The sequence below is a fragment of the Ascaphus truei genome, chromosome 4, assembly GCF_040206685.1.
Source record: "Ascaphus truei isolate aAscTru1 chromosome 4, aAscTru1.hap1, whole genome shotgun sequence".
In the NCBI taxonomy this organism is placed as follows: domain Eukaryota; kingdom Metazoa; phylum Chordata; class Amphibia; order Anura; family Ascaphidae; genus Ascaphus; species Ascaphus truei.
This window is the reverse complement of record NC_134486.1, coordinates 3,719,207-3,862,545: the sequence shown is the minus strand read 5'-3', so window position 1 is coordinate 3,862,545 and position 143,339 is coordinate 3,719,207. Positions and strand designations below refer to the sequence as shown.

Here is a 143,339-nt window from a genome sequence, read left to right as displayed (position 1 = left end):
GGGGGGGACAGAGAACGGTGAGGGGGAGGAAGGCACAGTGACATCACTGCGGGGGGGACAGAGACCGGTGAGGGGGGAGGAAGGCACAGTGACATCACTGCGGGGGGGACAGAGACGGTGAGGGGGGGAGGAAGGCACAGTGACATCACTGCGGGGGGGGACAGAGACGGTGAGGGGGGAGGAAGGCACAGTGACATCACTGCGGGGGGGGGACAGAGACGGTGAGGGGGGAGGAAGGCACAGTGACATCACTGCGGGGGGGACAGAGACGGTGAGGGGGGAGGAAGGCACAGTGACATCACTGCGGGGGGGACAGAGACGGTGAGGGGGAGGAAGGCACAGTGACATCACTGCGGGGGGGGGACAGAGACGGTGAGGGGGGAGGAAGGCACAGTGACATCACTGCGGGGGGGACAGAGACGGTGAGGGGGGGAGGAAGGCACAGTGACATCACTGCGGGGGGGACAGAGACGGTGAGAGGGGGGAGGAAGGCACAGTGACATCACTGCGGGGGGGACAGAGACGGTGAGGGGGGAGGAAGGCACAGTGACATCACTGCGGGGGGGGACAGAGACGGTGAGGGGGGAGGAAGGCACAGTGACATCACTGCGGGGGGGGACAGAGACGGTGAGGGGGAGGAAGGCACAGTGACATCACTGCGGGGGGGACAGAGACGGTGAGGGGGGAGGAAGGCACAGTGACATCACTGCGGGGGGGGACAGAGACGGTGAGGGGGGAGGAAGGCACAGTGACATCACTGCGGGGGGGACAGAGACGGTGAGGGGGGAGGAAGGCACAGTGACATCACTGCGGGGGGGGACAGAGACGGTGAGGGGGGAGGAAGGCACAGTGACATCACTGCGGGGGGGACAGAGACGGTGAGGGGGGAGGAAGGCACAGTGACATCACTGCGGGGGGGACAGAGACGGTGAGGGGGGAGGAAGGCACAGTGACATCACTGCGGGGGGGACAGAGACGGTGAGGGGGGAGGAAGGCACAGTGACATCACTGCGGGGGGGACAGAGACGGTGAGGGGGGAGGAAGGCACAGTGACATCACTGCGGGGGGGGACAGAGACGGTGAGGGGGGAGGAAGGCACAGTGACATCACTGCGGGGGGGACAGAGACGGTGAGGGGGGAGGAAGGCACAGTGACATCACTGCGGGGGGGGACAGAGACGGTGAGGGGGGAGGAAGGCACAGTGACATCACTGCGGGGGGGACAGACGGTGAGGGGGGAGGAAGGCACAGTGACATCACTGCGGGGGGGACAGAGACGGTGAGGGGGGGGGGAGGAAGGCACAGTGACATCACTGCGGGGGGGACAGAGACGGTGAGGGGGGAGGAAGGCACAGTGACATCACTGCGGGGGGGACAGAGACGGTGAGGGGGGGAGGAAGGCACAGTGACATCACTGCGGGGGGGACAGAGACGGTGAGGGGGGGGGGAGGAAGGCACAGTGACATCACTGCGGGGGGGACAGAGACGGTGAGGGGGGAGGAAGGCACAGTGACATCACTGCGGGGGGGACAGAGACGGTGAGGGGGGAGGAAGGCACAGTGACATCACTGCGGGGGGGACAGAGACGGTGAGGGGGGAGGGAGGCACAGTGACATCACTGCGGGGGGGGACAGAGACGGTGAGGGGGGAGGAAGGCACAGTGACATCACTGCGGGGGGGACAGAGACGGTGAGGGGGGAGGAAGGCACAGTGACATCACTGCGGGGGGGACAGAGACGGTGAGGGGGGGAGGAAGGCACAGTGACATCACTGCGGGGGGGACAGAGACGGTGAGGGGGGAGGAAGGCACAGTGACATCACTGCGGGGGGGGACAGAGACGGTGAGGGGGGAGGAAGGCACAGTGACATCACTGCGGGGGGGGACAGAGACAGTGAGGGGGGGGGAGGAAGGCACAGTGACATCACTGCGGGGGGGACAGAGACGGTGAGGGGGGAGGAAGGCACAGTGACATCACTGCGGGGGGGACAGAGACGGTGAGGGGGGAGGAAGGCACAGTGACATCACTGCGGGGGGGGACAGAGACAGTGAGGGGGGGGGGAGGAAGGCACAGTAACATCACTGCGGGGGGGACAGAGACGGTGAGGGGGGGGGAGGAAGGCACAGTGACATCACTGCGGGGGGGACAGAGACGGTGAGGGGGGAGGAAGGCACAGTGACATCACTGCGGGGGGGGACAGAGACGGTGAGGGGGGGAGGAAGGCACAGTGACATCACTGCGGGGGGGACAGAGACGGTGAGGGGGGAGGAAGGCACAGTGACATCACTGCGGGGGGGGACAGAGACAGTGAGGGGGGGGGGAGGAAGGCACAGTGACATCACTGCGGGGGGGACAGAGACGGTGAGGGGGGGAGGAAGGCACAGTGACATCACTGCGGGGGGGGACAGAGACAGTGAGGGGGGGGAGGAAGGCACAGTGACATCACTGCGGGGGGGGACAGAGACGGTGAGGGGGGGGGGAGGAAGGCACAGTGACATCACTGCGGGGGGGACAGAGACGGTGAGGGGGGGGGGAGGAAGGCACAGTGACATCACTGCGGGGGGGACAGAGACGGTGAGGGGGGGGGAGGAAGGCACAGTGACATCACTGCGGGGGGGACAGAGACGGTGAGGGAGGAAGGCACAGTGACATCACTGCGGGGGGGACAGAGACGGTGAGGGGGGAGGAAGGCACAGTGACATCACTGCGGGGGGGGACAGAGACGGTGAGGGGGGGGGAGGAAGGCACAGTGACATCACTGCGGGGGGGGACAGAGACGGTGAGGGGGGGAGGAAGGCACAGTGACATCACTGCGGGGGGGGACAGAGACGGTGAGGGGGGAGGAAGGCACAGTGACATCACTGCGGGGGGGACAGAGACGGTGAGGGGGGAGGAAGGCACAGTGACATCACTGCGGGGGGGGACAGAGACGGTGAGGGGGGAGGAAGGCACAGTGACATCACTGCGGGGGGGACAGAGACGGTGAGGGGGGAGGAAGGCACAGTGACATCACTGCGGGGGGGACAGACGGTGAGGGGGGAGGAAGGCACAGTGACATCACTGCGGGGGGGACAGAGACGGTGAGGGGGGAGGAAGGCACAGTGACATCACTGCGGGGGGGGACAGAGACGGTGAGGGGGGAGGAAGGCACAGTGACATCACTGCGGGGGGGGGACAGAGACGGTGAGGGGGGAGGAAGGCACAGTGACATCACTGCGGGGGGGGGACAGAGACGGTGAGGGGGGAGGAAGGCACAGTGACATCACTGCGGGGGGGACAGAGACGGTGAGGGGGGAGGAAGGCACAGTGACATCACTGCGGGGGGGACAGAGACGGTGAGGGGGGAGGAAGGCACAGTGACATCACTGCGGGGGGGACAGAGACGGTGAGGGGGGAGGAAGGCACAGTGACATCACTGCGGGGGGGGACAGAGACGGTGAGGGGGAGGAAGGCACAGTGACATCACTGCGGGGGGGACAGAGACGGTGAGGGGGGGAGGAAGGCACAGTGACATCACTGCGGGGGGGGACAGAGACGGTGAGGGGGGAGGAAGGCACAGTGACATCACTGCGGGGGGGGACAGAGACGGTGAGGGGGGAGGAAGGCACAGTGACATCACTGCGGGGGGGACAGAGACGGGGAGGGGGGAGGAAGGCACAGTGACATCACTGCGGGGGGGACAGAGACGGTGAGGGGGGGAGGAAGGCACAGTGACATCACTGCGGGGGGGGACAGAGACGGTGAGGGGGGGAGGAAGGCACAGTGACATCACTGCGGGGGGGACAGAGACGGTGAGGGGGGAGGAAGGCACAGTGACATCACTGCGGGGGGGACAGAGACGGTGAGGGGGGGAGGAAGGCACAGTGACATCACTGCGGGGGGGGACAGAGACGGTGAGGGGGGGGGAGGAAGGCACAGTGACATCACTGCGGGGGGGACAGAGACGGTGAGGGGGGAGGAAGGCACAGTAACATCACTGCGGGGGGGACAGACGGTGAGGGGGGAGGAAGGCACAGTGACATCACTGCGGGGGGGACAGAGACGGTGAGGGGGGGGGAGGAAGGCACAGTGACATCACTGCGGGGGGGACAGAGACGGTGAGGGGGGAGGAAGGCACAGTGACATCACTGCGGGGGGGACAGAGACGGTGAGGGGGGGAGGAAGGCACAGTGACATCACTGCGGGGGGGACAGAGACGGTGAGGGGGGAGGGAGGCACAGTGACATCACTGCGGGGGGGACAGAGACGGTGAGGGGGGAGGAAGGCACAGTGACATCACTGCGGGGGGGGACAGAGACGGTGAGGGGGGGAGGAAGGCACAGTGACATCACTGCGGGGGGGACAGAGACGGTGAGGGGGGAGGAAGGCACAGTGACATCACTGCGGGGGGGACAGAGACGGTGAGGGGGGAGGAAGGCACAGTGACATCACTGCGGGGGGGACAGGACGGTGAGGGGGGGAGGAAGGCACAGTGACATCACTGCGGGGGGGACAGAGACGGTGAGGGGGGGGGAGGAAGGCACAGTGACATCACTGCGGGGGGGACAGAGACGGTGAGGGGGGAGGAAGGCACAGTGACATCACTGCGGGGGGGGACAGAGACGGTGAGGGGGGAGGAAGGCACAGTGACATCACTGCGGGGGGGGACAGAGACGGTGAGGGGGGGAGGAAGGCACAGTGACATCACTGCGGGGGGGACAGAGACGGTGAGGGGGGAGGAAGGCACAGTGACATCACTGCGGGGGGGACAGAGACGGTGAGGGGGGAGGAAGGCACAGTGACATCACTGCGGGGGGGACAGAGACGGTGAGGGGGGAGGAAGGCACAGTGACATCACTGCGGGGGGGGACAGAGACAGTGAGGGGGGGGGGAGGAAGGCACAGTGACATCACTGCGGGGGGGGACAGAGACGGTGAGGGGGGAGGAAGGCACAGTGACATCACTGCGGGGGGGACAGAGACGGTGAGGGGTGAGGAAGGCACAGTGACATCACTGCGGGGGGGACAGAGACGGTGAGGGGGGAGGAAGGCACAGTGACATCACTGCGGGGGGGGGACAGAGACGGTGAGGGGGGAGGAAGGCACAGTGACATCACTGCGGGGGGGACAGAGACCGGTGAGGGGGGAGGAAGGCACAGTGACATCACTGCGGGGGGGACAGAGACGGTGAGGGGGGAGGAAGGCACAGTGACATCACTGCGGGGGGGACAGAGACCGGTGAGGGGGGAGGAAGGCACAGTGACATCACTGCGGGGGGGACAGAGACGGTGAGGGGGGAGGAAGGCACAGTGACATCACTGCGGGGGGGACAGAGACGGTGAGGGGGGAGGAAGGCACAGTGACATCACTGCGGGGGGGGACAGAGACGGTGAGGGGGGAGGAAGGCACAGTGACATCACTGCGGGGGGGGACAGAGACGGTGAGGGGGGGGAGGAAGGCACAGTGACATCACTGCGGGGGGGACAGAGACGGTGAGGGGGGAGGAAGGCACAGTGACATCACTGCGGGGGGGACAGAGACGGTGAGGGGGGAGGAAGGCACAGTGACATCACTGCGGGGGGGACAGAGACGGTGAGGGGGGAGGAAGGCACAGTGACATCACTGCGGGGGGGGACAGAGACGGTGAGGGGGGAGGAAGGCACAGTGACATCACTGCGGGGGGGACAGAGACGGTGAGGGGGGAGGAAGGCACAGTGACATCACTGCGGGGGGGACAGAGACGGTGAGGGGGGAGGAAGGCACAGTGACATCACTGCGGGGGGGACAGAGACGGTGAGGGGGGAGGAAGGCACAGTGACATCACTGCGGGGGGGACAGAGACGGTGAGGGGGGAGGAAGGCACAGTGACATCACTGCGGGGGGGACAGAGACGGTGAGGGGGGAGGAAGGCACAGTGACATCACTGCGGGGGGGACAGAGACGGTGAGGGGGGAGGAAGGCACAGTGACATCACTGCGGGGGGGACAGAGACGGTGAGGGGGGAGGAAGGCACAGTGACATCACTGCGGGGGGGACAGAGACGGTGAGGGGGGAGGAAGGCACAGTGACATCACTGCGGGGGGGACAGAGACGGTGAGGGGGGAGGAAGGCACAGTGACATCACTGCGGGGGGGACAGAGACGGTGAGGGGGGAGGAAGGCACAGTGACATCACTGCGGGGGGGACAGAGACGGTGAGGGGGGAGGAAGGCACAGTGACATCACTGCGGGGGGGACAGAGACGGTGAGGGGGGAGGAAGGCACAGTGACATCACTGCGGGGGGGACAGAGACGGTGAGGGGGGAGGAAGGCACAGTGACATCACTGCGGGGGGGACAGAGACGGTGAGGGGGGAGGAAGGCACAGTGACATCACTGCGGGGGGGACAGAGACGGTGAGGGGGGAGGAAGGCACAGTGACATCACTGCGGGGGGGACAGAGACGGTGAGGGGGGAGGAAGGCACAGTGACATCACTGCGGGGGGGACAGAGACGGTGAGGGGGGAGGAAGGCACAGTGACATCACTGCGGGGGGGACAGAGACGGTGAGGGGGGAGGAAGGCACAGTGACATCACTGCGGGGGGGACAGAGACGGTGAGGGGGGAGGAAGGCACAGTGACATCACTGCGGGGGGGACAGAGACGGTGAGGGGGGAGGAAGGCACAGTGACATCACTGCGGGGGGGACAGAGACGGTGAGGGGGGAGGAAGGCACAGTGACATCACTGCGGGGGGGACAGAGACGGTGAGGGGGGAGGAAGGCACAGTGACATCACTGCGGGGGGGACAGAGACGGTGAGGGGGGAGGAAGGCACAGTGACATCACTGCGGGGGGGACAGAGACGGTGAGGGGGGAGGAAGGCACAGTGACATCACTGCGGGGGGGACAGAGACGGTGAGGGGGGAGGAAGGCACAGTGACATCACTGCGGGGGGGACAGAGACGGTGAGGGGGGAGGAAGGCACAGTGACATCACTGCGGGGGGGACAGAGACGGTGAGGGGGGAGGAAGGCACAGTGACATCACTGCGGGGGGGGACAGAGACGGTGAGGGGGGAGGAAGGCACAGTGACATCACTGCGGGGGGGACAGAGACGGTGAGGGGGGAGGAAGGCACAGTGACATCACTGCGGGGGGGACAGAGACGGTGAGGGGGGAGGAAGGCACAGTGACATCACTGCGGGGGGGACAGAGACGGTGAGGGGGGGGGAGGAAGGCACAGTGACATCACTGCGGGGGGGACAGAGACGGTGAGGGGGGAGGAAGGCACAGTGACATCACTGCGGGGGGGACAGAGACGGTGAGGGGGGAGGAAGGCACAGTGACATCACTGCGGGGGGGGACAGAGACGGTGAGGGGGGAGGAAGGCACAGTGACATCACTGCGGGGGGGGACAGAGACGGTGAGGGGGGAGGAAGGCACAGTGACATCACTGCGGGGGGGGACAGAGACGGTGAGGGGGGAGGAAGGCACAGTGACATCACTGCGGGGGGGGACAGAGACCGGTGAGGGGGGGGGAGGAAGGCACAGTGACATCACTGCGGGGGGGACAGAGACGGTGAGGGGGGAGGAAGGCACAGTGACATCACTGCGGGGGGGACAGAGACGGTGAGGGGGGAGGAAGGCACAGTGACATCACTGCGGGGGGGACAGAGACGGTGAGGGGGGAGGAAGGCACAGTGACATCACTGCGGGGGGGGACAGAGACGGTGAGGGGGGAGGAAGGCACAGTGACATCACTGCGGGGGGGACAGAGACGGTGAGGGGGGAGGAAGGCACAGTGACATCACTGCGGGGGGGACAGAGACGGTGAGGGTGGGGGAGGAAGGCACAGTGACATCACTGCGGGGGGGGACAGAGACGGTGAGGGGGGAGGAAGGCACAGTGACATCACTGCGGGGGGGGACAGAGACGGTGAGGGGGGAGGAAGGCACAGTGACATCACTGCGGGGGGGGACAGAGACAGTGAGGGGGGAGGAAGGCACAGTGACATCACTGCGGGGGGGACAGAGACGGTGAGGGGGGAGGAAGGCACAGTGACATCACTGCGGGGGGGACAGAGACGGTGAGGGGGGGGGGAAGGCACAGTGACATCACTGCGGGGGGGGACAGAGACGGTGAGGGGGGAGGAAGGCACAGTGACATCACTGCGGGGGGGACAGAGACGGGGAGGGGGGAGGGAGGCACAGTGACATCACTGCGGGGGGGACAGAGACGGTGAGGGGGGAGGAAGGCACAGTGACATCACTGCGGGGGGGACAGAGACAGTGAGGGGGGAGGAAGGCACAGTGACATCACTGCGGGGGGGACAGAGACGGTGAGGGGGGAGGAAGGCACAGTGACATCACTGCGGGGGGGGACAGAGACCGGTGAGGGGGGAGGAAGGCACAGTGACATCACTGCGGGGGGGACAGAGACGGTGAGGGGGGAGGAAGGCACAGTGACATCACTGCGGGGGGGACAGAGACGGTGAGGGGGGAGGAAGGCACAGTGACATCACTGCGGGGGGGGACAGAGACGGTGAGGGGGGAGGAAGGCACAGTGACATCACTGCGGGGGGGGACAGAGACGGTGAGGGGGGAGGAAGGCACAGTGACATCACTGCGGGGGGGACAGAGACGGTGAGGGGGGAGGAAGGCACAGTAACATCACTGCGGGGGGGACAGAGACGGTGAGGGGGGAGGAAGGCACAGTGACATCACTGCGGGGGGGACAGAGACGGTGAGGGGGGAGGAAGGCACAGTGACATCACTGCGGGGGGGACAGAGACGGTGAGGGGAGGAAGGCACAGTGACATCACTGCGGGGGGGGGACAGAGACGGTGAGGGGAGGAGGAATGCACAGTGACATCACTGCGGGGGGGACAGAGACGGTGAGGGGGGGGAGGGACCGTGACACCACTGCGGGGGGGGGACAGAGACGGTGAGGGGAGGAGGAATGCACAGTGACATCACTGCGGGGGGGACAGAGACGGTGAGGGGGGGGAGGGACCGTGACACCACTGCGGGGGGGACAGACCAGTGGGGGGGGGGGGGGGGAGAGACACCGTGACATCAATGCGGGGGGGACAGACCAGTGGGGGGGGGGGAAGAGACACCGTGACATCAATGCGGGGGGGGGGACAGACCAGTGGGGGGGGGGGAGAGACACCGTGACATCAATGCGGGACACACAGTCGGCGCGGAGGTGACACAGTCGGCGCGGAGGTGACAGTCGGCGCGGAGGTGACAGTCGGCGCGGAGGTGACACAGTCGGCGCGGAGGTGACACAGTCGGCGCGGAGGTGACACAGTCGGCGCGGAGGTGACACAGTCGGCGCGGAGGTGACAGTCGGCGCGGAGGTGACACAGTGGGCGCGGAGGTGACACAGTGGGCGCGGAGGTGACACAGTGGGCGCGGAGGTGACACAGTGGGCGCGGAGGTGACACAGTGGGCGCGGAGGTGACACAGTGGGCGCGGAGGTGACACAGTGGGCGCGGAGGTGACACAGTGGGCGCGGAGGTGACACAGTGGGCGCGGAGGTGACAGTGGGCGCGGAGGTGACACAGTGGGCGCGGAGGTGACACAGTGGGCGCGGAGGTGACACAGTGGGCGCGGAGGTGACACAGTGGGCGCGGAGGTGACACAGTGGGCGCGGAGGTGACACAGTGGGCGCGGAGGTGACACAGTGGGCGCGGAGGTGACACAGTGGGCGGGGAGGTGACACAGTGGGCGGGGAGGTGACACAGTGGGCGGGGAGGTGACACAGTGGGCGCGGAGGTGACACAGTGGGCGCGGAGGTGACACAGTGGGCGCGGAGGTGACACAGTGGGCGCGGAGGTGACACAGTGGGCGCGGAGGTGACACAGTGGGCGCGGAGGTGACACAGTGGGCGCGGAGGTGACACAGTGGGCGCGGAGGTGACACAGTGGGCGCGGAGGTGACACAGTGGGCGCGGAGGTGACACAGTGGGCGCGGAGGTGACACAGTGGGCGCGGAGGTGACACAGTGGGCGCGGAGGTGACACAGTGGGCGCGGAGGTGACACAGTGGGCGCGGAGGTGACACAGTGGGCGCGGAGGTGACACAGTGGGCGCGGAGGTGACACAGTGGGCGCGGAGGTGACACAGTGGGCGCGGAGGTGACACAGTGGGCGCGGAGGTGACAGTGGGCACGGAGGTGACAGTGGGCGCGGAGGTGACAGTGGGCGCGGTGGTGACACAGTCGGCGCGGCGGTGACAGTCGGCGCGGAGGTGACACAGTCGGCGCGGCGGTGACAGTCGGCGCGGAGGTGACACAGTCGGCGCGGGCGGAGTAGGTACCTGCAGAAAGGGTGGAAGGTGGAGCAACCAGATATAACAGCCCCAAAATAACACTCCGTGCCAGAGGGGTTCATAGTGAATACAGAGTCTTAGGGGCACGAGGGGTGCAGTGTCTCACTGCTTCTCCGGACACGCACAGCACGAGGGGTGCAGTGTCTCACTGCTTCTCCAGACACACACAGCACGAGGGGTGCAGTGTCTCACTACTTCTCCGGACACGCACAGCACGAGGGGTGCAGTGTCTCACTACTTCTCCGGACACGCACAGCACGAGGGGTGCAGTGTCTCACTACTTCTCCGGACACGCACAGCACGAGGGGTGCAGTGTCTCACTGCTTCTCCAGACACACACAGCACGAGGGGTGCAGTGTCTCACTACTTCTCCGGACACACACACAGCCACAGTGTAGACAAACCCCAAGCACAGAAGACAATGCCAAAAATAGGCAACAGACACCCTGCAGCTGAGAGATAAATATAGTGGGAGTGTGCGTGTGTGTGATCCAGAATATCCCCGCACTGTGTGTGAGATCCAGAGAATACCCCCCGCGCCACACACACACACACACACACACACACACACACACACACACACACACACACACACACACACAGTGTGGGGGATAATCTGGATCACACACACACACACAGTGTGGGGGATAGTCTGGATCACACACACACACAGTGTGGGGGATAGTCTGGATCACACACACACACACAGTGTGGGGGATAGTCTGGATCACACACACACACACACACACACACACACACAGTGTGGGGGATAGTCTGGATCACACACACACCTTCCTCAGCCATCATGGTGGCTCGCACGGAGGCAGATCCTCTCCTCAGCCATCATGGTGGCTCGCACGGAGGCAGATCCTCTCCTCAGCCATCATGGTGGCTCGCACGGAGGCAGATCCTCTCCTCAGCCATCATGGTGGCTCGCACGGAGACAGATTCTCTCCTTCAGCCTCTCTGGCTCTTGGCTGACTCCACCACAGCTTGGTGGCTCGAGGAGAAAAAGATACCGGGAGTACTCGGATCACCGGCACTCAGGACCCGCATCTCTGGCTCTGTCTTCGGGGACAAACAGCCATCCGCCATCTTGGCGTCCGTGTTGCATGGCACCAGTTTGGGCCATATTTGGCCAGCAAGGAAGCCTTCACACACTCGTAATCACCGGCAAACTCTCGGATGATCCTTCCGTAGACAGCCTGCCCTCTCTCACTCAGTGTGGGCATGAGGTATCTCAGCCACTCTGACTCAGGCACCTGGAGTGTCGCCTCTGGAAGGCCCACAGGAAATTCTCGATTGCATCGGTGCCGTTAACCAACTCAACGAAGTTTGGGACCGGCACCTTGGCACAGGGAGAGTCAGCTACCGGCAGGACTCGGCTCACCGGCACTCCTGCGGGGGTTAGGACCCGCGTCTCGGGCTGCGCCCCCGAGGAAATTGGACTGGAGCAGGTCCCGTAGGACCTCTCAGTAGGTGGACAACATGCACGTGATAGTCCTCGGTTATGTCTGGACCGTACGCTGCAAACAAATCCGCACAAACACTCAGCATCAGCGTACTCAGCCAAGCCGGCCTCGTACCACTCAAGGTCCTCCGCAAGGCCAATCGTACCTCGGCCGTCACTCGGCAGCCCAGATCTTGCACACCGGGGAACCAACGATTGTCGGTCCCAGGAAGAATAACGTCCTCCTGGACCAGCCATCTTCAGATTTACCCAAATTAATATAAATGTGATCGCATAGTAAAATATCAGGTTGTACAACGTGTGTCTGGAACAACTTGTCCTGCAGTCTTGAAAATTCAAGACCGTGTTTGGGCTGTAATTTCCCGCAAGAAATCCCAACACAAAGCCTAGCGATCCCACCGCTGCCACCAGAAAAAGCAGGTCATGGGAGACCAGTATTTTTACACCGAAACCACCGGGATCACCAACACCAGACGGGACAAGGTTGTTGAATAAAATGGGGTTTATTCTGGCACGCCAGCAGACAAAACAAAGATGTACAAAGCAAGATACAATACCAACGGGGGCCTGGGGAGTAGTCTCTAGCCTCGCTAGGTGCAGGGGCTGCTTCAAGAAGGCTTGCCCTGTCTGCTTCTCATCCAGGATATCAGAGACCTGCACACAGCAGAGCCTCTGACGTATCTCCAGCTGGTCACTGTAAAGATCCAAACTCCTTCACAGAATGTCTCTCAGATTGTCTCTAATGCTCTGATCAGCAGCAAACCTTTATATAGCCCTCTGTGGCTATCCTTTTACATGGGACAGGGGCTGCTGGCCAATCAGAGCACAGATTGAGTTTGTGCCACAAAAGCCAGAGCAGGGGCGAACTAAGGCAATCAACACCTCCCACTGGGTAGGAGCCTCAGAGTCTGGGCAGTACAATGCGCTTACTCCCAGATCTGATCAGCAGCCTTTCACCTCCCCCAGGAGTCCTGACACCCAGCCGTCCCTAATCCTATCAATTCTATAGAAAGCTTCAACTAAGTGGATTGCTGAGTCTTTCTCCATAGAAATGACAGTAACAGTGGAATATCTCATTTACTTTCTTGCAGGGCTGTCACCCAAAGCACATTACAGCGATTTACACACAGACCACAAATCGCCTCATAAGACAATGCTGGCTTTCTAAACAGGGGGAAGGTGTGTCACAAGGAATAACGGATACAGGCTGTGAAATACATTCTTACAGACCTAGAAATACATTTACACAGTCCCTGTTCTTCCCCAGAGGTTAAATACATTTGGCCAAAATAAGCCTTACAAAGGTGGTCAAGTTACATAGATTTAGGGGTAGATAGCTTGGCTTCATCCCAGTTTTGTGATGCCAGCTACGCCTACCATCACATACACGCTGCACTGTGACACGATGTCACACACTGCACTGTAACATGTCACACACTGCCACACGCTGCACTGTAACATGATGTCACACGCTGCACTGTAACATGTCACACACTGAAACACGCTGCACTGTAACATGATGTCACACACTGAAACACGCTGCACTGTAACATGATGTCACACACTGCCACATGTTACACTGTAACATGATGTCACACGCTGCAGTGTAACATGATGTCACATGCTGCACTGTAACATGATGTCACACACTTCATTGTAACATGCTGTACTGTAACATCATGTCACACACTGCACTGTAACATCATGTCACACACTGCACTGTAACATCATGTCACACACTGCACTGTAACATCATGTCACACGCTGTCACACGCTGCACTGTAACATGATGTCACACACTGTCTCACGCTGCACTGTAACATCATGTCACACACTGTCACACGCTGCACTGTAACATCATGTCACACACTGTCACACGCTGCACTGTAACATGATGTCACACTCTGTCTCACGCTGCACTGTAACATCATGTCACACACTGTCACACGCTGCACTGTAACATGTATTGTATTGTATTGTATGTCTTTATTTATATAGCGCCATTAATGTACATAGCGCTTCACAGCAGTAATACATGTGGTAATCCAATAAATAACAGATAATATAAATAACAGATCATGGGAATAAGTGCTTTAGACATTAAGAAAGAGGAGTCCCTGCTCCGAGGAGCTTACAGTCTAATTGGTAGGTAGGGAGAACGTACAGAGACAGTAGGAGGGAGTTCTGGTAAGTGCGTCTGCAGGGGGCCAAGCTTTATGGATCATGTGTTCAGAATAGCCACAGTGCTATTCGTATGCTTCTCTAAGCAAGTGTGTCTTAAGGTGGGTCTTAAAGGTGGATAGAGAGGGTGCTAGTCGGGTACTGAGGGGAAGGGCATTCCAGAGGTGAGGGGCAGTCAATGAAAAAGGTTTAAGGCGGGAGAGGGCTTTAGATACAAAGGGGGTAGAAAGAAGACATCCTTGAGAAGAACGCAAGAGTCTGGATGGTGCATAGCGAGAAATTAGGGCTGAGATGTAAGGAGGGGCAGAAGAGTGTAAAGCTTTAAAAGTGAGGAGAAGAATGGAGTGTGAGATGCGGGATTTGATCGGAAGCCAGGAGAGGGATTTCATGAGGGGAGATGCTGAGACAGATCTAGGAAAGAGTAGAGTGATTCTGGCAGCAGCATTTAGGATAGATTGTAGGGGAGACAGGTGAGAGGCAGGAAGGCCGGACAGCAGGAGGTTACAGTAATCAAGACGGGAGAGAATGAGGGCCTGAGTCAGAGTTTTAGCAGTCGAGCAACAGAGGAAAGGGCGTATCTTTGTTATATTGCGGAGGAAAAAGCGACAGGTTTTAGAAATGTTTTGAATGTGAGGGGCAAATGTGAGAGAGGAGTCGAGTGTGACCCCTAGAGGCAGCGTGCTTGGGCTACTGGGTGAATGATCGTAGTTCCAACAGTAATGTGGAAGGAGGTAGTAGGGCCAGGTTTGGGAGGAAGTATGAGGAGCTCTGTTTTAGCCATGTTGAGTTTAAGGCGGCGGAGGGCCATCCAGGATGATATAGCAGAGAGACATTCAGAAACTTTGGTTTGTACAGCAGGTGTAAGGTCGGGTGTTGAGAAATATATTTGTGTGTCGTCAGCATAGAGGTGATAATTAAACCCAAAAGATGTTATTAGGTCACCTAGAGAGAGTGTATACAGAGAAAAGAGAAGAGGTCCCAGGACAGAGCCCTGGGGTACCCCCACAGAGAGATCAATAGAGGAGGAGGAGGTGTTAGCAGAAGAGACACTGAAAGTACGATGGGAGAGGTAAGAGGAGATCCCAGGATAGAGCTTTGTTCTTAATACCAAGAGTATGGAGAATGTGAAGGAGAAGAGGGTGGTCCACGGTGTCAAATGCTGCAGAGAGGTCGAGTAATATGAGCAGAGTGTAATGACCTCTGTCTTTGGCAGCATGGAGGTCGTCAGTTATTTTAGTGAGGGCTGTTTCCGTGGAGTGAGCAGTACGGAAGCCAGATTGTAGAGGGTCTAGGAGAGAATAGGTGTTGAGAAAATGGAGCAAGCGAGCGAATACAAGACGTTCAAGGAGTTTAGAGGCAAAAGGCAGGAAGGAGACAGGTAGATAGTTAGAAAGACAGGTAGGGTCAAGCTTGCTATGGTATGACTGTTGCATGTTTGAAGGAGGATGGAAAGGTTCCAGAGCAGAGGGAGGAGTTAAAAATGTGCGTGAGCGTAGGGATTATAGTAGGAGCAAGAGGTTTTAGGAGATGGGAGGGAATGGGGTCAAGAGGGCAAGTGGTAGAGGGAGAAGAGGCGATCAACAGCGACACATCCTCCTCTGAGACAGTGGAAAAAGAGTCAAGGAAGGCAGGAGGAGAGTTAGGAAGAGGTGTAGGATGGGAGGAAGAAACAGAGGAGTGTCACACACTGCACTGTAACATGATGTCACACACTGCACTGTAACATGATGTCACACACTGCACTGTAACATGATGTCACACACTGCACTTAACATGATGTCACACACTGCACTTAACATGATGTCACACACTGTCACACGCTGCACTGTAACATCATGTCACACACTGTCTCACTGCACTGTAACATGTCACACGCTGCACTGTAACATGTCACACGCTGCACTGTAACATGTCACACGCTGCACTGTAACATGTCACACGCTGCACTGTAACATGTCACACGCTGCACTGTAACATGTCACACGCTGCACTGTAACATGTCACACACTGTCACACGCTGCACTGTAACATGCTGTCACACGCTGCACTGTGATATGATGTCACACGCTGCACTGTAACATGATGTCACACGCTGCACTGTAACATGTCACATGCTGCACTGTAACATCATGTCACACGCTGCACTGTAACATCATGTCACACGCTGCACTGTAACATCATGTCACACGCTGCACTGTAACATGTCACACGCTGCACTGTAACATCATGTCACACGCTGCACTGTAACATGTCACACTGTCACACGCTGCACTGTAACATGTCACACACTGTCTCACGCTGCACTGTAACATCATGTCACACGCTGCACTGTAACATGATGTCACACACTGTCACACGCTGCACTGTAACATGATGTCACACGCTGCACTGTAACATGATGTCACACGCTGCACTGTAACATGATGTCACACGCTGCACTGTAACATCATGTCACACACTGTCCCACGCTGCACTGTAACATGTCACACGCTGCACTGTAACATCATGTCACACGCTGTCACACACTGCACGATGATGTCACACGCTGCACTGTAACATGATGTCACACACTGTCACACGCTGCACGGTAACATGTCACACACTGTCTCACGCTGCACTGTAACATCATGTCACACGCTGCACTGTAACATGATGTCACACACTGTCACACGCTGCGCTGTAACATCATATCACACACTGTCACACGCTGCACTGTAACATGATGTCACACACTGTCACACGCTGCACTGTAACATGATGTCACACACTGTCACACGCTGCACTGTAACATGATGTCACACACTGTCACACGCTCACTGTAACATGCCACACGATGCACTGTAACATGATGTCACACACTGTCACACGCTGCACTGTAACATGATGTCACACACTGTCACACGCTGCACTGTAACATGTCACACGCTGCACTGTAACATCATGTCACACGCTGCACTGTAACATCATGTCACACGCTGCACTGTAACATCATGTCACACTGTCACACGCTGCACTGTAACATGTCACACACTGTCACACACTGTCTCACGCTGCACTGTAACATCATGTCACACGCTGCACTGTAACATGATGTCACACACTGTCACACGCTGCACTGTAACATGTCACACGCTGCACTGTAACATGATATCACACACTGTCACACGCTGCACTGTAACATGTCACACGCTGCACTGTAACATCATGTCACACGCTGCACTGTAACATCATGTCACACACTGTCACACGCTGCACTGTAACATGTCACACGCTGCACTGTAACATGATGTCACACACTGTCACACGCTGCACTGTAACATGTCACACGCTGCACTGTAACATGATGTCACACACTGTCACACACTGCACTGTAACATGATGTCACACACTGTCACACGCTGCACTGTAACATGATGTCACACACTGTCACACGCTGCACTGTAACATGATGTCACACACTGTCACACGCTCACTGTAACATGCCACACGCTACACTGTAACATGATGTCACACACTGTCACACGCTGCACTGTAACATGATGTCACACACTGTCACACGCTGCACTGTAACATCATGTCACACTGTCACACGCTGCACTGTAACATGTCACACACTGTCACACACTGTCACACGCTGCACTGTAACATCATGTCACACGCTGCACTGTAACATGATGTCACACACTGTCACACGCTGCACTGTAACATGTCACACGCTGCACTGTAACATGATGTCACACGCTGCACTGTAACATGTCACACGCTGCACTGTAACATCATGTCACACGCTGCACTGTAACATCATGTCACACACTGTCACACGCTGCACTGTAACATGATGTCACACGCTGCACTGTAACATCATGTCACACACTGTCACACACTGCACTGTAACATCATGTCACACACTGTCACACGCTGCACTGTAACATCATGTCACACACTGTCACACGCTGCACTGTAACATGATGTCACACACTGTCACACACTGCACTGTAACATGATGTCACACGCTGCACTGTAACATGTCACACGCTGTCACACGCATTCTGTAACATGATGTCACACACTGTCACACGCTGCACTGTAACATCATGTCACACACTGTCACACACTGCACTGTAACATCATGTCACACACTGTCACACGCTGCACTGTAACATGTCACACACTGTCACACGCATTCTGTAACATGATGTCACACACTGTCACACGCTGCACTGTAACATGTCACACACTGTCACACGCTGCACTGTAACATCATGTCACACGCTGCACTGTAACATGATGTCACACACTGTCACACGCTGCACTGTAACATGATGTCACACACTGTCACACGCTCACTGTAACATGTCACACGCTGCACTGTAACATGATGTCACACACTGTCACACGCTGCACTGTAACATGATGTCACACACTGTCACACGCTGCACTGTAACATGATGTCACACACTGTCACACGCTCACTGTAACATGTCACACGCTGCACTGTAACATGTCACACGCTGCACTGTAACATGTCACACGCTGCACTGTAACATGATGTCACACGCTGTCACACACTGCACTGTAACATGTCACACGCTGTCACACACTGCACTGTAACATGTCACACACTGTCACACGCTGCACTGTAACATGATGTCCTCTCCCCCCCCCCTCTCCCCCCCCTGTGCTGTAGGGGTATGTTATTGGGGGTGAGATGTAACGGAGTACACGATCCTGCTGCACTCTCTCCCCACAGGGCCAGTATATATTGGTGTGTAGGGCACCCCCTTTCCCACCTTTCTGCCCCTGTGTAGCTAATTACCAGCAGGGGCAGTTGCTTGTGGGGTTTCACTCTATTGTCCTTTTACCATATTGGACTGTGTGTATATATATATATATATATATACAGTGTTCGACAAACCTATACATTTGCTCGCCCCGGGCGAGTGGATTTAACCCCCGGGCGAGTAAATATTGGCCCAAGGAGCACACGTTTGGTACTAGGTGGCGAGTAGATTTTTTGGTGATTTGTCAACCACTGTGTGTATATATATATATGTCTGCAGCGTTTTCATTCTTGTGTGTTATCATTGATCATTCCTTGCCACTGTTTTGTCACTCACCTTTATGGTATATTGATGCATGGGTGACAGTGAGCTTGGGCTTACACACATTCTAGTGCCTTGTGTGGGTGTATATATTCATATAGCGCTCCAGTGACGTCATACACCACGGTTAGGCTAAGGCCCCGGTAACGCCGCTGTAACGCGCGCCCGCGAGATTGTCGGCGCGTTCAGCCGATTCCCCGGTCTGCAGCTCACTGCAGGAGAGACCGGGGGGGGGGGGGGGGGGGGAATGGCGGGCGAGTGACGGGGGCGCGGCCATGACGTCACCCGGCAGGTTCGCCCTCATTGGCTGAACCGCGCGGGGGGCGTGCCTAATCGCTCGACGCGAGTGAGCAGGAGTAGCTCTCGCGCGAGCGCTGCGGCCCCCCCTCGCAGCGGGCCCCGCGCCATTGCGGGGAGGGCTCTCGTGCGCGCAGCGGACGCTGTAGCAGGCAGCGGGGGCCAGGCCTCAGGCTCCTGTTGCCCTATACCATAGGCATAGTGCTTTCTGTTATCTTTAGTGCTTCTATGCAGTGTTCCACTTTTTTGGACTATATTCTGGCAATTTGCGGATTTGCACTTATTATATTCTGTTCACTTCATTCACCATTTTTCTGGTACCAATCATTTTAATCAATAAAGCATATTTAAATACCATTGTCAGGTTTGGTCCAGATTTTTTCTGTTGTGTTGCTTATTTACTTGGGTGATCTCCCTCTTCAGATTTTGAGTGCATTTATAGGGCCTTATCTGTATGTAGCTGCACTGTAACATGATGTCACACACTGTCACACGCTGCACTGTAACATGATGTCACACACTGTCACACGCTGCACTGTAACATGATGTCACACACTGTCACACGCTGCACTGTAACATGATGTCACACACTGTCACACGCTGCACTGTAACATGATGTCACACACTGTCACACGCTGCACTGTAACATGATGTCACACACTGTCACACGCTGCACTGTAACATGATGTCACACACTGTCACACGCTGCACTGTAACATGATGTCACACACTGTCACACGCTGCACTGTAACATGATGTCACACACTGTACTGTAACATGATGTCACACACTGTCACACGCTGCACTGTAACATGCCACACGCTGCACTGTAACATGATGTCACACACTGTCACGCTGCACTGTAACATGATGTCACACACTGTCACACGCTGCACTGTAACATGATGTCACACACTGTCACACGCTGCACTGTAACATGCCACACGCTGCACTGTAACATGATGTCACACACTGTCACACGCTGCACTGTAACATGATGTCACACGCTGTCACACGCTGCACTGTAACATGATGTCACACACTGTCACACGCTGCACTGTAACATGATGTCACACACTGTCACACGCTGCACTGTAACATGATGTCACACACTGTCACACGCTGCACTGTAACATGATGTCACACACTGTCACAAGCTGCACTGTAACATGATGTCACACACTGTCACACGCTGCACTGTAACATGATGTCACACACTGTCACACGCTGCACTGTAACATGATGTCACACACTGTACTGTAACATGATGTCACACACTGTCACACGCTGCACTGTAACATGCCACACGCTGCACTGTAACATGATGTCACACACTGTCACGCTGCACTGTAACATGATGTCACACACTGTCACACGCTGCACTGTAACATGATGTCACACACTGTCACACGCTGCACTGTAACATGCCACACGCTGCACTGTAACATGATGTCACACACTGTCACACGCTGCACTGTAACATGATGTCACACGCTGCACTGTAACATGTCACACACTGTCACACGCTGCACTGTAACATGATGTCACACACTGTCACACGCTGCACTGTAACATGATGTCACACACTGTCACACGCTGCACTGTAACATGATGTCACACACTGTCCCACGCTGCACTGTAACATGATGTCACACACTGTCACACGCTGCACTGTAACATCATATCACACACTGTCACACGCTGCACTGTAACATGATGTCACACACTGTCACACGCTGCACTGTAACATGATGTCACACACTGTCACACGCTGCACTGTAACATGATGTCACACACTGTCACACGCTGCACTGTAACATCATATCACACACTGTCACACGCTGCACTGTAACATGATGTCACACACTGTCACACGCTGCACTGTAACATGATATCACACACTGTCACACGCTGCACTGTAACATGATGTCACACACTGCACTGTAACATGCTGTCACACACTGCCACACGCTGCACTGTAACATCATGTCACATACTGTCATACACTGCACCATGATGTCACACACTGTCCCACGCTGCACTGTAACATGCTGTCACACACTGTCACACGCTGCACTGTAACATGATGTCACACACTGTCACACGCTGCACTGTAACATGATGTCACACACTGTCACACGCTGCACTGTAACATGATGTCACACACTGTCACACGCTGCACTGTAACATGTCACACGCTGCACTGTAACATGATGTCACACACTGTCACACGCTGCACTGTAACATCATATCACACACTGTCACACGCTGCACTGTAACATGATGTCACACACTGTCACACGCTGCACTGTAACATGATATCACACACTGTCACACGCTGCACTGTAACATGATGTCACACACTGCACTGTAACATGCTGTCACACACTGCCACACGCTGCACTGTAACATGATGTCACATACTGTCATACACTGCACCATGATGTCACACACTGTCCCACGCTGCACTGTAACATGCTGTCACACACTGCACTGTAACATGATGTCACACACTGTCACACGCTGCACTGCACCATGATGTCACACACTGTCCCACGCTGCACTGTAACATGCTGTCACACGCTGCACTGTAACATGATGTCACACGCTGCACTGTAACATGTCACACGCTGCACTGTAACATGATGTCACACACTGTCCCACGCTGCACGGTAACATGCTGTCACACACTGTCACACGCTGCACTGTAACATCATGTCACACGCTGTCACACACTGCACCATGATGTCACACACTGTCACACGCTGCACTGTAACATGATGTCACACCATGACACACGCTGTCACACACTGTCACGCTGCACTGTAACATGTCACACACTGTCACACAATGCACTGTGACATGTCACACACTGTCACACACTGCACTGTAACATGTCACACGCTGTCACACGCTGCACTGTAACATGTCACACACTGTCACACGCTGCACTGTAACATGATGTCACACGCTGTCACATGATGTCACACGCTGCACTGTAACATGATGTCACACGCTGCACTGTAACATGATGTCACACGCTGTCACACGCTGCACTGTAACATGATGTCACACGCTGCACTGTAACATGATGTCACACGCTTTACTGTAACATGATGTCACACACTATAACATGATGTCACACGCTGTCACACGCTGCACTGTAACATGATGTCACACACTGTCACGCTGCACTGTAACATGATGTCACACACTGTCACACACTGCACCATGATGTCACACACTGTCACACACTGCACTGTAACATGTCACACGCTGTCACACGCTGCACTGTAACATGTCACACACTGTCACACGCTGCACTGTAACATGATGTCACACACTGTCACACGCTGCACTGTAACATGATGTCACACGCTTTACTGTAACATGATGTCACACACTGTCACACGCTGCACTGTAACATGTCACACACTGTCACACGCTGCACTGTAACATGATGTCACACGCTTTACTGTAACATGATGTCACACACTGTCACACGCTGCACTGTAACATGTCACACACTGTCACACGCTGCACTGTAACATGATGTCACACACTGTCACACGCTGCACTGTAACATGATGTCACACGCTTTACTGTAACATGATGTCACACACTGTAACATGATGTCACACGCTTTACTGTAACATGATGTCACACGCTGCACTGTAACATGTCACACTATGATGTCACACTATGATGTCACACTATATGATGATGTCACACCCCTGACCTGTGTGACCTCGGTCTCCCCGGCTCCCCGTCCTTGTGTCCCCGAGTTCTCCCGTGTTCCCCGGTCCCGAATTTCTCCTCCATCTCTGTGCCACACTGCATGCCGGGAAATCCCAGCATGCACCGCGCGGCCCGGGACTACAGCTCCCAGCGTGCACCGCGCGGCCCGGGGACTATACCTCCCAGCGTGCACAGCGCGGCCCGGGGACTACACCTCCCAGCGTGCACAGCGCGGCCCGGGGACTACACCTCCCAGCGTGCACAGCGCGGCCAGGGGACTACAGCTCCCAGCGTGCACAGCGCGGCCCGGGGACTACAGCTCCCAGCGTGCACCGCGCGGCCCGGGGACTACACCTCCCAGCGTGCACAGCGCGGCCCGGGGACTACACCTTCCAGCGTGCACAGCGCGGCCCGGGGACTACACCTCCCAGCGTGCACCGCGCGGCCCGGGGACTACACCTCCCAGCCGGGGTTTCCCCTTCTCCGGGCTCCGGGTTTGTCCCTGAAATCTCCGGGTGGGCGGGTTGTTGCAGACAGGGCAGCACAGTCAGTGAGTTCTCATTGCTGCATCACTCACAGATCCTCACGGGACTATCTGTGTGCAGAACTCACTTCCTCCCTTCACTGTCTACTACATCCGGGTCACAGCCTTATGCTCTACTGCGCATGCTCACACGCAGGGGATCATGGGAGTTGTAGTTTTTATTAGATAAGATCGATTGACACTTATAAGTGTAACGGGTATTCCCCCATACAATCGCATATAATGTGTGTGTGCGGGGAACTTAGTGTTACCAGGTGTGGTGCTTTACCTCACAGGGGGCCGAAGCCTCCGCCACGGGGAGCCTGGGGCACGTTTAATAGTAATAGGAGTAACCTCGTACTCGGTGCAGCGCCTCCACCTGCGATGGCTCCCACCAGAGGGGGAATGATCCTCGCAGGACAATATATATATATATACACACACACACACACACACACACACACACACACACATACACACAACTGTATGCTCATCTGCATGTCTTAGGCAGGTCTGCAACCCCGCCTTTCCCCATTATCACCCAGCACACAGCACTTCCACTGCAGCAAGGGATTCTGGGAAATGACATGCGAATGAGCACTCAGTGCCACTTTTTGCTTCAAAAACCATTTTATATATATATATGTAACGGGTATTCCACCCCACCCAATCTCATATATAGTGTGGGTGAGTAGAACATGCGGTGTTACCGGTGTGGTGCGTATACCTGCAGGCTCACAGGAGGTCTGAGCCTCCGCTAATGAGAGCCTGGGGTGAATCCTCTGGAACAGATCTTCGTTTACAGCGCCTCCACCTATGTAGGATTCTATGGACGTGTAGAATGACCCTACATAGGAACCCAATTAGAAACCACACACACAGTCAGTGATTATAATAACTAAGGACTTTACTAACGAATAATAATGATAACCTGTGTCTCTCTCACGGTGAGACACTAACAGTGACGTCTCGCAGGACGATTCCCAAACACTAGGTGATCCCACCCAGTGTCCCAAGAACCCCACCCAATGTCCCGTACTCCTACAGAGATAGTCAATGGGTGACTGCGCAGTCACTAAGAACCTCTAGGCCTGTTGGTGCACATGTGATGCTATAATACCTGCCGAGCACTCCGGTGCTCGGGTCAGCAACAAACTTCTCAAAGGGTCAGACGTGTGATGAGTCCGTCTGATCCTCCAACCGAACTCCTTGCACGTGCGGGCCACTAGGGCGGTCCCACTCTGGAATCGTCTCTGTGGACCTCAACGTGGGTCCAACCGCTTCCACAGGAACAACAGCAGCCGCTGTGTCCCTATCTATATAAATGGTACTAACGTGACAGGAACCCTAACCTAGGGCCTGTCCCTGTAGTACAGCAACCTGTAGTGGCTTGGGGAACTCCTAGGGCCTGCAGGGGGTAATGACCTGTCCCACTCCCCCAACTACCCAAGCCCCTTCGGTAAGTGATCTGGAATGGACTAGAGTACTCTTCCATGCAGTACTTGGGCGTCTACCTACTGTTGGCTAGCCTAGTGCAGATCCTCTCCAGAATTCCTGACCTCATTAACAGGCTATCCCTTCAGGCATCCTACCCCTAGCGCTACCTCAAGGTGACTAGAACAGCTATAGCCCTTCTCCAGACCCACTACTCTCTGACTAGTCCCAGCGCCTACCGCAGCAAGCTGTAACTCACTGGAGGCTGCAGCCAACGTGCTGCGCAACAAGGTGCCTGCCTATCAGACCTCACAGCACTGCTCGCCGTGACCCTGACAATGCAGCACTCTAACAACACTAAGGGCAGCGTCCCTATCTTGGGCCTCCCTCAGTACTTAACCCACTACACTAGCGGGGGGTTGGGGCCTACCTGGGGTGTGGGTACCTATGGGGTGCAGGAGCTGCTCTCACTCCCCGCACCCTTCTTCCCTCACAGCTCCCTAGCTCCAACTCTCTATCACCTTCTGAACAGTTACCCACCCAACTAGTGGGGAGTTGGGGTCTACCTGGAGTGTAGGTACCTATATGGGGCAGAAGCTGCACTCGCTCCCTACACCCTACTTCCCTAACAGCTCCCTGACTCCAACTCTCTAACTGCAGACTTCCTTCTCCCAGCTCCCACTAATGTAAGTGGCAGGGTCCCTAACCTGAGGGCTGCCCCTGGCAACACTCACCTTACTGGGGAGCTGAGCTATCTCTGACCAAGGGGGTGCTGGCCTAATACAGGGGAGTCCCTCTCTCCTGCACCCTACCTCCTTCCCTTGTCTGCCTCCTTGCTCTGCTTCTTCCTGACTGACGTGACTCATGCAAAGCCCGGGAAATGTATCTCTTTTCCTCCAGGGCAGTCCTACATCTCTATTGGCTCCTATCAAGCACCTGGTGCCTGCCTCGCTATGCCTCATGGGAATTGTAGTCCCGAGGCCCCTACAATAACATTGGGACCGCGTGCGTTCCTCCCCTCTGCCTACACTAACTCCTAATGGCCGCCTCAAGCTCTCCCTATGCTTCCCTACTCTCGCGCGACCTCCTAAGAGCTGCCTTAGCTCCCTACCCCTATCTGCGCATGCGCGACCTATCTGGGGCTCTCCTGCCCTCGCGCGATCACTGCGCATGCGCGACTTGAAGCGCAATGGCGGCGCTCTCCTCGCCGGCCGCCGGGACCTTAGAGACGCGACCGCGGCCTTAGCAACGGCCCGATCGCGTCCCCGGCAACCGGCCTGCTCGCGGAGACAGCGCACCGCTCCCTGCAACGGCCCCCACCCTTGGGATGGCCGTCGGGTCTGCCGCTGGCCAGCGGCAGTACCCGGCATCGCTTGTGCCCACGGAGGCTCCCGAGGGGGTCGCAGGGGGCAAAGGGTGACCTGGCTACATATATATATATATATCTCACACAACAGCATGTAAAACAATATTGTTGGTGTGATCCAAGAAGGATCAAAAAGATTCCCCAAAATTAAGCACTCTCTGCCAGAAAATATTACTCTGGATAACAATGATCCAACAGGAGAAATTACCTGTATATAACTGTATAGGGAATTGATAGCCCTAGTAGTACCACTAAGTCCAAAGAAAAATAATAAAGTTTTATTCAAGTCATTACTTATTAAAAACACATACACATCATTCAAAACTTGTTAAAAAACCCCGTTCAGAGGTGGCTGGTGTGGTCAGTACAGGCATACCCCGCTTTAAGGACACTCACTTTAAGTACACTCACGAGTAAGTACATATCGCCCAATAGGCAAACGGCAGCTCGCGCATGCGCCTGTCATCACGTCCTGAACAGCAATACCGGCTCCCTACCTGTACCGAAGCTGTGCGCAAGCGGGAGACTATAGAGCCTGTTACACATGCGTTATTTACATCAGTTATGCACGTATATGACGATTGCAGTACAGTACATGCATCAATAAGTGGGGAAAGGCAGTGCTTCACTTTAAGTACATTTTCGCTTTACATACATGCTCCTGTCCCATTGCGTACGTTAATGCGGGGAGTGCCTGTGTTACATAGTTACATACAGGCTCCGGTCCCATTGCGTATGTTAATGCGGGGTATGCCTGTGTTACATAGTTACATACATGCTCCTGTCCCATTGCGTACGTTAATGCGGGGAGTGCCTGTGTTACATAGTTACATACAGGCTCCGGTCCCATTGCGTATGTTAATGCGGGGTATGCCTGTGTTACATAGTTACATACATGCTCCGGTCCCATTGCGTACGTTAATGCGGGGTATGCCTGTGTTACATAGTTACATACATGCTCCGGTCCCATTGCGTATGTTAATGCGGGGAGTGCCTGTGTTACATAGTTACATACATGCTCCGGTCCCATTGCGTACGTTAATGCAGGGAGTGCCTGTGTTACATAGTTACATACAGGCCCCGGTCCCATTGCGTATGTTAATGCGGGGTATGCCTGTGTTACATAGTTACATACACGCTCCGGTCCCATTGCGTACGTTAATGCGGGGTATGCCTGTGTTACATAGTTACATACATGCTCCGGTCCCATTGCGTATGTTAATGCGGGGAGTGCCTGTGTTACATAGTTACATACATGCTCCGGTCCCATTGCGTACGTTAATGCGGGGTATGCCTGTGTTACATGGTTACATACATGCTCCGGTCCCATTGCGTATGTTAATGCGGGGTATGCCTGTGTTACATAGTTACATACAGGCTCCGGTCCCATTGCGTATGTTAATGCGGGGAGTGCCTGTGTTACATAGTTACATACAGGCTCCGGTCCCATTGCGTATGTTAATGCGGGGTATGCCTGTGTTACATAGTTACATACAGGCTCCGGTCCCATTGCGTACGTTAATGCGGGGTATGCCTGTGTTACATAGTTACACTAGCTGAGAGACCCGGCGTTGCCCGGGATGTAAATGCGTAATAGGTAGTATCTTATACTATATTAGTGAAAGCACTGTATGTTTGCCTGCCTGCATGCATGCATGCCTGCTGGATGTCCGGTGTCCCTAGGGGAAATCTGATTGGTCCCTTGGCCCGCCCCCGCACACCTCTCATTGGCCTGAGGCGGAGTGACGGGCCAAAGGACACACAGGGACACACACACACAGGGACACACACACACAGGGACACACACACACAGGGACACACACACACAGGGACACACACACACAGGGACACACACACACACACAATAACAGACACACACACAGTGACACACACACACACACACACACTGTTACCTACATTAGCGGGGCTCACAGTTAGCAGCACCCGCGCGCACCTCCTCCTCTCCCCGTGTCTCCCGCGCTTTCACCCCGACCCCCCCCTCCCCCGGCGCTGCTACAGTCAGCGGGGGACACACACTATTATTACCCCTTCAGCGCCCCCCCCCCCCCCCACCCAGTGTCAGCGGCCGTGCGAGAGCCCCCTTCTATATCTCCCACCTCTCCCCCCCCACACATATACATGCCCCCCCCTCACCGGCGCTACAACTCACCCCCTCCCCGGCGGGGGAACAGCCAGTGGCCAGGCAGGCTGCCTCGCGGCGCCGAGTGCCCAAGATGGCGGCGCCCGGGACACAGCGGGGGAGCGGCCACAACACGCTGCCTCCCGCCTCAGATCCACGTGGGACCTGCCGGATGGGTGAGTGAGCGGCCTTCACCTCCCCTCCACCCCCCCTTCACCTCCCCTCCACCCCCCCTCCCCTCCAGTGTCAGTGTCTCCCCGATACCCCCCCCCCCCGGCGCCGCTACAGTCAGCGGGGGAGCGAGCGAGCGCCCGGGACACAGCGGGAGAGCGGCCACAACACGCTGCCTCCCGCCTCAGATCCACGTGGGACCTGCCGGACGGGTGAGTGAGCGGCCTTCACCACCCCTCACCCCCCATCACCTCCCCTCACCCCCCATCACCTCCCCTCACCCCCTTTCACCTCCCCTTACTCCACTTCTCCCTTCCACCCCCCTTCACCTCCCCATTTACCTCCCCCCCTCACCTCCCCATTTACCTCCCCCCCCTTCACCTCCCCTCCACCCCCCCCTTCACCTCCCCTCCACCCCCCCTCCCTTCCACCCCCCCCATCACCTCCCTTCCACCCCCCTCCCTTCCACTCCCCCCCCTTCACCTCCCCTCCACCCCCCCTCCACCTCCCCTCCACCCCCCCCCCTTCACCCCTTCACCTCCCCTCCACCCCCCCTTCCCACCGCCCCCCCCCCCCTTCCCACCGCCTCCCCCCCCTTCCCACCGCCTCCCCCCCCCCCCTTCCCACCGCCTCCCCTCCCCCTTCCCACCGCCTCCCCCCTCCTCTAACCCTTCCCCCCCCCTCCTCTAACCCTTCCCCCCTCCTCCACCCCTTGCCCCCCTCCTCCACCCCCCTCCTCCCCTTCCTGCCGCCCTTCGCCTTCATGCCCGCCTTACCGCCTCCCCACCCCCGCCTCTGCCTTTCACCCGCCCTTACTCCGGCCGCCTCTGCCTTTCACCCACCGCCTCACAGCCGCTGCACGCACTCAACAGACACCCGCCACACTCGACACATACCTGCCGCCACACACACCTGCTGCCTCCCGCCCCTACCCCCCGACATCACTGACCCACCGCCTCACACCCTAGCAGGACCCCCACTCACAGACAGCACTCACAACCCACGCGCCAGCCGCCGCCTCACACCCTAGCAGGACCCCCACTCACAGACAGCACTCACAACCCACGCGCCACCCGCCGCCTCACACCCTTGCAGGACCCCCACTCACAGACAGCACTCACAACCCACGCGCCACCCGCCGCCTCACACCCTAGCAGGACCCCCACTCACAGACAGCACTCACAACCCACGCGCCACCCGCCGCCTCACACCCTAGCAGGACACACGACTCAGATTTTTACATCACTTATGGCACCAAAATATACATTGTACTGTGGTGTGGTTACAATAAACCATTTTTATACAACATCGGATTACATTTTCTTCCATCTTTCTTTTCAATATTATTATCCAACCTTTACAACAAACAGTCACCTATTGTTCCACGATTTATAAATAATACTACCTATTACGCATTTACATCCCGGGCAACGCCGGGTCTCTCAGCTAGTTATTTATGTTAATAGCTAGTTATGTTAGCTAGTTAATGCGGGGTATGCCTGTGTTACATAGTTACATACATGCTCCTGTCCCATTGCGTACGTTAATGCGGGGAGTGCCTGTGTTACATAGTTACATACAGGCTCCGGTCCCATTGCGTATGTTAATGCGGGGTATGCCTGTGTTACATAGTTACATACGTGCTCCGGTCCCATTGCGTACGGTAATGCGGGGTGTGCCTGTGTTACATAGTTACATACATGCTCCGGTCCCATTGCGTACGTTAATGCGGGGTATGCCTGTGTTACATAGTTACATACATGCTCCGGTCCCATTGCGTACGTTAATGCGGGGAGTGCCTGTGTTACATAGTTACATACAGGCTCCGGTCCCATTGCGTACGTTAATGCCGGGTATGCCTGTGTTACATAGTTACATACAGGCTCCGGTCCCATTGCGTATGTTAATGCGGGGAGTGCCTGTGTTACATAGTTACATACAGGCTCCGGTCCCATTGCGTATGTTAATGCGGGGTATGCCTGTGTTACATAGTTACATACAGGCTCCGGTCCCATTGCGTATGTTAATGCGTGGAGTGCCTGTGTTACATAGTTACATACAGGCTCCGGTCCCATTGCGTATGTTAATGCGGGGTATGCCTGTGTTACATAGTTACATACATGCTCCGGTCCCATTGCGTATGTTAATGCGGGGTATGCCTGTGTTACATAGTTACATACAGGCTCCGGTCCCATTGCGTATGTTAATACGGGGAGTGCCTGTGTTACATAGTTACATACAGGCTCCGGTCCCATTGCGTATGTTAATGCGGGGTATGCCTGTGTTACATAGTTACATACAGGCTCCGGTCCCATTGCGTATGTTAATGCGGGGTATGCCTGTGTTACATAGTTACATACAGGCTCCGGTCCCATTGCGTATGTTAATGCGGGGTGTGCCTGTATTCTAGTTGTATTGTCTCTATTAGTATAATCCTGCTGACTCACATACATCCATATCGGTATTGTCTATTGAGAACCGAAGTAGTAATGTGATCCTGCAGAGGGTATTCGCTATTTGGAACTGATTGGTATCAGACAGTGTGTATATATATATATATATATATATATATATATATATATATATATATATATATATATATATAGGCTAATAAGGTATCTATTTGTCTTTACACAGAAAGTTGTCCTATTGATGTTATTGCATATCAGAGTGTGTACTAGTGTTGAAACATTCTTTTATACACATTAGCCATATATAGATGTAGATCAATGGCGCATGGTAAAGGACAGACTGTATTATTAGTTGCAGGGATAAACCAAGTGATCACGGAGGATCATGCACTCGGTCTGTGTCAAGACCAGGCAATATTATTATATTGCGTGTATAAACGTGCATAAATCAGATTAACATGTGCGGAGCAGTGCTGTGCGGCTATAAGGAAGCTCCGTGATCGCGGCGGATCATGAACTGATATGTATCAGGACCCCGCCGCAAATACAAGCCTGTCTTCCCTCGATACACAGGATCACTGGATGCTGCCACCTCTGATGACGTCAGCTGCTGACGTCAAATCCCAGACGGGATGATCCGCCGCGATCACGGAGCTTTCTTATAGCCGCACAGCATTGTGTCATTGTGTCATCAGTCAGATCCCGAGAGAGTGAGGGGAGTTCTTGGCCAGGGCACCTGCACGGTCCGTGGAAAAGCTTCTGGCACTATCCCCAACCTAGGCTCTTATTTATAGTATTTTGTGTTAGGCTTCCTCCAATCAGTGAGAAGTGTTGTAGCAAAATGCATACTTAAACTGATAAGTCACACTTCCTTTGCAGTAACCAACTCTATGTATTGTATGGTAAACGTGACAGAGAGAGAGAGAGCTCTGCTAACTCAAAGCACATGTCATGGCACACTTAAGCTGATGAGTGGTCAAACATGTGATGAGAGAGCTCTGCTAACTCAAAGCACATTTTATGGTATACTTCAGCTAATAAATAAAACTTCTCAATAAATTCCACCTGTTGATTTGGGTGACAGAGCAATCTCTTCCTATAGACGGAACGCCTACACTCGGGGTGCGGTACATATAGTCCACATTGATACAAAGATAAAACCCAACGTAAATAGAAACCATAATTTTTCAGCAATTGTTGCCCCAAATACCCCCAACCATCTGCCTGAGTCTAGGGGATGGGTACGTAACTAGACTTGTTTTTACATAACAAGCTCTTCTCTGGAACGGACATTAACTTTTACCAACGGGTAACATAATATAATAGTAAAGTGCTGACCACTGAACAATATATTAAATATTAAATGATTGATCTCCAAGGATAGTGTTGGAGAGATGTGGCTATAACAAACCAATTCCTGACAAAACAGTAATGATATCAATAAATCCACCAATAATATAAATAGAACTTAGCCTCAGCTTTGGGCGCTGAAGCAGACTGTGACAAAATCAAATGATAAACAGTAAAAGTTATTAATATCACATGTACAAAAAGTATATTAGTAAAAACCAGAGCGCTTAAAGTCCAGTCTTGAGGGTGCTGCTGTTTTCAGATATGAGAAACAACCCACAGTGGTGCTAGAAAAGATAAAACGAGAGAGAAGCGCACACCTCATGGTGTAGTATGTCCATCTTTACTGAGCAAAATAGATTAAAATGCACTTACAACAGGTCAATGCATCAAGAGCAATGTGTGAGGATTCTGGAGTCGCGCCGCTCACGCCAACATGTGTCCATCTCAGGCTCTAACTCCAACCCCCTGGATATCACCTGTGGTGTCCCGCAAGGCTCTGTTCTGGGGCCCCTACTCTTCTCAGTGTTCATTAATGATCTTCCCACAGCTTGTAAGGAAGCCTCAATACACATGTATGCAGATGACACAATCCTATATGCACACAGCCATAGCCTCTCTGACCTTCAACACATACTTCAGTCTGACTTTTTGAGACTTGAAAACTGGATTTCCCAAAACAAACTGTTTTTAAACACTGACAAGACTGTAACAATGGTATTTGGGACCAAGACTAAATTTGTAAAGCTTCCAGTGACTGAGCTCCTGATTAGAACCAACGCTAAAACCACCCTAACACCTGTCACTAGTTTTAAATACCTGGGCTTATGGTTTGACTCCCACTTAACATTCGGGATGCACATTGATACCCTGACAACCAAGACCTATGCCAAACTAGGGGTACTTTACAGGAACAAATCCTCCCTAAGTCTCCTGGTCAGAAAGCGTATTGCACAGCAGATGCTAATGCCAATTATTGACTATGGAGACATAGTATATGGCTCGGCTCCTCAAACCCACCTTAGCAAACTTGACACCCTCTACAATTCAATTTGTCGTTTTGTTCTCCAATGCAACTACAACACACATCACTGCGAAATGCTCAAAGAACTAGATTGGTCATCACTAGAGTCTAGGCGCAAAGTTCACCTTTCCTGTCTCACCCTCAAATACTTTCTGGGCAAGCTACCCAGCTACCTGAACAAGCTCCTCACCCCTACCACATGCAGTACCTATCACCTGAGATCAGACTCCAAAAGACTATTCATGGTCCCAAGACTCAACAAAGTATCCGGACGTTCCTCCTTCTCCTTCCGTGCACCCCAAAACTGGAACAACCTACCAGAGACTCTCATATCCACCACCAGCTTAAGTTCTTTCAAATCTAAGGCTGTCTCACACTTTAATCTGGTCTGTAACTGTTTCATAAGCTCATAATATATATTTTCTTTAACTGTGCATGCAATGTCTTGTATATAATGTATACCTTGTTCATTTATGTAACTGTATTTGTAACCATGTATTATTTGTTTTACTCTGTGCCCAGGACATACTTGAAAACGAGAGGTAACTCTCAATGTATTACTTCCTGGTAAAATATTTTATAAATAAATAAATAAATCACGGCGTGCTCCTCACTTACCTGCAGCTCCGCCTGGGTTCCCCGCCGCTCACGGCGTGCTCCTCACTTACCGGCAGCTCCGCCTGGGTTCCCCGCCGCTCACGGCGTGCTCCTCACTTACCGGCAGCTCCGCCTGGGTTCCCCGCCGCTCACGGCGTGCTCCTCACTTACCGGCAGCTCCGCCTGGGTTCCCCGCCGCTCACGGCGTGCTCCTCACTTACCTGCAGCTCCGCCTGGGTTCCCCGCCGCTCACGGCGTGCTCCTCACTTACCGGCAGCTCCGCCTGGGTTCCCCGCCGCTCACGGCGTGCTCCTCACTTACCGGCAGCTCCGCCTGGGTTCCCCGCCGCTCACGGCGTGCTCCTCACTTACCGGCAGCTCCGCCTGGGTTCCCCGCCGCTCACGGCGTGCTCCTCACTTACCGGCAGCTCCGCCTGGGTTCCCCGCCGCTCACGGCGTGCTCCTCACTTACCGGCAGCTCCGCCTGGGTTCCCCGCCGCTCACGGCGTGCTCCTCACTTACCGGCAGCTCCGCCTGGGTTCCCCGCCGCTCACGGCGTGCTCCTCACTTACCTGCAGCTCCGCCTGGGTTCCCCGCCGCTCACGGCGTGCTCCTCACTTACCGGCAGCTCCGCCTGGGTTCCCCGCCGCTCACGGCGTGCTCCTCACTTACCGGCAGCTCCGCCTGGGTTCCCCGCCGCTCACGGCGTGCTCCTCACTTACCGGCAGCTCCGCCTGGGTTCCCCGCCGCTCACGGCGTGCTCCTCACTTACCGGCAGCTCCGCCTGGGTTCCCCGCCGCTCACGGCGTGCTCCTCACTTACCGGCAGCTCCGCCTGGGTTCCCCGCCGCTCACGGCGTGCTCCTCACTTACCGGCAGCTCCGCCTGTGTTCCCCGCCGCTCACGGCGTGCTCCTCACTTACCGGCAGCTCCGCCTGGGTTCCCCGCCGCTCACGGCGTGCTCCTCACTTACCGGCAGCTCCGCCTGGGTTCCCCGCCGCTCACGGCGTGCTCCTCACTTACCTGCAGCTCCGCCTGGGTTCCCCGCCGCTCACGGCGTGCTCCTCACTGACCTGCAGCTCCGCCTGGGTTCCCCGCCGCTCACGGCGTGCTCCTCACTTACCGGCAGCTCCGCCTGGGTTCCCCGCCGCTCACGGCGTGCTCCTCACTTACCGGCAGCTCCGCCTGGGTTCCCCGCCGCTCACGGCGTGCTCCTCACTTACCGGCAGCTCCGCCTGGGTTCCCCGCCGCTCACGGCGTGCTCCTCACTTACCGGCAGCTCCGCCTGGGTTCCCCGCCGCTCACGGCGTGCTCCTCACTTACCGGCAGCTCCGCCTGGGTTCCCCGCCGCTCACGGCGTGCTCCTCACTTACCTGCAGCTCCGCCTGGGTTCCCCGCCGCTCACGGCGTGCTCCTCACTGACCTGCAGCTCCGCCTGGGTTCCCCGCCGCTCACGGCGTGCTCCTCACTTACCTGCAGCTCCGCCTGGGTTCCCCGCCGCTCACGGCGTGCTCCTCACTTACCTGCAGCTCCGCCTGGGTTCCCCGCCGCTCACGGCGTGCTCCTCACTTACCTGCAGCTCCGCCTGGGTTCCCCGCCGCTCACGGCGTGCTCCTCACTTACCGGCAGCTCCGCCTGGGTTCCCCGCGGCTCACATGGACTCCGGAAGCAAGCCGTCGATCCCCATTGCTCCTATGCGCGCGCGCGCACGTTTGCTTCTCTCTTCTGCCCTCGGATCAGGGCGTGGGTCCGCGCACGCAGCCACTGGCGCTGCTACACGGAGGCGCGGCCACACGGAGGCGCACCCGCCTCTTAAAGGTACAGCAACCCAAACTATTGCTATGATTAAATGTAGTCAGACTACTGGCCTTTATGGCTCCTCCCCTGGGACTCATGCTGGACCTATCTCTGCTGTAGCCTGGCCCTTCCACACACCCCCACCTTGCTGCACTGCTATTGGACCCTCTCTCCTATATATACCTTGCAGAGTCACTAACTCATTGGCTGAGCATAGAACCAGTTGTTCTCATCACTCTCTGCCTCCCTAGTTCTATTTTGCAGACTTCCTCGTGAACCGAACCGGCTTCTGCTACGTCTTCCTGTACCTCTGGCAACCTGAACTCGGCATACGGCTACACGACTCTCCGCACCTCTGGCATCCCGATCCTGGCTTACGGTAAACAACAACGTCCCTCTCTCTAACCCTGGACTTGGCAAACGGCCTCCACTACCAACCGTACCTCTCCTACCCCGATCCGGAATCCCAGACCAATCTACTCTCAAGACGAGTCCTTGTGGCTGTGGGTGGCGTTCTAACCTTTCCCACCTCAGCACCGCGGTCTCGTCTCGTTTGTGGTGAGCACATCCTTACACAATGCGTCCGTCAGGCTGGTGTAGCCAGACCCACTCTTCCGATGTCGCAGTGCTTCTGCACCACATGGGGGGAGCGTCGCTGCGTCACTCCGTCCCTGCGTCAGCTTGATCCGGGCATCCAACACCAGAATGAAGCCGGGAGGAGCAAGAAGGATGGTCTAAGTTCCGTACACTCCGCATCCTGCTCCACGGGCTCTCCTCCTGCACTCACGTCCCTGATACTCCCACGAATCTCAGGAACCAATCAAAACCACCCTACGCGTTTTGAGGCGTTAACCTCGTCGTCAGGTGTGTGGTTTACGTTGGTATTACAGTCCTTTATATACCCTTCCTCATTAGCATATAAATTAATCAATATTAAAATAATATAAGGTGCATATAAATAAAAACATAATATATCACTAAACAGCAATCATATTTTGGTACCCATATCAGGGGAACATACAATTAGGTCCGGAAATATTGGACACTGACACAATTTTCATAATTTTGGCTCTGTACGCCACCACAATGGATTTGAAATGAAACAACCGAGATGCAATAGAAGTGCAGACTTTCAGCTTTAATTCAAGGGGTTGAACACAAATATCGTATGAAACGTTTAGGAATTGCAACCATTTTCATACACAGTCCCCTTATTTCAGGGGCTCAAATGTAATTGGACAAATTAACACAATCATAAATAATATGTTCATTTTTAATACTTTGTCGAGAATCCTTTGCAGGCAATGACTGCTTGAAGTCTGGAACGCATGGGCATCACCAAACGCTGGGTTTCCTCCTTTGTGATGCTTTGGCAGGCCTTTATTGCAGCTGTCTTCAGTTGTTGTTTGTTCGTGCCTTAAGTTTTGTCTTCAGCAAGTGAAATGCATGCTCGATCGGGTTGAGATCAGGTGATTGACTCGGCCATTACACAATATTCCAATTCTTTGCCTTAAAACACTTTTGTCCATCTGTAAAGTGAAGCGCCATCCAATCAACTTCGCTGAATTTGGCAGAATCTGAGCAGACAATATATGACTGTACACTTCAAAATTCATCCGGCTGCTTCTGTCTTCTGTCACATCATCAATAAACACCAGTGACCAAGTGCCATTGTACGCCATGCATACCTGTGATGGATTGAATAAAATGCCTATTTCTTCATCTGTAATGTGTACCTTGCTATGCCTATGTTCCTTACTCAAAATGGCTACCGCAGCTCCCCCTCCCATCAAGATGGCACCCAACCCAGGAATTCCACCCAAATGCTGATGTGTCCACTAAAACTACAATAACAAGACCATAAACTACAATAACAAGACCATACAAGGAAATGACCTAACAAGAACCAATGAGACATGTGCATTTGCACACAACCTTTAGACCTTAGACAGCTCCTTCTGCATACAATCTCTCCCCTGAGCCTCTATATAGAAACGCAGGCTGTAGTAATAAAGCAAGCATTATCATTCTGAATTCAGTGTCAGTGTGATTTTTTCTCGTGCATGCACAACCTACATAGGGAACAATTTGGACGGGGACAGATACTCTGCAGACGTTTTTGTCTGATCCAATTCATCTGGCGCCCAACGTGGGGCTCCGGGTTGTGAACCAACAGACAGCCGTGAACAGAGGGACCGAGGTGGACCAAATACGGACACGGCAGGAGACTGATCACCTCTGGAGTACGGTAAGAAAACATTTATTATCTACCGATACGCACTGTCTCCGCTGTTGGTCTATTTCTGTGTCTCATATGGCTCTCCGAAGGTCACCTAAAGACAGGTAGATATCTTGCCCGGAGCCTGTTTTAAACTCAAACCTGTTACCTAGACTATCTGTCACCCGGTATATGTTATATGTGTTAGTCAGTGCCGCAAGTGGGAGCCCGAAGTGGAGTGGGATTTTTGCAGGCTGACTAGGGGTCTTGTCATTGTACGTTATAAACTTGGTGGAAGGAGGGGAATGGGGAAGTAAGGAAAAGTCGGACAGAGAGGAACACGATTTTCCCGGTAGTGACAGCGCGGTGTGCACGTTGCGGAGGGAGGGGTGTTGAGGTGCGCGTTACGGTTGGTAACAGCGCGGTACTCTGCCGACTAATTCCTGAACAACCTTTTCCTCTCTCTCGTAATCAAGTGGTATGTCATGTCCAAAATGTGTTTGTGGATTAATGTTGGGAATTCATGAGGACGGGTGGGGATTGTTGAGAGTAAAAGAGAAAGGATATAGCCCACAGGTACTTGGGCGACAACCCCTAGACGTTAAGCTGCCCGAACTCCTGGTTTTCCGCGTTAACGTACGCTTTGCAGTAAAAAAAGCTAGTGGGGGGCGTGGCCAACTGCAGAGCTGTGATGACGTGCAGCTCCTGAGCTCCGGGCCCAAAAGCCAAATTAAACAGCCTTTCGCAAAAAGAAACACTGCAGGGAAGTACACATAAACATAAACATAATCATAGAAAGCACTAATACTAATAGCAGCTAATAACAACCTACTCGTCTGCAGAGAGGAAGGTATAGCCGCGAGACGAAGCGCGGCGGCCATTTGATCCAGACGGGCGGCTGGGGATCGGATTGGCGCACCTCCAGAGACCTCCGGTCGGGATCCCCGGTGGAGCAGAGCCCACGGTCGGCTGGAGGGCTCACTGTGATAGGGACCCACTAACCAACCTTCTCGAGGTGAGCGCGGGCAACAGAACGTGGGGGTCGCGGCGGCCATCTTCCCCCTGAGGATCCGCTGTCGGAGTGCCCCGGCGGAGTGCGGAAGCGACCCGCTTCCTCGGCGGTGCAGCTAATCCGCTGGGAAGGAGAGCCCAGGAGGATACCCCTTCCTCCCCCTCCCTCCGGTGATAGAGGTTGGCTATGGGCGGCGTCTCCGCGAGGAGCAGGGCTGGCAATAACAAGATGGCCGCTGTCGTTCTGTAGGAAGGGGGAGAGACGGAGAGGAGAGCATCAGGCCGGTCTGCCTGTGCTCACAGGGCGAGCGTGATCCTGCTTCCCCCCAGGCAGAGTGGGTGCAGGGGCTCAACCGGAGCGAAGAGTACCGAAGCCCTAACCCTGCAACAAGATGGGCAGTAGCTTATAGGGTAGGTGCTGCTCTGCGAGGCTGCACTGTCCCCCCCCCCCCTCCTTTTTTTTTTTGAGTATCCAGACTCACACTCCTCTCACTTACCTGGCATCCAGATATAATCACCAGCACCTAGATACACGCTGAAAGTTCACTGGATCAAACAGCCCAAGGTCCCCCTGAACACCAGATTAAAAGCACTAAAAAGGGAAGAACCAGAGAAAGACTAAAAAACATTTCAGCTGGACAGAGGCTTCTGGTGATGTCAGGGAACATGACCGGATAGTCAAGGAGCTCCCGCCACCCTCACGAGCAAATTGCATGATCGAGCGACCCAAACCACACAAAAAACGCACAAACAATTTAGCAGACGTTGGGGAAGATGCCGGCCCGCCCAAAAGGGACCCAGGGCCCAGGAGTCACGAAATACTTTCCCCCTGCGCACCGCCCCATTGAACAGAGCGGTAAGATGCCAATTGTTCACGAAAGAAATAGAGTTGATAAGCAGACAAAAGTAAATGTACCCCCTAGCAATAGGATATATGTATCAGATGATAAGAAAATGCAAATGTCATATGATAAATGCCAAATGTGTTTTTCCTTGACAAGTGGTTCCTTCCCCCTCCCCCCCCTTCCCCCCCCCCCCTCCCCTAGCGCTCCAGGAACTCAAAAAAACAAAAGGGGACATCGTTTTCCTGCAAGAAACACACTTTAACTCACCAGTTCCCCCAAATACTTTCAAGAGCCTGTTCCCACAGGCTTTCTACGCATCCTCCCCGAGTAAAAAGAAAGGAGTAGCTATCCTAATAAGGAACAACGTCCCCTTCGCCCTAACTCACACTCAATCAGACCCAGAGGGAAGATTCCTGGTGCTCCGGGGTACACTAGCAGGTTCACCCATAACATTGGTGAACATATACGCCCCCAATGAAAATCAAACCCAGTTCCTCAAAAAAGTACTGGACTCCCTGGAGCAGCAGGCACTCTCTTCCTTAATTATAGGAGGAGACTTTAACATGGTCGCCTCACACATACAAGATAAAACAACAACTCCAAAAGACCTACCCAATGCAACTCAAGGCACATCTTACATGATCCAATCACAAAAAAAAGCAAAAAAATTCAGGGAAATAATGGAAGAATTCTCCCTGGTCGATGTGTGGAGAGCTCAGCACCAGGGTCAAAGGGATTACACCTTCTTCTCCGCCCCTCATCAGTCCTACTCGAGGTTAGACTATTTTCTAGGTACCAACAACATACTCCAGGCTTCCTCCCATTCCAACATCGGCCCAATTACCTGGTCTGACCATGCCCCAGTGGAACTCACCCTCACCATACCCTTTGTCAAAAACAATCCCTACAAATGGAAGTTGAATGATTCCCTACTCAACTGCCCAAAGACAGAGACAAATATAAGACGCAAACTCTCCTCCTTTTTCCAGATAAACGCAGGTACGGTCTCGGCCCCGGCTATGCTTTGGGAGGCACACAAGGCCTCAATTAGAGGAGAATTAATCTCGATATCGGCCTATAAGAAAAAACAAAAAGCTAAACTCCAAACTGAACTAACAGATAAAATCAAACACCTAGAGCAGCAACACAAAACAACAGCATCCACAAAAATACTAAAGCAATTAAACCAAGCGTGAGCAGATCTCAAACAAACACAATTAGAGGAAGTAGAAAGGGCCCTAAGATGGACAAAACAAAAATTCTTTGATAAAGGAAACAAAGCTGATAAGCTTTTAGCCACGAAACTTAGAGGCATACGGGTAAAGTCACAAATATCCAAAATCCGCACAAAATCAGGGAAAATCACATATGACGAAAAAGAAATAGCACAAGAATTTGCTGACTACTACTCTCAATTGTATAACCTACATCCTCTGGGCCAAAATCCGACCCCCTTAGAGACAATCTCGAAATACCTGGAGGAGTGCTCCCTCCCCTCCCTTTCGAAGGCCGAACTAGATAAACAAAATAAAGACATTACCCTAGAAGAACTAACCGAAGCCATTAGCTCCCTCAAACCGGCAAAAACTCCGGGCCCGGACGGATTTTCTAACACTTACTATAAGACATTCATGCTGACCCTGTCCCCTTACTTGCTTGACATGTTCAACTCCTTCTTACAAGGAGAGCCAATCCCCGCTAACATCACTGCAGCAAATTTAGCCATTATCCACAAGGAGGGTCGAGACCCGCTCCTTTGTGGCAACTACAGGCCAATATCCCTACTTAACTCAGATCTCAAAATTTACAGCAAGATACTAGCAAACAGGCTCAACCCGATTCTCCCCAGACTCATTAATACAGATCAAGTAGGTTTTGTGTCAGGAAGACAGGCCTCCGACAATACACACAAAATAGTGGATATCATCGACCACGTGCATCTCACAGGAACCAATGCAATGATCCTGAGCCTCGACGCGGAAAAAGCGTTCGACAGGATCAGATGGTCCTTCCTAGACCAAGCAATGCTGAAGTTTGGTTTTAGTGGTCCCTACTTAGAGGGTGTTAGAGCCCTCTACCAAAACCCCACAGCATATGTAAAAATTTCAGGAGGACTATCAGACCCAATTACAATCAGAAATGGGACCAGACAGGGCTGCCCGCTATCCCCACTCCTATTTGCCCTAACAATTGAACCATTGGCAGCTAAAATTAGACAAGAAAAGGGCATTAAGGGGATTTCGATCTCCACAAAGAAATACAAAATTTCCCTATTCGCGGACGATGTGATCCTGACCCTCGCTGACCCCCACATCTCCCTCCCGAACCTACAAAAGGTACTCCACCAATTTGGAACATTCTCTGACTATAAAATAAATATAGACAAGTCAGAAGCACTTAACATATCCCAAACACAACGTGGAAGCTTTTGCAGTCCAATTATAATTACAAGCTGAGCACCACATACATCAAATACCTAGGTATAAGAATCTCGAGCTCCCATGGATCCCTCTATCAATACAATTACCCCCCACTATTTGATCAAATTAAAAAAGACTTAGAGTCGTGGAAAAAACATCACATATCATGGTTCGGGAGAATAGTCTCCCTCAAAATGAACATCCTACCTCGGCTGTTGTACTATTTCCAAACACTCCCCGTAGTCGTCCCACTAACAGCCATGAAAAATGTACAGGCCCAAATGTTCCAATTTATCTGGAATGATAAGAGACCGAGGGTCCCCAGATCGGTAATGGTATCAGCCAAACTAAGAGGAAGTCTGGGGGTCCCCGATGCAGCCCAGCTAAAGCAAGCCGTAGTTTGGAATTGCGACTCGGCAGCAGCCCGCTGGCTCGAGATAGAAACACATTACGCAGCCCCGTTACCACTTCAGCTACTTATGTGGTCCCAAGGAGGAAAAGAAGGAGGATCAAGGAGGTTTGATCTGGGAGCAATGAGATGCACGTGGGACTCGTGGCTGAAAAGCAAAGGGAAGTATGGCCTGCTAAACACCCCCTCACAAATCACCCCGATCTTTGGGAGCCCGAACTTCCCACCCGGGTGCTCCAAAAAGCAATTTGCCCAATTTCAGGGGCTTGGAATAAGGCTGGTTGCAGACTTGCTGAAAAATGGAGAGATTGTAACATTTAAAGAGGTACGGGACAAATACCAAGCTCAACACCTCCACCTATTCAAATACCTACAAATTAGACATTTTTTGCTCTCGCTCTCGCAGAACTCCAAATTTCCCCACCCACCAGATTCGAAACACTATGCAGTAAAGGCAGGTATCAAAGAGGCCTAATCTCTGAGATATATAGGGGGACAGAGTCAGCATCAGAATCCCCGACCCACCACTATATGCAAAAATGGTCTGCGGACTTAAATATACAAATTGACAATGAGGAGTGGGAGGATATCTGGGAGATGGCGGCAAAAACCTCAATCTGCACAGTAACAAAGGAGAATATCTACAAAATTCTATTCCAATGGTACCTGACCCCAGCTAGACTGAGCCAGATCTTCCCCGGCACCCCAGACCTGTGCTGGAGAGGATGTGGTCAAAAGGGAGACATGGCCCATATTTGGTGGACATGTCCGGAGATTCAGAGGTTCTGGGTTAGGATCCAGACGCTGCTCTATGAGACAACGGGAATTCCTCTCCCCCCAGAGATCCACTGTCCCTGGTGCTGAGTAAACCCTTTGACGACCTACCCCCACCCATCAGTAGACTGGTCTCTGCAATCTTGACTGCAGCCAGGTGCTCAATAGCAGCTGCCTGGAAGCAGGTCGAAGCCCCTACAACCCCCCTGAAAATGACCAACCCCCACCCTATGCTGGTGCTGACCCACCCCCCAGGACATGTTTAAGGTGTGACACCCGAAACCCCCAATGCAGGGAAGATTGTTATAATTGTGGTGAGCAGCGCCCCTGTGTGACTGATTCACCTGTACTCACTCCTTTGTTACCTTCGCTCCCAGCTCCAACAGCACCCCCACCTATACAACCCACTACCCCGCCCACGAATGACAAACCAATCTTGACTGCCCATGTAGCACAACTATATCTTGTGCTGCAGGCGGACGGTTCCTATTACACCCCGACTGCACCCCTAATGCCCCTGATGCCAGCCCTTTCACCCCAAACAACCACTGCCCCAGCGGGAGGGATTCAAGTCTACCCCGACACAACAATAGCACAAAGACCAAGCAGCAGTGTCCACTACAGTGCGCCCGATAGTTTTGACTCAGATGTTGAGTCACAGGCCGCTGCACAGGAGGCGAACATGACCTGGAACCCTAACCCCAGACCCCCCCCAGTACCCGACCGCGGCCCAAGGTTATATGGGCAGACGCCCAAGCACGTAGAAGGCGCCCCAATAATGTATGTCACCTTCACCCCCCCCAAGCCTCCTCCCTGGTAACCACCCTACCAGACCCGGAGAAACAACCTATGCCCTTTTATCGTAGAGTGGCCCAGATTCAAAAAACGTATTCAGCAGCTCGACGGGATTTGGTTAGCTTATGCGAGATTAAGGCGGGGGAAGCATACTGGCCCATAATGGAAAAAAGCCTGACGGACGCTATGGTGACAGGTGATGATACATATGCCTCCGGGGTGGACTTTTGTGACCAATTACGTGACTGGAGAATCGATGGATCGGTCAGCGCATGGATTTTTTTGCTCACAGGATGAAAAGAGAAAAATGGGGGACACGTGATTAGTGTTTAAATAGACAAAACATTTAACCAATAATACAATGTGGTTGTCTAAAATAGATCTTGTTTAAAATAAAATAAAATAAAATAAAAAATAAAATAGATAAAAAATATATATATAAAAAATATATGTATATATATATATATATAATGGAGAGGGAAAATGTATATACCTTGGTTAAAAGCCTGAATTTGGGCTTGGATGGAAAGGTCTGAGTAAAAACCACTTCATAAATTTAAAAAGTTTTTAAATGGAATTCTGTTGTTAATGGTGGGATGAGGGATGTTAAATAAAAGCTGTAAGAACGGTGGGGGCAGGTGATTGGCGCGCTCTTGCGCAGCCTGCTGCCAAACAGGGACGGTTTATGCTGTTAGTGCAGTGCTATGCAGCCTACTGTCTGGCTAAAAATAGTGATGCTGGTTTGGCAGTGTTCGTTGTATTTAAATGTTGCCTGAAGCAGTAGCTTCCTCCTCCTTCTACTTGGGGTGGTATGCGGTGCTAGTTTAGTAAAAGATTATAGCAAGATAAAATAGAGTTTCTGGTGTGGGGGTGACTGCCTACTCCTCCTAATGGAGGCGGTTCGCAAGTGACTTCTCTCCCGGGTGCCCGATTCAAAGGAATGAAGGGCCAAAACCGGTGAGTGGATGAAAAATAAGTTTATTAGGTGCATAAACAGCAAACAGGAAAAACACTTACAATACAGCTTAGGCAACAGCCCAGCCTCAGCTCGATCGTCCGATGGCGCTCCTCCGACCGGTGTATCCCCCGTGATCGCGTCCGATGGCGGGAACCGGAAGGGGAGGGCTTACCGGATGTCAACAGGCTGGCTGGGTCCTTCAGGTAATGGGCTCCGGCAGGGAACTACGCGTTTCGCAGTGATGCTTCGTCAGGTTCCCAGGGAGAAGCTGGCTGACCAAGCCATCAATATACAGGATGTGACTCAGGAAAAAGGGGAATCAGTGGAGAAATTCCACACCAGATTATCCCAGGTTTTTTTCGATTTAGGTTTTACCACCTACAACAAAGCCCATAGTCAGATGTTATCTGCTGCATTTGTAGCAGGACTCGAGGCACCCATTCGGAAAGGTTTAATTCTGGCACGACCAGAATTCCGGGTACTCCCTCTAGATACCCTTTTGTTGGTAGCGAAGGGTCTTGAATCAAGCCAGGCCCTGAAGAAAACCACCCCTATTATGTTGGCGGAGAATGTCTCTGCCCCACTTATGGCCAAGGTTACAATCATGTGCAGTATGAGCCACGACCACCTCCCACTTGTTTTAATTGCGGCCAACCTGGCCACTTCAAAAGGGACTGCACGGCACCCAGGCGTCCTCGCAGGATACAATATAATACCGGGAATAATAGTAACTCCCCTTACTCCCAGTGGAACCAAAGCAGGGACAACCGCTACCCCCATGATGACCCATTACCTCCCCGCCAAATGCCCTTTCAGCCCACCAATCATGGTGGGAACCAGCCCCGCTAGGAATCCGGCAAGCCTGTGTCAACCCCCCTTCTAGCCGTAGCCGTCCGGGAAGGAGAAGGTCCCCTAGCCCAGGTTATAATACCCATAGAAGGTCACCTCACACAGGTGCAGCCAGGAGCGTAATTAGAGCTGCAGACATACCCGACCCTTCCTATTTGTCTGATATTGATGTTTCATGTGTGGGGGTAGATGGCACACCGCGCTCTAGCCCATTAACACGACCCCTGCAGATAGGTCCCTACCCTGAACTATTTGCACGATTTGTAGTTTCCTCTACTTGCCCGCTTAATCTGCTTGGCGCTGATGTTTTATCCAGGTTACAGGCCTCCATAATATTCTCAGAGGACGGCACCATTGATGTAACCTCCCCGCTCTGGGAGTCAGATGTCTCTGCCCTCTGTTCCCTTCCGATACTTTTGGCATTAGCGGACAAACCCTCAGCCGCCAGTATACCACCCGCTGTCATGGATAGGATCCCGTCCAAATTATGGTCCATAGGCCCTGAGGATATCGGGCACCTAACAGTACCGCCCATTGTTGTACAGCTCAAACAAGGGGCCCGCTTCCCCGTAAATCGCAATACCCCCTGAAGATAGCACAAGCTGAAGCTATCACGAAACATGTTAAGGCCCTGCCTTGGGCCTCCCAGACTATGATTTACCCTTCAAGCGTTTCGTATCAGAACGAAATGGACATGCAACTGGAGTGTTAACACAGCCACACGCTGGCCGATGTCGACCTATTGGTTATTACTCCAGCCGTCTCGATGCTGTGGCTCATGGTGGACCGTCCTGTCTTCGTGCTGTCTTTGCTGCTCAAGCACTGCTGGATAAAACTTCGGACATCGTTCTAGGGCATGACCTCATTCTCCTGGCACCACATAACATTGCTGCTATTCTCAATCAGACACAGCCAAAACATCTGTCCGCTGCCAGACACCTCAGGTTGCAATGCTCGCTTCTCATTCCAGACAATGTCACCCTTCTCCGGTGCCAAGTGCTTAACCCCTCCACTCTTCTTCCACTTCCCGAGGGGGGAGATGTGCAGGGACACGAACAAGAACAAAGCACAGCTGGAGCCGACCTACCCCATGATTGCATCGAACTCATGAAGCTAGAAACAGCTCATCTGCCCACAGTGAGTGAAACGTCGATACAGAACCCAGATCTAATCCTGTTTGTGGATGGTTCTCGATATGCTAATCAACAAGGCACGTACCATACGGGTTATGCTGTCACCACAGACTCTGTGGTCCTACTGGCAAGCACACTACCGTCAACAGCATCTGCACAAGAAGCCGAACTACAAGCTCTCACTGCAGCGTGTAAACTGGCAGAAGGACAAACGGCAAATATCTACACTGACTCTAGATATGCCTTTGGTGTAGCACACGATTTTGGCGTCATTTGGCAAACCAGGGGATTTCTGACAGCAGCAGGAACACCAGTGAAACACAGCTCAGCCATACAAGCTCTGATGGACGCCCTACTCCTTCCAAGCCATGTGGCTATCCTGAAGGTAAAAGCCCATGAGAAACTGAACACAGAAGAAGCCAGAGGAAACCATCTGGCGGATGCCGCGGCAAATCAAGCTGCCAGCGGGAGACGAGAAGTGGAAGATCGAGTGGACACGACAAGGACGGTTCCGTTAATGCAGAACCTCCCAGTAAATTGAGAATATCTGAAGAAGTTGCAAGAATCTGCAACAAAGGAAGAAAAGGAAAGATGGAAGAAAAGAGGTGCATCACCCCAAGAAGGAATTTACGAGTACAAAAAGAAACTTTGTCTGCCAGGGGCACTGTATCCTGCTGTGGTACAATGGGCACATGGAGCAGCACATCTCTCGAAGACTCTTATGAATGCACTGATCGACAAATACTATGTGGCCCCTGGAATTACCCCAATGACTAGTAATTTCTGCAAATCATGTACAACTTTAACCCAGGACATGTGGAAAAACCACCGCAGAAACACCTTGCAAGGCCCTTATACCCTTTCCAGCGTATCCAGATTGACCATATTCAGATGCCAAAGTCGGGCCGTTTTGAATATGTGTTAGTAATTGTAGATATGTTTTCAGGATGGCCAGAAGCCTATCCTGTCACCAAAGTCACTGCAAAACAACAGCAAAAAAAACTCCTGACAGAGGTGGTTTGTAGATATGGGGTACCTGAAGTAATAGAAAGCGACCAAGGCCCCGCTTTCACTGCTACGCTAGCTAAAGAAATTTGGTCCGCGCTAGGGACCACCCTTGCTTTCCACACCCCATACCATCCCCAGAGTAGCGGAAAGGTAGAAAGAATGAATGGCACACTGAAAACTAGAATGTTGAAAATGGCCCAGGAAACAAATATGCCCTGGCCAGATAGTCTACCCATTGCTTTGTTCAGTGTTCGATACACCCCACGAGGGGAACATGCTCTATCCCCATTTGAGATACTGTTTGGTACTGCCCCCAAACTTGGTTGTTACTACCCACAGCAGTTACAAATGCAGTCTGATGTTTTGACCAAATATGTAACTGCCCTAGCGCAAGAACTAACCAATATACATGGTCGAGTGTTTTCTTCTATTCCAGATCCAGATCTAGATACCGGGACTCACAGACTCGTGCCCGGAGACTGGGTAGTCGTGAAGAAATTTGTAAGGAAACACTCCCTAGAGCTCAGATATGATGTATACGTGTACCTTATTTTATTGCCTGTTGGGTGGCTGAAGGTTTTGCTAGTGCTTGTTTAGGTGGTTCAAATTTTGCAACCTTGTCTTTCAGATGAGCTGTATTCCCAGCTCTCACTGTACCCTTGTCTTCATGGGTTTTTGAGGCTGTGGGATACTGACGCTTAGTCAGGGTCAATACTTGTCCTTGTAGGACTGTCATCTCATCCGCGAGAGATCCCTGTTTTTTGAGTGCGTCTTTCAAGTCTCTTCTCAGGGAATTTGTCTGCATGCTTTGCTTTCTCTGAGCTTGCTTCCACATTTTTATTGCACTGTGAAGCACTATGAACTTCTTTGCGTTGGCCACAGTTACTTGTTTCAGTTTCTGGACCTTCTTGTGCTCCCTTTTGTGCCGCGTCACTGGGTTCTAAGCTTGGCTTTTAGCGTTGCTTTGGTGATGCTCAGGGTAGCCTTCAGTTTCTCATGCTGCTTTGCGGGGACATACTGGGTCATCAGACGTTCCTGCAGCACTTGAATTTCTTTAACAGCCTGCAGATTGTCATCCTGCAGAGTTTGCTGCTTCTCCTCTGCCTTCTCGAGGTGCGTACGCAGACCTTGCAGTTGGTTCTGCAGTCGGTGCTCTGCTTCAAACTTTTACTTGATTTCTTCTGTCAACTGAAAATTCTCTTCTTTCAGTTCTAAGTTCTCTCTCTTTAATCTTGAATTTTCTCCTTTTTCAGTCTCTGTATTCTTCAGGGCCTCTTTGCAGTCCTCCTTCCATTTACGCACATCTGCTTGGAGAATGACAATCTCCTGGCGTGAGACTTCCTTCTCTAGGTTGAGGGTCTGAAGCTCCTTCTGAGAGACTTTGAGCTCTATATCAAGATTACCAATAGTTTCTTTAGCAATGTCCAGCTCCTCAGTGAGACTGTGTAGTTCCTTTCTGGAAACTTCCAGGTCTGTGCGGCAGCTGTTGGTCTCATGATGTGAGGCATCCAGTGCTCTGCGGAGTGTCTGAACCTCTTTCTGAGATACATCCACTTCTATCCGGACACTGTTGACCTCCTGTTGTGAGGCATTCAGCTCTATACGAAGAGTGTGAACCTCTTGCTGGTAGTCTGTCATCTGCTTCAGTGCCTCCTCATACTTCCGCTTTAGCGTAGCCACCATTTTATCAGATTGGCTCTGCTTTTCATCCATGGCAGAAATAGTAGCACTTGCAGTATCTAGCTCAGTCTTGAGATCGTCCAATTCTGTTCCAGATTCAGAGTACATTGTGAGCACCGCCATCTGTAACTCAGCATTATCTGCTCTCTCAAGTTTCAATTGTTCTCGAAGTAGATCACAGTCACGCCTGGCAATTTTCAGGGCGTCTTCAGGGCTGGTCAAGGGATCGTCACTCACTGGTTCCTGCTCCGCTTCCCTGGGATGACTGGTTGAGGGTTCCTCACTGTTGGCACCGGACAGACACTTCTTTGGGGTACACGACTTCTGCCTTGGGCCCTCTGGATATTTGGTTAACCGTGGGACAAATTCTCCATTTTCTCTAGCCTGCAGGGCAACTCGGTCCCCCTTTTTCTCCACAGGATCTGCGGACGTGTCTGTTACTTCCACGGTAAGTGAAGAACCGCTTTTCTTTTTCTTCCTTTTTGATTTGGATAACACCGTCCCTTCAGGGATACTGGGGTCTCTATCTTCATTTGAAGTTTTACCAGCGTCACTGGATCCACCCGACTTTTCTTGCAACTGTAATAGCTGACGGAAATATTCGGTGATCCACTGCTCCCGCTCTGTCTCTTGCTGATCATATTCGTCATCAAAGGGAGCGGTCTTTTCTGTTCGTGCCGAGTTCAGGCACCCCCACCATTCTTGGGGTGTTTTGTTGGTGTGACTCGGTTTGGGTTCCCCGTAAGAGATGTCTTCCTCTTTATTAGACTGTAAGGGCCACTCTTCCGTGGGGTAGGGTTCATTACAGGAATGCTGCATCTTGTCCTCCATTTTTAGGCTATCAGGTGTCATTTTCTTCCTGACCTCAAGAGGCGCTATTGCAGCTGTTGCCACTGTATTTGCTAGAACCCCCAATTGTGGTAGTCCTACAGGTGGGCATATTTTGCGTGTAGAGGTCGTAGCTCTCACAGGCATCTCTGTAGAATATCTTTTTCTTGGATAAGTTTTACAATATCAGCAGTACTGTGCATGCATTTTCTCTTATCAGGTATACAAGATGTGCAGTTGCTAGGTAAAAAAGTCTATTTACTTTACACGATTTTCTTGCTAGGTGAAATCCCTCCGCTTCAGCAACAGAATTTGGTTTTCTGCCTGAGTTCAGTAATTTTCAGTCTTATCTTTGGGTATTATGGCATTCACACTTCACACTTTGGGTATCTGTTTTTCTCCCAAGATATACAGTATATAGGCATACTTTTTTTTAAATTTTACTTGCAGAAAAACATTCTTTGTAGTGGACTATTCCTTTCATTCCCGGCAGGGTGACTATACACTCAGCAATTGGCTTTGAAATACCTTTTCCCCTTATAGGGCAATTTTACACTCAGCATTTGTTTGCTAAAAATTCCCCTGCTTCAGCACAGTCTTTGTATCAATTTTCATACTTTTCTGCATATACTCCATTCAAAGCTGGTAGCCCTATGCGGTGTGGCAACCTTTATTTGCAAAATCAGTACCCCTCATGGGTCACCATCTGTATTCACTGCTTCAGCGAAACTTTTGAAAACAACAAACACCTATCCCTTTTTAAGGGCTGACTCACTTCTTGAACGCTGACTATGGCTAGAAGGCAAAATCCCTATTTCAATGACCGTATTACACTTTGTGATAGGCAATTAAAGGTTTACCTGCTTCAGCAGTCTCTTGGGATTGGATTGGAGTCCATCTGTGGTTTTTGTAAGTTTCAGTGCAGTGTAAGTTTCAGTGGTGTGTCCCTTTAACTCTGCCTCTGCTGCATGAGAGGTTTTTTTTTTTTTCCAAGTTGTTTAGACTGTTTGTAGGTAAAAAGCATAACAAAAAATTTCACATAAAAAATCTCTGGTCCTTTTTCACTTCAAAGACACCTCTTGTCCCACCTCGGACACCATATGTGGACGGACGTTCACACAGGTACACAATTAGGAGGCTTTTATAAGGTGAAATTATAATAAGGCTTTATTGTGCCTTTTCCTTTTTATCAGGAAAACATCCAAACAAGGGGGGGGGAACAAAGCTTCTATCCACTTGGGAGTATTTCTAGTGAAATCCTATGCACTTAATTCCCATCTCCCTAGTCAAGCATTTCTCTCAGCCCCAAAACATATAGCATGAAAATAAGCAGATATAAGCAGTCTCTTAATAATGAAAGTCTTATCTGTTTATCAGCTGTAGAGTAAGCTTCTCTGCTCTCCTGGAACCGCACCCGTGCGTGCACAGAAAACCAGCATCTAGGTTTAGAAGTCTTATTTGGTGTCTTGCAATCAGCTATGCTGGGCAGAGCTCAAGACCGGTCAGCTCTAGAGATGGGTGTCCTTTTGGTCAGTCTCCCCTGTGAGACTCAAGAACCTCAGCTCTGTCTCCAAAGGTCAGCTCACACGTGAGCAAAGGAGTCACTTCCTGTCTGAACAGACAGGTTTTTGTAAGCCATCTAAATCAGGCAGGTGGTGTTTAGTAATTAACTACCAGAAGTTAACCACCACACTGCTAGATTAAAGGCACATTACTGAACAGGGATAAGTCCCCTGTTACAGTTACTTATGCGTGAATATCCACAATCATATAGAGATGTGTTAAGCGTTGTCATGCTGAGACATATATAAATGTGCCATCTTTGAACATCATGTGTTTTCTGTATTTCACAGATGTCGCGGATGAATACATGGGACCAATGTATGATGTCAGATGGGCCAATCGTTATTTTAGATGATTGTGACGACGAGCGAACAACTATTATAATAAATATGTAACAATGCTTTCAATGATTGGTGCGCAGATTAACAATCACTACATAATGTTATCCAATAGTGCAAATATTTACTATGCACTTAATTATCATAATGATGTTGCTAAGCACTGAAGTTAGAACTTCTATTGTTTTTTGTTTTTTTTCTACTAACATTATATGTATTGCCATGTGATATATGCAACCAACATTATCACTCAGCAAACACATTAATCTACTATATATTATAATCTCACGTGTGACTTTTCAAAGAATGTAAATGCTACATAACAACTCATAGACATTGTATCTGAACGTACACAATAACAATAGGGAGGTGATAGAAACTGTTTAGTCGTGTGCATTTTATATTTTCACCTAAGTTGTAGTGCTAACCTAACATGCATGAGCTAATGAATGTTATGTACAGATCATTAAACCATGAACATTTGTGTGTACATTTAATTCACATGAGTAAATATAGTTTAGTGTTATTAGTAAACGTTCAACACATACATAGCTAAGTGAGGCCGATTGTAGACGGACGTTCACAGAGGTACACAATTGGAGTCGCTATAATGTGAAATTATAATAGGCTTTATTGTGCCTTTTCCTTTTCATCAGGAAATTATCCAAACACAGGGGGGAACAAAGCTTCCATTCACTTGGGAGTATTTCTAGTGAAATCCTTGCAATTAGTTCACATCTCCATTAGTTAAGCAATTCTCCCAACCCCAAACACATAGCATGCAATAAGCAGATATAAGCAGTCTTTTAAGAATGAAAGTCTTATCTGTTCCTGGTGGTTTGGAGGGAAAATCTTCACTGTCCCTGCTTCACTGTCACTTGTCTCCAGGGTTGGTCAGCATACAGGTTTAGAACTTTTCCCTGTGTCTTGAAAGCAGCTCTGCTATCTTTTGGCAGAGCTCAAGACAAGTGTGTCTCCAAGTTCAGCTCAGGTGTCAGCTAAAGAGTTCTCACTTCCTGTTTCTAAGCCATCTAATCAGGCAGGTGGTGTTTTGTTAATTGACTACCAGCAATTAACCATCACACTGCTGGATTAGAGGCACATTACTTGAACAGGGATAAGTCCCCTGTTACATACCTCCCCTGTTTGTGGGAAGCTCGGGCTTACCACGGCCAAAGCCCATCCTTCCACTCTCATTCGAGATCTTTCTGTGACTTGAATGAGAGTGGATGGAGGAAGAGAACCCTCTGTCCGACTGGGATTGGAGCCCTTTCTCCAGTTTATTTTTGTCTCCTCCCGAAGGTGCTTGAGATCAGCACTCCTCAGTCGCTCGAGGAGGACTTTTTCCACGTAAAGTCTTTTTATCTCGTGCGCGGTCATGAGATTTCTGTTGCGTCGGGCACTCATCTTTTTGTAGACAAAGTGTATGGCAATAGTTGTAGGGCCGTTAGGACTAGCCCTTAGAGTTTTCTGCTCTTTAAGCGGTCTTTTTGCAGTTTCTCCACACCACGGAGTCGCCAGTTCAGCTTCTTTGGGACCGAGTTGCACCTCCACCTCCTTTTCCAGAGAACGTCCTATTTTTTCAGCTTCCTCAGCTAAGGACTCTTCTGGTTTTGATTCTGCACTCCTACCTCTGTTTGTTGCCTGTTGGGCAGCTGTAAGTTTGGCTAGTGCTTTCTTAGGTGGCTCAAACTTCGTAATTTTGTTTTGAAGTTGCATGGCGTCCCCAACTCTCACTGTACCCTTGTCCTCATGGGCATTAGTTACTGTGGGATACTGGTGCTTTCTCTGAGTCTGTATCAGAGTCTCCTTCATATTCTGGAGCTCTGTAATTTTTGTTGCCTTGTGGCGCACTATGAACTTCTTTGCTTGGGCCACAGTTACTTGTTTCAGTTTCTGGACCGTCTTGAGCTCCCTTTTGTGCCGCGTCACCTGGGTTCTAAACTTGGCTTTTAGTGTTGCTTTGGTGATGCTCAGGGTAGCCTTCAGTTTCTCATGCTGCTTTGCGGGGACATACTGGGTCATCAGACGTTTCTGCAGCACTTGAATTTCTTTAGCAGCCTGAAGCTTTTCTTCCTGCAGCATTTGCTGCTTCTCCTCAACATACTGGAGGTGTGTACGCAGACCTTGCAGTTGGTTCTACAGTCGGTGCTCTGCTTCAAACTTTTCCTTGACTTCTTCTGTCAACTGAAAATTTTCTTCTTTCAGTTTTAAGTTTTCTGTTTTTAATCTTGAATTTTCTCCTTTTTCAGTCTCTGTATTCTTCAGGGCTTCTTTGCAGTCCTCCTTCCATTTACGCACATCTGCTTTGAGAATGACACTCTCCAGGCGTGAGACTTCCTTCTCTAGGTTGAGGGTCTGAAGCTCCTTCTGAGAGACTTTGAGATCTGTATCAAGATTACCAATAGTTTCTTTAGCAATGTCCAGCTCCTCAGTGAGACTGTGTAGTTCCTTTCTGGAAACTTCCAGGTCTGTGCAGCAGCTGTTGGTCTCATGATGTGAGGCATCAAGTGCTCTGCGGAGTGTCTGAACCTCTTTCTGAGATACGTCCACTTCTATCCGGACACTGTTGACCTCCTGTTGTGAGGCATTCAGCTCTATACAAAGAGTGTGAACCTCTTGCTGGAAGACTGTCATCTGCTTCAGTGCCTCCTCATACTTCCGCTTTAGCGTAGCCACCATTTTATCAGATTGGCTCTGCTTTTCATCCATGGCGGAAATACTAGCCTTTGCAGTATCTAGCTCAGTCTTGAGATCATCCAATTCTGTCCTGGCCGCAGAGTAAATTGCGAGCACAGTCTTCTGTAGCTCAGCATTATTTTTTCTCTCCCTTTCCAATTCTTCACAGAGCAGATCACAGTCATGCCTGGCAATTTTTAGGGCGTCTTCAGGGCTGGTCAAGGGATCGTCACTCACTGGTTCCGGCTCCACTTCCCTGGGATGACTGGTTGAGGGTTCCTCACTGTTGGCACCGGACAGACACTTCTTTGGGGTACACGATTTCTGCCTTGGGCCCTCTGGATATTTGGTTAACCGTGGGACGAATTCTCCATTTTTTCTAGGCTGCAGGGCAATTCGGTCCCCCTTTTCCTCCACAGGATCTGCGGACGTATCTGTTACTTCCACGGTAAGTGAAGAACCGCTTTTCTTTTTCTTCCTTTTTGATTTGGATGACACCGTCCCTTCAGGGATATTGGGGTCTCCATCTTCGTTTGAAATTTTAGCAGCTTCATTATATACGCCAGGCTTTTCTTGCAGCTGCTTTAGCTGACAGAAATATTCGGTGATCCACTGCTCCCGCTCTGTCTCCTGCTGATCATATTCGTCATCAAAGGGAGCGGTCTTTTCTGTTCGTGCCGAGTTCAGGCACCCCCGCCATTCTTGGGGTGTTTTGTGGGTGTGACTCGGTTCGGGTTCCCCCGTAAGAGATGTCTTCCTATTTATTGGACTGGAAGGGCCACTCTTCCGTGGGGTAGGGTTCATTACAGGAACGCTGCATCTTGTCCTCCATTTTTAGGCTATCAGGTGTAATTTTCTTCCTGACCTCAGGAGGCGCTATTGCAGCTGTTGCCACTGTATTTGCTAGAACCCCCAATTGTGGTAGTCCTACAGATGGGTATATTTTGCTTGTAGAGGTCGTAGCTCTCACAGGCATCGCTGTAGACTTTTCTTTCTTGGATAAATTTTTTTCAATATCAGCAGTTCTGTGCATGCATTTTTTTTTATCAGGTATACAAGTTGTGCAGTTGCTAGGTAAAAAAGTCTATTTGCTTTACACCATTTTCTTGCAGGGTGCAATCTCCCCGCTTCAGCAACAGAATTTGGTTTTCTGCCTGAGTTCAGTAGTTTTCAGTCTCATCTTTGGGTATTATGGCATTCACACTTCACTCTTTGGGTGTCTGTTTTGCTCCCAAGATAATAGGCATACTTTTTTACTTGCAGAAAAAAATTCTTTGCAGTGGACTATTTCTTTCATTCCCGGCAGGGTGACTCAACACTCAACACTCAGCAATTGGCTTTGTAAACCCTTTTTCCTTTTAGGGCAATTTTACACTCAGCATTTGTTTGCTAAAAATTCCCCTGCTTCAGCACAGTCTTTGTATCAATTTTCACACTTTTCTGCATATACTCCATTCACAGCTGGTAGCCCTATGCGGTGTGGCAACCTTTATTTGCAAAATCAGTACCCCTCATGGGTCACCATCTGTATTCACTGCTTCAGCGAAACTTTTGAAAACAACAAACACCTATCCCTTTTCAAGGGCTGACTCACTTCTTGAACCCTGACTATGGCTGGAAGGCAAAACCCCTATTTCAATGACCGTATTACACTTTGTGATAGGCAATTAAAGGTTTACCTGCTTCAGCAGTCTCTTGGGATTGGGGAAAAGAGTCCATCCGTGGTTTTTGTAAGTCTCAGTGCAGTGTAAGTTTCAGTGGTGTGTACCCCTTTAACTCTGCCTCTGCTGCATGAGAGGGTTTTTTTTTTTTCAAGTTGTTTAGACTGTTTGTAGGCAAAAAGCATAACAAAAAATTTCACATAAAAACTCCGGTCCTTTTTCACTAAAAGACACCTCTTAACCCACTTCTGACACCAAATGTAGACGGACGTTCACAGAGGTACACAATTGGAGTCGCTATAATGTGAAATTATAATAGGCTTTATTGTGCCTTTTCCTTTTCATCAGGAAATTATTCAAACACAGGGGGGAACAAAGCTTCCATTCACTTGGGAGTATTTCTAGTGAAATCCTTGCAATTAGTTCACATCTCCATTAGTTAAGCAATTCTCCCAACCCCAAACACATACTGCACCGACACACTTTATTCGAGCAAATACCCGGTATGTACCTGGCAGATACCTGGAATGCGCCGCTCCTCACCTCTGACAAGCCCCGTTGCATTTGCCTTCCCAGCCTGGGTTCATGCCTGGCTGATGGGCGGCTGATCTGTTAAATGATAATGATTAGGATTTAATAGGCTGCAATGCTTCGCGTGTCTACCAGATGGCATAAATTCATGAATTGTAATGCAGTATATATATATGTAGTGTGCAGTATTGCAGCCAACGGGAATAAAATGCTTCAATCCCTGCCGGAAAATAACTCAATGCACTCGGGCAGAAAACAGTCACAAACCTCAATACACCCGGGTATACCCGAATTCGTGGGACTAGCCGAGCTCGAATAAAGTGTGTCGCCAGTGTAGCATGCAATAAGCAGATATAAGCAGTCTTTTAAGAATGAAAGTCTTATCTGTTCCTGGTGGTTTGAAGGGAAAATCTTCACTGTCCCTGCTTCAGCTCCCTTGTCTCCAGGGTTGGTCAGCATACAGGTTTAGAAGTTTTCCCTGTGTCTTGAAAGCAGCTCTGCTATCTTTTGGCAGAGCTCAAGACAAGTGTGTCTCCAAGTTCAGCTCAGGTGTCAGCTAAAGAGTTCTCACTTCCTGTTTCAAAAGACAGGCTTTCTAAGCCATCTAATCAGGCAGGTGGTGTTTTGTTAATTGACTACCAGCAGTTAACCATCACACTGCTGGATTAGAGGCACATTACCTGAACAGGGATAAGTCCCCTGTTACACCGATGATAAAAGCAACATTATTATGTTGGTTTATATTATTTCACGTATCTGTAGAAATGCATACATCACACAAAAACTACAACACACACACACACTGTTGCTGAAACGTGTGCGTATGCAAATGTCCACTTCATTTATGTTCATATGTTGACATTAGTTATAAAGGATCATGATCATTCTGAATAACTAACGTGAATGAAATAAAAAATATATTAACAACATTGTCATTGTTTTACTCTGTGCCCAGGACATACTTGAAAACAAGAGGTAACTCTCAATGTATTACTTCCTGGTAAAATATTTTATAAATAAATAAATAATTGTGTTGAATTAATTAGGAAAAGTTGAGAATCCAAATAACTATACTTTGGAATGGTGTTAACATTTTGACACATGTTACATGTACGTCAAATCAACACACATCTTTCACTTATACATACACATGTGACAATGTAGTAATGAACATGAAGATGAAGTGAGAGAAGAACTAATCACATACATTCCAATGTTAATGATGTTTAAAACATTGGTGTCTTTTCATACAAACATGCATTGAGTGTTAAGATCACTCATGAGCATCAATGGATGTTCTCCTCCCATAATCAATAGCTGAGCAGGGTTTATCCCCTTTTCTCCCCCCACCCCTATATTCCATGAATGGATGTTGTTACGTTTGCTAAATTGTATTGTATGTCTTTATTTATATAGCGCCATGAATGTACATAGCGCTTCACAGTAGTAATACATGTGGTAATCGAATAAATAACAGATAATATAAATAACAGATCATGGGAATAAGTGCTTTAGACATAAACATAACATTAAGGAAGAGGAGTCCCTGCCCCGAGGAGCTTACAATCTAATTACATGTTTTGTAATGTCCCTAATGATTTTAAAACACACTGCACAATAACCACCAAGTGTAGCTAAACGCACGTACATAATAGAGAAACGACATGTTTCAATTGTCACATATTTGTCATTACGATCTGTTTATACATCCTGTAACTATACCTGTATTGAGGTTTGCACATCGTATGACAGATGTGAATTGAAATACATACCATGAGCAGTCATTGAAGTGATATACCTTGAAAAAGAAAACATGAATGAATATAAATCATTGACATGACATGTTCATTAAGGTAAGCAACACACAAAATTTACCATTTTGTGTGTGATATTAAACAACATCTAGAATTCGTCAAATATGATCTGAAATACACAATAGTATACACATCATTGTGACTCACATGTCACACTGCAAAAGAAACATTGTATGTAACCATACGGCACTAGCTATTGACTATGGACATAGTAGGTTTATTGTGTATGCATAACCAAAAAGAGCATGTACATAAATTATAGATTTAGTACACATTATTTCTTCACGTACACACAACACCTTTTATTGGTAAGAAGTATAATACAACCTGTGCCACATGCAATTGTCCACACAGCAGAGAAGAGAAAGGTGTGCGAACCATATTCATCTGTTTCCTAAGTGAATGGTATTTGGACAAATGTATTTATCATAACAAAGAATGAATACATCTATGTAGTACTATGAACATATATGTATTTGCTTACATGAAAAATAGGTGTTTATGACATTCAGACGTGTCTCAACACCACTGGCTGTTTGGTCAGTGTCAGCTGGTACATTGACGGGATGCTCCTCCTCCAAACCCTGACGTATGTCTGTTTGTACATTATTGCGGAGTGCCACATTGTGCAAAATGCAACATGCAATTATAATATCAGACACTTTAGCAGGCTTATATTGAAGTGCCCCACCAGTTCTATCGAGAAACCTAAATCTTGTCTTGAGAAGCCCATATGTCCTCTCTATGATGGATCGTGTTGATATATGGGCAACATTGTACCTCTCCTCTGCTTCACTTTGAGGGTTTGCCACAGGGGTCAACAGCCACTGCCTAATTCTGTATCCTGAGTCACCTATAATCCATCGTGCACAAATATGAAACAATTTGTGTTAACATTATTACATACAACATTTCCTAGAAAACCAAGAGTTGTTTGTTAACACATCATAATATGTACTCACCCACCAGCCAACCAGGTCCAAAATAGCCTTCTTCGAAAGCATGGAAGACTGATGAGTTTCTCAGGATAGAGGAATCGTGACTGGAACCAGGGAATTTGGCTACCACATGCATAATCTTCATCGTGGCATCGCATACCACCTGTACATTCAGGGAATGGTAGTGCTTACGGTTGCGGTAAGCATGCTCACTCTGACTAGGCGGGATCAAAGCAACATGGGTGCAATCGATTGCACCCATCACACATGGTATCCCGGCTATGGTATAAAAGCCACTCCTGACTTCCAGCCACTCTGTGTGCTCTGTAGGAAAATGAATATAATTCCTAGTGCGTCTATTGAGTGCACATAGAAACTGGGTAAAGGCCCGCGAGAATGTAGATTGCGAGACCCCGCCCACTATGCCCACAGTTGTCTGGAATGACGCGGAAGCAAGATAATGTAATGAGCACAGAATTTTAACAAGCCCAGGGACTGCACGACCTCTGGCTGTCACAAAATCTAAATCTCCCCGTATCTCTTCATAAAGAGCTAAGATTGCTGCTGAACTCAAACAATAGCAACTTACAATCTCCTCCTCACTCATCCCATCTAACAGGGTTCTCTCCCGAGGCAAAACTTCTCTCCTCTCTCTTCTCCTCTCATTTCCTTGCCCTCTCCCTGTCCCTCGACCTCTCCTGTCCGCATGCCTGTCCCTGCCTCTGTCCCTGTCCCTTCCTTGGCCTGTGACATCCTCTCCATCAGCAAGCCTCTCGTTCAATAGAATGTTCCTCCGCCTCATAAACATTCGCATCATTTTCAGGTCTGTAGCTGTGAATGCGCAGGTATTTGCCCTCCCTTAAATACCTATGTGATGATGTCAGGTGACTTGCTGAAGTGCAAGGTGTTACATTAACATATCCAAGTAGTTCACTACCAATGTGTATCCATTAGCACTTAAAATAATTATGTATGTGTGTTCACCAGGCAATCATGATATTTGAGAATGATGTAACGTTAAGCTTTGTAGAAGCATTTATTGTCAAGTATTTCAGGAATGTGTAATGCATGTACCACTTCTGAACGCAACACTCAGTCATCTAATTAGGATACAACTATGACATTGACGTTGAGAAACTACGTTGCAACATGTGTAATTTTGCATGTTATTATCACATGTTCACATGAAGTGATTGTACTGTGCGTATGCATAATTTAATGGCATCAGGATAGTTGCTATTGATTCAGTTTGAATCGTGTAAAAATGAGTAACTATTATAGATGTGTGTACTGTATAAGTTAGCATGAAGTGATTGTAATGCATCGTGTACAATGTAAACATGCAATGTTATTGAGTGTCCAATTGCGGATGTCATCAAAAGAGGGAGGTCACAAAGTACATGTAAACATGAAAACAAACAGCTACATTTACGTTTGATCATGCGTTACACATTACAAGCATTGTATAATGTATAGCAACATTACTATACGCTGGATGTGTTAGATGTGTGAAATGTGTTACATCATATAATAAATTGAAGCACACTTAAGTAACATGTTTGATATGATGTGACCTGTTCCTTTAAGAGTTGAGTATAGGATTTTCCCTTGACACATCATAACATTAAGACTAATGTGACACGCAAATCATCATAACACATAAAAGTACAATGTTATGCAAATAATAAACGTAAGGGGTGACATGATGAAGTGAATGACCTCGACACTGTAATGCCAAACACATTTGTATTATGAGCAATAGAACGTAAACAGTACTATAATGTTATAAATCCCCGCTCCATTGACTCCATTGATGTAGAGATGAGGTTTTTTTTCTAAGTGCCGTCCCGGCAACCTTGCCGAAACGTCTCCCCTCCAACTAGCCAACTTTAGTTGGCGGGACAAATTGCAGATGAAATCTCCATTTCTGAGTGCCGATCAGCACCGATAAGTTGATCGGGGCTACTTGAATACAGCCGATTTCAAAAAGTGCCGATAAGTGCCGATAAGTGGGTTATCGGCAGGCGCATGCCGATACATTTTTATAGGGAAGAAAAAATGCCGATTTTGAGCACTTATCGGCGCTTACTGAATCTCAAATCCAATTTTGGCGGGAAAATGCCGATAAAAGCCTTATCGGCGCTTACTGCATGAGGCCCAATGTATTAATCAACACGAAGATGAAGTGAGAGAATAAATAATGACATACATTGCAATGTTAATGATGTTTACCACATTTGGGTAATTTCATACAAACATGCATTGAGTGTTAACATCGCTCATGTGCATAAATGGATGTTGTTACGTTGTAATAATGACATGTTATTTAATGTAGGTAATGATTTTTAAACACACTGTACAATAACCACAAAGTGTAGATAAACGCACGGACACAATACAGAAAGGACATATTTCTATTGTCAGCACTTGTTCATTACGTTCTCTTTAAACATCCTGTAACTATACCTGTATCGAGGTTTGCACATCTTATTACAGATGTGATTTCAAATACATATCATGAGCAGTCCTTGGAGTGATATACCTTGAAAAAGAAAACATCAATGAATATAAATCATTGTCATGACATATTCATTAAGGTAACCAACACACAGAAGTGACACTTTTCTATGTGATATGAAACAAAATATGTAATATGTCAAATATGATCTTAAATACACAATAGTCTACACATCATTGTGACACACATGTCACACTCCAAAAGAAACATTGTATGTAACCATATTGCACTAGCTATTGGCTATCGACATAGTAGGTTTATTGTTTATGCATAACCAAAAATAACATGTACAGAAAATAAAGATTTAGTACACATTATTCCCTCACGTACACACACCTTTTAGTGGTAAGAAGTATAATACAACCTGTTGATGAATGACATACCGGTGCGCAATTGTCCACACAGCAGAGAACAGAAAGGTGGGAAAACCATATTCATCTGTTTCCTAAGTGAATGGTATTTGGACACATGTATTTATCATTATAATGAATTAATACATCTATGTAGTACTATGAACATATATGTATTTGCTTACATGAAAAATATGTGTTTATGACATTCCGACGTGTCTCCACACCACTGGCTGTTTGCTCAGTGTCAGCTGGTAAATTTACGGGATGCGCCTCCTCCAAGACCTGACGTATGTCGCTTTCTAAATTATTGCAGAGTGCCATATTGTGCAAAATGCAACATGCAATTACAATATCTGACACTTTAGCAGGCTTATATTGAAGTGCCCCACCAGTTCTATCTAAACACCTGAATCTTGTTTTCAGAAGCCCAAATGTCCTCTCTATGACGGATCGTGTAGATATATGTGCAACATTGTACCTCTCCTCTGCTTCAGATTGAGGGTTTGCCAGCGGGGTCAACAGCCACAGCCTAATTCCGTATCCTGAGTCACCTATAATCCATCGTGCACAAATATGAAACAATTTGTGTTAACATTATTACATACAACAGTTCATAGAAAAACAAGAGTTGTTTGTTAACACATCATAATATGTACTCACCCACCAGCCAACCAGGTCCAAAATAGCCTTGTTCGAAAGCATGGAAGACTGATGAGTTTCTCAGGATAGAGGAATCGTGACTGGAACCAGGGAATTTGGCTACCACATGCATAATCTTCATCGTGGCATCGCATATCACCTGTACATTCAGAGAATGGTAGTGCTTACGATTGCGGTAAGCATGCTCACTCTGACTACGCGGGATCAAAGCAACATGGGTGCAATCTATTGCACCCATCACACATGGTATCCCGGCTATGGCATAAAAGCCATTCCTCACTTCCTGCCACTCTGTGTGCTCTGTAGGAAAATGAATATAATTCCTAGCGCGTCTATTCAGTGCACATAGAAACTGGGTAAAGGCCCGTGAGAATGTAGATTGCGAGACCCCGCCCACTATGCCCACAGTTGTCTGGAATGACGCGGAAGCAAGATAATGTAATGAGCACAGAATTTTAACAAGCCCAGGGACTGCACGACCTCTGGCTGTCACAAAATCTAAATCTCCCCGTATCTCTTCATAAAGAGATAAGATTGCTGCTGAACTCAAACGATAACGACTTATAATCTCCTCCTCACTCATCCCATCTAACAGGGTTCTCTCCCTGTACAAACGAGGACGAGGCACAACTTCTCTCCTCTCTCTTCTCCTCTCATCTCCTTGCCCTCTCCCTCTCCTGTCCGTGTGCCTGTCCCTGCCTCTGTCCCTGTCCCTTCCTTGGCCTGTGACATCCTCTCCATCAGCAAGCCTCTCCTCCAATAGAATCTTCCTCCGTCTCATAAACATTCGCATCATTTTCAAGTCTGTAGCTGTCAATGCGCAGGTAATTAGCCTCCTTTAAATACCTATGTGATGATGTCAGGTGACTTGATGAAGTGCAAGGTGTTACATTAACATATCCAAGTAGTTAACTCCAAACGGGTATACAGTACGATTTATACGGATTAATTATGTGTGTTCATCAGGCAATCATGATATTTGACAATGATGTAACATTAAGCTTTGTACAAGAATTTATTCGCAAGTATTTATGGAATGTGTAATGCATGTACCACTTCTGAATGCAACACTCAGTCATCCCATTAGGATACAACCATGACATTGACGTTGAAAAACTACGTTGCAACATGTATAATGTCGCATGTTATTGTCACATGTTCACATGAACTAATTCTAATGTGCATATGCATAATTTAATGCCATCAGGATACTTGCTATTGATTATGTTTCATTCGTCTAAAAATGAGTAACTATTATAGATGTGTGTATAACTTAGCATGAACTGATTATAATGCAACGTGTACAATGTAAACATGCAATGTTATTGAGTGTCCAATTGCGGACGTCATAAAAAGAGGGAGGTCACAAACTACATGTAAACATGAAAAAAAACCGCTACATTTACATTTGATCATGCGTTACACATTTAAAGCATTCTATAATGTATACCAACATTACTATACGCTGGATCTGTTAGATGTGTGAAATCTGTTACATCATATAATAAATTGAAGCACACTTAAGTAACATGTTTCATATGATGTGACCTGTTCCTTTAAGAGTTTACTGTAGGAGTTTCCCTTGACACATCATAACATTAAGACTAATGTGACACGCAAAACATCATAACATAGACAAGTACAATGTTCTGCCAATAATAAACGTAAGCGGTGACACGATGAAGTGAATCACATCGACACTGTAATGCCAAGCACATTTTTATTATGAGCAATAGAACGTAAACACTCCTATAAAGTTATAAGTCCCCGCTCCATTGACTCCATTGATGTAGTGATGAGCTATTTTTTCTAAGTGCCGTCCCGGCAACCTTGCCGATCCTTCTCCCCTCCAACTTGCCAACTTTAGTTGGCGGGACAAATTGATGTAGAAATCTCAATTTTAGAGTGCCGATCAGCACCGATAAGCTGATCGGGGCTACTAAAATACAGCCGATTTCAAAAAGTGGCGAAAAGTGCCGATAAGTGGGTTATCGGCAGCTGCCTGCCGATAAATTCTTATCGGGAAGACAAAATGCTGATTTTGGCCACTTATCGGCGCTTACTGAATAGCAAAGGCAAATTTGGTGGGAAAATGCCGATAAAAGCCTTATCGGCGCTTACTGCATGAGGCCCTATATTACAGAGCTGCAGGAGACTGCAATATAGGCTAAATCAGTATCTTACCAGCTGCCACCAGTTTTAAACGCTTGTGACGGGAGACGCACTTAATAACACATTTATATTTCGTGGATCCTGATTGAGCAGAACAGGTTGAGCAAAATAAACTGAGATTTATTCCCTTGATAGGCAAACACACGACAACGGCAGAATACACTTAATAATTACACTTACGGGTAGAGGAACAGGGAAAAATGTCCAGAAAGGTGCAAAGCACCAGGAGATTGTCTTTTAAAATGTAGTCCTTTTGCAAATTGCCAAATAAATAGCCAGTCCAATCCTTCTGTGAATGTGCAAAGTCTTTTCTGATTCTTTGGGGTTCGTTCTGGAATCCCCAGGGCTAACGAAATCCTGAAGCAGGGCAAGTTTCCTTGTTGCAATGTTTTTAACCCCTTGCGTTCTGGAATCGTAGCTGCTGTACTTAGATCTTATACGCTTGAAGAAATCAGGTAACAACAGCAACAACAACAACAGCCTAGGAATGAGGGTTACAGGCCTTTTTAAGGACAAGGACTGGTAAAGTGTTACATTAGCCTCATCCCATTGGCAAGGAATTATCTTCCTCCTATCAAAACCTGCCATGTCACATGAGCAAATCCTACAGCCAGCCCAGGTAACTCTGAGCATGCTTAGTAAGCAGCTTGGTAGCACTGCTAAGTAAAAAGGGGACTTTCATTTCTGGGGACGCAATGTCTGGAGTTTGGTCCCAAGGTGTGAAATATCCAGGATGAGTAACAGGATCTGCTACTCAGAAACATCCTGATTAAGTGACACTTTAAGACTCTGGGGTCTTTCATCCCCCCCACACGTCCGTAGACCCATCGGCATCTTCCACCAGGGGGCTCATGTATGCATAACATTTGTTCCTTAATGCATTACAAACGCAGGCAGAAAAAAATAGCATCCTGCTGGTACAGTTTAAAACTGCAACAGAAAGGCACTTCATCAAAAATATATGTTTCCCTTATGACAAAGTTATATTTTTAATATATGTGTTCTTGGGGGGTTACACTGAGGCTGCACACCAAAAATCAGGGTGCTGGCTCACTCCGTTCCTAAATTAGCAGTCTTAATGGAACGGCCCCTGTTATTCAGCACTGCAGGTATAGACTAGCCTGCAAAAAGGGGACAACAATGCATAGAGGGGAGAATGGTACATGGGAACAGCATATAAAATTAACCCCTTCATCCCCAATACGAAATAGGGGTAACCAGCTAAGCACACTGCCTTTATTAATTCGCTGATTACCCCCATTTTCGCCACACCCATGCCCCCCAGCTAGTTAGCCCATGCGTACTGGGACTCTGAGGGTCTCATTTCTGTAGCCCCACATTTAATCAGGGGCACCGGACAGTCTACCTGATGAAGTATCTGGCAGAATCTTCATTGTTTGTAGGTGTAAGATATAACACTTACAAACCACTCCAGTTTGATGCTTCTCTGCCCTCATGTAAACAGTTAGAGTGGCGTTGTCTTTTGATCAGTACTTGGTTCCTAGACTTTGGGTCGCCCTTCTGACCATTTGCATTCCTTTGTGTGAAGGAATCTTCGCGGGTTTTTATCCCCGCTTTGGAATACAGTATTATAGTTAAAACACACACATATTAAAATATCCGGTTCCGTTAGGTCCAGTGGGTCCAAACTTCCCAGACCTTACTGCCGGAACTGGGACACTATAGGGTCCAAGTTTCAGCCTGCTGCGACCTTCAGAACCGGAGATACACAAATACCACTTAAATCGTTTCATACTTTAACACAAGATTCTCCGCTGTAAAATAAATCACAATTTGTCACTAAATCCCCATTGAAAACAACGGGCTCCGCCGCCACTGGCGGCTATGGGAGTCTGCCGCCATAGACTTTCAACGAGGTATCGCCGCCGTTGAAGCCTATGGGGTTTCTCCGCCATAGCAAGTCAATGGGAACCGGCCGCCATTGAAGTCTATGGGAAAAACTCCCGAACCTTTATGGTGGTCCATACTCCGTCGGTTGGTCAGAGAGGGTCAGGGATGGTTTTGCAGCCATGCCGGAGCAGTGACTAAAGGCACCCCAAACCATGGCCCTCTGGACCCTCCAGAACCGGAGATATGGGCTATGATTTGTAGGGTTTCGGACTTAGCCGTTTTCTTGTGCTGCTTCTGCCGCCGCCATTGGAACCTATGGCGCGACCCGCTCCGCCAGCACAACCCTTTCCGGGGGTCCTGGATTTTGTGACCCGGTGGTAGTCGAGTGAGGGGAGGCCTAGGAACTAGGGGCAAAAAGAATTTTATTTCTGGCTGCCCTAGAACCTAAGATTCCCACGCCACTTGACGTTGACCTTGACTAATCAGTGATGAAAGCTCTCTTTCAGACAATGTATCCGCTTTGCGGTTTGGACAGCGGCCAACTCGTTCCTGGAAAGCGCCGTCGAGGAATCTCCATTGAAGTCAATGAGCCCATTGACTTACAATGGGAAACCGCCGCTCCTCCTCTCGGACGCCATCTGCTGGTCTTTGAGGGAAACAGGTCCAAAACAGCTAGATCCGCCATTGAAATGAATGGAGCTCCAATGGCGGCCTATGGGACCCTGCAAAATGGTGCCTGAAAAGGCGGGAAAATTAAACAAAGGGCTATAATCATTATACAACTATTAACCCTTGCCCTCCCGGATCGATCCCAGTGTGTGTGTGGTGCAGACACTGACAATATAATGAAACATGGGAACAGGGGAACATACATTTTCATGACATAGCAAGGGGTAACCACATTCCTGGACCGCAGTCCAGTTAACCCCTTGCCTCCCTGGTGAGGTCAGGGGGTGGCCATATGGGATGCAACCCCTTTAATACCGGGCCAATCCCCCCTCTCCCTCTACAGTGTCCCTCGGTATTAGGCTGTGTGCGTGTCCCTCGGTATTAGGCTGTGTGCGTTTGTCCCTCGGTATTAGGCTGTGTGTGTGTCCCTCGGTATTAGGCTGTGTGTGTGTCCCTCGGTATTAGGCTGTGTGCGTGACCCTCGGTATTAGGCTGTGTGTGTGTCCCTCGGTATTAGGCTGTGTGTGTGTCCCTCGGTATTAGGCTGTGTGTGCCCCTCGGTATTAGGCTGTGTGTGTGTCCCTCGGTATTAGGCTGTGTGTGTGTCCCTCGGTATTAGGCTGTGTGTGTCCCTTGGTATTAGGCTGTGTGTGTGTCCCTCGGTATTAGGCTTTGCGTGTGTCCCTCGGTATTAGGCTGTGTGTGTGTTCCTCGGTATTAGGCTGTGTGTGTCCCTCGGTATTAGGCTGTGTGTGTGTCCCTCGGTATTAGGCTGTGTGTCCCTCGGTATTAGGCTGTGTGTGTGTTCCTCGGTATTAGGCTGTGTGTGTCACTCGGTATTAGGCTGTGTCTGTCCCTCGGTATTAGGCTGTGTGTGTGTTCCTCGGTATTAGGCTGTGTGTGTCCCTCGGTATTAGGCTGTGTGTGTCCCTCGGTATTAGGCTGTGTCTGTGTCCCTCGGTATTAGGCTGTGTGTCCCTCGGTATTAGGCTGTGTGTGTGTCCCTCGGTATTAGGCTTTGCGTGTGTCCCTCGGTATTAGGCTGTGTGTGTCCCTCGGTATTAGGCTGCGTGTCCCCCGGTATTAGGTTGTGTGTGTCCCCCTCGGTATTAGGCTGTGTGTTTGTCCCTCGGTATTAGGCTGTGCGTGTCCCTCGGTATTAGGCTGTGTGCGTGTCCCTCGGTATTAGGCTGTGTTTGCCCCTCGGTATTAGGCTGTGTGTGTCCCTTCGGTATTAGGCTGTGTGTGTGTCCCTCGGTATTAGGCTGTGTGTGTGTTCCTCGGTATTAGGCTTTGCGTGTGTCCCTTGGTATTAGGCTGTGTGTGTGTCCCTCGGTATTAGGCTGTGCGTGTGTTCCTCGGTATTAGGCTGTGTGTGTGTCCCTCGGTATTAGGCTGTGTGTGTCCCTCGGTATTAGGCTGTGTGTGTGTCCCTCGGTATTAGGCTGTGTGTGTGTCCCTCGGTATTAGGCTGTGCGTGTGTCCCTCGGTATTAGGCTATGTGTGTTCCTCGGTATTAGGCTGCATGTCCCTCGGTATTAGGCTGCATGTCCCTCGGTATTAGGCTGTGTGTGTGTCCCTCGGTATTAGGCTGTGCGTGTGTCCCTCGGTATTAGGCTGTGTGCGTGTGTCCCTCGGTATTAGGCTGTGTGTGTGTCCCTCGGTATTAGGCTGTGTGTGTCCCTCGGTATTAGGCTGTGCGTGTCCCTCGGTATTAGGCTGTGCGTGCCCCTCGGTATTAGGCTGTGCGTGTCCCTCGGTATTAGGCTGCGTGTCCCTCGGTATTAGGCTGTGTGTGTGTCCCTCGGTATTAGGCTGTGTGTGTGTCCCTCGGTATTAGGCTGTGCGTGTCCCTCGGTATTAGGCTGTGTGTGTGTCCCTCGGTATTAGGCTGTGTGTGTGTCCCTCGGTATTAGGCTGTGTGTGTCCCTCGGTATTAGGCTGTGTGCGTGTCCCTCGGTATTAGGCTGTGTGCGTGTCCCTCGGTATTAGGCTGTGTGTGTTCCTCGGTATTAGGCTGCATGTCCCTCGGTATTAGGCTGTGCGTGTGTCCCTCGGTATTAGGCTGTGCGTGTGTCCCTCGGTATTAGGCTGTGTGTGTGTGTCCCTCGGTATTAGGCTGTGTGTGTGTGTCCCTCGGTATTAGGCTGTGTGTGTGTCCCTCGGTATTAGGCTGTGTGCGTGTCCCTCGGTATTAGGCTGCGTGTCCCTCGGTATTAGGCTGTGTGTGTGTCCCTCGGTATTAGGCTGTGTGTGTGTCCCTCGGTATTAGGCTGTGTGTGTGTCCCTCGGTATTAGGCTGTGTGTGTGTCCCTCGGTATTAGGCTGTGTGCGTGTCCCTCGGTATTAGGCTGTGTGTGTGTCCCTCGGTATTAGGCTGTGTGTGTGTCCCTCGGTATTAGGCTGTGTGCGTGTCCCTCGGTATTAGGCTGTGTGTGTGTGTCCCTCGGTATTAGGCTGTGTGTGTCCCTCGGTATTAGGCTGTGTGCGTGTCCCTCGGTATTAGGCTGTGTGCGTGTCCCTCGGTATTAGGCTGTGTGTGTGTCCCTCGGTATTAGGCTGTGTGCGTGTCCCTCGGTATTAGGCTGTGTGCGTGTCCCTCGGTATTAGGCTGTGTGCGTGTCCCTCGGTATTAGGTTGTGTGCGTGTCCCTCGGTATTAGGCTGTGTGCGTGTCCCTCGGTATTAGGCTGTGTGTGTCCCTCGGTATTAGGCTGTGTGTGTGTCCCTCGGTATTAGGCTGTGTGCGTGTCCCTCGGTATTAGGCTGTGTGTGTCCCTCGGTATTAGGCTGTGTGTGTGTCCCTCGGTATTAGGCTGTGTGTGTCCCTCGGTATTAGGCTGTGTGTGTCCCTCGGTATTAGGCTGTGTGTGTCCCTCGGTATTAGGCTGTGCGTGTCCCTCGGTATTAGGCTGTGCGTGTCCCTCGGTATTAGGCTGTGTGTCCCTCGGTATTAGGCTGTGTGCGTGTCCCTCGGTATTAGGCTGTGTGTGTGTCCCTCGGTATTAGGCTGTGTGTGTCCCTCGGTATTAGGCTGTGTGTCCCCCTCGGTATTAGGCTGTGTGTGTCCCTCGGTATTAGGCTGTGTGTGTCCCTCGGTATTAGGCTGTGCGTGTCCCTCGGTATTAGGCTGTGTGTCCCTCGGTATTAGGCTGTGTGTGTGTCCCTCGGTATTAGGCTGTGTGTCCCTCGGTATTAGGCTGTGTGTGTCCCTCGGTATTAGGCTGTGTGCGTGTCCCTCGGTATTAGGCTGTGTGTGTGTCCCTCGGTATTAGGCTGTGTGTGTCCCTCGGTATTAGGCTGTGTGTGTGTCCCTCGGTATTAGGCTGTGTGTGTCCCTCGGTATTAGGCTGTGTGTGTCCCTCGGTATTAGGCTGTGTGTGTGTCCCTCGGTATTAGGCTGTGCGTGTCCCTCGGTATTAGGCTGTGTGTGTCCCTCGGTATTAGGCTGTGTGCGCGTCCCTCGGTATTAGGCTGTGTGCCCCTCGGTATTAGGCTGTGTGTGTGTGTCCCTCGGTATTAGGCTGTGTGTGTGTCCCTCGGTATTAGGCTGTGTGTGTGTCCCTCGGTATTAGGCTGTGTGTGTGTGTCCCTCGGTATTAGGCTGTGTGTGTGTGTCCCTCGGTATTAGGCTGTGTGTGTCCCTCGGTATTAGGCTGTGTGTCCCTCGGTATTAGGCTGTGTGTGTGTCCCTCGGTATTAGGCTGTGTGTGTGTGTCCCTCGGTATTAGGCTGTGTGTGTCCCTCGGTATTAGGCTGTGTGTGTCCCTCGGTATTAGGCTGTGTGTCCCTCGGTATTAGGCTGTGTGTCCCTCGGTATTAGGCTGTGTGTGTCCCTCGGTATTAGGTTGTGTGTGTCCCTCGGTATTAGGCTGTGTGTGTGTGTCCCTCGGTATTAGGCTGTGTGTGTGTCCCTCGGTATTAGGCTGTGTGTGTGTGTCCCTCGGTATTAGGCTGTGTGTGTGTCCCTCGGTATTAGGCTGTGTGTGTGTCCCTCGGTATTAGGCTGTGTGTGTGTGTCCCTCGGTATTAGGCTGTGTGTGTGTGTCCCTCGGTATTAGGCTGTGTGTGTCCCTCGGTATTAGGCTGTGTGTCCCTCGGTATTAGGCTGTGTGTGTGTCCCTCGGTATTAGGCTGTGTGTCCCTCGGTATTAGGCTGTGTGTGTCCCTCGGTATTAGGCTGTGTGTCCCTCGGTATTAGGCTGTGTGTGTGTGTCCCTCGGTATTAGGCTGTGTGTGTTCCTCGGTATTAGGCTGTGTGTGTCCCTCGGTATTAGGCTGTGTGCGTGTCCCTCGGTATTAGGCTGTGTGTGTGTCCCTCGGTATTAGGCTGTGTGTGTGTCCCTCGGTATTAGGCTGTGTGTGTGTCCCTCGGTATTAGGCTGTGTGTGTCCCTCGGTATTAGGCTGTGTGTCCCTCGGTATTAGGCTGTGTGCGTGTCCCTCGGTATTAGGCTGTGTGTGTGTCCCTCGGTATTAGGCTGTGTGTGTCCCTCGGTATTAGGCTGTGTGCGTGTCCCTCGGTATTAGGCTGTGTGTGTGTCCCTCGGTATTAGGCTGTGTGCGTGTCCCTCGGTATTAGGCTGTGTGCGTGTCCCTCGGTATTAGGCTGTGTGTGTCCCTCGGTATTAGGCTGTGTGTGTGTCCCTCGGTATTAGGCTGTGTGTCCCTCGGTATTAGGCTGTGTGCGTGTCCCTCGGTATTAGGCTGTGTGTGTGTCCCTCGGTATTAGGCTGTGTGTGTCCCTCGGTATTAGGCTGTGTGTGTGTCCCTCGGTATTAGGCTGTGTGTGTCCCTCGGTATTAGGCTGTCCCCCCCTCGGTATTAGGCTGTGTGTGTCCCTCGGTATTAGGCTGTGTGTGTCCCTAGGTATTAGGCTGTGTGTGTGTCCCTCGGTATTAGGCTGTGTGTGTCCCTCGGTATTAGGCTGTGTGCGTGTCCCTCGGTATTAGGCTGTGCGTGTCCCTCGGTATTAGGCTGTGTGCGTGTCCCTCGGTATTAGGCTGTGTGCGTGTCCCTCGGTATTAGGCTGTGTGTGCGTCCCTCGGTATTAGGCTGTGTGTGTGTCCCTCGGTATTAGGCTGTGTGCGTGTCCCTCGGTATTAGGCTGTGTGCGTGTCCCTCGGTATTAGGCTGTGTGTGTGTCCCTCGGTATTAGGCTGTGTGTGTGTCCCTCGGTATTAGGCTGTGTGTCCCTCGGTATTAGGCTGTGTGCGTGTCCCTCGGTATTAGGCTGTGTGCGTGTCCCTCGGTATTAGGCTGTGTGTGTGTCCCTCGGTATTAGGCTGTGTGCGTGTCCCTCGGTATTAGGCTGTGTGTGTGTCCCTCGGTATTAGGCTGTGTGTGTCCCTCGGTATTAGGCTGTGTGTGTCCCTCGGTATTAGGCTGTGTGTGTGTCCCTCGGTATTAGGCTGTGTGTGTGTCCCTCGGTATTAGGCTGTGTGTGTGTCCCTCGGTATTAGGCTGTGCGTGTCCCTCGGTATTAGGCTCTGCGTGTCCCTCGGTATTAGGCTGTGTGTGTCCCTCGGTATTAGGCTGTGTGTGTCCCTCGGTATTAGGCTGTGTGCGTGTCCCTCGGTATTAGGCTGTGTGTGTGTCCCTCGGTATTAGGCTGTGTGCGTGTCCCTCGGTATTAGGCTGTGTGTGTGTCCCTCGGTATTAGGCTGTGTGCGTGTCCCTCGGTATTAGGCTGTGTGCGTGTCCCTCGGTATTAGGCTGTGTGTGTGTCCCTCGGTATTAGGCTGTGTGTGTGTCCCTCGGTATTAGGCTGTGTGTGTCCCTCGGTATTAGGCTGTGTGCGTGTCCCTCGGTATTAGGCTGTGTGCGTGTCCCTCGGTATTAGGCTGTGTGCGTGTCCCTCGGTATTAGGCTGTGTGCGTGTCCCTCGGTATTAGGCTGTGTGTGTCCCTCGGTATTAGGCTGTGTGTGTGTCCCTCGGTATTAGGCTGTGTGTGTCCCTCGGTATTAGGCTGTGTGCGTGTCCCTCGGTATTAGGCTGTGTGTGTCCCTCGGTATTAGGCTGTGTGTGTCCCTCGGTATTAGGCTGTGTGTGTGTCCCTCGGTATTAGGCTGTGTGTGTGTCCCTCGGTATTAGGCTGTGTGCGTGTCCCTCGGTATTAGGCTGTGTGTGTGTCCCTCGGTATTAGGCTGTGTGTGTCCCTCGGTATTAGGCTGCGTGTCCCCCGGTATTAGGCTGTGTGTGTCCCTCGGTATTAGGCTGTGCGTGTCCCTCGGTATTAGGCTGTGTGTGTGTCCCTCGGTATTAGGCTGTGTGTGTGTCCCTCGGTATTAGGCTGTGTGTGTCCCTCGGTATTAGGCTGTGTGTGTGTCCCTCGGTATTAGGCTGTGTGTGTCCCTCGGTATTAGGCTGTGTGCGTGTCCCTCGGTATTAGGCTGTGTGCGTGTCCCTCGGTATTAGGCTGTGTGTGTCCCTCGGTATTAGGCTGTGTGTGTCCCTCGGTATTAGGCTGTGTGTGTCCCTCGGTATTAGGCTGTGTGTGTCCCTCGGTATTAGGCTGTGTGTGTCCCTCGGTATTAGGCTGTGTGTGTGTCCCTCGGTATTAGGCTGTGTGTGTCCCTCGGTATTAGGCTGTGTGCGTGTCCCTCGGTATTAGGCTGTGTGTGTCCCTCGGTATTAGGCTGTGTGTGTCCCTCGGTATTAGGCTGTGTGTGTCCCTCGGTATTAGGCTGCGTGTCCCCCGGTATTAGGCTGTGTGTGTCCCTCGGTATTAGGCTGTGTGTGTGTCCCTCGGTATTAGGCTGTGTGTGTCCCCCGGTATTAGGCTGTGTGTGTCCCTCGGTATTAGGCTGTGTGTGTGTCCCTCGGTATTAGGCTGTGTGTCCCTCGGTATTAGGCTGTGTGTGTGTCCCTCGGTATTAGGCTGTGTGTGTGTCCCTCGGTATTAGGCTGTGTGTTTGTCCCTCGGTATTAGGCTGTGTGTGTGTCCCTCGGTATTAGGCTGTGTGTGTGTCCCTCGGTATTAGGCTGTGTGTGTCCCTCGGTATTAGGCTGTGTGTGTCCCTCGGTATTAGGCTGTGCGTGTGTCCCTCGGTATTAGGCTGCGTGTGTGCCCCTCGGTATTAGGCTGCGTGTGTGCCCCTCGGTATTAGGCTGTGTGTGTCCCTCGGTATTAGGCTGTGTGTGTGTCCCTCGGTATTAGGCTGTGTGTCCCTCGGTATTAGGCTGTGTGCGTGTCCCTCGGTATTAGGCTGTGTGCGTGTCCCTCGGTATTAGGCTGTGTGTGTGTCCCTCGGTATTAGGCTGTGTGTTTGTCCCTCGGTATTAGGCTGTGTGCGTGTCCCTCGGTATTAGGCTGTGTGTGTGTCCCTCGGTATTAGGCTGTGTGTGTCCCTCGGTATTAGGCTGTGTGCGTGTCCCTCGGTATTAGGCTGTGTGCGTGTCCCTCGGTATTAGGCTGTGTGTTTGTCCCTCGGTATTAGGCTGTGTGCGTGTCCCTCGGTATTAGGCTGTGTGTGTGTCCCTCGGTATTAGGCTGTGTGTGTCCCTCGGTATTAGGCTGTGTGTGTCCCTCGGTATTAGGCTGTGTCTGTGTCCCTCGGTATTAGGCTGTGTGTCCCTCGGTATTAGGCTGTGTGTGTCCCTCGGTATTAGGCTGTGTCTGTGTCCCTCGGTATTAGGCTGTGTGTCCCTCGGTATTAGGCTGTGTGTGTCCCTCGGTATTAGGCTGTGTGCGTGTCCCTCGGTATTAGGCTGTGTGTGTCCCTCGGTATTAGGCTGTGTCTGTGTCCCTCGGTATTAGGCTGTGTGTGTGTCCCTCGGTATTAGGCTGTGGATAGCCGCGCTGTGATTGGCTTGTCAGAGTCACGTGACTGTCTCTGTGTCTTTCTACCTATAGCTTGAACTGCCAGAATTCAAAATGGCCGCCGCGGCACATCACGTGATCTCAGTGTATCTGTGACGTCACAGAAACAATATGACAGGCCGGGTGTGAAGAAAGGGGCGGGGCCAAGGAGTGCGGACTTCCGGGAACCGGCGGAGACTTCACGGAGGTGAGAAGGGGTGTGTATATACCGGGGGGTGTATATACCGGGGGGGGGTATATACCGGGGGGGGGGGTATATACCGGGGGGGGGGGTATATACCGGGGGGGGTATATACCGGGGGGGGGGGTATATACTGGGGGTTTTTTATACCGGGGGGTGGGGGTATATACCGGGAGGGGGTGTATATACCGGGGAGGGGGTGTATATACCGGGGGGGGGGTATATACCGGGTATACTGTGAGGGGGGGATCTGAGATCAGCGTTACTGTGAGGGGGGGGGGATCTGAGAGCAGCGGTGCTGTGAGGGGGGGGGTCTGAGATCAGCGTTACTGTGAGGGGGGGATCTGAGAGCAGCGGTGCTGTGAGGGGGGGATCTGAGAGCAGCGGTACTGTGAGGGGGGATCTGAGAGCAGCGGTGCTGTGAGGGGGGGGATCTGAGATCAGCGTTACTGTGAGGGGGGGATCTGAGAGCAGCGGTGCTGTGAGGGGGGGATCTGAGAGCAGCGGTGCTGTGAGGGGGGGATCTGAGAGCAGCGGTGCTGTGAGGGGGGATCTGAGAGCAGCGGTACTGTGAGGGGGATCTGAGAGCAGCGGTACTGTGAGGGGGGATCTGAGAGCAGCGGTACTGTGAGGGGGATCTGAGAGCAGCGGTACTGTGAGGGGGGGATCTGAGAGCAGCGGTACTGTGAGGGGGGGATCTGAGAGCAGCGGTACTGTGAGGGGGGATCTGAGAGCAGCGGTACTGTGAGGGGGGATCTGAGAGCAGCGGTGCTGGGAGGGGGATCTGAGAGCAGCGGTACTGTGAGGGGGATCTGAGAGCAGCGGTACTGTGAGGGGGGGGGGGATCTGAGAGCAGCGGTACTGTGAGGGGGAATCTGAGAGCAGCGGTACTGTGAGGGGGGATCTGAGAGCAGCGGTACTGTGAGGGGGGGATCTGAGAGCAGCGGTACTGTGAGGGGGGGATCTGAGAGCAGCGGTACTGTGAGGGGGGGATCTGAGAGCAGCGGTACTGTGAGGGGGATCTGAGAGCAGCGGTTCTGTGAGGGGGATCTGAGAGCAGCGGGTACTGTGAGGGGGGATCTGAGAGCAGCGGTTCTGTGAGGGGGATCTGAGAGCAGCGGTACTGTGAGGGGGGGATCTGAGAGCAGCGGTACTGTGAGGGGGGGATCTGAGAGCAGCGGTACTGTGAGGGGGATCTGAGAGCAGCGGTACTGTGAGGGAGATCTGAGAGCAGTGGTACTGTGAGGGGGATCTGAGAGCAGCGGTACTGTGAGGGGGATCTGAGAGCAGCGGTACTGTGAGGGGGATCTGAGATCAGCGGTACTGTGAGGGGGATCTGAGAGCAGCGGTACTGTGAGGGGGATCTGAGAGCAGCGGTACTGTGAGGGGGGATCTGAGAGCAGCGGTACTGTGAGGGGGGGATCTGAGATCAGCGGTACTGTGAGGGGGATCTGAGAGCGCAGCGGTACTGTGAGGGGGGATCTGAGAGCAGCGGTACTGGAGGGGGGATCTGAGAGCAGCGGTACTGAGAGGGGGGATCTGAGAGCACGGTGCGGTGAGGGGGGGGATCTGAGATCAGCGTTACTGTGAGGGGGGATCTGAGAGCAGCGGTGCTGTGAGGGGGGGATCTGAGAGCCGCGGTGCTGTGAGGGGGGGATCTGAGAGCAGCGGTGCTGTGAGGGGGGATCTGAGAGCAGCGGTACTGTGAGGGGGGATCTGAGAGCAGCGGTACTGTGAGGGGGGATCTGAGAGCAGCGGTACTGTGAGGGGATGATCTGAGAGCAGCGGTACTGTGAGGGGGGGATCTGAGAGCAGCGGTACTGTGAGGGGGGGATCTGAGAGCAGCGGTACTGTGAGGGGGGATCTGAGAGCAGCGGTACTGTGAGGGGGGATCTGAGAGCAGCGGTCCTGGGAGGGGGATCTGAGAGCAGCGGTACTGTGAGGGGGATCTGAGAGCAGCGGTACTGTGAGGGGGGGGGGGATCTGAGAGCAGCGGTACTGTGAGGGGGAATCTGAGAGCAGCGGTACTGTGAGGGGGGGATCTGAGAGCAGCGGTGCTGTGAGGGGGGATCTGAGAGCAGCGGTACTGTGAGGGGGGGATCTGAGAGCAGCGGTACTGTGAGGGGGATCTGAGAGCAGCGGTTCTGTGAGGGGGATCTGAGAGCAGCGGTACTGTGAGGGGGGATCTGAGAGCAGCGGTTCTGTGAGGGGGATCTGAGAGCAGCGGTACTGTGAGGGGGGGATCTGAGAGCAGCGGTACTGTGAGGGGGGGGATCTGAGAGCAGCGGTTCTGTGAGGGGGGGATCTGAGAGCAGCGGTACTGTGAGGGGGATCTGAGAGCAGCGGTACTGTGAGGGGGATCTGAGAGCAGCGGTACTGTGAGGGAGATCTGAGAGCAGTGGTACTGTGAGGGGGATCTGAGAGCAGCGGTACTGTGAGGGGGATCTGAGAGCAGCGGTACTGTGAGGGGGATCTGAGATCAGCGGTACTGTGAGGGGGATCTGAGAGCAGCGGTACTGTGAGGGGGATCTGAGAGCAGCGGTACTGTGAGGGGGATCTGAGAGCAGCGGTACTGTGAGGGGGGATCTGAGAGCAGCGGTACTGTGAGGGGGGGATCTGAGATCAGCGGTACTGTGAGGGGGATCTGAGAGCAGCGGTGCTGTGAGGGGGGATCTGAGAGCAGCGGTTCTGTGAGGGGGATCTGAGAGCAGCGGTACTGTGAGGGGGGGATCTGAGATCAGCGGTACTGTGAGGGGGATCTGAGAGCAGCGGTACTGTGAGGGGGGGATCTGAGAGCAGCGGTACTGTGAGGGGGGGATCTGAGAGCAGCGGTACTGTGAGGGGGGATCTGAGAGAAGCGGTACTGTGAGGGGGAGGGGAGATCTGAGAGCAGCGGTACTGTGAGGGGGGGATCTGAGAGCAGCGGTACTGTGAGGGGGGATCTGAGAGCAGCGGTACTGTGAGGGGGGGATCTGAGATCAGCGGTACTGTGAGGGGGATCTGAGAGCAGCGGTACTGTGAGGGGGATCTGAGAGCAGCGGTACTGTGAGGGGGATCTGAGAGCAGCGGTACTGTGAGGGGGATCTGAGAGCAGCGGTACTGTGAGGGGGGATCTGAGAGCAGCGGTACTGTGAGGGGGGGATCTGAGAGCAGCGGTACTGTGAGGGGGATCTGAGAGCAGCGGTACTGTGAGGGGGATCTGAGAGCAGCGGTACTGTGAGGGGGGATCTGAGAGCAGCGGTACTGTGAGGGGGGGATCTGAGAGCAGCGGTACTGTGAGGGGGATCTGAGAGCAGCGGTGCTGTGAGGGGGATCTGAGAGCAGCGGTTCTGTGAGGGGGATCTGAGAGCAGCGGTACTGTGAGGGGGGATCTGAGAGCAGCGGTACTGTGAGGGGGGATCTGAGAGCAGCGGTGCTGTGAGGGGGATCTGAGAACAGCGGTACTGTGAGGGGGGATCTGAGAGCAGCAGTACTGTGAGGGGGGATCTGAGAGCAGCGGTACTGTGAGGGGGGATCTGAGAGCAGCGGTACTGTGAGGGGGGGATCTGAGAGCAGCGGTACTGTGAGGGGGGGATCTGAGAGCAGCGGTACTGTGAGGGGGGATCTGAGAGCAGCGGTACTTTGAGGGGGAGGGTGGATCTGAGAGCAGCGGGACTGTCAGGGGGGGATCTGAGAGCAGCGGTTCTGTGAGGGGGGATCTGAGAGCAGCGGTGCTGTGAGGGAGGGATCTGAGATCAGCGGTACTGTGAGGGGGGATCTGAGAGCAGCGGTACTGTGAGGGGGGATCTGAGAGCAGCGGTACTGTGAGGGGGGATCTGAGAGCAGCGGTGCTGTGAGGCGGGATCTGAGAGCAGCGGTACTCTGAGGGGGATCTGAGAGCAGCGGTACTGTGAGGGGGGGATCTGAGAGCAGCGGTACTGTGAGGGGGGGATCTGAGAGCAGCGGTACTGTGAGGGGGGGATCTGAGATCAGCGGTACTCTGAGGGGGATCTGAGAGCAGCGGTACTGTGAGGGGGGATCTGAGATCAGCGGTGCTGTGAGGGGGGGATCTGAGTGAGTGACCTCGGAGCGCTGGGTAGGGGTGAGTGACCTCGGGGCGCTGGGTAGGGGTGAGTGACCTCGGGGCGCTGGGTAGGGGTGAGTGACCTCGGAGCGCTGGGTAGGGGTGAGTGACCTCGGAGCGGTGGGTAGGGGTGAGTGACCTCGGGGCGCTGGGTAGGGGTGAGTGACCTCGGAGCGCTGGGTAGGGGTGAGTGACCTCGGAGCGCTGGGTAGGGGTGAGTGACCTCGGAGCGCTGGGTAGGGGTGAGTGACCTCGGGGCGCTGGGTAGGGGTGAGTGACCTTGGAGCGCTGGGTAGGGGTGAGTGACCTCGGAGCGCTGGGTAGGGGTGAGTGACCTCGGTACGGTGGGTAGGGGTGAGTGACCTCAGAGCGCTGGGTAGGGGTGAGTGACCTCGGGGCGCTGGGTAGGGGTGAGTGACCTCGGAGCGCTGGGTAGGGGTGAGTGACCTCGGGCGGTTGGTAGGGGTGAGTGACCTCGGAGCGCTGGGTAGGGGTGAGTGACCGCGGAGCGCTGGGTAGGGGTGAGTGACCTCGGAGTGCTGGGTAGGGGTGAGTGACCTCGGAGCGCTGGGTAGGGGTGAGTGACCTCGGTACGGTGGGTAGGGGTGAGTGACCTCGGAGCGCTGGGTAGGGGTGAGTGACCTCGGTACGGTGGGTAGGGGTGAGTGACCTCAGAGCGCTGGGTAGGGGTGAGTGACCTTGGGGCGCTGGGTAGGGGTGAGTGACCTCGGAGCGCTGGGTAGGGGTGAGTGACCTCGGGCGGTTGGTAGGGGTGAGTGACCTCTGAGCGCTGGGTAGGGGTGAGTGACCACGGAGCGCTGGGTAGGGGTGAGTGACCTCGGAGTGCTGGGTAGGGGTGAGTGACCTCGGAGCGCTGGGTAGGGGTGAGTGACCTCGGTACGGTGGGTAGGGGTGAGTGACCTCGGAGCGCTGGGTAGGGGTGAGTGACCTCGGTATGGTGGGTAGGGGTGAGTGACCTCAGAGCGCTGGGTAGGGGTGAGTGACCTCGGGGCGCTGGGTAGGGGTGAGTGACCTCGGGGCGCTGGGTAGGGGTGAGTGACCTTGGGCGGTTGGTAGGGGTGAGTGACCTCGGGGCGCTGGGTAGGGGTGAGTGACCTCGGAGCGCTGTATAGGGGTGAGTGACCTCGGAGCGCTGGGTAGGGGTGAGTGACCTTGGTACGGTGGGTAGGGGTGAGTGACCTCGGGGCGCTGGGTAGGGCTGAGTGACCTCGGAGCGCTGGGTAGGGGTGAGTGACCTCGGAGACCTCGGAGCGCTGGGTAGGGGTGAGTGACCTCGGGGCGCTGGGTAGGGGTGAGTGACCTCGGGGCGCTGGGTAGGGGTGAGTGACCTCGGGGCGCTGGGTAGGGGTGAGTGACCTCGGAGCGCTGGGTAGGGGTGAGTGACCTCGGAGGGCTGGGTAGGGGTGAGTGACCTCGGAGCGCTGGGTAGGGGTGAGTGACCTCGGGGCGCTGGGTAGGGGTGAGTGACCTCGGAGCGCTGTGTAGGAGTGAGTGACCTCGGGGCGCTGGGTAGGGGTGAGTGACCTCGGTACGGTGGGTAGGGGTGAGTGACCTCGGGTCGCTGGGTAGGGGTGAGTGACCTCGGAGCGCTGGGTAGGGGTGACTGACCTCGGAGCGCTGGGTAGGGTTGAGTGACCTCGGGGCGCTGGGTAGGGGTGAGTGACCTCGGGGCGGTGGGTAGGGGTGAGTGACCTCGGAGCGCTGGGTAGGGGTGAGTGACCTCGGAGCGGTGGGTAGGGGTGAGTGACCTCGGAGCGCTGGGTAGGGGTGAGTGACCTCGCAGCGGTGGGTAGGGGTGAGTGACCTCGGAGCGCTGGGTAGGGGTGAGTGACCTCGGTACGGTGGGTAGGGGTGAGTGACCTCGGAGCGCTGGGTAGGGGTGAGTGACCTCGCAGCGGTGGGTAGGGGTGAGTGACCTCGGAGCGCTGGGTAGGGGTGAGTGACCTCGGAGCGCTGGGTAGGGGTGAGTGACCTCGGGGCGCTGGGTAGGGGTGAGTGACCTTGGGGCGCTGGGTAGGGGTGAGTGACCTCGGAGCGGTGGGTAGGGGTGAGTGACCTCGGAGCGGTGGGTAGGGGTGAGTGACCTCGGAGCGCTGGGTAGGGGTGAGTGACCTCGGAGCGCTGGGTAGGGGTGAGTGACCTCGGAGCGGTGGGTAGGGGTATGTGACCTCGGAGCGCTGGGTAGGGGTGAGTGACCTCGGAGTGCTGGGTAGGGGTGAGTGACCTCGGAGCGCTGGGTAGGGGTGAGTGACCTCGGTACGGTGGGTAGGGGTGAGTGACCTCGGAGCGCTGGGTAGGGGTGAGTGACCTCGGTACGGTGGGTAGGGGTGAGTGACCTCAGAGCGCTGGGTAGGGGTGAGTGACCTTGGGGCGCTGGGTAGGGGTGAGTGACCTCGGAGCGCTGGGTAGGGGTGAGTGACCTCGGGCGGTTGGTAGGGGTGAGTGACCTCTGAGCGCTGGGTAGGGGTGAGTGACCACGGAGCGCTGGGTAGGGGTGAGTGACCTCGGAGTGCTGGGTAGGGGTGAGTGACCTCGGAGCGCTGGGTAGGGGTGAGTGACCTCGGTACGGTGGGTAGGGGTGAGTGACCTCGGAGCGCTGGGTAGGGGTGAGTGACCTCGGTATGGTGGGTAGGGGTGAGTGACCTCAGAGCGCTGGGTAGGGGTGAGTGACCTCGGGGCGCTGGGTAGGGGTGAGTGACCTCGGAGCGCTGGGTAGGGGTGAGTGACCTTGGGCGGTTGGTAGGGGTGAGTGACCTCGGGGCGCTGGGTAGGGGTGAGTGACCTCGGAGCGCTGTATAGGGGTGAGTGACCTCGGAGCGCTGGGTAGGGGTGAGTGACCTTGGTACGGTGGGTAGGGGTGAGTGACCTCGGGGCGCTGGGTAGGGCTGAGTGACCTCGGAGCGCTGGGTAGGGGTGAGTGACCTCGGAGACCTCGGAGCGCTGGGTAGGGGTGAGTGACCTCGGGGCGCTGGGTAGGGGTGAGTGACCTCGGGGCGCTGGGTAGGGGTGAGTGACTTCGGGGCGCTGGGTAGGGGTGAGTGACCTCGGAGCGCTGGGTAGGGGTGAGTGACCTCGGAGGGCTGGGTAGGGGTGAGTGACCTCGGAGCGCTGGGTAGGGGTGAGTGACCTCGGGGCGCTTGGTAGGGGTGAGTGACCTCGGAGCGCTGTGTAGGAGTGAGTGACCTCGGGGCGCTGGGTAGGGGTGAGTGACCTCGGTACGGTGGGTAGGGGTGAGTGACCTCGGGTCGCTGGGTAGGGGTGAGTGACCTCGGAGCGCTGGGTAGGGGTGACTGACCTCGGAGCGCTGGGTAGGGTTGAGTGACCTCGGGGCGCTGGGTAGGGGTGAGTGACCTCGGGGCGGTGGGTAGGGGTGAGTGACCTCGGAGCGCTGGGTAGGGGTGAGTGACCTCGGAGCGGTGGGTAGGGGTGAGTGACCTCGGAGCGCTGGGTAGGGGTGAGTGACCTCGCAGCGGTGGGTAGGGGTGAGTGACCTCGGAGCGCTGGGTAGGGGTGAGTGACCTCGGTACGGTGGGTAGGGGTGAGTGACCTCGGAGCGCTGGGTAGGGGTGAGTGACCTCGCAGCGGTGGGTAGGGGTGAGTGACCTCGGAGCGCTGGGTAGGGGTGAGTGACCTCGGAGCGCTGGGTAGGGGTGAGTGGGGGCGCTGGGTAGGGGTGAGTGACCTCGGGGCGCTGGGTAGGGGTGAGTGACCTCGGAGCGGTGGGTAGGGGTGAGTGACCTCGGAGCGGTGGGTAGGGGTGAGTGACCTCGGAGCGCTGGGTAGGGGTGAGTGACCTCGGAGCGCTGGGTAGGGGTGAGTGACCTCGGAGCGGTGGGTAGGGGTATGTGACCTCGGAGCGCTGGGTAGGGGTGAGTGACCTCGGGGCGCTGGGTAGGGGTGAGTGACCTCGGAGCGCTGGGTACGGGTGAGTGACCTCGGAGCGCTGGGTAGGGGTGAGTGACCTCGGAGCGCTGGGTAGGGGTGAGTGACCTCGGTACGGTGGGTAGGGGTGAGTGACCTCGGAGCGCTGGGTAGGGGTGAGTGACCTCGGAGCGCTGGGTAGGGGTGAGTGACCTCGGTACGGTGGGTAGGGGTGAGTGACCTCGGAGCGCTGGGTAGGGGTGAGTGACCTCGGAGCGCTGGGTAGGGGTGAGTGACTGTGCTGGGTAGGGGTGAGTGACCTCGGAGCGCTGGGTAGGGGTGAGTGACCTCGGGGCGCTGGGTAGGGGTGAGTGACCTCGGGGCGCTGGGTAGGGGTGAGTGACCTCGGTACGGTGGGTAGGGGTGAGTGACCTCGGAGCGCTGGGTAGGGGTGAGTGACCTCGGAGCGCTGGGTAGGGGTGAGTGACCTCGGAGCGCTGGGTAGGGGTGAGTGACCTCGGAGCGCTGGGTAGGGGTGAGTGACCTCGGGGCGCTGGGTAGGGGTGAGTGACCTCGGTACGGTGGGTAGGGGTGAGTGACCTCGGAGCGATGGGTAGGGGTGAGTGACCTCGGAGCGATGGGTAGGGGTGAGTGACCTCGGGGCGCTGGGTAGGGGTGAGTGACCTCGGTACGGTGGGTAGGGGTGAGTGACCTCGGAGCGCTGGGTAGGGGTGAGTGACCTCGGAGCGCTGGGTAGGGGTGAGTGACCTCGGAGCGCTGGGTTGGGGTGAGTGACCTCGGGGCGCTGGGTAGGGCTGAGTGACCTCGGGGTGCTGGTAGGTGAGTGACCGGTGAGTGACCTCGGAGCGCTGGGTAGGGGTGAGTGACCTCGGAGCGCTGGGTAGGGCTGAGTGACCTCGGGGCGCTGGGTAGGGCTGAGTGACCTCGGGGCGCTGGGTAGGGGTGAGTGACCTCGGGGCGCTGGGTAGGGGTGAGTGACCTCGGGGCGCTGGGTAGGGGTGAGTGACCTCGGGGCGCTGGGTAGGGGTGAGTGACCTCGGGGCGCTGGGTAGGGGTGAGTGACCTCGGGGCGCTGGGTAGGGTGAGTGACCGCGGGGCGCTGGGTAGGGGTGAGTGACTGTGCTGGGTAGGGGTGAGTGACCTCGGGGCGCTGGGTAGGGGTGAGTGACTGCGGGGCGCTGGGTAGGGGTGAGTGACCGCGGGGCGCTGGGTAGGGGTGAGTGACCTCGGAGCGCTGGGTAGGGGTGAGTGACTGCGCTGGGTAGGGGTGAGTGACCTCGGGGCACTGGGTAGGGGTGAGTGACCTCGGTACGGTGGGTAGGGGTGAGTGACCTCAGAGCGCTGGGTAGGGGTGAGTGACCTCGGAGCGCTGGGTAGGGGTGAGTGACTGTGCTGGGTAGGGGTGAGGGACCTCGGAGCGCTGGGTAGGGGTGAGTGACTGTGCTGGGTAGGGGTGAGGGACCTCGGTACGCTGGGTAGGGGTGAGTGACTGTGCTGGGTAGGGGTGAGTGACCTCGGGGCGCTGGGTAGGGGTGAGTGACCGCGGGGCGCTGGGTAGGGGTGAGTGACCTCGGAGCGCTGGGTAGGGGTGAGTGACTGCGCTGGGTAGGGGTGAGTGACCTCGGGGCGCTGGGTAGGGGTGAGTGACCTCGGTACGGTGGGTAGGGGTGAATGACCTCAGAGCGCTGGGTAGGGGTGAGTGACCTCGGAGCGCTGGGTAGGGGTGAGGGACCTCGGAGCGCTGGGTAGGGGTGAGTGACCTCGGTACGCTGGGTAGGGGTGAGTGACCTCGGAGCGCTGGGTAGGGGTGAGTGACCTCGGAGCGCTGGGTAGGTGTGAGTGACCGCGGGGCGCTGGGTAGGGGTGAGTGACCTCGGGGCGCTGGGTAGGGGTGAGTGACCTCGGAGCGCTGGGTAGGGGTGAGTGACCGCGGGGCGCTGGGTAGGGGTGAGTGACCTCGGTACGCTGGGTAGGGGTGAGTGACCTCGGGGCGCTGGGTAGGGGTGAGTGACCGCGGGGCGCTGGGTAGGGGTGAGTGACTGCGCTGGGTAGGGGTGAGTGACCTCGGGGCGCTGGGTAGGGGTGAGTGACCTCGGGGCGCTGGGTAGGGGTGAGTGACTGCGCTGGGTAGGGGTGAGTGACCTCGGGGCGCTGGGTAGGGGTGAGTGACCTCGGGGCGCTGGGTAGGGGTGAGTGACCGCGGTACGGTGGGTAGGGGTGAGTGACCTCGGGGCGCTGGGTAGGGGTGAGTGACCTCGGGGCGCTGGGTAGGGGTGAGTGACCTCGGAGCGCTGGGTAGGGGTGAGTGACCTCGGAGCGCTGGGTAGGGGTGAGTGACCTCGGGGCGCTGGGTAGGGGTGAGTGACCTCGGGGCGCTGGGTAGGGGTGAGTGACCTCGGAGCGCTTGGTAGGTGTGAGTGACCGCGGGGCGCTGGGTAGGGGTGAGTGACCTCGGGGCGCTGGGTAGGGGTGAGTGACCTCGGGGCGCTGGGTAGGGGTGAGTGACCTTGGAGCGCTGGGTAGGGGTGAGTGACCTCGGAGCGCTGGGTAGGGGTGAGTGACCTCGGGGCGCTGGGTAGGGGTGAGTGACCTCGGGGCGCTGGGTAGGGGTGAGTGACCTCGGAGCGCTTGGTAGGTGTGAGTGACCGCGGGGCGCTGGGTAGGGGTGAGTGACCTCGGGGCGCTGGGTAGGGGTGAGTGACCTCGGAGCGCTGGGTAGGGGTGAGTGACCGCGGGGCGCTGGGTAGGGGTGAGTGACCTCGGTACGCTGGGTAGGGGTGAGTGACCTCGGGGCGCTGGGTAGGGGTGAGTGACCGCGGGGCACTGGGTAGGGGTGAGTGACCTCGGAGCGCTGGGTAGGGGTGAGTGACCGCGGGGCGCTGGGTAGGGGTGAGTGACCTCGGAGCGCTGGGTAGGGGTGAGTGACCTCGGGGCGCTGGGTAGGGGTGAGTGACCTCGGAGCGCTGGGTAGGGGTGAGTGACCGCGGGGCGCTGGGTAGGGGTGAGTGACCTCGGAGCGCTGGGTAGGGGTGAGTGACCTCCGTACGCTGGGTAGGGGTGAGGGACCTCGGGGCGCTGGGTAGGGGTTAGTGACCTCGGGGCGCTGGGTAGGGGTGAGTGACTGTGCTGGGTAGGGGTGAGTGACCTCGGAGCGCTGGGTAGGGGTGAGTGACCTCGGGGCGCTGGGTAGGGGTGAGTGACCTCGGGGCGCTGGGTAGGGGTGAGTGACCTCGGGGCGCTGGGTAGGGGTGAGTGACCGCGGTACGGTGGGTAGGGGTGAGTGACCTCGGGGCGCTGGGTAGGGGTGAGTGACCGCGGTACGGTGGGTAGGGGTGAGTGACCTCGGGGCGCTGGGTAGGGGTGAGTGACCTCGGGGCGCTGGGTAGGGGTGAGTGACCTCGGAGCGCTGGGTAGGGGTGAGTGACCGCGGGGCGCTGGGTAGGGGTGAGTGACCTCGGAGCGCTGGGTAGGGGTGAGTGACCTCCGTACGCTGGGTAGGGGTGAGGGACCTCGGGGCGCTGGGTAGGGGTTAGTGATCTCGGGGCGCTGGGTAGGGGTGAGTGACTGTGCTGGGTAGGTGTGAGTGACCTCGGAGCGCTGGGTAGGGGTGAGTGACAGCGGGGCGCTGGGTAGGGGTGAGTGACAGCGGGGCGCTGGGTAGGGGTGAGTGACCTCGGGGCGCTGGGTAGGGGTGAGTGACCTCGGGGCGCTGGGTAGGTGTGAGTGACCGCGGGGCGCTGGGTAGGGGTGAGTGACCGCGGGGCGCTGGGTAGGGGTGAGTGACCTCGGAGCGCTGGGTAGGGGTGAGTGACCTCGGAGCGCTGGGTAGGGGTGAGTGACCTCGGAGCGCTGGGTAGGGGTGAGTGACCTCGGGGCGCTGGGTAGGGGTGAGTGACCTCGGTACGGTGGGTAGGGGTGAGTGACCTCGGGGCGCTGGGTAGGGGTGAGTGACCTCGGTACGGTGGGTAGGGGTGAGTGACCTCGGTACGGTGGGTAGGGGTGAGTGACCTCGGGGCGCTGGGTAGGGGTGAGTGACTGCGCTGGGTAGGGGTGAGTGACCTCGGGGCGCTGGGTAGGGGTGAGTGACCTCGGAGCGCTGGGTAGGGGTGAGTGACCTCGGAGCGCTGGGTAGGGGTGAGTGACCTCGGAGCGCTGGGTAGGGGTGAGTGACCTCGGGGCGCTGGGTAGGGGTGAGTGACCTCGGGGCGCTGGGTAGGGGTGAGTGACCTCGGGGCGCTGGGTAGGGGTGAGTGACTGCGCTGGGTAGGGGTGAGTGACCTCGGGGCGCTGGGTAGGGGTGAGTGACTGTGCTGGGTAGGTGGGAGTGACCGCGGGGCGCTGGGTAGGGGTGAGTGACTGCGCTGGGTAGGGGTGAGTGACCTCGGGGCGCTGGGTAGGTGTGAGTGACCTCGGGGCGCTGGGTAGGGGTGAGTGACCTCGGGGCGCTGGGTAGGGGTGAGTGACCTCAGGGCGCTGGGTAGGGGTGAGTGACCTCGGGGCGCTGGGTAGGGGTGAGTGACCTCGGGGCGCTGGGTAGGGGTGAGTGACCGCGGGGCGATGGGTAGGGGTGAGTGACCTCGGGGCGCTGGGTAGGGGTGAGTGACCTCGGGGCGCTGGGTAGGGGTGAGTGACTGTGCTGGGTAGGTGTGAGTGACCTCGGAGCGCTGGGTAGGGGTGAGTGACCTCGGGGCGCTGGGTAGGGGTGAGTGACCTCGGAGCGCTGGGTAGGGGTGAGTGACCGTGGGGCGCTGGGTAGGGGTGAGTGACCGCGGGGCGCTGGGTAGGGGTGAGTGACCTCGGGGCGCTGGGTAGGGGTGAGTGACCTCGGGGCGCTGGGTAGGGGTGAGTCACCTCGGGGCGCTGGGTAGGGGTGAGTGACCTCGGGGCGCTGGGTAGGGGTGAGTGACCTCGGGGCGCTGGGTAGGGGTGAGTGACCTCGGTACGCTGGGTAGGGGTGAGTGACCTCGGGGCGCTGGGTAGGGGTGAGTGACCTCGGAGCGCTGGGTAGGGGTGAGTGACCGCGGGGCGCTGGGTAGGGGTGAGTGACCTCGGTACGCTGGGTAGGGGTGAGTGACCTCGGGGCGCTGGGTAGGGGTGAGTGACCTCGGGGCGCTGGGTAGGTGTGAGTGACCGCGGGGCGCTGGGTAGGTGTGAGTGACAGCGGGGCGCTGGGTAGGGGTGAGTGACTGTGCTGGGTAGGTGTGAGTGACCTCGGGGTGCTGGGTAGGGGTGAGTGACCTCGGGGCGCTGGGTAGGTGTGAGTGACCGCGGGGCGCTGGGTAGGGGTGAGTGACCGCGGGGCGCTGGGTAGGGGTGAGTGACAGCGGGGCGCTGGGTAGGGGTGAGTGACCTCGGGGCGCTGGGTAGGGGTGAGTGACTGTGCTGGGTAGGTATGAGTGACCTCGGAGCGCTGGGTAGGGGTGAGTGACAGTGGGGCGCTGGGTAGGGGTGAGTGACAGCGGGGCGCTGGGTAGGGGTGAGTGACCTCGGGGCGCTGGGTAGGGGTGAGTGACCTCGGGGCGCTGGGTAGGTGTGAGTGACCGCGGGGCGCTGGGTAGGGGTGAGTGACCGCGGGGCGCTGGGTAGGGGTGAGTGACCTCGGAGCGCTGGGTAGGGGTGAGTGACCTCGGAGCGCTGGGTAGGGGTGAGTGACCTCGGAGCGCTGGGTAGGGGTGAGTGACCTCGGGGCGCTGGGTAGGGGTGAGTGACCTCGGTACGGTGGGTAGGGGTGAGTGACCTCGGGGCGCTGGGTAGGGGTGAGTGACCTCGGTACGGTGGGTAGGGGTGAGTGACCTCGGGGCGCTGGGTGGGGATGAGTGACTGCGCTGGGTAGGGGTGAGTGACCTCGGGGCGCTGGGTAGGGGTGAGTGACCTCGGAGCGCTGGGTAGTGGTGAGTGACCTCGGAGCGCTGGGTAGGGGTGAGTGACCTCGGAGCGCTGGGTAGGGGTGAGTGACCTCGGGGCGCTGGGTAGGGGTGAGTGACCTCGGGGCGCTGGGTAGGGGTGAGTGACCTCGGGGCGCTGGGTAGGGGTGAGTGACTGCGCTGGGTAGGGGTGAGTGACCTTGGGGCGCTGGGTAGGGGTGAGTGACTGTACTGGGTAGGTGGGAGTGACCGCGGGGCGCTGGGGTGAGTGACCTCGGGGCGCTGGGTAGGTGTGAGTGACCTCGGGGCGCTGGGTAGGGGTGAGTGACCTCGGGGCGCTGGGTAGGGGTGAGTGACCTCGGGGCGCTGGGTAGGGGTGAGTGACCTCGGGGCGCTGGGTAGGGGTGAGTGACCTCGGGGCGCTGGGTAGGGGTGAGTGACCGCGGGGCGATGGGTAGGGGTGAGTGACCTCGGGGCGCTGGGTAGGGGTGAGTGACCTCGGGGCGCTGGGTAGGGGTGAGTGACTGTGCTGGGTAGGTGTGAGTGACCTCGGAGCGCTGGGTAGGGGTGAGTGACCTCGGGGCGCTGGGTAGGGGTGAGTGACCTCGGAGCGCTGGGTAGGGGTGAGTGACCGTGGGGCGCTGGGTAGGGGTGAGTGACCGCGGGGCGCTGGGTAGGGGTGAGTGACCTCGGGGCGCTGGGTAGGGGTGAGTGACCTCGGGGCGCGTGGTAGGGGTGAGTGACCTCGGGGCGCTGGGTAGGGGTGAGTGACCTCGGGGCGCTGGGTAGGGGTGAGTGACCTCGGGGCGCTGGGTAGGGGTGAGTGACCTCGGTACGCTGGGTAGGGGTGAGTGACCTCGGGGCGCTGGGTAGGGGTGAGTGACCTCGGAGCGCTGGGTAGGGGTGAGTGACCGCGGGGCGCTGGGTAGGGGTGAGTGACCTCGGTACGCTGGGTAGGGGTGAGTGACCTCGGGGCGCTGGGTAGGGGTGAGTGACCTCGGGGCGCTGGGTAGGTGTGAGTGACCGCGGGGCGCTGGATAGGTGTGAGTGACAGCGGGGCGCTGGGTAGGGGTGAGTGACTGTGCTGGGTAGGTGTGAGTGACCTCGGGGTGCTGGGTAGGGGTGAGTGACCTCGGGGCGCTGGGTAGGTGTGAGTGACCGCGGGGCGCTGGGTAGGGGTGAGTGACCTCGGAGCGCTGGGTAGGGGTGAGTGACCGCGGGGCGCTGGGTAGGGGTGAGTGACCTCGGGGCGCTGGGTAGGGGTGAGTGACCTCGGGGCGCTGGGTAGGGGTGAGTGACCTCGGGGCGCTGGGTAGGGGTGAGTGACCTCGGGGCGCTGGGTAGGGGTGAGTGACTGCGCTGGGTAGGGGTGAGTGACCTCGGGGCGCTGGGTAGGGGTGAGTGACCTCGGGGCGCTGGGTAGGGGTGAGTGACTGTGCTGGGTAGGGGTGAGTGACCGCGGGGCGCTGGGTAGGGGTGAGTGACCTCGGGGCGCTGGGTAGGGGTGAGTGACCTCGGGGCGCTGGGTAGGGGTGAGTGACTGCGCTGGGTAGGGGTGAGTGACCTCGGGGCGCTGGGTAGGGGTGAGTGACCGCGGGGCGCTGGGTAGGGGTGAGTGACCGCGGGGCGCTGGGTAGGGGTGAGTGACTGCGCTGGGTAGGGGTGAGTGACCTCGGGGCGCTGGGTAGGGGTGAGTGACCTCGGAGCGCTGGGTAGGGGTGAGTGACCTCGGAGCGCTGGGTAGGGGTGAGTGACCTCGGGGCGCTGGGTAGGGGTGAGTGATCTCGGGGCGCTGGGTAGGGGTGAGTGACCGCGGGGCGCTGGGTAGGGGTGAGTGACCTCGGGGCGCTGGGTAGGGGTGAGTGACTGTGCTGGGTAGGTGTGAGTGACCGCGGGGCGCTGGGTAGGGGTGAGTGACCTCGGGGCGCTGGGTAGGGGTGAGTGACCTCGGGGCGCTGGGTAGGGGTGAGTGACCTCGGGGCGCTGGGTAGGGGTGAGTGACCTCGGAGCGCTGGGTAGGGGTGAGTGACCTCGGAGCGCTGGGTAGGGGTGAGTGACCTCGGGGCGCTGGGTAGGTGTGAGTGACCGCTGGGCGCTGGGTAGGGGTGAGTGACCTCGGAGCGCTGGGTTGGGGTGAGTGACCTCGGGGCGCTGGGTAGGGGTGAGTGACCTCGGGGCGCTGTGTAGGGGTGAGTGACCTCGGAGCGCTGGGTAGGGGTGAGTGACCTCGGAGCGCTGGGTAGGGGTGAGTGACCGTGGGGCGCTGGGTAGGGGTGAGTGACCTCGGGGCGCTGGGTAGGGGTGAGTGACCGCGGGGCGCTGGGTAGGGGTGAGTGACCTCGGGGCGCTGGGTAGGGGTGAGTGACCTCGGGGCGCTGGGTAGGGGTGATTGACCTCGGAGCGCTGGATAGGGGTGAGTGACCGCGGGGCGCTGGGTAGGGGTGAGTGACCGCGGGGCGCTGGGTAGGGGTGAGTGACCGCGGGGCGCTGGGTAGGGGTGAGTGACCTTGGGGCGCTGGGTAGGGGTGAGTGACCTCGGGGCGCTGGGTAGGGGTGAGTGACCTCGGGGCGCTGGGTAGGGGTGAGTGACCTCGGGGCGCTGGGTAGGGGTGAGTGACCTCGGGGCGCTGGGTAGGGGTGAGTGACTGCGCTGGGTAGGGGTGAGTGACCTCGGGGCGCTGGGTAGGGGTGAGTGACCTCGGGGCGCTGGGTAGGGGTGAGTGACTGCGCTGGGTAGGGGTGAGTGACCTCGGAGCGCTGGGTAGGGGTGAGTGACCTCGGGGCGCTGGGTAGGGGTGAGTGACCTCGGGGCGCTGGGTAGGGGTGAGTGACCTCGGGGCGCTGGGTAGGGGTGAGTGACCTCGGGGCGCTGGGTAGGGGTGAGTGACCTCGGGGCGCTGGGTAGGGGTGAGTGACCTCGGGGCGCTGGGTAGGGGTGAGTGACCTCGGGGCGCTGGGTAGGGGTGAGTGACCTCGGGGCGCTGGGTAGGGGTGAGTGACCGCGGGGCGCTGGGTAGGTGTGAGTGACCGCTGGGCGCTGGGTAGGGGTGAGTGACCTCGGGGCGCTGGGTAGGGGTGAGTGACCGCGGGGCGCTGGGTAGGGGTGAGTGAACGCGGGGCGCTGGGTAGGGGTGAGTGACCGCGGGGCGCTGGGTAGGGGTGAGTGACCTCGGGGCGCTGGGTAGGGGTGAGTGACAGCGCTGGGTAGGGGTGAGTGACCTCAGGGCGCTGGGTAGGGGTGAGTGACCTCGGGGCGCTGGGTAGGGGTGAGTGACCTCGGGGCGCTGGGTAGGGGTGAGTGACCTCGGGGCGCTGGGTAGGGGTGAGTGACTGCGCTGGGTAGGGGTGAGTGACCTCGGAGCGCTGGGTAGGGGTGAGTGACCTCGGGGCGCTGGGTAGGGGTGAGTGACTGCGCTGGGTAGGGGTGAGTGACCTCGGAGCGCTGGGTAGGGGTGAGTGACCTCGGGGCGCTGGGTAGGGGTGAGTGACCTCGGGGCGCTGGGTAGGGGTGAGTGACCGCGGGGCGCTGGGTAGGGGTGAGTGACCTCGGTACGCTGGGTAGGGGTGAGTGACCTCGGGGCGCTGGGTAGGGGTGAGTGACCTCGGAGCGCTGGGTAGGGGTGAGTGACCTCGGGGCGCTGGGTAGGGGTGAGTGACCTCGGGGCGCTGGGTAGGGGTGAGTGACTGTGCTGGGTAGGTGTGAGTGACCGCGGGGCGCTGGGTAGGGGTGAGTGACCTCGGGGCGCTGGGTAGGGGTGAGTGACCTCGGGGCGCTGGGTAGGGGTGAGTGACTGCGCTGGGTAGGGGTGAGTGACTGTGCTGGGTAGGGGTGAGTGACCGCGGGGCGCTGGGTAGGGGTGAGTGACCTCGGGGCGCTGGGTAGGGGTGAGTGACCTCGGGGCGCTGGGTAGGGGTTAGTGACCTTGGGGCGCTGGGTAGGGGTTAGTGACCTTGGGGCGCTGGGTAGGGGTGAGTGACCTCGGGGCGCTGGGTAGGGGTGAGTGACCGCGGGGCGCTGGGTAGGGGTGAGTGATCTCGGGGCGCTGGGTAGGGGTGAGTGACCTCGGGGCGCTGGGTAGGGGTGAGTGACTGTGCTGGGTAGGTGTGAGTGACCGCGGGGCGCTGGGTAGGGGTGAGTGACCTTGGGGCGCTGGGTAGGGGTGAGTGACCTCGGGGCGCTGGGTAGGGGTGAGTGACCTCGGGGCGCTGGGTAGGGGTGAGTGACTGTGCTGGGTAGGTGTGAGTGACCGCGGGGCGCTGGGTAGGGGTGAGTGACCTCGGGGCGCTGGGTAGGGGTGAGTGACCGTGGTGCGCTGGGTAGGGGTGAGTGACCGTGGGGCGCTGGGTAGGGGTGAGTGACCGCGGGGCGCTGGGTAGGGGTGAGTGACCTCGGAGCGCTGGGTAGGGGTGAGTGACCTCGGGGCGCTGGGTAGGGGTGAGTGACCTCGGAGCGCTGGGTAGGGGTGAGTGACCGCGGGGCGCTGGGTAGGGGTGAGTGACCTCGGGGCGCTGGGTAGGGGTGAGTGACCTCGGGGCGCTGGGTAGGGGTGAGTGACCTCGGGGCGCTGGGTAGGGGTGAGTGACCGCGGGGCGCTGGGTAGGGGTGAGTGACCGCGGGGCGCTGGGTAGGGGTGAGTGACCTCGGGGCGCTGGGTAGGGGTTAGTGACCTTGGGGCGCTGGGTAGGGCTGAGTGACCTTGGGGCGCTGGGTAGGGGTGAGTGACCGCGGGGCGCTGGGTAGGGGTTAGTGACCTCGGGGCGCTGGGTAGGGGTGAGTGACCTCGGGGCGCTGGGTAGGGGTGAGTGACCTCGGGGCGCTGGGTAGGGGTGAGTGACCTCGGTACGCTGGGTAGGGGTGAGTGACCTCGGGGCGCTGGGTAGGGGTGAGTGACCTCGGGGCGCTGGGTAGGGGTGAGTGACCGCGGGGCGCTGGGTAGGGGTGAGTGACCTCGGGGCGCTGGGTAGGGGTGAGTGACCGCGGGGCGCTGGGTAGGGGTGAGTGACCTCGGGGCGCTGGGTAGGGGTGAGTGACCTCGGGGCGCTGGGTAGGGGTGAGTGACCTCGGTACGCTGGGTAGGGGTGAGTGACCGCGGGGCGCTGGGTAGGGGTGAGTGACCTCGGGGCGCTGGGTAGGGGTTAGTGACCTCGGGGCGCTGGGTAGGGGTGAGTGACCTCGGGGCGCTGGGTAGGGGTGAGTGACCTCGGGGCGCTGGGTAGGGGTGAGTGACCTCGGTACGCTGGGTAGGGGTGAGTGACCTCAGGGCGCTGGGTAGGGGTGAGTGACCTCGGGGCGCTGGGTAGGGGTGAGTGACCGCGGGGCGCTGGGTAGGGGTGAGTGACCTCGGGGCGCTGGGTAGGGGTGAGTGACCGCGGGGCGCTGGGTAGGGGTGAGTGACCTCGGGGCGCTGGGTAGGGGTGAGTGACCTCGGGGCGCTGGGTAGGTGTGAGTGACCTCGGTACACTGGGTAGGGGTGAGTGACCGCGGGGCGCTGGGTAGGGGTGAGTGACCTCGGGGCGCTGGGTAGGGGTGAGTGACCTCGGAGCGCTGGGTAGGGGTGAGTGACCGCGGGGCGCTGGGTAGGGGTGAGTGACCTCGGGGCGCTGGGTAGGGGTGAGTGACCTCGGAGCGCTGGGTAGGGGTGAGTGACCTCGGAGCGCTGGGTAGGTGTGAGTGACCGCGGGGCGCTGGGTAGGGGTGAGTGACTGCGGGGCGATGGGTAGGGGTGAGTGACCTCGGGGCGCTGGGTAGGGGTGAGTGACCTCGGAGCGCTGGGTAGGGGTGAGTGACTGTGCTGGGTAGGTGTGAGTGACCTCGGGGCGCTGGGTAGGGGTGAGTGACCGCGGGGCGCTGGGTAGGTGTGAGTGACTGTGCTGGGTAGGTGTGAGTGACCTCGGGGCGCTGGGTAGGGGTGAGTGACCGCGGGGCGCTGGGTAGGTGTGAGTGACAGCGGGGCGCTGGGTAGGGGTGAGTGACCTCGGGGCGCTGGGTAGGTGTGAGTGACCGCGGGGCGCTGGGTAGGGGTGAGTGACCGCGGGGCGCTGGGTAGGGGTGAGTGACCGCGGGGCGCTGGGTAGGTGTTAGTGACCGCGGGGCGCTGGGTAGGGGTGAGTGACCGCGGGGCGCTGGGTAGGGGTGAGTGACCTCGGGGCGCTGGGTAGGGGTGAGTGACCTCGGGGCGCTGGGTAGGGGTGAGTGACCTCGGGGCGCTGGGTAGGGGTGAGTGACTGCGCTGGGTAGGGGTGAGTGACCTCGGGGCGCTGGGTAGGGGTGAGTGACCTCGGGGCGCTGGGTAGGGGTTAGTGACTGTGCTGGGTAGGTGTGAGTGACCTCGGGGCGCTGGGTAGGGGTGAGTGACCTCAGGGCGCTGGGTAGGGGTGAGTGACTGTGCTGGGTAGGGGTGAGTGACTGCGCTGGGTAGGGGTGAGTGACCTCGGGGCGCTGGGTAGGGGTGAGTGACCTCGGGGCGCTGGGTAGGGGTGAGTGACTGCGCTGGGTAGGGGTGAGTGACCTCGGGGCGCTGGGTAGGGGTGAGTGACCGCGGGGCGCTGGGTAGGGGTGAGTGACCTCGGGGCGCTGGGTAGGGGTGAGTGACCTCGGGGCGCTGGGTAGGGGTGAGTGACCTCAGGGCGCTGGGTAGGGGTGAGTGACTGCGCTGGGTAGGGGTGAGTGACCTCGGGGCGCTGGGTAGGGGTGAGTGACCGCGGGGCGCTGGGTAGGGGTGAGTGACCGCGGGGCGCTGGGTAGGGGTGAGTGACTGCGCTGGGTAGGGGTGAGTGACCTCGGGGCGCTGGGTAGGGGTGAGTGACCTCGGGGCGCTGGGTAGGGGTGAGTGACCTCGGGGCGCTGGGTAGGGGTGAGTGACCTCGGGGCGCTGGGTAGGGGTGAGTGACCTCGGGGCGCTGGGTAGGGGTGAGTGACCTCGGGGCGCTGGGTAGGGGTGAGTGACCTCGGGGCGCTGGGTAGGGGTGAGTGACCTCGGGGGGCTGGGTAGGGGTGAGTGACCTCGGAGCGCTGGGTAGGGGTGAGTGACCTCGGGGCGCTGGGTAGGGGTGAGTGACCTCGGAGCGCTGGGTAGGGGTGAGTGACCTCGGAGCGCTGGGTAGGGGTGAGTGACCTCGGGGCGCTGGGTAGGGGTGAGTGACCGCGGGGCGCTGGGTAGGGGTGAGTGACCTCGGGGCGCTGGGTAGGGGTGAGTGACCGCGGAGCGCTGGGTAGGGGTGAGTGACCTCGGGGCACTGGGTAGGGGTGAGTGACCTCGGAGCGCTGGGTAGGGGTGAGTGACCTCGGGGCGCTGGGTAGGGGTGAGTGACTGTGCTGGGTAAGTGTGAGTGACCGCGGGGCGCTGGGTAGGGGTGAGTGACCTCGGGGCGCTGGGTAGGGGTGAGTGACCTCGGGGCGCTGGGTAGGGGTGAGTGACCTCGGGGCGCTGGGTAGGGGTGAGTGACCTCGGGGCGCTGGGTAGGGGTGAGTGACCTCGGAGCGCTGGGTAGGGGTGAGTGACCTCGGAGCGCTGGGTAGGGGTGAGTGACCGTGGGGCGCTGGGTAGGGGTGAGTGACCGTGGGGCGCTGGGTAGGGGTGAGTGACCGCGGGGCGCTGGGTAGGGGTGAGTGACCTCAGAGCGCTGGGTAGGGGTGAGTGACCTCGGGGCGCTGGGTAGGGGTGAGTTACCGCGGGGCGCTGGGTAGGGGTGAGTGACCGCGGGGCGCTGGGTAGGGGTGAGTGACCGCGGGGCGCTGGGTAGGGGTGAGTGACCGCGGGGCGCTGGGTAGGGGTGAGTGACCTTGGGGCGCTGGGTAGGGGTGAGTGACCTCGGGGCGCTGGGTAGGGGTGAGTGACCTCGGGGCGCTGGGTAGGGGTGAGTGACCTCGGGGCGCTGGGTAGGGGTGAGTGACTGCGCTGGGTAGGGGTGAGTGACCTCGGGGCGCTGGGTAGGGGTGAGTGACTGCGCTGGGTAGGGGTGAGTGACCTCGGAGCGCTGGGTAGGGGTGAGTGACCTCGGGGCGCTGGGTAGGGGTGAGTGACCTCGGGGCGCTGGGTAGGGGTGAGTGACCTCGGGGCGCTGGGTAGGTGTGAGTGACAGCGGGGCGCTGGGTAGGGGTGAGTGACCTCGGGGTGCTGGGTAGGGGTGAGTGACAGCGGGGCGCTGGGTAGGGGTGAGTGACCTCGGGGCGCTGGGTAGGTGTGAGTGACCGCGGGGCGCTGGGTAGGGGTGAGTGACCGCGGGGCGCTGGGTAGGTGTTAGTGACCGCGGGGCGCTGGGTAGGGGTGAGTGACCTCGGGGCGCTGGGTAGGGGTGAGTGACCGCGGGGCGCTGGGTAGGGGTGAGTGACCTCGGGGCGCTGGGTAGGGGTGAGTGACCTCGGGGCGCTGGGTAGGGGTGAGTGACTGCGCTGGGTAGGGGTGAGTGACCTCGGGGCGCTGGGTAGGGGTGAGTGACCTCGGGGCGCTGGGTAGGGGTGAGTGACTGTGCTGTGTAGGTGTGAGTGACCGCGGGGCGCTGGGTAGGGGTGAGTGACTGCGCTGGGTAGGGGTGAGTGACCTCGGGGCGCTGGGTAGGGGTGAGTGACCTCGGGGCGCTGGGTAGGGGTGAGTGACCTCGGGGCGCTGGGTAGGGGTGATTGACTGTGCTGGGTAGGGGTGAGTGACCTCGGGGCGCTGGGTAGGGGTGAGTGACCTCGGGGCGCTGGGTAGGGGTGAGTGACCTCAGGGCGCTGGGTAGGGGTGAGTGACTGCGCTGGGTAGGGGTGAGTGACCTCGGGGCGCTGGGTAGGGGTGAGTGACCGCGGGGCGCTGGGTAGGGGTGAGTGACTGCGCTGGGTAGGGGTGAGTGACCTCAGGGCGCTGGGTAGGGGTGAGTGACTGCGCTGGGTAGGGGTGAGTGACCTCGGGGCGCTGGGTAGGGGTGAGTGACCTCGGAGCGCTGGGTAGGGGTGAGTGACCTCGGGGCGCTGGGTAGGGGTGAGTGACTGCGCTGGGTAGGGGTGAGTGACCTCGGGGCGCTGGGTAGGGGTGAGTGACCTCGGAGCGCTGGGTAGGGGTGAGTGACCTCGGAGCGCTGGGTAGGGGTGAGTGACCGTGGGGCGCTGGGTAGGGGTGAGTGACCTCGGGGCGCTGGGTAGGTGTGAGTGACCGCGGGGCGCTGGGTAGGGGTGAGTGACCGCGGGGCGCTGGGTAGGGGTGAGTGACCTCGGGGCGCTGGGTAGGGGTGAGTGACTGCGCTGGGTAGGGGTGAGTGACCTCGGGGCGCTGGGTAGGGGTGAGTGACCTCTGGGCGCTGGGTAGGGGTGAGTGACCTCGGAGCGCTGGGTAGGGGTGAGTGACCTCGGAGCGCTGGGTAGGGGTGAGTGACCTCGGGGCGCTGGGTAGGGGTGAGTGACCTCGGTACGCTGGGTAGGGGTGAGTGACCGTGGGGCGCTGGGTAGGGGTGAGTGACCTCGGGGCGCTGGGTAGGTGTGAGTGACCGCGGGGCGCTGGGTAGGGGTGAGTGACCGCGGGGCGCTGGGTAGGGGTGAGTGACCTCGGGGCGCTGGGTAGGGGTGATTGACCTCGGAGCGCTGGGTAGGGGTGAGTGACCTCGGAGCGCTGGGTAGGGGTGAGTGACCTCGGGGCGCTGGGTAGGTGTGAGTGACCGCGGGGCGCTGGGTAGGGGTGAGTGACCGCGGGGCGCTGGGTAGGGGTGAGTGACCTCGGGGCGCTGGGTAGGGGTGATTGACCTCGGAGCGCTGGGTAGGGGTGAGTGACCGCGGGGCGCTGGGTAGGGGTGAGTGACCTTGGGGCGCTGGGTAGGGGTGAGTGACCTCGGGGCGCTGGGTAGGGGTGAGTGACTGCGCTGGGTAGGGGTGAGTGACCTCGGGGCGCTGGGTAGGGGTGAGTGACCGCGGGGCGCTGGGTAGGGGTGAGTGACCTCGGGGCGCTGGGTAGGGGTGAGTGACTGCGCTGGGTAGGGGTGAGTGACCTCGGAGCGCTGGGTAGGGGTGAGTGACCTCGGGGCGCTGGGTAGGGGTGAGTGACCTCGGGGCGCTGGGTAGGGGTGAGTGACCGCGGGGCGCTGGGTAGGGGTGAGTGACCGCGGGGCGCTGGGTAGGGGTGAGTGACCTCGGGGCGCTGGGTAGGGGTGAGTGACCTTGGGGCGCTGGGTAGGGGTGAGTGACCTCAGGGCGCTGGGTAGGGGTGAGTGACCGCGGGGCGCTGGGTAGGGGTGAGTGACCGCGGGGCGCTGGGTAGGGGTGAGTGACCGCGGGGCGCTGGGTAGGGGTGAGTGACCTCGGGGCGCTGGGTAGGGGTGAGTGACCTCGGGGCGCTGGGTAGGGGTGAGTGACCGCGGGGCGCTGGGTAGGGGTGAGTGACCTCGGGGCGCTGGGTAGGGGTGAGTGACCGCGGGGCGCTGGGTAGGGGTGAGTGACCGCGGGGCGCTGGGTAGGGGTGAGTGACCTCGGGGCGCTGGGTAGGGGTGAGTGACCTCGGGGCGCTGGGTAGGGGTGAGTGACGGCGGGGCGCTGGGTAGGGGTGAGTGACCTCGGGGCGCTGGGTAGGGGTGAGTGACTGTGCTGGGTAGGGGTGAGTGACCTCGGGGCGCTGGGTAGGGGTGAGTGACCTCGGGGCGCTGGGTAGGGGTGAGTGACTGTGCTGGGTAGGGGTGAGTGACCTCGGGGCGCTGGGTAGCGGTGAGTGACTGTGCTGGGTAGGGGTGAGTGACCGCGGGGCGCTGGGTAGGGGTGAGTGACCTCGGGGCGCTGGGTAGGGGTGAGTGACCTCGGGGCGCTGGGTAGGGGTGAGTGACCGCGGGGCGCTGGGTAGGGGTGAGTGACCGCGGGGCGATGGGTAGGGGTGAGTGACCGCGGGGCGCTGGGTAGGGGTGAGTGACCTCGGGGCGCTGGGTAGGGGTGAGTGACCTCGGGGCGCTGGGTAGGGGTGAGTGACCGCGGGGCGCTGGGTAGGGGTGAGTGACCGCGGGGCGCTGGGTAGGGGTGAGTGACCGCGGGGCGCTGGGTAGGGGTGAGTGACCTCGGGGCGCTGGGTAGGGGTGAGTGACCTCGGGGCGCTGGGTAGGGGTGAGTGACCGCGGGGCGCTGGGTAGGGGTGAGTGACCGCGGGGCGCTGGGTAGGGGTGAGTGACCTCTGAGCGCTGGGTAGGGGTGAGTGACCTCGGGCGCTGGGTAGGGGTGAGTGACCTCGGGGCGCTGGGTAGGGGTGAGTGAGCGCGGGGCGCTGGGTAGGGGTGAGTGACCTCGGGGCGCTGGGTAGGGGTGAGTGACCGCCGGGCGCTGGGTAGGGGTGAGTGACCTCGGGGCGCTAGGTAAGGGTTAAGTGACCTCGGGGCGCTGGGTAGGTGTGAGTGACCGCGGGGCGCTGGGTAGGGGTGAGTGACCGCGGGGCGCTGGGTAGGGGTGAGTGACCTCCGTACGCTCTGCCCGGGAGCGGGACGTGTACAGGAGAAGGTATTGAGCCGGAGATAAGCCGCTTTCCTTGTGCTGGGGGCAGAGGGCGTTCCTCGTGCTGCATAACTGGATTACTGCCCCGGTTATCTGCACGCTGAGCCCGGGGGAGGGGAGGAAGCAGCACACACAGGCGGTGTGGGTGCAAGGAACAGCCGCCCGGCTGAGGTGGTGGAGAGAATGCAAAACTGCTTGGGGTATTGAATGGGATCTGAACCCAGAGGCTGGTAAGTGCCGCTGTGCCGCTGTGCCGCTGTGGCGTCTGTGCCCGCTGTGCCGCTGTGCGGGGTGTGCCGCTGTGCGGGGTGTGCCGCTGTGCGGGGTGTGCCGCTGTGCCGGGTGTGCCGCTGTGCGGGGTGTGCCGCTGTGCGGGGTGTGCCGCTGTGCCGCTGTGCGGGGTGTGCCGCTGTGCCGCTGTGCGGGGTGTGCCGCTGTGCCGCTGTGCGGGGTGTGCCGGTGTGCCGCTGTGCGGGGTGTGCCGCTGTGCGGGGTGTGCCGCTGTGCGAGGTGTGCCGCTGTGCGGGGTGTGCCGCTGTGCGGGGTGTGCCGCTGTGCCGCTGTGCGGGGTGTGCCGCTGTGCGCGGTGTGCCGCTGTGCCGCTGTGCGGGGTGTGCCGCTGTGCCGGTGTGCCGCTGTGCGGGGTGTGCCGCTGTGCGGGGTGTGCCGCTGTGCCGCTGTGCGGGTTGTGCCGCTGGGCCGCTGTGCCGGTGTGCCGCTGTGCGGGGTGTGCCGCTGGGCCGCTGTGCCGGTGTGCCGCTGTGCGGGGTGTGCCGCTGTGCCGCTGTGCGGGGTGTGCCGCTGTGCCGCTGTGCGGGGTGTGCCGCTGTGCGGGGTGTGCCGCTGTGCGGGGTGTGCCGCTGTGCGGGGTGTGCCGCTGTGCCGCTGTGCGGGGTGTGCCGCTGGGCCGCTGTGCGGGGTGTGCCGCTGTGCCGCTGTGCGGGGTGTGCCGCTGTGCGGGGTGTGCCGCTGTGCCGCTGTATCACAATCTGTTGAGTATTGTACTTGTAACAGGAGACTCAGACTCCTAAGTACTTGTGTAATACTAGGAGTAATATTACTTCTGCACTGCTAGATGTTAACCTTTGTGATTAATCGTTGCTTCACCTTGTTGACCCGTACACTCGGAGTGTGTACTTGTAGTACTTGTAGTACTTGTAGTACTTGTAGTAACCTCCTGAGGCTTGGGAGTATTAAAGGAGGGGTCCCTCCTCGGATGGAAGGGGTACTGGCGCGGTAACTGGGAGACTGCCGCGGTAACTGGGAGACTGCCGCGGTAACTGGGAGACTGCCGCGGTAACTGGGAGACTGCCGCGGTAACTGGGAGACTGCCGCGGTAACTGGGAGACTGGCGCGGTAACTGGGAGACTGGCGCGGTAACTGGGAGACTGGCGCGGTTCCTGGGAGACTGGCGCGGTAGCTGGGAGACTGGCGCGGTAGCTGGGAGACTGGCGCGGTTCCTGGGAGACTGGCGCGGTTCCTGGGAGACTGGCGCGGTTCCTGGGAGACTGGCGCGGTTCCTGGGAGACTGGCGCGGTTCCTGTGAGACTGGCGCGGTAGCTGGGAGACTGGCACGGTAGCTGGGAGACTGGCACGGTAGCTGGGAGACTGGCACGGTAGCTGGGAGACTGGCACGGTAGCTGGGAGACTGGCGCGGTAACTGGGAGACTGGCGCGGTTCCTGGGAGACTGGCGCGGTAGCTGGGAGACTGGCGCGGTAGCTGGGAGACTGGCGCGGTTCCTGGGAGACTGGCGCGGTTCCTGGGAGACTGGCGCGGTTCCTGGGAGACTGGCGCGGTTCCTGGGAGACTGGCGCGGTTCCTGTGAGACTGGCGCGGTAGCTGGGAGACTGGCACGGTAGCTGGGAGACTGGCACGGTAGCTGGGAGACTGGCACGGTAGCTGGGAGACTGGCACGGTAGCTGGGAGACTGGCACGGTAGCTGGGAGACTGGCACGGTAGCTGGGAGACTGGCGCGGTAGCTGGGAGAGACTGGCGCGGTAACTGGGAGACTGGCACGGTAACTGGGAGAGACTGGCACGGTAGCTGGGAGAGACTGGCACGGTAACTGGGAGACTGGCGCGGTAGCTGGGAGACTGGCGCGGTAGCTGGGAGACTGGCGCGGTAGCTGGGAGACTGGCGCGGTAGCTGGGAGACTGGCGCGGTAGCTGGGAGACTGGCGCGGTAGCTGGGAGACTGGCGCGGTTCCTGGGAGACTGGCGCGGTTCCTGGGAGACTGGCGCGGTTCCTGGGAGACTGGCGCGGTAGCTGGGAGACTGGCGCGGTTCCTGGGAGACTGGCGCGGTTCCTGGGAGACTGGCGCGGTAGCTGGGAGACTGCCGCGGTAACTGGGAGACTGCCGCGGTAACTGGGAGACTGCCGCGGTAACTGGGAGACTGCCGCGGTAACTGGGAGACTGGCGCGGTAACTGGGAGACTGGCGCGGTAACTGGGAGACTGGCGCGGTTCCTGGGAGACTGGCGCGGTAGCTGGGAGACTGGCGCGGTAGCTGGGAGACTGGCGCGGTTCCTGGGAGACTGGCGCGGTTCCTGGGAGACTGGCGCGGTTCCTGGGAGACTGGCGCGGTTCCTGGGAGACTGGCGCGGTTCCTGTGAGACTGGCGCGGTAGCTGGGAGACTGGCACGGTTCCTGGGAGACTGGCGCGGTAGCTGGGAGACTGGCGCGGTAGCTGGGAGACTGGCGCGGTTCCTGGGAGACTGGCGCGGTTCCTGGGAGACTGGCGCGGTTCCTGGGAGACTGGCGCGGTTCCTGGGAGACTGGCGCGGTTCCTGTGAGACTGGCGCGGTAGCTGGGAGACTGGCACGGTAGCTGGGAGACTGGCACGGTAGCTGGGAGACTGGCACGGTAGCTGGGAGACTGGCACGGTAGCTGGGAGACTGGCGCGGTAACTGGGAGACTGGCGCGGTTCCTGGGAGACTGGCGCGGTAGCTGGGAGACTGGCGCGGTAGCTGGGAGACTGGCGCGGTTCCTGGGAGACTGGCGCGGTTCCTGGGAGACTGGCGCGGTTCCTGGGAGACTGGCGCGGTTCCTGGGAGACTGGCGCGGTTCCTGTGAGACTGGCGCGGTAGCTGGGAGACTGGCACGGTAGCTGGGAGACTGGCACGGTAGCTGGGAGACTGGCACGGTAGCTGGGAGACTGGCACGGTAGCTGGGAGACTGGCACGGTAGCTGGGAGACTGGCGCGGTAGCTGGGAGAGACTGGCGCGGTAACTGGGAGACTGGCACGGTAACTGGGAGAGACTGGCACGGTAGCTGGGAGAGACTGGCACGGTAACTGGGAGACTGGCGCGGTAGCTGGGAGACTGGCGCGGTAGCTGGGAGACTGGCGCGGTAGCTGGGAGACTGGCGCGGTAGCTGGGAGACTGGCGCGGTAGCTGGGAGACTGGCGCGGTAGCTGGGAGACTGGCGCGGTTCCTGGGAGACTGGCGCGGTTCCTGGGAGACTGGCGCGGTTCCTGGGAGACTGGCGCGGTAGCTGGGAGACTGGCGCGGTTCCTGGGAGACTGGCGCGGTTCCTGGGAGACTGGCGCGGTAGCTGGGAGACTGGCACGGTAGCTGGGAGACTGGCACGGTAGCTGGGAGACTGGCACGGTAGCTGGGAGACTGGCACGGTAGCTGGGAGACTGGCACGGTAGCTGGGAGACTGGCGCGGTAGCTGGGAGAGACTGGCACGGTAACTGGGAGACTGGCACGGTAACTGGGAGAGACTGGCACGGTAGCTGGGAGAGACTGGCACGGTAGCTGGGAGACTGGCGCGGTAGCTGGGAGACTGGCGCGGTAGCTGGGAGACTGGCGCGGTAACTGGGAGACTGGCACGGTAACTGGGAGAGACTGGCGCGGTAGCTGGGAGACTGGCGCGGTAACTGGGAGACTGGCGCGGTAACTGGGAGAGACTGGCACGGTAACTGGGAGAGACTGGCACGGTAACTGGGAGAGACTGGCACGGTAACTGGGAGAGACTGGCACGGTAACTGGGAGAGACTGGCACGATAGCTGGGAGAGACTGGCGCGGTAGCTGGGAGACTGGCGCGGTAACTGGGAGACTGGCGCGGTAACTGGGAGAGACTGGCGCGGTAACTGGGAGAGACTGGCACGGTAACTGGGAGAGACTGGCACGGTAACTGGGAGACTGGCACGGTAACTGGGAGAGACTGGCGCGGTAGCTGGGAGACTGGCGCGGTAACTGGGAGACTGGCGCGGTAACTGGGAGAGACTGGCACGGTAACTGGGAGAGACTGGCACGGTAACTGGGAGAGACTGGCACGGTAACTGGGAGAGACTGGCACGGTAACTGGGAGACTGGCACGATAGCTGGGAGAGACTGGCACGGTAACTGGGAGACTGGCGCGGTAACTGGGAGACTGGCGCGGTAGCTGGGAAACTGGCGCGGTAACTGGGAGACTGGCGCGGTAACTGGGAGAGACTGGCACGGTAGCTGGGAGAGACTGGCGCGGTAGCTGGGAGAGACTGGCGCGGTAACTGGGAGAGACTGGCACGGTAACTGGGAGAGACTGGCACGGTAGCTGGGAGACTGGCGCGGTAGCTGGGAGACTGGCACGGTAGCTGGGAGACTGGCACGGTAGCTGGGAGACTGGCACGGTAGCTGGGAGACTGGCGCGGTAGCTGGGAGAGACTGGCACGGTAGCTGGGAGACTGACACGGTAACTGGGAGAGACTGGCACGGTAACTGGGAGAGACTGGCACGGTAGCTGGGAGAGACTGGCACGGTAGCTGGGAGACTGGCACGGTAACTAGGAGACTGGCACGGTAACTGGGAGAGACTGGCACGGTAGCTGGGAGACTGGCACGGTAGCTGGGAGACTGGCGCGGTAGCTGGGAGACTGGCGCGGTAGCTGGGAGACTGGCGCGGTAGCTGGGAGACTGGCGCGGTAGCTGGGAGACTGGCGCGGTAGCTGGGAGAGACTGGCGCGGTAGCTGGGAGAGACTGGCACGGTAGCTGGGAGACTGGCACGGTAACTGGGAGAGACTGGCACAGCTTGTAGACCGGTTACCTGTACGCCATCTATTTGTAAGACCTTTGATGTCTCGGTAGCAAACACATACTGTGGCAGCTTTCACCATCTCTGCCCCGTCTCATTATAAGACTGTTTGTCAGCTGTATGGGGGGGGGATTGTTCACCCAGCGTCTCACTGGAGAGGTTCTGCTTGGATAATTAGTTTAGAGATAAGGGGGAAGAACGCTAATTACCAGGTGACATTGGGATTAAATGGAGACGAGGAAAGTAATGTTCGTTTGCACACAGGAAGAAAATGGAAATGTTACCTTTTGGGGAAAGAGGAAGCAGTTACACTGTTGAAAAGAGAACTTGATTTGGGCGGTGGGCGCGTCTTGGGGATTTGGGCGGTGGGCGCGTCTTGGGGAGGTGGGTGCGAGTTGGATAGTTGGGCGGGTCTTGGATAGTTGGGCGGGTCTTGGGGAGGTGGGCGCGAGTTGGATAGTTGGGCGGGTCTTGGATAGTTGGGCGGGTCTTGGATAGTTGGGAGGTCTTGGGGAGTTGGGCAGGTGTTGGGGAGGTGGGCGCGAGTTGGGCGCGTCTCGGATAGTTGGGCGCGTCTTGGATAGTTGGGCAGGAGTTGGGCGGGTCTTGGGGAGTTGTGCGGCAGTTGGATAGTTGGGCGGGTCTTGGATAGTTGGGTGGGAGTTGGGCGGGTCTTGGGGAGTTTGGCGGGAGTTGGGCAGGTATTGGGGAGGTGGGCGCGAGTTGGGCGCGCCTTGGATAGTTGGGCGGCAGTTGGGCGGGTCTTGGGGAGTTGGGTGGGAGTTGGGTGGGTCTTGGGGAGTTGGGCGGGAGTTGGGTGGGTCTTGGGGAGTTGGGCGGGAGTTGGGCAGGTGTTGGGGAGTTGGGCGCGTCTTGAATAGTTGGGCGCGTCTTGGATAGTTGGGCGGGAGTTGGGCGCGTCTTGGATAGTTGGGCGGGAGTTGGGCGGGTCTTGGGGAGTTGGGCGGGAGTTGGGCAGGTGTTGGGGAGTTGGGCGCGTCTTGAATAGTTGGGCGCGTCTTGGATAGTTGGGCGGGAGTTGGGCGGGTCTTGGGGAGTTGGGTGGGAGTTGGGCAGGTGTTGGGGAGGTGGGCGCGAGTTGGATAGTTGGGCGGTCTTGGGGAGTTGGGCGGGTGTTGGGGAGGTGGGCGCGAGTTGGGCGCGTCTCGGATAGTTGGGCGCGTCTTGGATAGTTGGGCAGGAGTTGGGCGGGTCTTGGGGAGTTGTGCGGCAGTTGGATAGTTGGGCGGGTCTTGGATAGTTGGGTGGGAGTTGGGCGGGTCTTGGGGAGTTTGGCGGGAGTTGGGCAGGTATTGGGGAGGTGGGCGCGAGTTGGGCGCGCCTTGGATAGTTGGGCGGCAGTTGGGCGGGTCTTGGGGAGTTGGGTGGGAGTTGGGTGGGTCTTGGGGAGTTGGGCGGGAGTTGGGTGGGTCTTGGGGAGTTGGGTGGGTCTTGGGGAGTTGGGCGGGAGTTGGGCAGGTGTTGGGGAGTTGGGCGGGCATGTGGGCGGGTCTTGGGGATGTGGGCTGTCACTTGCATACGGGAACAGGGTTAATACACAGCTCGCAAGCTTGCCCACTTTTCACCTTCGCAAAGGTTCTTCCAAGTGGTTAATATCTCCAATCCGTCCCCGTATAACCCCTCCCTTCAGTCCGTCCCCGTATAACCCCTCCCTTCAGTCCGTCCCCGTATAACCCCTCCCTTCAGTCCGTCCCCGTATAACCCCTCCCTTCAGTCCGTCCCCGTATAACCCCTCCCTTCAGTCCGTCCCCGTATAACCCCTCCCTTCAGTCCGTCCCCGTATAACCCCTCCCTTCAGTCCGTCCCCGTATAACCCCTCCCTTCAGTCCGTCCCCGTATAACCCCTCCCTTCAGTCCGTCCCCGTATAACCCCTCCCTTCAGTCCGTCCCCGTATAACCCCTCCCTTCAGTCCGTCCCCGTATAACCCCTCCCTTCAGTCCGTCCCCGTATAACCCCTCCCTTCAGTCCGTCCCCGTATAACCCCTCCCTTCAGTCCGTCCCCGTATAACCCCTCCCTTCAGTCCGTCCCCGTATAACCCCTCCCTTCAGTCCGTCCCCGTATAACCCCTCCCTTCAGTCCGTCCCCGTATAACCCCTCCCTTCAGTCCGTCCCCGTATAACCCCTCCTTTCAGTCCGTCCCCGTATAAACCCTCCCTTCAGTCCGTCCCCGTATAACCCCTCCTTTCAGTCCGTCCCCGTATAACCCCTCCCTTCAGTCCGTCCCCGTATAACCCCTCCCTTCAGTCCGTCCCCGTATAACCCCTCCCTTCAGTCCGTCCCCGTATAACCCCTCCCTTCAGTCCGTCCCCGTATAACCCTCCCTTCAGTCCGTCCCCGTATAACCCCCGTCAGGAACGGCGTGCACGCGAGTACGTGACGTAGATATGCAACCAGGGTTACGTTCGCGTCCATAGTAGAATGCGCTCGCTTCCGCACGCCGCCTCCTCCCCGGTATTGCGCTTGCAAAACAGACTTGTTTGTATTGCGAAGCGCCGCTCTCCCTGTAGTGCATGTGCGCGTGCACTATGCGCCTATGCATTGCTGTCCTAGTGTTTGTTTCGGCGCGAGCTACGTAGCTCACGCCGTGTCCTGCACTATGGACAAAGCCCAAGGCTGCGCTTATAGTGACGGCGACGCGACGGTTGCTGGAAAATCAAATAGAGATGACTTCCAGCGACCGCGACCTATCCGTGGCGCTTACTATACGCGCACGCGACGGCGGCAATGCATTTGTTTCGCCGCAACGTCGCTGTCGCCGACACTATAAGCGCAGCCTAATACACACGGCTACTCGAGCCAACTCGCCTTTCTCCTCCGCATAGTACCGCCAGTGAGTTAATATTAATCCCTCACTCCTTTGGAATCATATCTATATGCTGCCACCACCCGGGAAATGCAAATAAAGGATGTAATATTAATAATTGCCAGGGTCCCAGGTCCCTGTTAATTATAGCAAAAACTATGCACTTTAACACACACAAATTGGTTGTAGCAAAATTTGTCCGAAAATGTAAATACTCTCTCCAGAGCGGGCACCCGTTCATTCAGAGCCCAAAGCATTACTTATTAAATGTTTTCATATATAAAAATACAGTGCTTGATTACAGAAAAAGAATTACAGGAACATACAATTACAATAAAATGCAGAACAGTTTCTCAAAATAAAAAGGATGAGCATAGACCGAAAACCCGATACGTTACCACATGCAATAGGTTTCCCCAGAGAGGCCACTGGTTCAGGAACATGAGGTATCACGTGTTTGTGCCGAACACACACCTGCTGAAATCTGAATTCCTCATACATTGCCAAGACTTAAATATTATTTTTCCCAATGGAAACATAAGCCGGTGTGGGCCCTGTCGTAGGTCGGCTGTGAGATGGACAGTTTTACGACAGAGAAAAAAATAGAAAGTGTGCAGAGAGGCCAGCATAGCAGGAATTAGTCAGTAAGGGTAAGTGTGCAGAGAGGCCAGCATAGCAGGTATTAGTTAGTAAGGGTAAGTGTGCAGAGAGGCCAGAATAGCAGGAATTAGTTAGTAAGGGTAAGTGTGCAGAGAGGCCAGCATAGCAGGAATTAGTTAGTAAGGGTAAGTGTGCAGAGAGGCCAGCATAGCAGGAATTAGTTAGTAAGGGTAAGTGTGCAGAGAGGCCAGCATAGCAGGAATTAGTTAGTAAGGGTAAGTGTGCAGAGAGGCCAGAATAGCAGGAATTAGTTAGTAAGGGTAAGTGTGCAGAGAGGCCAGCATAGCAGGAATTAGTTAATAAGGGTAAGTGTGCAGAGAGGCCAGCATAGCAGGAATTAGTTAGTAGGGGTAAGTGTGCAGAGAGGCCAGCATAGCAGGAATTAGTTAGTAGGGGTAAGTGTGCAGAGAGGCCAGCATAGCAGGAATTAGTTAGTAAGGGTAAGTGTGCAGAGAGGCCAGCATAGCAGGAATTAGTTGGTAAGGGTAAGTGTGCAGAGAGGCCAGCATAGCAGGAATTAGTTAGTAGGGGTAAGTGTGCAGAGAGGCCAGCATAGCAGGGATTAGTTAGTATGGGTAAGTGTGCAGAGAGGCCAGCATAGCAGGAATTAGTTAGTAGGGGTAAGTGTGCAGAGAGGCCAGCATAGCAGGAATTAGTTAGTAAGGGTAAGTGTGCAGAGAGGCCAGCATAGCAGGAATTAGTCAGTAAGGGTAAGTGTGCAGAGAGGCCAGCATAGCAGGAATTAGTCAGTAAGGGTAAGTGTGCAGAGAGGCCAGCATAGCAGGAATTAGTCGGTAAGGGTAAGTGTGCAGAGAGGCCAGCATAGCAGGAATTAGTCAGTAAGGGTAAGTGTGCAGAGAGGCCCGCATAGCAGGAATTAGTCAGTAGGGGTAAGTGTGCAGAGAGGCCCGCATAGCAGGAATTAGTTAGTAAGGGTAAGTGTGCAGAGAGGCCAGCATAGCAGGAATTAGTTAGTAAGGGTAAGTGTGCAGAGTGGCCAGCATAGCAGGAATTAGTTAGTAAGGGTAAGTGTGCAGAGAGACCAGCATAGCAGGAATTAGTTAGTAGGGGTAAGTGTGCAGAGTGGCCAGCATAGCAGGTATTAGTTAGTAAGGGTAAGTGTGCAGAGAGGCCAGCATAGCAGGAATTAGTTAGTAAGGGTAAGTGTGCAGAGAGGCCAGCATAGCAGGTATTAGTTAGTAAGGGTAAGTGTGCAGAGAGGCCAGCATAGCAGGAATTAGTTAGTAAGGGTAAGTGTGCAGAGAGGCCAGCATAGCAGGAATTAGTTAGTAAGGGTAAGTGTGCAGAGAGGCCAGCATAGCAGGTATTAGTTAGTAAGGGTAAGTGTGCAGAGAGGCCAGCATAGCAGGAATTAGTTAGTAAGGGTATGTGTGCAGAGAGGCCAGCATATCAGGAATTAGTTAGTAAGGGTAAGTGTGCAGAGAGGCCAGCATAGCAGGAATTAGTTAGTAAGGGTAAGTGTGCAGAGAGGCCAGCATAGCAGGAATTAGTTAGTAAGGGTAAGTGTGCAGAGAGGCCAGCATAGCAGGAATGACTTTGCCAATCGTAACTGTGTTTTGGTCAGGCTAGTTGAGGCGACCCCCTGGGGTTGAGGTCGGGCTAGTTGAGGGGACCCCCTGGGGTTGAGGTCGGGCTAGTTGAGGAGACCGCCTGGGGTTGTGGTCAGGCTAGTTGAGGAGACCGCCTGGGGTTGAGGTCAGGCTAGTTGAGGAGACCGCCTGGGGTTGAGGTCAGGCTAGTTGAGGAGACCGCCTGGGGTTGAGGTCAGGCTAGTTGAGGAGACCGCCTGGGGTTGAGGTCAGGCTAGTTGAGGAGACCGCCTGGGGTTGTGGTCAGGCTAGTTGAGGGGACCGCCTGGGGTTGAGGTCAGGCTAGTTGAGGAGACCGCCTGGGGTTGAGGTCAGGCTAGTTGAGGAGACCGCCTGGGGTTGAGGTCAGGCTAGTTGAGGAGACCGCCTGGGGTTGTGGTCGGGCTAGTTGAGGGGACCGCCTGGGGTTGAGGTCAGGCTAGTTGAGGAAACCGCCTGGGGTTGAGGTCAGGCTAGTTGAGGAGACCGCCTGGGGTTGAGGTCAGGCTAGTCGAGGAGACCGCCAGGTAATGGTGCGCAGTGGTTGACGTTTCCCCTGTGTTTCGTTGGCAGGACACCATGGCGGATCCCCACAGACCTTCACGGAAGATGTCTCGCACGGGCGAGTCTCTGTACTGTGTGCTCGGCCTGCAGAAAGGGGCCACCCAGGACGATATAAAGAAGGCGTACAGGTAATAAGAGGGGGCTTGGCGGGCGGTGGAAGGTTTTATACTCTGATCCTTTATCTCCCACTTTTTGTCTTTGCCGCGGGACACGTTCATGTTAGGGATCCGAGCCACAGATCTGTGTCTTTGCCGTGGGACACGGTCATGTTAGGGATCCGAGCCACAGATCTGTGTCTTTGCCGGGGGACACGTTCATGTTAGGGATCCGAGCCACAGATCTGTGTCTTTGCCGGGGGACACGTTCATGTTAGGGATCCGAGCCACAGATATGTGTCTTTGCCGTGGGACACGTTCATGTTAGGGATCTGAGCCACAGATCTGTGTCTTTGCCGTGGGACACGTTCATGTTAGGGATCTGAGCCACAGATCTGTGTCTTTGCCGCGGGACACGTTCATGTTAGGGATCCGAGCCACAGATCTGTGTCTTTGCCGCGGGACACTGTCATGTTAGGGATCCGAGCCACAGATCTGTGTCTTTTCCGCGGGACACGGTCATGTTAGGGATCCGAGCCACAGATCTGTCTTTGCCGTGGGACATGTTCATGTTAGGGATCCGAGCCACAGATCTGAGTCTTTGTCGTGGGACACGTTCATGTTGGGGATCCGAGCCACAGATCTGAGTCTTTGTCGTGGGACACGTTGTAACGGTAGAGCTAGCTGGCATCACAAAACTGGCCAGCTAGCTACCCCTAAATCCATGTAATTTGGCCACCTATGTAAGGCTTATTTCAGCCATATGTAATTTAATATCTGGGGGAGAACAGAGAATGTATAATGCACTATGTATGTGAGAAAGTATTCCAAAGCACCTTATTCCCTGTTAATTCAATTCCCAAGTCTAGTTGAGCAAGCAATATGAGGTAAAGTGTTTTGTGATCTATGTGTAAGCACTGTGATGTGATTTGGGGTCAGCCCTGTAAAGTGTTAATTGGATTATGTGACTGTATGTACTCATTTCTAAGATAGCAGATTTGTAATGTGATTTGCATGTGAGTTGCATTTCTATGGAGGGGACTCAGTGATTTAATCAGCTGAGGCTCCTGCAGATAAATGTGTATTGAGACAATGGTTGGGAGCGTGGAGGTGTTGCCGACATTTGGTGATTGAGTGAACAATCGGGGATGGGTTCTTAGCACACCCGCTAGCTGTTGTGGCACCAACCTAATCCATGCTCTGATTGTCCAGCAGCCCCCTCCCATGCAACGGATAGCCACAGTGGGCTATATAAGGGCTGCTGCTGATTAGAGAATTAGATCTACCTTCAGAGAGCGACTGAGAGACTGGGAAGGAGTGTGGAGATTCCTTCAAAGAGGCTAACAGAGGGAGAGACACACTGGGAAGGAGTGTGGAGATTCCCTCAGAGGACTATCTGAGACTGAGAGACATTTTGTGAAGGAGTTTGGATCTTTACAGTTACCAGCTGGAGATGCATGTCAGAGGATCTGCTGGGTGATCAGCCCTCCGATATCCTGGACGAAAAGCGGGCAGAGCAAGCCTTAAAGCAGGCCCCTGCACCTACCTAGCGAGGCTAAAGTCTACTCCCCAGGCCCCCAGTTGGTATTGTATCTTTGTTGTGTCTGCTGCCGTGCCAGAATAAACCTCATTTTATTCAACAACTTTGTCCCGTCTGGTGCTGGTGATCCCAGTGGTTTCGGTGTAAAAGTATAGGTCTCCTGTGACAGTAGGATCGCTGGACTTTGTGTTGGGATTTCTTGCTGGAAATCACAACTCAAAGACGGTCTTGAATTTTCAAGACCGCAGGACAAGTTGTTCCAGACAAACGTCGCACAAACCTGATATTTTACCATTCGATCACATTTATATTAGTTTGGGTAAATCTGAATATGGCTGGGCCAGGAGGACGTTATTCTTCCTGGGACCGACAATCGTTGGTTGCCCGGTGTGCAAGATACCGGCTTGGCTGAGTACGTTGCTACAGAGTTTGTGCAGATTTTCTTGCAGCGTACGGTCCAGACATATCCGAGGAATTTCGGTGGCACATTGTCCACCTAGTGAGAGGTCCTGCAGGACCTGCGCCAGTACAATTACCACTGGCGCAGCCGTAGATGCAGGCCCTAAACCCCGCTACAATACCGGTGAGCTGAGCACTTCCAGTAGCTGACTCTTCCCGAATCAGCCAGGAGCCAGAGAGGCTGAGGTCGACCGAGACATTGCCGGCAAACCTGCCTCCATGAGAGCGACTGTGCTGGCTGAAGACGGCACCACACGGGTGCCTTACCTCGTGGCTGCTAAGATGGCAGAGGATGCCCACGAGCGCCGGTGCTCCCTGGGAGACCGGACGTACCACCCGCGGATGGAGTGCCCCAAAGTATCCTGCTCGAGTAACCCCAATCCGGGGCAACGTTCTCCAGCTACAGGGCCGACAGCCTACGAGAGGCTAGCCCCAGCAAAGGAACAGACAGCAGCTGTGCAGCCGGAGAAGCAGAGGACCCAGCCAGCGGTCCCTCCAGCAGCTACTAGCGGCGCAGAGATGCAGCTTGACGGGCAGCAGAGTGCAGCCATCAGGCTGGAGGACCAAGCGGTCCATGGATTATTTTTGCATACAGCGGTCCCAGGCAATCGGCAGGCAGTCGGCCTGGCGGACCCTAGCGCTACGGTACCTCTGGGGCAGCCTGAAATGGTCTGCCCAGAGCAACAGCTCCCATGGACGGGGATGCTGGTGAAGCTACCAGGAGAGGATGCTCCTGTGACCCCAGTCACAGGGAGCCAAGGTCGGGCAGTTGCACCTGCGGTGGAGCCTTTGGTTCCGCCGTCTATCACAGAGGTTTATTCCCCCCAGCTTTTGGAGCTAACAGCTGTGATCACCGCTCCTCCTGTATTTGGAGCCATCATGTTCCAGGGTCCCGGAGACCAGGCCGGTAAGCCAGACCCAGCCTAACCTCTGTCCTGACATCCCTGCTGACCATTCCCCTGACAACTGACTGAGGGCGAACGGCCAGAGCTCAGTGAGTGGTCCCGGGACAGGGTGCGGGCAGACACTGATCTGAGGCATGAGACCTCGGGCGGCCGGAGCTCAGTGAGTGTTCCCGGGACAGGGTGCGGGCAGACACTGATCTGAGGCATGAGACCTCGGCCGGACGAGTCTGCCTCCGAGGTCATGCCCAATCGGTTCCCCGGACCCTATGTGCTTATATACTGGGAACCAGCCCCGGTTACTCCGGTCAGACGGGACAGAGAGGGGCCCGTTAGTGAGTCCCTGGGTGTGGAACAGAGCTTGCGGGGGCCTAAGGAGATGCTGCTGACCGGGCATCAGGAGGTCGCTCGCACCAGAGCCCGGCTAGTGCAACCATTCTGCGGGCTGGAGGCATCCCAGGAGGTATCGGCATTCGATCGCACCTTGTATGTGTGCCAGCAATAGCCAGGCTGGGGTCAGTGCGAGGGCTCCCCGGGGACTGTCACCAGGGGTATTAAAGCCCTTACAGCACAAGGCTGTGAGTGGGTCAGCGGTGTTAGCTGTATGCAGCTCGCTGCTGGGAAATCGAGAGAGCTAGGCTCTCTCCGATGACCTAGGAGAGGCTAGGCAGGGAGGATGTGGAGCAGGGGGGACCTGTCCCCAGCTCGCTGCTCCCCAGCAGGAGCAGATGCGAAAGGTAGGAGATATAGACCGGGTCCTGGCTCTGGATAAGCCGGGCAGGACTCATCCACCTGCTCGCCTGGTCAAAACCGGGGATCACTGTAGAGGGAGAGAGGGAGTGGCCCGGTATTAAAGGGGTTACATCCCATTTGGCCATCCCCTGACCTCACCAGGGAGACAAGGGGTTAACTGGGCTGAGGTCCAGAAATGGGATTTAACCCCTGTTATGACATGTAAATGTGTATTCCCCTGTTCCCGTTTTATTGTAACATCTGGTTTAATCAGTGTCTGCATCACACATACACTAGGATCCATCCGGGAGCACAAGGGTTAATAGTTGTTTAGTGATTATAGCCCTTTGTGTAATTTTCCCGCCTTTTCAGGCACCATTTTGCAGGCTCCCATAGGCCGCCATTGGGGCTCCATGTGTTTCAATGGCGAATCTTGCTGTTGAGTCCTGTTTCCTGAGAAGACCAGCAGATGGCGTCCGAGAGGAGGAGCGGCGGTTTCCCATTGTAAGTCAATGGGCCCATTGACTTCAATGGAGAATCCTCGAAAGAGCTTTCCAGGAACGAGTTGGCTGCCGTCCAAACCGCTGAACCGCAAAGCAGATACATTTTCAATAGGAGAGCTTTGATCACTTAACAAGGCAAGTTCAACGACAAGTGGCGTGGGAATAAACAGTTCTAGAGCACCTAGAAATAAAATTCTTTCTGCCCCTAGTTCCTAGGCCTCCCCCCACTCGACCACAACCGAGTCCCCGTATCCTGGACCCCCGATAAGGGTCGAACCGAGAAGAGCGGGTCGCGCCATAGGTTCCAATGGCGGCGGCAGAAACGGCTCAGGAAAGCGGCTAAGTGTCAAAAGCTGAAATTTGGTAATCCATAGCTCCGGTTCCGGAGGGCCCAGAGGATCAGGGTTTAGGGTATCTGTAGCCACTGCTTCGGCATCGCTGCAGAACCATCCTTGACCCTCTTGGACCAACCCGATGGAGTATGGACCCCCTTGAAAGTTCGGGACTTTTCCCATAGACTCCAATGGCGGCCAAACCCCATTGACCGGCTATGGCGGAAAACCCCCATTGACTTCAACGGCGGCATCGCCCCGTTGAAAGTCTATGGCGGCGGATTCCCATAGCCGCCAACGGCGGCGGTTTGCCATTGAAAGTCTATGGCGGCAAAGCCCGTTGTTTTCAATGAGGATTTAGTGAAAAAACGTGATTTAATTTACAGTGGAGATTTTTGTATTAAAATGTGAAACGGTTTTAAGTGTATTTGTGTATCTCCGGTTCCGAAGGTCGTAGCAAGTCGCAAATTGGACCATAGCGTGTCCCAGTTCCGGCATTGAGAACTGGGAAGTTTGGACCTGCTGGACCCAACGGAACCGGATATTTTAATATGCTTATGTTTTATCTTTCATACTGTGTTCCAAGGTATGGGTAAAACCCAGAGGAAATTCCTTTGCATACTAGGGTAGCATATGGCCAGAAAGGCGACCCAATGTCTAGGACTTAAGTATGGTTCAAAGGATTTTGTCACCTCCACTGTTTGCATGAGGGCGGAGATTACTCAAACCAGAGCAGTCTTCAAGTGTTCCATTTCACACCTCACAACAAAGCATATCCTGCCAGGAATCCAATCTGGTAGACTAGCTGGCATTCCTGATGCAGAGGAGGGGTTACAGAAATGTAACCCCAGAGCTCTACTGCGCATGTACCAACTAGCAGGGGGGCATGTGTCAAAATGTGTTCCCACGTTAATGAGTGGCTAGAGTTAATTGAAAACCAATCCACTGTACTCAATGTTAAGGATAGGGCACAAAAGGTTTATAAACTGATGTCCACCCTGTATCCTTTGTCTTCTTATATCATCCGATTGTTACCTGATTGTGAGAGAATTGCTATGCTTCATACTTCTCATTCCCTAACCCCAAAGTAAGTGTACTTCTTGTCTGTTACTGTATTATTCGTGTGTTCACCTATCCAAAGGAATAAATATACGTTATTATATCTAAGCCTCGTTCAGTTCAACTCAGTGATTTGTGTAACCTTAATACATGTGACAGGCTATCGTCACAATCACAGACCCCTTCACCGGACCACATACCAGGTCCCGGCGGAGGGGGAACGGAACATGGGGAAGGAGATAGACACAGGGCTACCATAGGAGAGGGGAGAGCCAGGGTAACGTCCCAGAAGACTCCTGACTGAGGTGACCGAGAGGCGGCTCGAGGTGCTGGCAGCCTGGTCCCCTGAATGTGGGGCAGTGTTAGAAGCTCTGCCAGTGTGCCTGGCCACTGCTTGGGCTCAGGAGCTCTGGTAGCCCTATGTATGTGGGAAGCCCTATGCGGGGCTCTGAGACGCACGACTCCCTAAATTGGTTGCGGAGGATGCCCAGGAAGACTGAGACCTGGTTAACCTGGAGCCGTACCCTTCAGGACTTGGACTTCGCTAAGGGTAGCAGGCGCGGTAGCGCAGATGGTCTATCCCGGATGGACATACCCAGCGACCAACTCACCTCAAGGACTTCCAGGCTTGTGGACCCACCTGATAGGGTGACTACCCCAGAGCCTTCATCTTGAGGGGGAAGATGTGACGGTAGGGGTAGCTGGCATCACAAAACTGGGATGAAGCCCAGCTAGCTACCCCTAAATCCATGTAACTTGGCCCCCTATGTAAGGCTTATTTCAACCAAATGTATTTAATATCTGGGGAGAACAGGGAATGTATAACGCACTATGTATGCGAGAATGTATTCCAAAGCACCTTATTCCCTGTTAATGCAATCCCCAAGTCTAGTTGAGCATGCAATATGAGGTAAAGTGTTTTGTGATCTATGTGTAAGCACTGTGATGTGATTTGGGAGTCAGCCCTGTAAAGTGTTAATTGGATTATGTATGTACTCATTTCTAAGATAGCAGACTTGTAATGTGAGTTGCATTTCTTGGAGGGGACTCTGTAATTTAAACAGCCGATGTTCCTGCAATAAATGTGTATTGAGACAATGGTTGGTAGCGTGGATGTGTTACAGACATTTGGTGAGTGAGAGAGAGTATACAATCAGGGACGGGGATGGGTTCTTAGCACGCCCTCTACCTCTTGTGACACCAACCTAATCCATACTGTGATTGTCCAGCAGCCCCCTCCCATGCAACGAATAGCCACTGAGGGCTATATAAGGGGTGCTGCTGATCAGAGAATCAGATCTACCTTCAGAGTGCATCTGAGAGACTGACACACTCTGGGAAGGAGTGTGGAGATTCCCTCAAAGGACTATCTGAGCGACAGAGACATTCTGTGAAGGAGTTTGGATCTTTAGGGACCAGCTGGAGATACTTTTCAGTGGCTCTGCTGTGTGATCAGCACTCTGATATCCTGGACGAGAAGCGGACAGGGCAAGCCTTGAAGCAGGCCCCTGCACCTACCTAGCGAGGCTAGAGTCCCAGGCCCCCAGTGGGTATTTTTCACGAAGGGCGCACTTAATAACACATTTATATTTTGTGGGTCCTGATTGAGCAGAACAAGTTGAGCAAAATAAACTAAGATTTATTCCCTTGATAGGCAAACACACGACAACTGCAGAATACACTTAATAATTACACTTACGGGTATAGGAACAGGGGATAATGTCCAGAAAGGGGCAAAGCACCAGAAGATTGTCTTTTAAAATGTAGTCCTTTTGCAAGGGCATAAATTGCACATTCACAGAAGGATTGGGCTGGCAAAGTCTTTTCTGGTCCGTTTGGGTTAATCAGATAACCCCCAGCAATCACAGTGTCCTAACGCAGAGTTTTGTCCTTGGTTCCGATGTAATAAGACTCTTTGCGTTCCAGGAATGTGCTGCTGCTCTTCTCCGCTCACATGGTAGAATGAAAAACGAAAAGACAATAGGAATAGCCTGGGTGGGATGTATATAGGGTTTGGAAGCCTATCGCCAACATACCCACCCAATCCCCATCGTGGGAAACTAATCATTCCCCAATCACCTACTTACCCACAGTTTGGAGAGTGGGCACTAGGGATTTCCTGTTCACACAGGGCATGTGCGACAATGCTACCTTGGGTACTTAGCATAGGTGCACTCCCCTCTTTACCTGGCCCCTCTCAGGCTGGAAGGGGAAACTCAGGGTGTGAACTAGCACAAATGGTCAACAGGATTTCCTATTTAGCATCCATCTGGCCAATTCACACCCCCCTGACTCTGGGTCTTTTGATATGCAACTTCCAGAGAGACTTACAGGCGTGGGCCCAGCAGGCTAGCTTTGAAGCTTGCATAGGCAAATGACCCAGCTCATAGGTGTCAAAACATTTGGTTCTTGTGTGCATTTTAATGACAAGAGAAAAAAAAACCTCATCCTGCCTGTCTCTTAAAACCTGCAGCAAAAATACACTTTATTAATCATACCTGGTCCCCTTATTTCACAATTATATTTTTCATATGTGTGTGCTGGGGATGTACTATACTGCAAGCACATACAATCCTGCAAAATGGGGACAACAAGGGACAGAGGGACAAATAAGACATGTACAGTGCATGAAAAATTAACCCCTTCATTCCCAATACGAAATAGGGGTAACCAGCCAAGCACCCTGCCTTTATTAATGCGCTGATCACCCCCATTTTCGCCACAGTATTGTATCTCGTTTTGTACATCTTTGTTTTATCTGCTGGCGTGCCAGAATAAACCCCATTTTATTCAACAACTTTGTCCTGCCTGGTGCTGGTGAGCCCGGTGGTTTCGGTGTAAAAGTACCGTGCTCCCGTGACGCACGTTCATGTTGGGAATCCGATGATTGTTGATTTCTCACTTCTTTCTTGATCCCGGTCTCTCGTGTTCATCTCTTCTTCCAGGAAGCTCGCCCTGCGGTATCACCCCGACAAAAACCCCGACAACCCCGAGGCCTCTGAGAAGTTCAAGGAGATAAACAACGCAAACTCCACCCTGAGCGACGAGAACAAGAGGAAGATCTATGATGAGTACGGATCCATGGGGCTGTACGTGTCGGAACAGTTTGGGGATGATAGTGTCAAGTACTATTTCCTCATGTCCAAATGCTGGTTTAAGGTGAGGTGGTGAGCGAGTCTGCAGGATCTACAGGCGTTGGTGATGTGCTGCAGTGAGGGTGTGTGTTACAGGCGTTGGTGATGTGCTGCAGTGAGGGTGTGTGTTACAGGCGTTGGTGATATGCTGCAGTGAGGGTGTGTGTTACATGCGTTGGTGATATGCTGCAGTAAGGGTGTGATAATGGCGGTGTGTTACAGGTGTGGGTGATATGCTGCAGTGAGGGTGTGATAATGGCTGTGTGTATTACAGGCGCTGGTGATATGCTGCAGTGAGGGTGTGTGTTACAGGCGTTGGTGATATGCTGCAGTGAGGGTGTGATAATGTGTGTGTTACAGGCGTTGGTGATATGCTGCAGTGAGGGTGTGATAATGGCGGTTTGTGTTACAGGCGTTGGTGATATGCTGCAGTGAGGGTGTGATAATGGCGATGTGTGTTACAGGCGTTGGTGATATGCTGCAGTGAGGGTGTGTTACAGGCGCTGGTGATATGCTGCACCCTGGTGACGTGCTGCAGTGCGGGTGTGATAATGGCGGGTGTGTTACAGGCGCTGGTGATATGCTGCACCCTGGTGACGTGCTGCAGTGCGGGTGTGATAATGGCGGTGTGTGTTACAGGCGCTGGTGATATGCTGCACCCTGCTGACGTGCTGCAGTGCGGGTGTGATAATGGCGGGTGTGTGTTACAGGCGCTGGTGATATGCTGCACCCTGGTGACGTGCTGCAGTGCGGGTGTGATAATGGCGGGTGTGTTACAGGCGCTGGTGAGATGCTGCAGTGCGGGTGTGATAATGGCGGGTGTGTTACAGGCGCTGGTGATATGCTGCACCCTGGTGACGTGCTGCAGTGCGGGTGTGATAATGGCGGTGTGTGTTACAGGCGCTGGTGATATGCTGCACCCTGGTGACGTGCTGCAGTGCGGGTGTGATAATGGCGGGTGTGTTACAGGCGCTGGTGATGTGCTGCACCCTGGTGACGTGCTGCAGTGCGGGTGTGATAATGGCGGGTGTGTTACAGGCGCTGGTTACGTGCTGCAGTGCGGGTGTGATAATGGCGGTGTGTTACAGGCGCTGGTGATATGCTGCACCCTGGTGACGTGCTGCAGTGCGGGTGTGATAATGGCGGTGTGTGTTACAGGCGCTGGTGATATGCTGCACCCTGGTGACGTGCTGCAGTGCGGGTGTGATAATGGCGGTGTGTTACAGGCGCTGGTGATATGCTGCACCCTGGTGACGTGCTGCAGTGCGGGTGTGATAATGGCGGGTGTGTTACAGGCGCTGGTTACGTGCTGCAGTGCGGGTGTGATAATGGCGGTGTGTGTTACAGGCGCTGGTGATATGCTGCACCCTGGTGACGTGCTGCAGTGCGGGTGTGATAATGGCGGTGTGTGTTACAGGCGCTGGTGATATGCTGCACCCTGGTGACGTGCTGCAGTGCGGGTGTGATAATGGCGGTGTGTGTTACAGGCGCTGGTGATATGCTGCACCCTGGTGACGTGCTGAAGTGCGGGTGTGATAATGGCGGTGTGTTACAGGCGCTGGTGATATGCTGCACCCTGGTGACGTGCTGCTGCTGCTGCTGTTGCTGTGCGTTTTGCTGCGGCCGCTGTAAACCTCCTGAGGAAGACGACTCTTACAAATGTGTGAATCCGGAAGATCTTGAAGCCGAGATTCGAGCAGAAGGCGGTAAGTCTGACGCAGGACGCGGTTACCTCCGTGTTACTGAGGAGGAGGAGGACTTCTCTGACATACGGTTATACATTGTCTGTGCGTATGTTCACTTCTCTGTCGTCCCACGCGGTGGGGTTTATGCCCCTCCTCCTGCGCGGTAGAATCGCCTTTGCCGCAGCAGTTTAGGGCTCCTCCCGGAGGAGGTCCCCAGCCATGTTTTCTCTGCGTGCGGATGTTTCTCTGACAGAAGATACTGGAACTTCCCGGCACCTTTTATAGCTTCCTCCGGTCAGTTCGCTTCAGCGTGTTCACCGGCCACATCCTGAGGTCTGAGGCAGTCGCCATCATCCGGTCATTCTGCTTCAGCGCGTTCACCGGCCACATCCTGAGGTCTGAGGCAGTCGCCATCATCCGGTCACTCCGCTTCAGCGCGTTCACCGGCCACATCCTGAGGTCGAGGTCTGAGGCAGTCGCCATCATCCGGTCATTCTGCTTCAGCGCGTGTAATGCCAAAACCCTATTGTTGAGGTCTGATGCAGCCTCTGTGGTCTCTCACTCCGCTTCAGCGCGTTCACCGGCCACAGAACCTCTGTTTGAGGCCTGACACGTCTCTGGAAGGCCGATCTCGGCTGTGGTGCCGACACCAGAGAAGCCCCCGAGCACGGCCTTGTGCATATTTTGGACTTTCTGGAACCGGTTCTCCGCCGGTCCTTGGGCCGCACGACACCAGAGAAGCCCCCGAGCACGGCCTTGTGCATATTTTGGACTTTCTGGAACCGGTTCTCCGCCGGTCCTTGGGCCGCACGACACCAGAGAAGCCCCCGAGCACGGCCTTGTGCATATTTTGGACTCCCTGGAACCGGTTCTCCGCCGGTCCTTGGGCCGCACGACACCAGAGAAGCCCCCGAGCACGGCCTTGTGCATATTTTGGACTCCCTGGAACCAGTTCTCCGCCGGTCCTTGGGCCGCACGACACCAGAGAAGCCCCCGAGCACGGCCTTGTGCATGTTTTGGACTCCCTGGAACCGGTTCTCCGCCGGTCCTTGGGCCGCACGACACCAGAGAAGCCCCTGAGCACGGCCTTGTGCATATTTTGGACTTTCTGGAACCGGTTCTCCGCCGGTCCTTGGGCCGCACGACACCAGAGAAGCCCCTGAGCACGGCCTTGTGCATGTTTTGGACTCCCTGGAACCGGTTCTCCGCCGGTCCTTGGGCCGCACGACACCAGAAAAGCCCCCGAGCACGGCCTTGTGCATATTTTGGACTTTCTGGAACCGGTTCTCCGCCGGTCCTTGGGCCGCACGACACCAGAGAAGCCCCCGAGCACGGCCTTGTGCATGTTTTGGACTTTCTGGAACCGGTTCTCCGCCGGTCCTTGGGCCGCACGACACCAGAGAAGCCCCCGAGCACGGCCTTGTGCATATTTTGGACTTTCTGGAACCGGTTCTCCGCCGGTCCTTGGGCCGCACGACACCAGAGAAGCCCCCGAGCACGGCCTTGTGCATATTTTGGACTCCCTGGAACCGGTTCTCCGCCGGTCCTTGGGCCGCACGACACCAGAGAAGCCCCCGAGCACGGCCTTGTGCATATTTTGGACTCCCTGGAACCGGTTCTCCGCCGGTCCTTGGGCCGCACGACACCAGAGAAGCCCCCGAGCACGGCCTTGTGCATGTTTTGGACTCCCTGGAACCGGTTCTCCGCCGGTCCTTGGGCCGCACGACACCAGAGAAGCCCCTGAGCACGGCCTTGTGCATGTTTTGGACTCCCTGGAACCGGTTCTCCGCCGGTCCTTGGGCCGCACGACACCAGAGAAGCCCCTGAGCACGGCCTTGTGCATGTTTTGGACTCCCTGGAACCGGTTCTCCGCCGGTCCTTGGGCCGCACGACACCAGAGAAGCCCCCGAGCACGGCCTTGTGCATATTTTGGACTTTCTGGAACCGGTTCTCCGCCGGTCCTTGGGCCGCACGACACCAGAGAAGCCCCCGAGCACGGCCTTGTGCATATTTTGGACTTTCTGGAACCGGTTCTCCGCCGGTCCTTGGGCCGCACGACACCAGAGAAGCCCCCGAGCACGGCCTTGTGCATGTTTTGGACTCCCCGGAACCGGTTCTCCGCCGGTCCTTGGGCCGCACGACACCAGAGAAGCCCCCGAGCACGGCCCTGTGCATGTTTTGGACTCCCTGGAACCGGTTCTCCGCCGGTCCTTGGGCCGCACGACACCAGAGAAGCCCCCGAGCACGGCCTTGTGCATGTTTTGGACTCCCTGGAACCGGTTCTCCGCCGGTCCTTGGGCCGCACGACACCAGAAGACTCACTTCCAGTTCAACCAGAAGTGCGTCCGCCGCACCGGAAGTGACATTTTTGGCGCCAAACAGCCTTGTCTGTGTCTCCGATCCCCTGGTTTTGGTGCTCTGCCGGTGCGGTGTTTTGTCTAAACCTGTTCTCTGTCCTTGGCAGGTGAGGAAACGATACGTGTGCAGCCATCTCCAGGACCCCCCATTCACCCCGAGCAGCACAACTCCTAACACTGTAAGTGTATACTCACTGCACGTACACTCACCTGCGCCCATCACTATACTCACTGCGCGTACACTCACCTGCGCCCATCACTATACTCACTGCGCGTACACTCACCTGCGCCCATCACTATACTCACTGCGTGTACACTCACCTGCGCCCATCACTATACTCACTGCATGTACACTCACCTGCGCCCATCACTACTCACTGCGCGTACACTCACCTGTGCCCATCGCTATACTCACTGCATGTACACTCACCTGCGCCCATCACTACTCACTGCGCGTACACTCACCTGCGCCCATCACTACTCACTGCGCGTACACTCACCTGCGCCCATCACTACTCACTGCATGTACACTCACCTGCGCCCATCACTACTCACTGCGCGTACACTCACCTGCGCCCATCACTATACTCACTGCATGTACACTCACCTGCGCCCATCACTACTCACTGCGCGTACACTCACCTGTGCCCATCGCTATACTCACTGCGCGTACACACCTGCTCCCATCACTACTCACTGCGCGTACACTCACCTGCGCCCATCACTACTCACTGCGCGTACACTCACCTGTGCCCATCGCTATACTCACTGCGCGTACACACCTGCTCCCATCACTACTCACTGCGCGTACACTCACCTGTGCCCATCGCTATACTCACTGCGTGTACACTCACCTGCTCCCATCACTACTCACTGCGCGTACACTCACCTGCGCCCATCACTACTCACTGCGCGTACACTCACCTGCGCCCATCACTATACTCACTGCGCGTACACTCACCTGCGCCCATCACTATACTCACTGTGCGTACACTCACCTGCTCCCATCACTACTCACTGCGCGTACACTCACCTGCGCCCATCACTACTCACTGCGCGTACACTCACCTGCGCCCATCACTATACTCACTGCGCGTACACTCACCTGCTCCCATCGCTATACTCACTGCGCGTACACTCACCTGCGCCCATCACTATACTCACTGCGCGTACACTCACCTGCGCCCATCACTATACTCACTGCGCGTACACTCACCTGCGCCCATCACTATACTCACTGCGCGTACACTCACCTGCGCCCATCACTATACTCACTGCGCGTACACTCACCTGCGCCCATCACTATACTCACTGCGCGTACACTCACCTGCGCCCATCACTATACTCACTGCGCGTACACTCACCTGCGCCCATCACTATACTCACTGCGTGTACACTCACCCGTGCCCATCACTATACTCACTGTGTGTACACTCACCTGCGCCCATCACTACTCACTGCGCGTACACTCACCTGCTCCCATCACTATACTCACTGCGCGTACACTCACCTGTGCCCATCACTATACTCACTGTGTGTACACTCACCTGCGCCCATCACTACTCACTGCGCGTACACTCACCTGCTCCCATCGCTATACTCGCTGCGCGTACACTCACCTGCGCCCATCGCTATACTCACTGCGCGTACACTCACCTGCGCCCATCACTATACTCACTGCGTGTACACTCACCTGTGCCCATCGCTATACTCACTGCGCGTACACTCACCCGTGCCCCCGCTATGCTCACTGCGCGTACACTCACCTGTGCCCATCGCTATACTCACTGCGCGTACACTCACCTGTGCCCATAGCTATACTCACTGCGCGTACACTCACCTGTGCCCATCGCTATACTCACTGCGCGTACACTCACCTGCGCCCATCGCTATACTCACTGCGCGTACACTCACCTGTGCCCATCGCTATACTCACTGCGCGTACACTCACCCGCGGCCCCGCTATGCTCACTGCGCGTACACTCACCTGTGCCCATCACTATACTCACTGCGCGTACACTCACCTGTGCCCATCGCTATACTCGCTGCGCGTACACTCACCTGTGCCCATCGCTATACTCGCTGCACGTACACTCACCTGCGCCCATCGCTATACTCACTGCGCGTACACTCACCCGCGCCCATCGCTATACTCACTGCGCGTACACTCACCTGCACCCATCACTATACTCACTGCGCGTACACTCATCTGTGCCCATCGCTATACTCACTGCGCGTACACTCACCTGTGCCCATCGCTATACTCACTGCGCGTACACTCACCTGCGCCCATCGCTATGCTCACTGCGCGTACACTCACCTGCGCCCATCGCTATACTCACTGCGCGTACACTCCCTTGCGCCCATCACTATACTAACTGCGTGTACACTCACCTGTGCCCATCGCTATGCTCACTGCGTGTACACTCACCCGCGCCCATCGCTATACTCACTGCGCGTACACTCACCTGTGCCCATCGCTATACTCACTGCGCGTACACTCACCTGCGCCCATCGCTATGCTCACTGCGCGTACACTCACCTGCGCCCATCGCTATACTCACTGCGCGTACACTCACCTGCGCCCATCGCTATACTCACTGCACGTACACTCACCTGCGCCCATCACTACTCACTGCGCGTACACTCCCTTGCGCCCCCGCTATACTCACTGCGCGTACAGTCGCCCCCCGCTATGCTCACTGCGCGTACAGTCGCCCCCCGCTATACTCACTGCGCGTACAGTCGCCCCCCGCTATGCTCACTGCGCGTACAGTCGCCCCCCGCTATGCTCACTGCGCGTACAGTCGCCCCTCTCCCCCCGATAAGAAGATTACAGATTGGATGTTCTCTGGTTCTGCGCCATTTGCAGTTTTTGCTTTTGGGCCCAAATGTAATGAGCATATCTCATTGAAGAAGACCGTTGTATGGCTGAGTGCTTTCACATTGCCTCTTTTTAACCCCTTTAATGCCAGGGGCTGGTGCTGCGTGTCTGGCCTCTGCAGTTCCCCGGTTGAAGTCTCTCTGCTTTCCTTCTCACAGATCCTAGTTCCCCGTGTTCGGAGCAGTCCTGCCCCGGGTCGGATTCCTCTCGTCACACACCCGGAGGCCCGGCTCAGCGCGGAGCGAGCGAGAGAGAGGGAGTGTCCGGGACGGGAGCTCCCGCCTCCTCCTGCCTCGTCTCTGCTAATCCTCCTCCCGTCTCCCGGGACTGCAAGCGGGAGAGCAGCGCTGAACTCATCCCACTGTACCCCAATGTGAACCCCGCTGTATCCTTCAATCAACCAGCACCGGAGCAGCCACCGTCAATCATGGCCCATGTCCTGAATCCGGAGCAGGGTGGAGACTATCGTGGAGGATCAAATACAACCCATGAGTCGCAAATCCCTGCCGCCTGTGTGTCTGACCAAAGAGTACCCCTCCTCCATCCCTCTTCCTCCGCCTGCCTGCCCGTCTCTCCTCCGCGTCCCTCTGCCCGTCTCTCCTCCGCGTCCCTCTGCCCGTCTCTCCTCCGCGTCCCTCTGCCCGTCTCTCCTCCACGTCCCTCTGCCCGTCTCTCCACTGCGTCCCTCTGCCCATCTCTCCACTGCGTTCCTCTGCCCGGCTCTCCTCCGCGTCCCTCTGCCCGTCTCTCCTCCGCCTGCCTGCCCAGCTCTCCTCCGCGTCCCTCTGCCCGTCTCTCCTCCGCGTCTCTCTGCCCGTCTCTCCTCCGCGTCCCTCTGCCCGTCTCTCCTCCGCGTCCCTCTGCCCGTCTCTCCTCCGCGTCCCTCTGCCCGTCTCTCCTCCGCGTCCCTCTGCCCGTCTCTCCTCCGCGTCTCTCTGCCCGTCTCTCCTCCGCGTCCCTCTGCCCGTCTCTCCTCCGCGTCCCTCTGCCCGTCTCTCCTCCGTGTCCCTCTGCCCGTCTCTCCACTGCATCCCTCTGCCCGTCTCTCCTCCGCCTGCCTGCCGTCTCTCCTCCGCGTCCCTCTGCCCGTCTCTCCTCCGCCTGCCGTCTCTCCTCCGCGTCCCCCTGCCCGTCTCTCCTCCGCGTCCCTCTGCCCGTCTCTCCTCTGCGTCCCTCTGCCCGTCTCTCCTCCGCGTCCCTCTGCCCGTCTCTCCTCCGCCTGCCTGCCCAGCTCTCCTCCGCGTCCCTCTGCCCGTCTCTCCTCCGCGTCCCTCTGCCCGTCTCTCCTCCGCCCGTCCCTCTGCCCGTCTCTCCTCCGCGTCCCTCTCCCCGTCTCTCCTCCGCGTCCCTCTGCCCGTCTCTCCTCCGCGTCCCTCTGCCCGTCTGTCCTCCGCCCGTCCCTCTGCCCGTCTCTCCTCCGCGTCCCTCTGCCCGTCTCTCCTCCGCGTCCCTCTGCCCGTCTCTCCTCCGCGTCCCTCTGCCCGTCTCTCCTCCGCGTCCCTCTGCCCGTCTCTCCTCCGCCTGCCTGCCCGTCTCTCCTCTGCGTCCCTCTGCCCGTCTCTTCTCCGCGCCCCTCTGCCCGTCTCTCCTCCGCGTCCCTCTGCCCGTCTCTCCTCCGCGTCCCTCTGCCCGTCTCTCCTCCGCGTCCCTCTGCCAGTCTCTCCTCCGCGTCCCTCTGCCCGTCTCTCCTCCGTGTCCCTCTGCCCGTCTCTCCTCCGTGTCCCTCTGCCCGTCTCTCCTCCGCGTCCCTCTGCCCGTCTCTCCTCCGCGTCCCTCTGCCCGTCTCTCCTCCGCGTCCCTCTGCCCGGCTCTTCCTCCGCCTGCCTGCCCGTCTCTCCTCTGCGTCCCTCTGCCCGTCTCTCCACTGCGTCCCTCTGCCCGGCTCTTCCTCCGCCTGCCTGCCCGTCTCTCCTCCGCGTCCCTCTGCCCGTCTCTCCTCCGCCCGTCCCTCTGCCCGTCTCTCCACTGCGTCCCTCTGCCCGTCTCTCCTCCGCGTCCCTCTGCACGTCTCTCCTCCGCGTCCCTCTGCCCGTCTCTCCTCCGCGTCCCTCTGCCCGTCTCTCCTCCACCTGCCTGCCGTCTCTCCTCCGCGTATCTCTGCCCGTCTCTCCTCTGCGTCCCTCTGCCCGTCTCTCCTCCGCGTCCCTCTGCCCGTCTCTCCTCCGCGTCCCTCTGCCCGGCTCTTCCTCCGCCTGCCTGCCCGTCTCTCCTCTGCGTCCCTCTGCCCGTCTCTCCACTGCGTCCCTCTGCCCGGCTCTTCCTCCGCCTGCCTGCCCGTCTCTCCTCCGCGTCCCTCTGCCCGTCTCTCCTCCGCCCGTCCCTCTGCCCGTCTCTCCACTGCGTCCCTCTGCCCTCTGCCCGTCTCTCCTCCGCGTCCCTCTGCTCGTCTCTCCTCCGCGTCCCTCTGCCCGTCTCTCCTCCGCGTCCCTCTGCCCGTCTCTCCTCCACCTGCCTGCCGTCTCTCCTCCGCGTATCTCTGCCCGTCTCTCCTCTGCGTCCCTCTGCCCGTCTCTCCTCCGCGTCCCTCTGCCCGTCTCTCCTCCGCGTCCCTCTGCCCGTCTCTCCTCCGAGTCCTCCTGCCTCCATGCCCGGCTCTCCTCTGCCCGTCCCTCCTGCCTCCATGCCCGTCCCTCCTGCCTCCATGCCCACCCTTCCTGCCTCCATGCCCACCCTTCCTGCCTCCATGCCCGGCTCTCCTCTGCCTGTCCCTCCTGCCTCCATGCCCGCCCCTCCTGCCTCCATGCCCGCCCCTCCTGCCTCCATGCCCGCCCCTCCTGCCTCCATGCCTGCCCCTCCTGCCTCCATGCCCGCCCCTCCTGCCTCCATGCCCGCCCCTCCTGCCTCCATGCCCGTCCCTCCTGCCTCCATGCCCGCCCCTCCTGCCTCCATGCCCGCCCCTCCTGCCTCCATGCCCGCCCCTCCTGCCTCCATGCCCGGCTCTCCTCCGCCCGTCCCTCCTGCCTCCATGCCCGCCCCTCCTGCCTCCATGCCCGTCCCTCCTGCCTCCATGCTTGTCCCTCCTGCCTCCATGCCCGCCCCTCCTGCCTCCATGCCCGCCCCTCTTGCCTACATGCCCGGCTCTCCTCCGCCCGTCCCTCTTGCCTCCATGCCCGCCCCTCCTGCCTCCATGCCCGCCCCTCCTGCCTCCATGCCCGTCCCTCCTGCCTCCATGCCCATGCTGATGAGGGATGGTGCGTGGTTATTTCCCAGGTTCTGCAGTGGTAGTGTCTGCAGCTGTGTGTAGCAGAGAGGCGCTCACATAACCACACACAACTTTGCGATGTTTGGCTGGCTCCTTGCCCTGAGGGGCGCAGCATGGGGTATATAGTAGGGATACATTGCATGCTGCTCACACACAGATGTGCAGGTTGGAAATTAACCCCTTGTGTGCCGGTGCGGTCAGCAATGCATTGCGCGGCACTGATCCCTGAGACACTTGGTGAGTTAGACACTCATTGCTCGGCAGTGTGTATATTGGATGCTGTGGCCGAGCGTCATGCATGATGTATGTCCACATCCACGTTGTGTTCCAGCCTCGGAGCTGTAACGGTGCCCCCCTCTCTGCTGTACCCCCTCTATCCTCCTGTCATTATCCCAGCTTTGTGAAGTACCCCTGTATACTGTCACTTCTCCATCTCTATAATGTATATCTGTGTTCATCTCAAGCAGTAAGCCGGGGGTTAATGAAGCACAGAGAGGCGCACGTGAGAACAGCCCACGGCAGTACCGATCCCCGTGTGATCCCCCTGCCCGCAGGCACTTCTGTAGTAATGTTACTGGCGATGTAATCCGCAGGGACCCCCGTGCTGTGTGTGTATAACACCTCCACATGCCAAAGACCTGGGCGTTTCCAAAACCCACGTGCAGCCTCCAAACGAACAAAGCCATTGGCTCCGTGGGGCGAGCCACGCTCACAGAATGTGCTAGAACAGTGGCCCCTGTATCATGCACACACAATCTTTGTAGCATTATATTTTTACTATAAATTGATGTTGATGCCAAGACTATATATTTTTGTTGGATCTATGGTGTATGGGGGAGGTTATAGGTAAGGGCGGGACCCTAAACGCGCATTATTACCTTTCTGTGCATATTACCGGACGTTTTACGTGGAGTCCGAGCTTATTTACTTCTGTTTGCAACCCAGGCCGACCGTTTTGTAGTGTGGGAGCGACGGGTAAAACCTGCATTGTACGGCGTGATAGGCGAGGAAAACATGTCCGGAGCGTCCGCGCCGGTACCCACCGCCCCGTGTGTCTAACATCACGTGGCCGCAGGAAGAGGCCACTCCCCCTCCTAGAATCCGGGGTCCGTTTCCTCCGGAACGCGCACAGAACGGCTGGATCGCAGTTCTCATTCTCCGAGAGAGCACGTCCCCCCCAGGAAGCCACGACCTGTGTCAGAGAACCCCACCCTGCGTTCAGTGGGGTGCGTTAAACCCTCGCAGTACCTCATATCCCTGGGCTCCGCTGCGGAGGAGGAGCAGTGAGGCGAGGCCACGGGGTTTCCATGTGGGCACTACTGCAGCCATTGGGCCTGCGCGAGGAATATTTGTAATGGCGCTGGAAGCTGAAGACCACACTGGCAATCTGCATGACCCAAATCCCTTTGGGAAGGGACAATCTCACAGAGAGGGCCCCCAAAATATATTCGTGTAATGGGTTTACTGAAAAGCAAACCATTGGGCCGAAGATCTCCAGTGCAAGGAAGGGACTATCCTATTCGGTAGGAGCCTGGAGCCACTCCCCCCCCGGTGCTGACCTTGTATATCCATGTTACAAACAAGCTCAATGTTAACTAAAAATAGCAAATAATAATACCGCGTGCCCCCATATAATACCTATATTACAACCCTTAGCCTGTCAGAGAGATCACTTAATAATTACATAATAATACGGAGTGACACGTACGGCACACTTGTGAGCACGTGACCTGCATACGGGACGGAGTGACACGTACGGCACACTTGTGAGCACGTGACCTGCATACGGGACGGAGTGACACGTACGGCACACCTGTGAGCACGTGACCTGCATACGGGACGGAGTGGCACGTACGGGACACCTGTGAGCACGTGGCCTGTATATGGGACAAGGGTTAATACACAGATTTCTAGCCTCACCTCAATCCGTCCCCATATACCACCTGTCATGAACAGCACACAAGTGAGCACGTGACTTGGATATGCAACCAGGGTTAATACACACGGCTACTCTATCCAACTCTCCTTTCTCCTGTACAAGGAAAAGGAACTTTCACAGAGTTGATATTGACCCCTTACTCTGGAGGGGGCAGATTGGATGTGGTGGGAGAGCTTGTTCCTGTGGAAGGGGGTGAGTAAGGCAAAGGATCAGAATCAAGAGGTGATCTGGGGGGGGGGAGGGGAGTGATGGAGCGAAGAGGATGGGAAGGAATGTAGCGAGAGAGGAGTGCCGAAAGGTAAGGAGGAGCAAGACCATGGAGAGATTTGTAGACCAGGAATTTGAAGAGGGAGCGTTGTTGGATGGGCAGCCAGTGGAGTTGGGTGAGGAGAGGGGTGGCTTCGGCAGAGCAGGGAAGATTGAGGCATGTACTGGCTGCAGCATTTTGGACTTGTTAAAGGAGTAGAAGGGGAGACTGAGGAGAAGGGCATTACAGTAGTAGAGACTGGTGAAGATGCAAAGTTTGGCCAAGGAGAGCGAAATGCGTGGGTGAATTTTTCTTAGGTGGTAGTGACAGGTAGTAATGATCGAGGTGATGTGTTGGGTGCAGAGGCGAGAAGGGTCGAAGGTGACTCCAAGGTTGCAAGCAGAAGGAGGGGGAGATTGTGTGAATTGAGGAGAATGGGAGGGAGGAAGCAGGAAAGTAGAGAACTTGTCTTAGCTCGGTTAATGTGTAGGAAGTGGGAGGACATCCAGGTGGAAATGGCTGAAAGACAGGCAGAGATATGGGTGGAAAGTTCCGGTGAGAATAGTGGGAAGGAGAAATAGATTTGGCTGTGTGCAAAAAAAAATGGACATTGGATCCATGGGAGGAGATTAGGTCAAAGGGGGGTAGTGTAGAGGGAAAAGAGGAGATGACCAAGGACTGAGCCTTGCGGCACACCCACTTGGAGGCTGGTGGGTGCAGAGGATGAATTGTTGAAGGTAACAGGAGTGGTGGGGGAGAGGATGAGAGCCGTGATGCCCGTGATGAGCAGTGTCCGTGATGCCAAGGTTGGTGAGGGTGGAGATGAGTGAGGTGGATGAGGCTGGAGAAGAGTTTGGAGTGGCAAGCTTGGGAGAGAAAGTTGTGGATTGTGAGGAGGGCAGTTTCAGTGGAGTGTGAGGGATGGAAGGAAGGAATGGGCGTGGATGAAGGTGGAGAGTTGGTTATGAATGATGCACCTTAGGAGTTTGGAGAAGGAATGAGAGGATGAACGTTGGAGGGGAGGGTGTGGTCGAGAGATGGTTTTTGGAGGAGAGTGATGATTACTGCAGTTTTGAAGGAGTCTGGGTATTATCTGCTGAATAGGGAGAGGTTGAAGGAGGAGAAATAGGGGGGAGGCGGGAGTGTGGAATAGGGTCAGAAGGGGATGAGGTGGGATGAGCATTTGAGGATTGAGACGAGATCATAGAGATTGGTTAGAAGGATGGGAAAGAGTGTGGGGAGGGGGCAGCAGTGGGGAAGGAAGTATGGATGTTATTTTTTTGTGGGAAGTAGGAAGCAAGGTCTGGTTGAGTGGGGGGTGGGGTTTAGGTGAGAGATGGGGAGGGTGGTAGCAGATTGTTTAGGGTGGAGAACAGTTGATGTGGATGAGGTAATAGTGATTTGATAAGGGTGTTATAGTATATTTGTGTTTGCCATTTGAGAGTGGAGGTGTATTTGTGGTGGAAGTATTGGAAGGTGGTAAGTGAGGATGGGGAACAGAAAGATCTCCATGATAGCTCGGCCGGGCGAAGGGAGAGATGGAGTGTTTGGAGGTGGCAGTTGAGCGAGTTTAGGTGGGATGCACAGGGTGGAGTGGTGCAATTGAATTGAGGGAGGAGGATAATGCAGAGTTGATGGTGGATAGGGCAGAGTTCAGTGGGAGAGAGGAAAATGATGTGAGTGGGGGGAGGATTGATGAGGTGGAGGTAAGGGAGGATGGGTCAATTAATTTGAGGTTTCTACGAAGAATGGGATTGGGTGGGGGTGAGCAGGGAGGGTGATGCAAAGGATGGTGAAGAGGGGGAGGTGATCGGCTGGTGGGACAAGGAGTGGGAAAGGGGACTCGTCGTGACATCTTGCTGTGAGGATAAGGTTGAGGGTGCCTCGGTGTATGTGGGTGGAGGGAGATTCAGTGAGAGTCCAAAGGAGGGGATGAAAGCCGAGGCAGAGGTGGGGTTGTTGAGGTGAAGGCTAAAGCCATTCAGGACAGCAAGAAACTTTGGAGAAGGTGATAGCGAAGAGAGGAAGCAGTCAAACATTGAAAAATAGTGTGGGTGAGCCAGGGGGATGATAAATTCCAATGATTGTGATGAGTAGGGGGAAAGCAAGCAGGCATGATGGAATTCATAGGAGGAAAGGGGGGGGGGAGAGGGTTTGGGGCAGGTGTCCAGGATGAGGAGACAAGGAGGCTATCGTCTCCAGTGATGTGGGGTATGGGTAACGTAAGATTGCATAGATGTGAGGGTGGCAGTGTTTTTGGTGTTGATCCATGTTTCGATGATTGTGAGAAATACAAGATTGTTTTGTAGGAAGTGATCAAGGGTGAAGGTGATCTTATTGCAGATGGATCTGGCATTACAGAGGGAGAATGGGAGGTTGGGGTGGGAGTGGGGGGTTATAGGGAGAGGTAGCAGGAGTTGACGAGGGGGTATATGAAGTTGACATGGCGAGTGGAATTTGGCTTGTGGTGAGGGATGGGCCGGGTGATGACGGATTGAGAAGGCTGGTGGCATTGGAGGGAGGGATGGGTGGGGCAGAGACTCATGGAGTGGAAGCAGGATGAGTAGCAAAGAGGGTGGATGAGGAATAGGATTGGGTGGAGGAGGGGATAGTTGTTGAGGGACTCTTAATGTTTTGTGAGATTGGTGTGAACAGTGGTAGTTCAGCAGGGGTTAGGGATAATTGTAGTGGGGATAGTTGATGGAGGTATCAGTTAGTGATGGGGCAGTCTGTGTAGGGGTAAAGGGTACAGTTAGTGGGGGCATCATTTCTAATGGGGGACCGTCCTTTGTTAGCATTTGAGACTGGAGTAGTCCATTTTGAGAGCACTGGGAAGGAAACAATCAGATTTTGGAAGCAATGGGTAAGGGAACAATTAGGAATCACTGGGGAAGGGAACAATGCATTGGAGCACTTGTATAGGGAACAATCAGATTAGGAAGCAAAGGGGAAGGGGGCAATCTAATCACTACAGTCGATTAGGAATAATTGGGGGACAATGGATTTCTTGGTACTGGGAATGATATAGCGTGAGGCCACTGGGGGAGCCAGGAATCCAATAGATATTACAACAAGAATTAGGTCAGTGTTGATGCACTTGGGAAGAGGACAATCAAAGCAAGGCGCTGTGGGAGTGAAAGCGTTACTTTTTCACTTTGGTAGGAATCACTTTACTCAACCTAGTGATTTGGACAGCACTGGTTTAGCAATCTCCGAAACACAGACAAATACGAGCTCGGGCAGCTAGGAGTCAGACAACAGGGCTGATTCCACACTTCAAAGTTTATTCAGTTGTGCCCCGACATTTATACAGAAAACCAAGGGCATGTTAATACATAACATATCATGTTTAACAATGTGAGAAATAACTAGTTTCTGTAGAGGTTATGTATCTGTGTCTTTGGACAAAGCATTAGTAAATCACTACATCTTGCTTGTGTTTGGCCGGCAGTTTCTACTTCTACATTACAAAGAGAAATACAGGGAGTGTTTATCAAGAGCATGCAGTTGTCTTGTTTGGGACATTTTACAGCTCTTGCTATTGTATGAAAGATAAACTGAGAACAATAAAAGTAAATACAGATTACAACTAGCATAGTGAGTTAATTCTCTCAGTACTGGAACAGCTCATATAAGGATAAAATAAGCAGATTATATTAACCATTTAAATCCCTGAGACTTGTAGAGCTGACATATAATTTTAACCCCTTCAGGGAAGGAACAATGTGTTTTGAGCATTGGGGGCGGGGAGCAAGAATAAGAACAATATATGAAACTAGTCGTGCTGGAGAGGAAGGAGGGGAGTACAGTTATAGTTGAATGAAAAAACCCTTGGTGGCTATAGTGCTGAGGTACAGGTACAGGGTAACTCGGAGTCTTGTGGCTGTAACAGGGAATGTAATCGCATATATGAGCTGTCATGGAGAAAACCCTGCGCATGCACGTGAGTGTGCCAGTGCCGCCGACGCTCGTTTCGCGTGTACATGCTTTTTCAAGGGGGGGGGGGGGGTGTTGTCCTTACCTGGGAGGTTATATTGCCGGGTCAGGTAAGTGTTGACAAGTTAATCCTTTGAATGCTTGTTCGTTATTGTTTATTCATTACACATTGCTGTTATTGTTCTTATTAAGCATTTAGCCTAATAGAGTTAAACAGACACACAATAATCCCTACTTGTCCGTGATGTGTTCTCACGGTTAGTATATTGGATACATGTGACTTAGTTGTCATATTTATAACAACCATCATGAGAGTTACTTTAGTGGATCTGGCAACTTAGTAATTAATTGCCAATTCACTCGGGTCATAAAGTTACAGATCATAATTCAACCTTAAAATAATTTAATGTTTAAATGTCACATTTAACCACCAGTCATTTAAATACATATTTCAATGGTTTAATTTATTTATTGTTCAGTTTGCAGGATTTCCACCAAATAAAGGTTATTAAATACTGATGCGTTGGTTTGTTTTTAATAGTAGTAGTTATTATTATAGATTATTAACAGTATGGTCTGTGGTCTCCATCTTCTAACCCTGAATGTGCATCATACAGAGATCATATTAAGGACTGATTAGATGTGTCCCTGGAATATCCTTCTTCAAATAAAAGGTGAAAACACAAACCTCTCATTTAAACCTCTTGGAGACAGGGTGCCCAGCATATAAATCCACCAAGATTCTTTCTTTAGAAGTTCCTTGTCCCAGTCCCCTCTGCGACAGCCAGGGGAGAATTGTATTGTATGTCTTTATTTATGTAGCGCCATTAATGTACATAGCGCTTCACAGTAATAATACGCGACAATCATGTAAATAACAAATAATATAAATAACAGGTCATGGGAATAAGTGCTTCAGACATAAACATAACATTTAGGAAGAGTAGTCCCTGCTCCGAAGAATTTACAATCTAGCTGGTATGTCGGAGGAACGTACAGAGACAGTAGGAGGGAGTTCTGGTAAGTGCGTCTGCAGGGGGCCAAGCTTTATGTATCATGTGTCTAGTATTATCCACAGTGCTACTCGTATGCTTCTTTAAACAAGTGTGTCTTAAGGTGGGTCTTAAAGGTGGACAGAGAGGGTGCTAGTCGGGTATTGAGGGGAAGGGCATTCCAGAGGTGTGGGGCAGTGAAGGAGAAAGCTTTAAGGCGGGAGAGGGCTTTAGATACAAAGGGGGTGGAGAGAAGACATCCTTGAGGACAACGCAAGAGTCGGGATGGTGCATAGCGAAAAATTAGGGCTGAGATGTAAGGCGGGGCAGAAGAGTGTAAAGCTTTAAAATTGAGGAGAAGAATTGAGTGCGAGATGCGGGATTTGATCGGAAACCAGGAGAGAGATTTCAGCAGGGGAGACTCTGAGACAGATTTAGGAAAGAGTAGTGTGATTCTGGCAGCATCTTTTAGGATAGATTGTAGGGGAGACAAGTGTGGCAGGAAGGCCGGACAGCAGGAGATTACAGTAATCAAGACAGGAGAGAATGAGGGCCTGAGTCAGAGTTTTAGCAGTCGAGCAACAGAGGAAAGGGCGTATCTTAGTGATATTGCGGAGGAAAAAGCGACAGGTTTTAGAGATGTTTTGAATGTGAGAGAGGAGTCGAGTGTGACCCCTAGGCAGTGTGCTTGGGCTACTGGGTGAATGATGGTACTTTCAACAGTAATGTGGAAGGAGGTAGTAGGGCCAGGTTTGGGAGGAAGTATGAGGAGCTCTATTTTTGCCATGTTAAGGAGGCGGAGGGCCATCCAGGATGATATCGCAGAGAGACATTCAGAAACTTTGGGGGTTGAAAAATAGATGTGTGTGTCGTCAGCATAGAGGTGATATATAAACCCAAGAAATTTGATTAGGTCACCTAGAGAGAGTGTGTACAGAGAAAAGAGAAGAGCTCACAGGACAGAGCCCTGGGGTACCCTCACAAGGAGATCAATAGAGGAGGAGGAGGTGTTAGCAGAAGAGACACTGAAAGTACGATGGGAGAGGTAAGAGGAGATCCAGGATAGAGCTTTATGAATACCAGTAGTATGGAGAATAGGTGAGAGTCTGTGGGCCAGCTGCAGGGAGAGTTTAGGTATTTACTGTTTTAGCTCTATGTGCCTCTATTGTTGATTATTTGCATAGTTCTGTTTTTCTTCCAGTATGGAGAATGTGAAGGAGAAGAGGGTGGTCTACGGTGTCAAATGCTGCAGAGAGGTCGAGTAATATGAGCAGAGTGTAATGACCTCTGTCTTTGGCAGCATGGAGGTCGTCAGTTACTTTAGTGAGGGCTGTTTCCGTGGAGTGAGCAGTGCGGAAGCCAGATTGTAGAGGGTCTAGGAGAGAATAGGTGTTGAGAAAGTGGAGCAAGCGAGAGAATACAAGACGTTCAAGGAGTTTAGAGGCAAAAGGCAGGAGGGAGACAGGTCGATCGTTAGAAAGACAGGTAGGGTCAAGCTTGCTGTTTTTGAGTAATGGTATGACTGTTGCATGCTTGAAGGAGGATGGAAAGGTTCCAGAGCAGACGGAGGAGTTAAAAATGTGTGTGAGCGTAGGGATTATAGTAAGAGCAAGAGGTTTTAGGAGATGGGAGGGAATGGGGTCAAGAGGGCAGGTGGTAGAGGGAGAAGAGGAGATAAACAGTGACGCATCCTCCTCTGAGACAACAGAAAAAGAGTCAAGGAAGGCAGGAGGAGAGTTAGGAAGAGGTATAGAATGGGAGGAAGAAACAGACGGGATGTTCTGACGTATGGATTCCACCTTTTCCTTGAAATAGTCAGCAAAGTCCTGAGGTGAGATGGAGGAAGAACAAGAGGCAGGTGAGGGTGGTCTGAGTAGAGAGTCAAAGACAGAGAACAGTCGGCGTGGGTTAGACTTGTGCATGTTGATTAGTGAAGAAAAGTAGGCTTGTTTAGCTTGCGAGAGGGCAGAGTTGAAACAGGATAGCATAAATTTGTAGTGAAGGAAGTCTGCGAGAATATGAGATTTCCTCCAGAGGCGTTCAGAGGAACGAGTGGAGGAACGCAGCATGCGCGTGTGGAATTCCAGCCAGGGTCTGGGGTTAGAAGGGCGAGTGCGGCAGAGAGAAAGCGAGGCATGTAGATAAAGAGAGGAAGATAAGGCAGAGTTGTAGTTCCTGACCAGGTTGTCAGGGTCTGGAGCAGAGCTGAGAGAGGAGAGGGAGGAGCGTAAAGAGCGTAAAGTTGAATCAAGGCTGGCAGGTTAATTGAGCGCAGGTTTCTGCAGAAGCGAGGGGTAGATGGAGGTGGAGAAGGGGAGAAGCGAGAGAGAGAGGATGAGATGAGGTGATGGTCAGAGAGAGGAAAGGGGGAAATGGAGAATTGGGCAATTCCTGTAAATTGTAGTGTATTAATATCACTATTGTGGTATTCATTTACATGTTTAGCCACAGGTGTATCCAAATGATTCCTTATAGATCCTATGTGCTCCAGGACTCGCTGTTTAAATTGTCTGCGTGTCTTTTCCACATATTTATTGCCACAGTGGCAAATGGCCATGTAAATCACCCCTGTAGAGATACAGCTAATGAATTTCCGCAGAACAAAATTCCTAGTATTGTTCCAATGTGTAACTTGTTTAGTCACATTTACATAGTGACGTGCTTTGCAGCGTTAACATCGATGACATCCTGGTGGCTTTATTGGTAACCGTGTTTGTATTGGCGCATGTTTGTATTGGCGCATGTTTGTATTGGCGCATGTTTGTATTGGCGCATGTTGGTAGCAGTGGGTTTCCTGCATATTCTTGTACCTAGGCGTCCATCATCAATCACCACGGGATATTGTTAGATCTCAGAAATAATTTTTTTCTTTGTCATATTCCAGAGTGAAATGTAAGTTGTATGTATTTGTATTCAGAATTTGTACAAAGTTCTTACGCATGTCTAACGGCCCGTTGCAAAGGGTGAGGACATCGTCCCGATATCTCACCCACAGTTCCACGTGCGATGCAAAGCTTTCCGTTTCTACAGTAAATACTTCCTGTTCCTCCCACCACCCCAGGTGTAAGTTTGCATACGATGGGGACGCACATGCTGTCCCCATCGCTGTCCCCCATCGCTGTCCCCCATCGCTGTCCCCCATCGCTGTCCCCCATCGCTGTCCCCCATCGCTGTCCCCCATCGCTGTCCCCCATCGCCTGATGGTTTAATTGGTTGTTATTTATGGATAGTGCAGCACTGGCCCCTTGTCTGTAAAAAATGAGCCACAGCTAGCTATAATATCTATATATCTATCTATATACAGTATATCTCTGGGTCCAATTAGCATTGTGATTGATTTCAGGTGATGGGTGCACAGGTTTAGGGTATTTAGGGTGCACAGGTTTAGGGTATTTAGTCACAGTAAGGCATAGGCTTCACTGCACACCCCCAGGAAGGAGATCCCTCTGGGGATCGAAACGTCGGATTTTTGTGTCTGTTTCAATACATTATGTTGCTGACTTACCTCTGAGTGCTGCCTCTGTTTGCTGTTCTGCCGCCCTGCTGGATGGTAACGTACTCTCTCTCGTTATATATATATATCTAACAACGACTATATGCACTCCCAATGAGCTCAATGCAAAACAGTGTACTTGTTTATTACAGATTGGCGCAGTGTCTTGTGCGCACAGGCAGGAGAACCAAAGCAGCTAAACACGGCAAATCTGATATGGGTATTTTTAATAAATCAGTTCATAGTGAATGTTTTTTTTTTTTAATTATTCAACCCGTAATGCCATTTTAATGCATTTTAAATCACTCTCTGATTTCTACGGCAGCTTTAGCCACCTCCCAACAGTGCAAGATCTTTGCAATACTTTCCTGTTTGGGATCATTTGCTGCAAGCTGTAACAATTGATCATGTTACCTTAGTAATATCAGGATACATTGTAGCTGCTGAGTTACATTAATTGAAAACTAAAAGGCGGCCGTTATGTTAGGCGCACAATCAGGATTTTTACAGGTGTATAACAGGAGCCCCAAACGGTTGCCAGCTTAGGTAAGAATGTAGAAGATACATTGTCACACGCTTTACATATTAAAATAAGAAGAAATTGGGGGGGGGGGGTGGTATTGCTGCTTTAAAATATCAATAGAAAAAAATGCACCAAAAGATCTCTGCGGGTAACCAGCACAAAGTATATGTACAGCCAGCTCAGCAAAGGATATACGTAGAGATGTGTCCGCTTCCGGGCGGAGCGCACAGGTTCCCGATCATCTCAAACACGAAGGAGAAAGGAGCGCATGCTCCACAGTGCAGATCAGTTTCATAGAAACGTGTCGGTTTGACATCAGGATTAGAGCCACTCGCAAACTGTTCATTCTTTCAAGCTTATTGGTCATTTCGTTACCACACTGCATTGCACTGCAGGAGGCGGGGAGCTGCCACCCGCTTCAGCGCTCTTAGACATCCCCGAGAGCGTCCCAAAGATGCCCAAATCCAAGGAGGTAGGGACCAGATAACACAATATGGTACTCGGTATTAAGATCACGAGAAGGGGAGACACTCCGGTAGATATAAATCAGGGGGCCGTAGCTGATGTCACTGTGTCTGTGCAGATGCCCCCGGTATGTGTTACCGGTGTCGCCCTGGCATAGCCGGCAGGCGGGTTAGTCGCTGCTTGGATCCCTTAGAAGTGGGAAAACTGCCGGTGAGCTCAAGTGATCCAGCACTAGACTGTTCCGACGCGTTTCTCAGCAAACTGCCACTTCCTCAGGGGCCCGAGTGTCTTTAATCCTGATATCCAATCAGCACTTCTTATATTACACTGATCTGTACGATGCAGTTTTCGCTTCTCTTTCCTTTTTCTATAAATATAC

At 55.2% G+C, this 143,339-nt stretch overlaps 1 protein-coding gene across 1 annotated transcript; it reads left to right on the top strand.

The window, feature by feature from the left end:
- Positions 1-76,445: 76,445 nt before the first annotated feature.
- Positions 76,446-128,655, top strand: DNAJC5G (DnaJ heat shock protein family (Hsp40) member C5 gamma). The gene is made up of 6 exons (XM_075595205.1): positions 76,446-76,567; positions 112,491-112,609; positions 121,049-121,262; positions 122,793-122,943; positions 125,387-125,458; positions 128,322-128,655. Exons 2-5 carry the CDS (start codon positions 112,497-112,499, stop codon positions 125,452-125,454), a joined length of 546 nt encoding a protein of 181 aa, XP_075451320.1. The 5' UTR covers positions 76,446-76,567; positions 112,491-112,496; the 3' UTR covers positions 125,455-125,458; positions 128,322-128,655.
- The last annotated feature ends 14,684 nt before the right edge of the window (positions 128,656-143,339 follow it).

What these genes read in the sequence shown, in the direction of transcription:
- DNAJC5G (XM_075595205.1), top strand. Translation starts at nt 112,497, where the DNA reads ATGGCGGATCCCCACAGACCTTCACGGAAGATGTCTCGCACGGGCGAG. An exon ending in GATATAAAGAAGGCGTACAG is followed by an intron (nt 112,610 to 121,048) that starts GTAATAAGAGGG and finishes CTCTTCTTCCAG; the next exon opens with GAAGCTCGCCCTGCGGTATC. An exon ending in CGAGATTCGAGCAGAAGGCG is followed by an intron (nt 122,944 to 125,386) that starts GTAAGTCTGACG and finishes TGTCCTTGGCAG; the next exon opens with GTGAGGAAACGATACGTGTG.